This window comes from Carcharodon carcharias, chromosome 9, assembly GCF_017639515.1.
Source record: "Carcharodon carcharias isolate sCarCar2 chromosome 9, sCarCar2.pri, whole genome shotgun sequence".
Classification (NCBI taxonomy): Eukaryota; Metazoa; Chordata; class Chondrichthyes; order Lamniformes; family Lamnidae; genus Carcharodon; species Carcharodon carcharias.
In genome coordinates, this window is record NC_054475.1 from 4,062,748 (window position 1) to 4,179,311 (window position 116,564).

The following is a 116,564-nucleotide window of genomic DNA, read 5'->3' on the forward strand; positions in this document are numbered from 1 at the left end:
TTAACTTGCAGAGAGTCCCGTTACCCCTGTGCACATTGCCCTACATTGGCTCCCAGTCAAGCAATGTCTTGATTTTAAAATTCTGATCCTTGATTTCAAATCCCTCCATGGCCTCGCCTCTCCCTCTTTCTGTAACCTCCTCCAGCCCCATAACATAGAAACATAGAAACTAGGAGCAGGAGTAGGCAATTCGGCCCTTTGAGCCTGTTCCACCATTCATTATGATCGTGGCTGATCATCCAACTCAATAACCTGCTCCCGCTTTCTCCCCATACACTTTGATCCCTTTTGCCCCAAAAGCCTTATCTAACTCCTTCTTGAAAATATACAATGCTTTGCTTTCAACTACTTTCTGTGGTAACAAATTCCACAGACTCACCACTCTCTGGGTGAAGAAATTTCTCCTCATCTCAGTCCTAAATGGTCTACCCCATATCCTCAGACTGTGACCCCTGGTTCTGGACTCCCCCACCATCGGGAACATCCTTCCTGCATCTACCCTGTCTAGTCATGTTACAATTTTATAGGTTTCTATGAGATCCCCCTCATTCTTCTGAATTCCAGCGAATATAATCCTAATCGACTCAATCTCTCCTCATATGTCAGTCCTGCCATCCCAGGAATCAGTCGGGTAACGTTCTGACATACCTGTGCTCCTCTAATTCTAACCTCTTGAGTACCCCTGAAGTTAGTTGCTCCATCACTGGAGGCTGTGCCATTATCAAGGTCCACGGTGAATCATTGAATCATTCCTTGGGAGCCTCCTCTCAGTGAGGGCAGGCATCGTTGATGAAACTCAACATCGCCTCCTGTGTGCCAATGCAGCCTTTGGCTGTCTGAGGAAACAAGAGTTTGATGACAAAGATCTCAACATGGCACCAAGCTCATGGTCTACAGGGCTGTAGTGCTACCTGCCTTCCTGTATGCGTCAGAGACATGGACAACATACAGCTGGCATCGTAAATCCCTGCAGAAATATTACCAGTGATGCCTCCCCAAAATCCTACAAATTCAATGGTAGGATAGGTGCTCCAATATCAACGTCCTCTCTCAGGCCAAAACCCCCAGCACCAAGTCACTGGTTGTGGTTAATCAGCTATGTTGGACAGGCCACTTTATCTGCATGCCTGATACGAGAGTCCCAAAACAAGCTCCCTACTCTGATCTTCATCATGGCAGACTGTTACCAGCTGGGCAGAGGAAACATTTCAGAGATGTCCTCAAAACCTCCCTGAAAAAACGCAACACCCCCCACTGATTGGTTGGAATCTCTCGCTCAAGACTGTCCAAACCGGAGAAGGTGCCAACCACTTCGAACGTCTCCGGCAGGCCCAGGTGGAGGCCAAGCGGAGAGAGCGTACCAAAATTCGGGCACCCCACCCCACCCGCCTCATCAAACACTGCCTGCCCAGTTCTGGCAGAGTGTGCGGATCCAGTGTTAGACTTTTTAGTCACCTCAGCACCCACAACCCCGGAGTGGAAGGAAGTCGTGCTCGGCCCCGAGGTACAGAAGAAGAAGAGGAAAAGGAAGACCGCCTAAGCTGTGGGACCCACACCTCGCACCGCTCTCACCTAACTTTCCTCCTTTAACACTGAAAACCTACCTCTTCGACCGAAAGTTTGGTCATCTGACCTCATATTGTGTTACATGACTTGGTGTCATACTTTGTTTTATAATATACTCCTGTGAAGCCTTGGGCCATTTCATCAAGTTAAAGATGCTATACAAATGTAAGTTGTTGTTGTTCTTTTGTTACAAAGACGTTTGTGTGCCTTTTAAAACATGGGTACGCTAAGTGCATTGCATTGCTTGAGCATTAGCATCATATCAGGCAGTTTTCATACCTAAACAAAAGTGCTTCCTCGAGTGATTATCAAAAGTCCTCGAGCCCTATCACTTGATTGGGTGAAAAAGACTCAGAAAGATAATTGAAATGGTTATGAGGCAATTTTTACACTGAGACAAAAGTATGCGTAGAAAGACATGAATGTGAAAAAAATTTAACACACTTTATGATGGATGTGCCACACTGAACTGAATAAATCTACAATTTTGTTGTTCATTTAAATGTTCTATTAATTTAATAATTTCCCCTGTTAAATGAACAGCTATCATTAAAAACATAGAAAAGAGACATGTGAATGGAGATTTTATTCTCTTAAACTATTTTTTGAACTTATTTTTTTCACTGTTCTTCATATTGGGTGGTCTTGACTGTGCTCTTGCGCTTTAAAACAAAAAATGCTGAAAAAATCCCTATTGGTTCCTCAGCATTTGTAAATGAAAGCTTAATGTTTTAGGTATAACCAGAAAGTGCCGGGAAAAACTCAGCAGGTCTGGCAGCATCTGTAGAGACAGAAACAGAGTCAATGGGCGGAAGCATCCCAGATTTTCACTAAGTCCGGTAATGGGTGGGTAAAACGACGTTTAACCTGCTGGCCGCAATTACTGGTTTTCAAGCTGTTTTGTCCTAAACCCACTGCTTTAGTCATGCATTCCCGGGAAACATGCCGTTTTGATGGTGGGCGGGCTCTCATTTACCCGACACGCCATCACCCCCGCCACTTCGTCAAGCCGGGCACCATATTTAAAGTCCAGCGTGTATAGAACTCTCAGCGCTTCCAGCCCACAACTATTGCAGGGAAGATGTTCACGAAAGGCGAAAAGACTGCAGCAGCACCGCCCCCCCCCCCCCTCCCCAAGGTTTAGTGACGCATCACTAGAACACCGCTTGGACGCTGTAGAGGCCTCCCACAATGCCCTCTACCCTGCCCCCTGCTCTGGCCGCAGGATGAGCAGTGGCATGACCAACTAGGCTTGGGAGGCGGTGCCAGTGGTGGTCAGTGCCAACGCTGCACAGAAGAGGTTGGCGTCCAATGGATTTAGAGGATGAATGATCTCATACATGCAGCCAGGGTAAGGCAACCATCTCATCACTCTAAACTCACACACTCACAAGCCCATCACACATTCACTGGCATCTCACTCACTGCCAGCTCAAGGGACATCATCACTCACTGTCTCACACACACACCCTCACATCTCCATCTGGCCTCATCTCCTCTGGAGACTGCCTCCTCAGCCCTCACCATCTTGAGGCCGCTTGCACAGATCAACTTGTGCCCCCCCCACACACACCCTGGGATGCCCCCCCTCCCCCAGTACAGCTCTCGCCCTGCAGCCTCTTCCCTTGCCTGAGGCCATTTCTCCCCCTTCACCAAGCAAGACCCAGCCCTGCAGCCACTGAGAAACCACCCACCTAAGGCTGATCTGGTGGGTTCAGACCTGCCGAGAGCCCCCCTAAAAGTGATGTGGCGCTGTCTGTGAAGCCTGGCGCTGATGACCGCGAGTGCTGCCTGAAGCAAGGTCGGCAAACAAACCTCGAGGTCCCGAGCGAAGTGCAGCCCACCAGCTGCATGTCCTTTATGTGCTGTTGTGAAACATGGCGTGTTTTCCCGCCATCGTGGGTGGTGATCTAGCGGGGTGGGGGGGGGGGTCGGGGTGGGGTGGATGATTCTGGTGGGCAGGCCTAATGATGATATACTGATGTATTACATCGAGGTTCCCGAAGGCAGGAAAAGTGGGCGATCACGCACTGGTTTCACACCGTTGTGAAACCCATCGCGCCATATTGCCTGCTCATGCCACCGAACATGCCTGACACCACGCGGGCATGGAAAATCCCGGCCAATGTTTTGAGTGAATGTCCAATGTGACTCTCCTTCAGATTTAAAACATTTGTAGCTTTTTTCCCTCATTTACTTGTCAGCGTTTGTACCTCCAGTATTTTTGAATAATTGATGTCCTCACTTGTTGTCATCAGCAATATTGCCATTTCCAATCACCTTTGAATTATTTGAGGCTCTCTATCTCCGTGAAGCTTGGTTTGTTGAATGGACAATCACACCTAGCTTGTGGACCATTATCCTTGTTTTCATGAGTGTATTTGTGGCTTTAGGTTAGCAAGGCAAGTAGCACGAACAAACACTTTTGGGGAAGTTTACTCAGATTTTGCTAAACTCGTTTATTTTCTTTCCTGTATTCAGTTTTGCTGTTTAACTGAGAGGGCCAAGTTGTGACATGCTTCCAGGTTTTGCCAACACCTTTAGCACCCTGTTGTTGGTGGTTGGATTGGGTTGTGGGCGGAGAGGAGTGAGGGAGTGTTGCTGTGAAATTAATTTTTTCGCATCCAGCCTTTTCAGAAAAAGACCTCCTAGACCTGACTTTTGGCACATCTGATATGAGTGACTGGGAGGGGTCGGAAGGGGAAATTGGGGTTAGTGTTCCATTCTCCAGCATTAATATTCATTACTTTGGTAAGTGCAAAAATATCCAAAAGTGTATTTACCACTGGCTCAATTTCTGTATATTAAGCTTATGATATAAATAAAACAGCCTGTAGATATCTGAGAAGCACATTCGAAATTTAAGACTAGAAATTGCTAGCGATTGCAGTGTAATGGGTTAATAGAATAACTATACTAACGAGTGATGTATCAGTGACATCAGCAGTCATGTGCCAAACTCTCTTTCGACAGGACAAAACTCTCTGTACTCAGGAGAGACATACCTACTCTATAACCTATCTTATATACAGTGTTAATAAACTAATTTAAAGTAAGTACCAGAGTAAGACTACTGTCTCTCTAGACAAGATAGGTGTGACTGTCACTTTAAGATCAGTTCACCTGAGTAGGGGGGTCACGTGATTTATCAACCAATGTGTGGCTAGCACGGGGTAATAAGTTCTGGGAAGGGGTTTCCTAGGAAAATATGAGGGGCTGGTTAAATACAAGCAGCCACGTAAGTTCTTGTATGAATGAAGTTTGTTTTGTTTGACTAAGAAGCATTGCCAGAGCATGTTTCTACAATAGGCCACGTGTACCAGAAGCCAGCAACCATGCGAAAGAGCGATATGTTACTCAGTGCTAACTGTGGATTATTAAAAGTCATATTAAAAGTAACAAAGGGTGCAGATTTACATGTGTTTTTATTCTGGGCGTTGAAAATTGGACAGCATGTTTCCCCCATGCGTTAGGCTAATGAATAATAAGAGCCATCCTCGTACTCAGCTGTGAGCTGGAGATGGATGGCAGTTAAGCACCTGAAATAGTATGGGAAGAACAAAGAAAGATGCAAATGCAGCAAAGTTACTGTCAGCAAAAAGAAAATGCTGCAGAAATCTGAAATGAAAACAGAAATTTCTGGAAATACTCTGCAGGTCAGGCAGCATTTGTGGAGAGAGAAAATTGCTTTAGGATTGAATATGACAGAGTGGACTCCAACACTGGCCACTTGCATTCTGTGGATTTCCAGGACAGGAACACGGTGTGGGAGAAGAGGAGTTCCAAAGATTATTTGATCACCTCTGTCTATAACTAATCTTTATAACTTCTGATGCTGCTTGTTAACCAACATTTTCCTTTATTACTTCACATTAGCTGCTTCTGATAGGATTTTATTAACCGTATCTACTACACTGTAGGAAAAAAAAAAATCAATTCCTTCCTTGCTTGAAATGTTCTAATTATCTGCTCATTGCATCTATGGATGGGGTTCTCATTTATAATGTATAATCTGTAACTCATACCTCCATGTCCAGTGTTATATTTAAAGAAAACACAGGTTCAATCTCTAGATTCCAACTAACCCATAATTCCAGTGTAACTCGGCAGCTTTCTTAAGAGTCATCTGACAGTAAATTGAAATTCGCTATTGTTGGGTTTTGCCAGTGCTTTTTTGAAACTACATTTGATTTCACTGGTACTAATGTTTCTTTTCACTGGTCTTGCACACAAGACAGTTTGAATTGACTTACCATGAGTGCCATCTCCTGGTCATTGACTATATAAAATCACCGGGGAAGAGTTGATTCGTCTGTGTATCCAATTAACCCTTTTTATAGAGATAAAGATTGAATAGTTTTTAGTGACTTTAGTAAAGAAGTAACTGAGTTGAAGAAGACCTCATTATTATTAATTCTGGATTGCTACTTTATGAAGCGGGAACATCATTTTGTAGTTTAAGAAGGGTGGATGAAGAGTTGAACACCACTTGGAGGAAGCACTGAAGGTGGAAAGGGTACAGAATATACTGTGGGTGGGGGACTTACATGTCCATCACCAAGAGTGTCTTGGTAGCACCAGTAGTGGAACAATTAAAATAGGGGATGTGTCAGATGGCTGGAACTGGGGGAGCACAGATATCTCAGAGGGTTGGAGCTGAAGGCAGCAAGGAATATGATATACCACAGTCATCATCATAGAGAATATTATTTGTGACTTTCCCCAGTGCTGTCTTGATTCTACAAATAGAGTGAAAGTTCACCTGGAGAGATTTGAGATGGCAACGCATTCAAGTATCTGAGAGAGGAAAGGGAGATTAAAGGCCCGGTGAGTTGGATAGGCTGGCCTTTTGGAGAGATGGGAGATGAAAGGAAACAATGAGGCAGAACAACAACAGCTTGAACTTGTTTAGCGCCTCTAATGTATTGAAATGTCCCACAGCACTTCACAGCAGCATTATAAAACAAAATATGACACCGAGCTAGCTACATGAGATATTAAGAGAGGTGACCAAAATCTTGGTCAAAGAGGGGAATATTTAAGGTGTATCTTAAAGGAGAGAAGTGAAGTAGAGATGGGGAGATAAAAACAAAAAACTGCGGATGCTGGAAATCCAAAACAAAAACAGAATTACCTGGAAAAACTCAGCAGGTCTGGCAGCATCGGCGGAGAAGAAAAGATTTGACGTTTCGAGTCCTCATGACCCTTCAACAGAACTGATTTTTCTTTACAAGGAGAGGGGTGAAATATAAGCTGGTTTAAGGTGGTGGTGGGGGGTGGGGGGGTGGTGTTGGGTTGGGGGAGAGAAGTGGAGGGGGGTGGTGTGGTTGTAGGGACAAGCAAGCAGTGATAGGAGCAAATAATCAAAAGATATCACAGGCAAAAGAACAAAAGAACACAGAGGTGTTGAAGTTGGTGATATTATCTAAACGAATGTGCTACTTAAGAATGGATAGTAGGGCACTCAAGGTATAGCTCTAGTGGGGGTGGGGGGGCATAAAAGATTTAAAAATAATGGAAATAGGTGGGAAAAGAAAAATCTATATAAATTATTGGAAAAAAAACAAAAGGAAGGGGGAAACAGAAAGGGGTTGGGGATGGGGGAGGGAGCTCAAGACCTAAAGTTGCTGAATTCAATATTCAGTCTGGAAGGCTGTAAAGTGCCTAGTCGGAAGATGAGGTGCTGTTCCTCCAGTTTGCATTGGGCTTCACTGGAACAATGCAGCAAGCCAAGGACAGACATGTGGGCAAGAGAGCAGGGTGGAGTGTTAAAATGGCAAGCGACAGGGAGGTTTGGGTCATTCTTGCGGACAGACTGCAGATGTTCTGCAAAGCGGTCGCCCAGTTTACGTTTGGTCTCTCCAATGTAGAGGAGACCACATTGGGAGCAATGAATACAGTAGACTAAGTTGGGGGAAATGCAAGTGAAATGCTGCTTCACTTGAAAGGAATGTTTGGGCCCTTGGACGGTGAGGAGAGAGGAAGTGAAGGGGCAGGTGTTGCATCTTCTGCGTGGGCATGGGGAGGTGCCATAGGTGGGGGTTGAGGAGTAGGGGGTGATGGAGGAGTGGACCAGGGTGTCCTGGAAGGAACGATCCCTACGGAATGCCGACAGTGGGGGTGAAGGGAAGATGTGTTTGGTGGTGGCATCATGCTGGAGTTGGCGGAAATGGCGGAGGATGATCCTTTGAAAGCAGAGGCTGGTGGGGTGATAAGTGAGGACAAGGGGGACCCTATCATGTTTCTGGGAGGGAGGAGAAGGTGTGAGGGAGGATGCGCGGGAGATGGGCCGGACACGGTTGAGGGCCCTGTCAACGACCGTGGGTGGAAAACCTCGGTTAAGGAAGAAGGAGGACATGTCAGAGGAACTGTTTTTGAAGGTAGCATCATCAGAACAGATGCGACGGAGGCGAAGGAACTGAGAGAATGGGATGGAGTCCTCACAGGAAGTGGGGTGTGAGGAGCTGTAGTCGAAGTAGCTGTGGGAATCAGTAGGCTTGTAATGGATATTGGTGGACAGTCTATCACCAGAGATTGAGACAGAGGTGAAGGAAGGGAAGGGAAGTGTCAGAGATGGACCATGTGAAAATGATGGAGGGGTCGAGATTGGAAGCAAAATTAATAAATTTTTCCAAGTCCCGACGAGAGCATGAAGCAGCACCGAAGTAATCATCGATGTACCGGAGAAAGAGTTGTGGAAGTGGGCTGGAGTAGGACTGCAACAAGGAATGTTCCACATACCCCATAAAGAGACAGGCATTGCTGGGCCCCCCACCCCCTCCACCTCTCTCCCCACCCCCCCCGCCCGCCACCTTAAACCAGCTTATATTTCACCCCTCTCCTTGTAAAGAAAAATCAGTTCTGTTGAAGGGTCATGAGGACTCGAAACGTCAACTCTTTTCTTCTCTGCCGATGCTGCCAGACCTGCTGAGTTTTTCCAGGTAATTCTGTTTTTGTTTTAGAGATGGGGAGAGGTGTTGGGAGGGTTTTCCAGAGCTTGGGTCTTCGTCAACTGAAGGCATGGCTACCAATGATTGAGAAATTAAAACTGTAGTTGAACAAGAAGCCAGAATTGGTGGAGTGCAGGTATCATGCAGGCGGTGGGGGGGGTGTTGGAGGAGATTACAGAGTTAGGGAGGAGCAAGGCCATGGAGGGAGTTGAAAACAAGGATGAGAATTTTCAGATCAAGACGTGGCTGGACTGGGTGCCAAAATAGGTGAGTGAGTACAGGACTGATAGAGGGACAGGACTTACTGCAAGTTATAACATGGGAGCAGAGTTTTGGATGCCCTCGAGTTCATGGAGAATAGGTTGTGATGATTCTGAGATGATATTGCATAGAAATCCAGCCAAAGAGGACCAGGTTTGCACCTGCTAAAGCCCACTTCTAGGTGCCCCTAAAAATAGGCACATTTCAAGCATTGTTGGAGGATGTTTAGTAACAAGGTAAAAGCAAAGAACTGCGGATGCTGGAAACCCAAACCAAAAACAAAACCAAAAATACCTGGAAAAACTCAGCAGGCCTGGCAGCATCGGTGGAAAGGAACACAGTTAACGTTTCGAGTCCTCATGACCCTTCAACAGAACTTGAGTTCTGTTGAAGGGTCATGAGGACTCGAAATGTTAACTGTATTCCTCTCCACCAATGCTGCCAGACCTGCTGAGTTTTTCCAGGTGTTTTTGTTTTGTTTAGTAAGAAGGGCTGGTTATGTCCTTGTGTTTTATTGTCTCACCTATCTGATGCTCACACTGACCTTGGAGGAAAAGCAAGAAATATTGATGTAATGTGTAAAGAAGACAGAGGGGTGGTCTCCTGGGTCTCCTTTCTCCCTTTTGAGCATTCCCCAGGTGCATTAGACAAAATGACTGGCCTAATAAGTAATGCACAGTGAGAATGTGCTCCAAATGATTTAAAAGGGACAAACACTAAGGCAAAAATCCTGGAAGCCGTAAATTCGTGATGCTGTGAGTCCAGCATTTGGCAAAGGACAAATCTTCCCAAGAAGCCAGTGTAGCATTGTCTGAGGAGGGTGTTTAGAGCAGGCTATTTCCAGTTATTCAAGGAGCTGATGGAGCCTGAAAGCTCAGTGAAGCAACAGTGCCCTGTTTATCCTTTGAGAACTGAAGGACCTTTCTGACTTTCAAAACAACCTCATATATTTTGATAACTAACTTTTTAAGAATTGGCCGTTTTGATCCAGACTGGGTTTTTGAAAGAATTCCAAATGACATTACCATTGTCAAAATTATGATGTTGGACATTCTTGTACTGACCCTGTATGTTTAGTCTCTTCATCACTTTGGAAGAAGAAAGGAGAGATTATGCTTTTGGATTAAGTACAAAGTACTAATTCATCATAAACAATTTTTACATCTTGAGTAACTGTTATTTCTTTGGTACCTTTGACTTTCATGGTATGCACTGTCCAAAAACAATAAACATATTTATGAGTCTGCTGCTCAAATCTTTATTCCTGATTTTGTTACCTCTAGACTTGTCTATCTTAATACTCTCCTGGCTGGCAACCCATCTTCCACCCTTCATAAACTTGAGCTCATCCAAAACTCTGCTGCTCGTATCTTAACTTGACACAAATTACATTCACCCGTCAGCTATGTTTTCACTGATCTATATTGACTCCTGATTCATTAATGCGTCAATTTTAAAATTCTCACCCTCCTGCTCAAATCGCCCCATTCCTACCTGTAATCTCCACCAGCTCAAATCGCCCCATTCCTACATGTAACCTCCACCAGCCGTCCAACCCTCCGAGAAATCTGCGTTCCTCTTTTGTGCACCCCGCATTTCTTTCCCGCCACATTTGGTGGCTGTGCCTTCAGGCTTCTAGGCCCTAAGCACTGGAATTCCCTCGCTAAACCCCTCCATCTCTCTCTAATTCTCTAAAAGGCTACTTAAAACCTACCTCTTTGACCAACTTTTGCCTTAATGCCTGCTTCAATGGCTGGGGTTAATTTTTGTTTGATTGCACTTCTTCGAAACACCTTGGGACATTTCACTGCATTAAAGGTGCTATATAAATGCACACTGTTGATATTGTTGTGCATATTTATTAATCTAAGACCTGATTTGTGAACACCTTGAGGTTTACAACATTGAAGGAAGGCTCGTCCTTCAATTTTCCTCTCGTGCTGTTTTTAAGATGTTCTGGCACCATGCATTGTAATAAAGATTTATTGTATCTAAGATAAAAACAAAAAACTGGGGATGCTGGAATCCAAAACAAAAACAGAATTACCTGGAAAAACTCAGCAGGTCTGGCAGCATCGGTGGAGAAGAAAAGAGTTGACGTTTCGAGTCCTCATGACCCTTCGACAGAACTGATTGAATGTTAGAAGAGGGGTGAAATATATGCTGGTTTAAGGTGGGGTGGGGGGGGGGCGGTGGTGGTGGGGGGGGGGTGGCGGGGGGAAGAGAGGTGGGGGGGTGGGTGTGTGGTTGTGGGGACAACCAAGCAGTGATAGGAGCAGATAATCAAAAGATGTCACAGACAATGGAACAAAGAGGTGTTGAAGGTGATGATATTATCTAAAAGATTGTGCTAATTAAGAACGGATGGCAGGGCACTCAAGGTACAGCTCTAGTGGGGGTGGGGTGGAAAGACTAGCCCGGCATACAAGATTTAAAAATAATGGAAATAGGTGGGAAAAGAAAAATCTATATAAATTATTGGAAAAAACAAAAGGAAGGGGGAAGAAATGGAAAGGGGGTGGGGATGGAGGAGGGAGTTCAAGATCTAAAGTTGTTGAATTCAATATTCAGTCAGGAAGGCTGTAAAGTGCCTAGTCGGAAGATGAGGTGTTGTTCCTCCAGTTTGCGTTGGGCTTCACTGGAACAATGCAGCAAGCCAAGGACAGACATGTGGGCAAGAGAGCAGGGTGGAGTGTTAAAATGGCAAGCGACAGGGAGGTTTGGGTCATTCTTGCGGACAGACTGCAGATGTTCTGCAAAGCGGTCGCCCAGTTTATGTTTGGTCTCTCCAATGTAGAGGAGACCGCATTGGGAGCAACGAATGCAGTAGACTAAGTTGGGAGAAATGCAAGTGAAATGCTGCTTCACTTGAAAGGAATGTTTGGGCCCTTGGATGGTGAGGAGAGAGGAAGTGAAGGGGTAGGTGTTGCATCTTTTGCGTGGGCATGGGGAGGTGCCATAGGTAGGGGTTAAGGAGTAGGGGGTGATGACCTGTGGTCTGTCTGCAAGAAAGACCAAAACCTCCCCGTCGCTTGCCGTTTTAACACTCTACCCTGCTCTCTTGCCCACATGTCTGTCCTTGGCTTGCTGCATTGTTCCAGTGAAGCCCAACGCAAACCGGAGGAACAGCACCTTATCTTCCGACTAGGCACTTTACAGCCTTCCGGACTGAATATCGAATTCAACAACTTTAGACCTTGAACTCTCTCCTCCATCCCCACCCCCTTTCCATTTCTTCCCCATTCCTTTTGTTTTTTTCCAATAATTTATATAGATTTTTCTTTTCCCACCTATTTCCATTATTTTTAAATCTTGTATGCCGGTCGAGTCTTTCCACCCCACCCCCACTAGAGCCGTACCTTGAGTGCCCTGCCATCCATTCTTAATTAGCACATTCATTTAGATAATATCACCACCTTCAACATTTCTTCGTTCCTTTGTCTGTGACATCTTCTGATTATTTGCTCCTATCACTGCTTGCTTGTCCCTACAAACACACCCCCCCCACTTCTCTCCCCCCACCACCTTAAACCAGCATATATTTCACCCCTCTTCTAACATTCAGTCAGTTCTGTTGAAGGGTCATGAGGACTCGAAACGTCAACTCTTTTCTTCTCCACCGATGCTGCCAGACCTGCTGAGATTTTCCAGGTAATTCTGTTTTTGTTTTGGATTTCCAGCATCCGCAGTTTTTTTTAATCTCTGTGTTTAATTGACTCCCACTCCTCTTCAAGAAATGCCTACCTTGAAGAAGTTCTGTTCCTCTCTGCGACAAGATTTCCATATCTCTCTTTTGCCTTGTTCACCTTCATTGCTTTCCATTTCTCTCTTGGTGTTTGACAAGGTGTTTACTAAAACCCACTTTCACAGCCATATCTCCTTTCTCAGTGACTGTCTCCATCTCCGACTTACCCACGTGGATTTCAACTGAAATTCCATCCATCTTGTTTCAAATCCACCCAGGATTACAGGTATCTCCGAGACATAAAACGTTTCTCGGACTGCTGTTCCCATCACATTCTGAGATCCACACTCAGTGCCATGCGCCGCCATATGAACACACTCGACCTCTCCCTCCAGCAGCACCGCTGTACCCTTTCTCAAAGCTGCGCGTGCCCCCAGTTTCATTTTATTCTTCGTCTCATCCGACGCCTCAACAAGAAACTTTTTCTCTTTCTCTCAAGTGCTAAGGAACACAAGCTCCAACAACTCATCGACACCAACACCCATCCAGGACCCTCCACCCCTGCCTGTTCCTCCGTCCCCACCCCATCTTCCAATCCCAGCCCCAGCCGTGTATTCACTATACCCCCTGACCTTCCCCTCTCCGATGCTGAACGTTCAGTGCTCAGCAAAGGACTCAGTTTCATACCCTTACGGCCTCATCTCAATGAATTTCGGGCTCGGCACGATGCTGAACTCTTCTTCCGCCGTCTTCGTCTCCGGGCTCAGTTCTTTGGGCAGGAGTCCTCTCCCCGTTCAACGGATCCTTTTACCCACCTCCAATATTCTCCCTCCACCTGGACCCCTCCCTCTGGATTCTTACCTTCTCTTGATCTTTTCATTGAGAACAGTCGGCGTGACATTAGTTGTCTCAATTTCTCTGCTCCTCTCACCCATTCTAACCTGTCTCTCTCTGAACTTACTGCACTCTGTTCTCTCAGGTCCAACCCCAACATTATCATCAAACCCGCTGACAAGGGTGGTGCTGTTGTTGTCTGGCACACTGACCTCTACCTCGCAGAGGCTGAGCGTCAACTCGCAGACACTTCCTCCTACCTCTCCCTGGACCATGACCCCACCACTGAACATCAAGCCATTGTTTCCAGGACTGTCATTGACCTCATCTCCTCTAGAGATCTTCCTTCCACAGCTTCCAACCTGATAGTCGCCCAACCTTGGACAGCCCACTTCTACCTCCTACCCAAATCCACAAACAGAACTGTCCCGGTAAACCGATAGTGTCAGCCTGTTCCTGCCCCATGGAACTCATTTCTCGTTATCTTGACTCCCTTCTCTCTCCCCTTGTCCAGTCCCTTCCCACCTACATCCGTAATTCCTCTGACACCTTACGTCACATCAACAATTTCCTGTTCCCTGGCCCTAACCCCTTCCTCTTCACCATGGACATCCAATCCCTCTACACCTCCATCCCCCACCAGGATGGTCTGAGGGCCCTTAGCTTCTTCCTCGAACAGAGGCCCGAACAATCCCCATCCACCACTACTCTCCTCCGTCTGACTGAATTTGTTCTCACGCTGAACAATTTCTCCTTTAACTCCTCTCACTTCCTCCAAATAAAAGGTGTGGCTATGGGTACCCGCATGGGCCCCAGCTATGCCTGTCTCTTTATGGGGTATGTGGAACATTCCTTGTTGCAGTCCTACTCCGGCCCCCTTCCACAACTCTTTCTCCGGTATATCAATGATTACTTCGGTGCTGCTTCATGCTCTTGTCAGGACTTGGAAAAATTTATTAATTTTGCTTCCAATTTTCACCCCTCCATCATTTTCACGTGGTCCAGCTCTGTTACCTCCCTTCCCTTCCTTGACCTCTCTGCCTCAATTTCTGGTGATAGACTGTCCACCAATATCCATTACAAGCCTACCGACTCCCACAGCTACCTCGACTACAGCTCCTCACACCCCGCTTCCTGTAAGGACTCCATCCCATTCTCTCAGTTCCTTCGCCTCTGTCACATCTGTTCTGATGATGCTACCTTCAAAAACAGTTCCTTTGACACGTCCTCCTTCTTCCTTAACCGAGGTTTTCCACCCACGGTTGTTGACAGGGCCCTCAACCGTGTCCGGCCCATCTCCCGTGCATCCGCCCTCACGCCTTCTCCTCTCTCCCAGAAACATGATAGGGTCCCCCTTGTCCTCACTTATCATCCCACCAGCCTCTGCATTCAAAGGATCATCCTCCGCCATTTCCGCCAACTCCAGCATGATGCCACCACCAAACACATCTTCCCCTCACCCCCCCCGTCGGCATTCCGTAGGGCTCATTCCCTCTGGGACACCCTAGTCCACTCCTCCATCACCCCCTACTCCCCAACCCCCACCTATGGCACCTCCCCATGCCCACGCAGAAGATGCAACACCTGCCCCTTCACTTCCTCTCTCCTCACCGTCCAAGGGCCCAAACACTCCTTTCAAGTGAAGCAGCATTTCACTTGCATTTCCCCCAATTTAGTCTACTGCATTCGTTGCTCCCAATGTGGTCTCCTCTACATTGGAGAGATCAAATGTAAACTGGGCGACCGCTTTGCAGAACACCTGCGGTCTGTCAGCAAGAAAGACCAAAACCTCCCTGTCGCTTGCCATTTTAACACTCCACCTTGCTCTCTTGCCCACATGTCTGTCCTTGGCTTGCTGCATTGTTCCAGTGAAGCCCAACGCAAACTGGAGGAACAACACCTCATCTTCCGACTAGGCACTTTACAGCCTTCCGGACTGAATATTGAATTCAGCAACTTTAAAACTTGAACTCCCTCCTCCATCCCCACCCCCTTTCCATTTCTTCCCCCTTCCTTTTGTTTTTTTCCAATAATTTATATAGATTTTTCTTTTCCCACGTATTTCCATTATTTTTAAATATTGTATGCCGGGCTAGTCTTTCCACCCCACCCCCACTAGAGCTGTACCTTGAGTGCCCTGCCATCCATTCTTAATTAGCACATTTGTTTAGATAATATCACCACCTTCAACACTTCTTTGTTCCATTGTTTGTGACATCTTTTGATTATTTGCTCCTATCACTGCTTGCTTGTCCCTACAAACACACCCCCCCCCACTTCTCTCCCCCCCCCCCACCTTAAACCAGCATACATTTCACCCCTCTTCTAACATTCAATCAGTTCTGTTGAAGGGTCATGAGGACTCGAAACGTCAACTCTTTTCTTCTCCACCGATGCTGCCAGACCTGCTGAGTTTTTCCAGGTAATTCTGTTTTTGTACCTATTGTATCTACCTTTCTCCTCTTTTTCTTCCTTAGGACTGCAAAACAATGGAACTTCTAGCCTTTCTCTGTTTTCTGACCTATGACGATCGGAGAAACATAGGCTTGGCATCATCTAATAGCTACTCCTTGATTTACTTTATCTTCCCTCCCTCTCTTTTCAACCTTGGGGGTATTCTGCAAGAAGGTCCTTGGCCCTTGCTTGATGTTTTCAAGGAAAGAAAAAATTAATGTAGAATAATTATCAGGGTCTGCAATCTCCTGATATAAGTTAATTAAGGAGAATATTACAATGCTGCAGATTAAAGAGACTATTGCAACGCAGGAAAGAGAGGCTGTCCTAGAGATGTCAGGGACAGGATCCATTTGCTTACAATTTGGTACAATAAAGGCACAATTACACTATTGTGTGTATTATATAGACCACCAATTATTGGGACAGATATAGAAGAACAAATTTGCGAGTAAATTACAGAGAGGTGTAATGACTGTTGAGTAGTTGTGATGGAGGGCTTTAGTTATACCAATATGGCCTGCACTAGGAATAGAGTAAAGGGCAAAGATAGACAAAGGGTTTCTGAAGAGTGTTCAGGAGAATTTCTAAATCTTTATGTTTCCAATCCCATGAGGAAGAAGGCATTGTTGGATCTGGTTCCTGGGGAATGAAGTGGATCAAGAATCATTAGGGGAGGATTCAGTGGACAGTGATCATAACATCCTAGAGAACAAAAGTGCTAACTATGCTCCTCTCCGCAGATGCTGCCAGATCTACTGAGTTTTTCCAGGTATTTTTGTTTTTGTTTTGGATTTCCAGCATCCACAGTTTTTTTTTTGCTTTTATAACATCTTAGAGTTTGGTTTAGCTATGGGAAAGGAGAAGGAACAATCCAGAATAAAAATAATTAAATGGGGGGAGGGAAAATTTCAGTGGGGTGAGCCAGGTAAAATGGAAACAAAGATTGGCAGACAAAACTGTAATGGAGCAAAGGGTTGTCTCTAAAGAGAACATAATTCGGGTGTAGTCAAGGTACATTCCTATGAGGGGGACAGGTAGGACAAACAAAGTCCGAGTTCCCTGGATGTTGAAAGAAACAGAGAGTAAAATGAAGCAAAGGAACAGAGTGTGTGACAGATGTCAGGTTGATTATACAAGTGGGAACCAGGCTGAATATAAAAATTTCAGAGGGGAAATGAAAAAGAATAAGGGAAGCAAAAGATAGTATGAGAAAAAAACAAGCAGCCAACATAAAAGTGAATCCAAAGATTTCGTTAGGTACAAAGATAGGAAAATAGGTCGATTAGGGATCAAAAATGGGATTTATGCATGGAGGCAGAAGGCGTGGTTGAGATACTAAATGACTACTTTGCATCTGTCTACTCTTATGATGCTGTGCTAGTTACTCACATGGAACCTCAGCTACAAAGACTCATGGGTTGTCTCTCCCATGTCTGTAACTTGTTCTCCCTTACAACAAATGTCAAGAAAATCTTGACTATGGGACAGGGCATCACGTCTCCAACCTCACTCACACTAAATAACACCCCGTGGAAGTGGTAAGCAAATGCTGCTACCTCAGATCCACTGTGACAGACAATCTGTCCTTTGATTCAGAACTCGAGACATGCATAAGGAGAGCAGCTACCACCTTTAGCTGACTCACAAAACATGCACGGAATAACATTAAATTGACTCTTAGGACAAAGGTGCTGGTTTATGAGGCGTGAACTCAACACTTTGCTGTATAGCTGTGAAAAACATGGAAAGGTAGCTCAACAACTTTCATTTTTGCTGTTTGCAGTGCATCGTGGGCATCTCATGGAAGGAGTCATCCCCAGTGTCCTGGCCAATATTTATTCATAATACCTATACATCATAAAAACGGATCATCTGGTCATTATCATATTGGTGTTTATGGGAGTTTGCTGTGTGCAAATTGGCTACAAAATTTCCTACATTACATCAGTGACTACAGTTCAAAAAGTATTTTACTGACTGTAAAGCACTTTGAAATGTCTGTGGTCATGAAATTGCTATATAAGTGTAAGCCTTTCTTTAGTTCAGTACAGAGTATGTATCAATAGATTGTATTGTTACAATTATGTATTTATAAGATTGTTATGTTTTGTCTTTAATTTAGGGTAAAATGAAGGGATGAAGGTCATGTGATGTGTTCTGACATCTGCTTGGCAAAAAGCCTGAGTGAGGGGGCTGCTACCTCTTAAATAAGACTCAGGTTGTTTGCTGAAATGAAGGTGTAAGATGTTCACACTTGGAGACAACGGCAGCAGCACCTGTGTTTACAGTGGGTGAGACTGCTAGTCTCCAAAGTCCCAAGCAGATGCTGAGAATGTCAGGATATGAACTGTTATGCTTTAAGGTTCATTTAATTCTATGATAGAATAGAATTTGGTTCTCAAGGATAGCTAATCAGCATTCCTTCCTGGATGCAAGGCCCATGTGATTCACATTACCATGGAGATTGGCTTGGAGAGGGGAAGGGTTTCTAAGGTATCCAATAAAGTCACAGATAGGGTTAGTCTGCCAGGATCTGGGGAAGAGAGAAGCTAGAGGTCAAAAGTCTCTAAGGTTTACTGCATAAAAACACAGGTCAGAGCTTGCACTCAGGTTGGAAAGAACAAATTTGTGAGGAGTTAAAATGAAGCTGGAAGATTTGCATATCTTGTGCTAGAGGAAGAATCTCTAGGAATAAACCTCAGTGTTAAAGACAGTTCTGAGATTGTAAGTTACCAGGCTGAGAAAGGAAAAGAACAGAAATAAATCCTCAGCAGCTAAGAGTCTGTGAGAATTGAACGCCTACTTAAAGGACAGTGTAATGTATATCTGTGAAATGTGTTTTTTAGGTTGTGCTAAAAGTAAAAGGGGGAAAGTTCTGTTCAATGGTTTAAAGTGTACATTGCATAGAGATAGTGTTTAGTCAATAGTGCTTTTAGTCTTGTTGCAGTTAAAATTTTAAAATGTGAAATCTTGTGTTATTAACCGGAAGCTTGAAATTATTTTTTTAAAGTATTGGTCTCGACATGGATTGTAACAATGTTTTTAAGCAAGAGTGAGTGAATCCTACAAGTTTTCTGGATATCTGTCTATGATAGCAATATGATTGGGGTGAAATTCATTTACTAAAACAGGTGAAAGTTTGGAAAAGCATTGAACTACTAACAAGCTTATTAAAATCCACTCATTAAGAGCAAGACTCACTTTCTTCATTTTCCAAAATGAAATGTTTTATTTTCACTCTGCAAAAGAGCGTTTGCAGTCTTAGGTTCTTAGCTCAAGCCTCACAATGTTGGTGACTTTAGAAGAGTGAGGTTTTGAAAAGGGACTGTCCTGACTCCTCTTCTGAAGGTTTTGACTTTGTAGGAGTGGGCCCTTTAGTATCTCATCTAGTTTTGATTTCATAGGAGTGGGCCTTCATCAGTTTTTCATGTGTGAGGCTAGAGAGGGCTGAAATAATTGATTTTTTGGCACTTTGCAAAGGGGAAATTAAAAAAACACTTTGCTTCTGCTTTGGTTGTGTTGGTGTTAGACTAGTATCCATGTTCTGCCAACATTTATAAAGTTGGAAACCAGTCATGATAATCAGGTTGCCAACCTTCCAGGATTGGCCTGGAGTCTCTTGGTATTGAAGATCAATCTCCAGGACACAGCTGTGCAACCTGGGAGAAAAATCATCATAGGCACTCTTTAAAAAGATTTTTCATTTTCTTTGAACATTTCTCTTTACCAGATATAAAAATATTGAAAATGGGAGGATGAAAGGCTCTTTGGCTAACGATCAAGCATCATTCAATTGGCTAATGAGTCTTTTTGTTTACCAATTGGCATAGGAAAGATGGATGTGTTGGCTGACTAATGGAAAAAGCATGGGGGCAAGTCATGTGATAACCTCCAGGAATACATTTAATCACAGTTAGCAACCCTAAATGATGATGCTTATAATTTTAAGACGATCTAAAGATGGGTCGGTCTCTGTGGCGCAATTGGTTAGCGTGTTTGGCTGTTAACTGAAAGGTTGGTGTTTCGAGGCCACCCAGGGATGATGCTATCACTGTGTTCTCCCCATCAGCCTTCACTGTCACACAGTTCCTGGTTGTCATTGGGTCTTCGAACTAAATGTCAAGACTCCATAAAGATGGGTCTTGAAGATTTCAAGTGATGGGGTGGTGACTGTTTCCTTAGGCAACTTGTTTGGTGGTGGAGTTGTTCTTGAAAAGGCAGATTGTCAATACACTGTCTGGGAAACCAAATGGTCCCCCTTTTTTTTTTTTAATCCCACTTTCTATCCTTTTTCCTGAACCCCCAACCTAAAAAGGGCCATCTGTTACTTGTTCCATGTTATTCTTTCAGTGAGTGCTGACTCTTATTCTGCTATTCGCACATTCTGCTTTCTTACCTTTATGCCACTATCAGCACCTTTTTTGTTTTTTTTTTTAGCCCTTACCACTACCGTTAACACGCCCTTTGTCCATGACATCTTTGTCAATCTCTCCTTAGCCCCCACCTATCGTTGGCCTTGTATCCAGCTCCACCACCGCCCCCCCCCCCTCCCCCTCCCCCTCCCCCTAAACAGTGTATACTTCATCACATTTCTACTTCTCCCTAGTTCTGAAGAAGAGTCCCACAGACTGGAAACGGTAACGCTGTGTCCACCCCCACCCCCCTCCGCAGGCACCGTCCGACCTGCTTGAGTTTTTCCAGCATTTTCTGTCTTTGTTTCAGATTTTCCAGCACCCGCAGTTATTTTGCTGGTACTTATTTGCTGGTCTTTGGGGCTTGTCTGCCTTGAAGGAAAGGTTGGAGGACTACACTCCCTGGTGGCAGTGTGGGGCTGGTGCAGGCTGACAAAGGCAAGCACCACCTCCCTCCCCTCCCCTTCCCTTCCCTTGCCATCTTGCCGCACGTCGAGGCTCTTCGGTGCGAGGCTGCCCTTTGACCCTCCTGCGGGAGATGTCAGTTGGAGGCCTGCGAGGGAGCGGGCGGAGGCTGCAGCCTGAGGCGGCCCGCCGGCTGTCGGAGCGCGGGCGGGCAGCTATGAGAGAGAGCCCGGCGGGTGACACAGCGGCGGCAGAGAGGAGGGAGGCCCTCGCCGCGTCGGTGTAAGTTTGAGAAGCGGACGCCGATCATCCGGGGGGGGGGGGGGTGGGGGGGGGTGGGGGGGGAGGGGGGGGCGGCCGCGGGATTTGTGTCGGAGGCGGAATAAGAAAAGTCCCTTTAACAGAGAGAGAGAGAGAGAGAGAGAGAGGGGGAACAATGGCCGGGCCGGAGTGGCCTGGACTGGACTGGGCTTGTTTGGCGGGGTGGGGGGTGGGGGTGAGGGGTGGGGGGGGCTGGACTCTCTCCCTCGCCCCCCTCCTCTCTCCACCACCCCCTCCCCCCGGGTCAGACACAGTAACAAGCCGCAGCCCCAGACCGTCCCGGGGCTGCTCTCCCAGCCCAGCCCCAAGAACAGACCCACTCCGGGCCAGTTTGCTCTTACTGTACTTGGTCTGTCTTTAAAACCCCCCCTTTCTTTTCCCCCCCCCCCCACCCCCCCCCCCCCCCAAAACCCATATCACTTAAGTAGCAAACTTGATAGCTCTTCCCTGCATCTGTGTTTACAATTTGAGGCGATGGTCTGGTCTTTCCACCCTGTGGTTTTCACTATATTGATATACGTGTGTGTTTCGTTAACCACTATTTTCACTGGGCACAATGAAATGTGTATATATACATACATATATATAATGTATGTATGTGTTTCTGTATATATTCCTCTCGTGTGTATTAACCACTATCTTCACTGTGAACGCATTATAATGAAATGTATACATATATACATTTTATATATGTATGTGTTTCTGTATATATTCCCCTCGTGTGTGTTTCATTAACCACTATTTTCACTGGGCACAATGAAATGTGTATATATACATACATATATATAATGTATGTATGTGTTTCTGTATATATTCCTCTCGTGTGTATTAACCACTATCTTCACTGTGAACGCATTATAATGAAATGTATACATATATACATTTTATATATGTATGTGTTTCTGTATATATTCCCCTCGTGTGTTTCATTAACCACTATTTTCATATATATATATAATGTATGCATACATTTCATTGTGTTCACAGTGAAAATAGTGGTTAATACACACGAGAGGAATATATACAGAAACACGTATATGTATGTGTTTCTGTATATATTCCTCTCGTGTATTAACCACTATTTTCACTGTGAACACATGTATATGTATATGTTTCATTATAATATATATTTAAAATGTATGTGTGTTTCTGTATATATTCCGTGTGTTTCATTAACCACTATTTTCACTGAACACAATGAAATGTATACATAAATACATATATACATTATGTATATGTGTTTCTGTATATATTCCTCGTGTGTATTAACCACTATCTTCACTGTGAACATGTTATAATGAAATGTATACATTTTTGTGTTTCTGTATATATTCCCCTTGTGTGTTTCATTAACCACTATATTCACTGTGAACACATTATTATAATGAAATGTGCATGTATGTTTTATTTATGTATTTGTGTGATTATTCCTCTTCTGTGTGTATGTTTTTTACATGTTGCACTGATTTGTGCTTTCATTGACTGCTGGCTTGTACTCTGTATCCCTGCTCACAGTGTGGATAGATAGGTAACTCTGTTCCTGCAGGCTTGCATTTATTTAGTGTCCTTCGTGACCCCAGGGTGCTCCAAAGTGCTTTGACAGTCAATGAAGTGAGGTGCAGTCGTCATTGTGGGAAATGCAGCTGCCAGTTTGCACATAGCAAGGTCCTGCAGACAGCAATGCAATAGTGACCAGATAGTTTTGTGATAGAAGCAAAAAACTGTGCATGCTGGAAACCCAAAATAAAAATACCTGGAAAAACTTAGCAGGTCTGACAGCATCTGTGGAGAGGAATACAGTTAATGTTTTAAGTCCATTTGACTCTTCAATAGAACTAAGAAGTTCACTGGAGAAGTGAAATATAAGCTGGTTTAAGGGGTGGGGGGTGGTTGGGACAAGTAGAGCTGGATAGAGGGCCAGTGATAGGTGGAGATAACCAAAAGATGTCATAGACAAAAGGACAGAGGTGTTGACGGTAATATTAGCTAAGAATAGGTGACATTAACAGTAGAAAGGACGAGCAAGGTACAGATAGCCCAAGTGGGGGTGGGTTGGGGGGAAGGGATCGAAATAGGCTAAAAGGTAGAGATAAAACAATGGATGGAAATACATTTAAAAATAATGGAAATAGGTGGAAAAAGAAAATTCTATATAAATTATTGGAAAAAAGGGGGTGGGGATGGAGGAGAGAGTTCATGATCTAAAGTTGAACTCAATATTCAGTCTGGAAGGCTGTAAAGTGCCTGATCAGAAGATGAGGTGCTGTTCCTCCAGTTTGCATTGAGCTTCACTGGAACATTGCAGCAGGCCAAGGACAGACATGTGGGCATGAGAGCAGGGTGGAGTGTTCAAATGGCAAGTGACAGGGAGGTCTGGGTCATGCTTACAGACAGTCCAAAGGTGTTCTGCAAAGTGATCACCCAGTCTGCATTTGGTCTCTCCAATGTAGAGGAAACCGCATTGGGAGCAGCCAATGCAGTAGACTAAATTGAGGGTAGTGCAAGTGAAATGCTGCTTCACTTGAAAGGAGTGTTTAGGCCCTTGGACGGCGAGGAGAGGGGAAGTAAAGGGGCAGGTGTTGTACCTTTTGTGGTTGCATGGGAAGGTGCCGTGGGAGGGGGTTGGGGAGTAGGGGGTGATGGAGTGGACCAGGGTGTCCTGGAGGGAACGATCCCTGTGGAATGCTGCCAGGGGGGATGAAGGGAAGATGTGTTTGGTGGTGGCATACTGGAGTTGGCGGAAATGGCAGAGGATGATCCTTTGAATGTGGAGGCTGGTGGGGTGATAAGTGAGGACAAGGTGGACCCTATCATGGTTCTGGGAGGGAGAAGAAGGTGTGAGGGCGGATGTGTGGGAGATGGGCCAGACATGGTTGAGGGCCCTGTCAACCACCGTGGATGGAAAACCTCAGTTAAGGAAGAATGAAGACATGTCAGGGGAACTGTTTTTGAAGGTAGCATCATCAGAACAAATGTGAAGGAACTGAGAGAATGGGATGGAGTCCTTACAGGAAGCGGGGTGTGAAGAGTTGTAGTTGTGGGAGTCGGTAGGCTTGTAATGGATATTGCTGGACAGTCTATCACCAGAAATTGAGACAGAGGTCAAGGAAGGGAAGTGTCAGAGATGGACCATTTGAAAATGATGGAGGGGTGGAAATTGGAAGCAAAATTAATAAATTTTTCCAAGTCCAGACAAGAGCATGAAGCAGCACTGAAGCAGTCATCGATGTACCGGAGAAAGAGTTGTGGGAGGGGGCCGGAATAGGACTGGAACAAGGAATGTTCCACGTACCCCATAGAGAGACAGGCATAATTGGGGCCCATGTGGGTACCCATAGCCACACCTTTTTATTTGGAGGAAGTGAGAGGAATTTAAGGAGAATTTGTTCAGTGTGAGAACAAGTTCAGCCAGACGGGGAGAGTGGTGGTGGTTGGGGATTGTTCAGGCCTCTATTCGAGGAAGAAGCAGAGAGCCATCACCCCATCCTGGTGGGGGATGGAGGTGTAGAGGGATTGGGTGTCCATGGTGAAGATGCGGTGGTTGGTGCCAGGGTACTGAAAATTGTTATGATATGATGATTTTGTGATGTTGATATTTAAATGCACTCTAATGATGTGGGCAGAAGGTAGTGATGAAGCTGGCAAAATGCTGACAACTTGATTTCTTGTAAGATATTACCTAGTTATTAGATTTTGGGTTCTCTATCCACCACAAGTTGTCATATGGGATGGCCATTTAACTATTTGTATGTCAGCAATATATTTTACTATTGAAAAGTCAACCTGTTGCACTGTTTTATTTTTCTTATAATGTTATAAAAATAAATGTGATTTTGGTAGTCAAGAGGAAATTAAAGTAAGTTTTTATTACTGACTAGCTCTTTTTTTTATTGGTAACTGGATGTGTGAGATAATGATGTCTTTGTCAATCTTTGCTACTGCATTTTATTCTTGAGAACCTAGGGATTGGTAGCAGAAAAATAGGTACTTTGTGAGAAATTTGCTCTGAAGCCAGTCAACATTCATCATCACAAGAGCAGTAGATTATTAGGCAGTAGATTTTTCTACAAACTGCTGTATGATTGGTGTTTATAATGGAGTGCACTGTCTATTGGCCTTGCCTTACTTCAGATTTCAACGCTAAGCAGGAATGCTGAACATCTGCAGAGGCCAGAAGGCCCCAGGATTGATTTTCCACTATATGTTGAGTTGGCTGACCTTGGCTCGGGTAGCAGTTGGGACACTAGAATTGGCCTTGATACCCTTGGGTTAAAGTTGACAAAATCTGCCATGTCTACTGCTCCTGAGTGCTAACTAGTGACTAGGACCAGATCAGACTCAGCTGTTATTCCTCCACAGTTGACTGTTCTGCTGAACTTCACTATGTAGACTTCCATGGGGACTGGCAGCTTTGCCTAGGAATTGATGCTGCAAAACAAAATGTACTGCATTGTGAGACTTTTTATTGCCCTCAATAAAAGCTGGAAAATATTTTGCCCTTTGAATGTAATTAGCAAATTTCATTTTTGAAATTCAATCCTGAGGCCTGTGCCTTTGACTATCTCATTGTATGTTTTGTGGTCTGCTGTCATACTCACTCTTCTGTGATTACAGTGCAGACTTTGAGAAAATATTCAAAAGCAAGTGATGTTATAAATACTGTAGGATTTGAAAAGTGCTTGTGGTTTTTCCTGGTTTAGTTTTGGACAGGTATGTGAATGGATATTTCAAAGTGCATTTAAATAGCCGTTTGGACAGAACTTGAGTATTGCTGAAAAAAGAGACTTTTTTTTAAGCTTTTTATCTTGCAGTCATCAGGACAATTTGCAAGAATACCAAATCTAAAGGGACCATCAATTTGTACTGCTGATTGGTTGGCAAGTAGACTCTGGTAGAGGCATTGCCAGGGGAATGCACCAGTGATGGTGACTGACAGTTAACAATGCCAAGCATTGTTTGAAATTTAATCCAGGCAGCTTGACTCTGGTCAAGGCATTGACATGAGAAATAAACCAGTGAATGGCTGTCACTTATTTTGTTTAGCGCAAACAGGCGCAATGTGTGTACATGTTCTTTCTGTCTACAAAGAACAGGGCTCAGTGTATTAATATATGTAGCTTCCAGTACACACGTGCCACACAGCGAGCCCAGCTGACAATCTTAAATTGGTTGTCAGCGTAATTCATAGCACAGAGGATTATTTAGCAAATGTAGTCCAATCACAGAATCACATCTAATATTGGACGCTGGAGGAGGAGACTCCACAAACATCCCCATCCTCAATGATAGGGGAGCGCAGCACATCAGTGCAGAAATAAGACTGAAGCATTTGCAACAGTCTTCAGCCAGAAGTGCCGAGTGGATGATCCACCTCGGCCGCCTCCTCCGGCGGCCCTGGCATCAGATGCCAGTCTTCAGCCAATTCGGATCACTCCATGTGATATCAAAAAACTGCTGAAGGCACTGGATACTGCAAAAGCTATGGGCCCTGACAATATTCCGGCAATAGTACCGAAGACTTGTGCTCCAGAACTTGCCGAGCCCCTAGCCAAGCTGTTCCAGTGCAGCTACAACACTGGCATCGACTCGGCAATGTGGAAAATTACCCAGGTATGTCCTGTACACAAAGCAGGACAAATCCAGAATCATGTAGTGCAGAAGAGGCACTTTGGCCCATTGAGTCTGCACTGACATGTGAGAAACACCTGACCTCCCTACCTAATCCCATTTACCAGCGCTTGGCCCATAGCCTTGAATGTTATGACGTGACAAGCGCTCATCCAGGTACTTTTTTAAAGGATGAGGCAGCCCACCTCCACCGCCCTCCCAGGCAGCGCATTCCAGACCATCACCACCCTGCTGCTCCCTGTCCATGCCCCTCATAATCTTGTACACCTCGATCAGGTCGCCCCTCAGTCTTCTCTGCTCCAGCAAAAACAACAGAAATCTATCCAACCTCTCTTCATAATTTAAATGTTTCATCCCAGGCAACATCCTGGTGAATCTCCTCTGCACCCCCTCCAGCGCAATCACATCCTTCCTATCCAATCTGGCCAATTATTATCTCACCAGTCTACTCTTGATCATCAGTAAAGTGATGAAAGGTGCCATCAACAGTGCTATCAAGTGACACTTGCTTAGCTATAACCTGCTCACTGATGGTCAGTTTGGGTTCCACCAAGGCCACTCAGTTCCTGGCATCAATACAGCCTTCCTTCAAACATGGTCAAGGGCAGCACACACATGGAAACACCACCACCTGGATGTTCCCCTTCAAGCCACTCATTGTCCTACTTGGAAATATATCGCTGTGCTGTTCCTTCATTGTCACTGGGTAAAATCCTGGAACTCCATCCCTAACAGTGCTGTGGGTATATTTACATCACATGGATGGCAGCGGTTCAAGAAGGCAGCTCATCATCACCTCAGGAGCATTTAGGGATGGGCAATAAATGCTGGCTTAGCCTCAACCCATGAATGAATTAAAAAAAAAAAAACTGGAGTTTTGCAAGGACAGGCTGGTTGGGTATGGTCTGTACCTTGCCCGTTGCAAAAGCGGAAGGGACATGCTGTTTAGTATGATCCACCAGTCTTTGGGATGTACAGCCTACATACCCAGCATCATACTGGCCTGAAATTCATATCACATTACTCTTGATGTGAAAGGCAGAATGCCTTTTTGACTTTATGGCAGCATCCTCTTGGTGATGAATACCCCTCATGTTGCTGTATAGTAGCAGCGTGAAACAGCTTCACCTGTTGCTTAAATTTTTGAGATACCTTGCCTTTTCTTGGGTACGTTGCAGGGCCGAATATGTAGTATTGCAATAGTTACTACTTTAAATATCCCATTGTGACTGCTATACACTATGGCAGAAAATATAATCATTACAAAAATGCTAAAAAGAACTGTTGACGGTCACCTCTGGAGATGGATGATTACAATTCCATGCTGAGATTTGACTGGTATCTAAATTTTTTTTTTACAAGTTCTTGGGTCATTGTATGTTGTATGGCAGTAAACTAGCCTGTAACACTATTTAATAAGTATACAAGCAGCAGTATCAGATGTTGTCTTGTATATAATAACCTGTATCTTGCATTATTTCAACTGAAAACCTTTGCTGCATTTTGACCTGTTTAACAAAGTGCAGAGGTGTGACTACACTTTTGAAGTCTACTGCGGAATTGGGGACAGAAGTGAGTCCAATTTGGCTACAGGGGTAAGTTCAAGTAAAAGGAAAGAAGTGATCTGAATTTGGAGATCTGGATAGGTTACTGCTAAGTAATAAATGGTATTATTGTAGGCATATGAGACCAGTGAAAGAAGGTAAACAGTGAAAATATAAACTAAGTGACTCCAGACTACAGGATGTAGAACAAGCAAGGAACCTGGGGGTTAAAACTAAGTGTCAGGAAAGCAAGCTAACCTGAGCTATATCCAAAGAACACAATTCGCAGGATTTTTAAACTCTAGAACCGGGAGACAACTTCAAACTTAGAGGGAATGATGATAAATATGTGGAACAGATTATTCAAGGAGGCAGTTAGTACAGAAAGTTTAAGGGAAATTGACATTATAGTTGCCAGGCTTCAAATGTTTTGAATATATTCAAATAATTTTGTTTTGAATATCTGTCCTACATTACAACAGTGAATACTTGGTTGTATAGTGCTTTGAAACTTTCCTGATGATGTGAAATGGATTATATAAATACAAGTTTTTTGTTTTGTTGGATCTCTAACCTCATGCCCTCCAACCTCCACCTCTCCATTGTACTGGCAAAATATATTTGTGGTTTGTTCATGTTTCATGTTCACCCTTTTGAGGCAGAGAAGACTATATTCATCATCTGGGGCGTTTAAGGTTCCAATGGGTTCGTAGTGACTGTTAAGGCCAGTCTGCACTTGGAAGGTTCTGCTGCAAATGGGACAGGACACCACAGATGATTGAGATTTGGGTGATTTTTCTGGCTTGGGGTTTCCTCCTTGCGTTTTCTCTCTGCTTCCGATATGTGCTTGCTTTCAAAGGAGGCTGCACTTTTTTTTTTTATTCGGTTGCACCAGGTGCTGCAATCCTGGGTGTAATTCTCCCTGGACTTGAAGTCTATATCAAAACTCTGAAGTGAAACCTTTAGAGTGTCTGTCCTTGTGGCATTTCCATTGACCTGGAGAGCATACCCCAGACTCAAGTTCTCAATAGAAGATTGGCTTTGGTAAGCGAGTGTCAGGTTTCTGGCTATGTGACCACTAACTCGATTGTGACCACATCTGTGGTGTGGATGCTTGGCATTCTGGCTTGGGTGAGCACCTCAATGTCTGGTATTTTGTCCTGCCATCTGATCTTTAGAAGCTTCTGAAGGCAGTTCAGGTGAATGTGCTTGAGCTTTTTAGCATGGCACTGGGTACACAGTCCAAATCTCATCTGGGTATAGTGGAGTGGGTAAGACTGTTGCTCTTTAGACTTTGTTTGGTAGGCAGACCTAGTCATTTTATTCTCAGACTGATGTATGAAGTCTGCTGAAGACAGCACTTTGGCAATTCTTGCATGTGTCTCTTCATCAATTAGACAGCCCAAGAGTGCTGCTGAGAGAGGTGAACTTATCCTCTGCTGACAGGTTCTGGTTGTGGACTGAAATCTGGGACTCAAGATGAGGTTTTCCTGGAGCAAGCTGTTACATTACTTCAGTTTTCTCTGATTTGATTGTACAATCTTTGAGAATTAGTGTTTGAGTTGGTCTGTTTACTAGATCATCATTGGTGCTGCTACTAAAGTGGTTTCTACTTATGAACAATGCAGAGAGTCGTAATATAAATAGAGCCAAGTCCAATCTTATCCCAGAGAGAAGCAGTCTGAGACTCTGCATGAGGTTATCTCACACCAGTTGGATTTGGCACTGCATGGAGTGAGACTTTACTGTGGTGTCAATCTTGGCCTCCTCCTGAGGCCCCCAGCATCACATGCCAGTCTTCAGCCAATTCAATTTGATTCACTCCATATGATATCAAGAAACAGCTGAAGGCACTGGACACCACAAAGGTTATGGGCACTGACAACATTCTGGCAGTAGTACTGAAGATTTGTGCTCCAGAACTTGCTGTGCCCCTAGCCAAGTTGTTTCAGTATAGCTTCAACACTGGCATCTACCTGACAATGTGGAAAATTGCCCAGGTATGCCCTATACACACACGAGCAAGACAAATCCAAACTGGCTAATTACCCAGTCATCAGTCTAGTCTTGAAAATCAGCAAAGTGATGGAAGGTGTCGTCAACAGTGCTATCAAGCTGCACTTGCACAGCAAAAACCTGCTTACTGATGCTCAGTTTGGGTTCTTCCAGGGCCACTTGGCTCCTTGCCATGGACAAAAGAGCTGAACTCGAGGTGAAGCAAGAGTGACTACCTTTGACATCAAGCAGCATTTGTCCGAGTGTGGCATCAAGAAGCTCTAGTAAAACTGGAGTCAATGGGAATCTGGGAAATATTCTCCACTAGTTGGGGACATATCTAATATAAAGGAAAATGGTTGTGGTTGTTGGAGGTAAATCATCTCAGTCCCAGGACATTGCTGCAGGTGTTCCCCAGGGTTGTGTCCTGGGCATCTTCAGCTCTGTCGCCAATGACCTTTCCTCCATCATAAGGTCAGAAGTGGGGATGTTCGCAGTGATTGCACAATGTCAATACCATTCGCGACTCCTCTGATACTGAAGCATCCTGTGCCCATATGCGGCAAGACCTGGACAATATCCAGGCTTGGGCTGAAGTGGCAAGTAACATTCATGCCAGGCAATGACCATCTCCAACAAGACAGAATCTAACCATCGCCCCTTGACATTCAATGGTATTACTATTACCAAATTCCCCCACTTGCAGCACTTGGGGGTTACCATTGACCAGAAACTGAACTGGACTAGTCATATAAATACAATGCCTGGGAATTCTGCAGTGAGTAACTCACCTCCTGACTCTCTAGAGCCTCTCCGCCATCTACAAGGCAGAAGTCAGGTGTGTAATAGAATACTTTCCACGTGCCTGGATGAGTGCAACTCCCAACAACACAAGCTTGACACCATCCAGGACAAAGTAGCCCCCTTGGTTGACACCCCATCCACCACCTTAAACATTCACTCCTCCACCACTGCACAGTGGCAGCAGTGTATTATATACAAGATGCACTACAACTCTCCAAGACTCCTTTTAACAGCACCTTTTTTTTTTTTAAACCTTTGAGCTCTAGAAGGACAAGGGCAGCAGGTGCATGCTAACAGCACTACCTTCCAAGTTCCCCTTCAAGCAGCGCGCACCATCTGAAACTATTTACCCTTCATTGTTGCTGGGTGAAAACCCTGGAACACCCTTGCTAACAACACTATGGGCACTAACTACACGACAAACTGCAGCGGTTCAAGTAGGCTGCTTAGCACCACCTTCGAGTGCTGTTAGGGATGGGCAATAAATGCTGGCCCTAGTCAGTGACACCCATATCCTGTTTGTAAAACAAAAGTTTGAAAAGTTCTCAGGGGATCCCTTGGATCTCATGGACACTTAAAACCACCCAAAGTTAATTTAAATAACTGTATAAAAGTGTGGAAGTCCTGTCCCTATTCTCTAAACGTTTACATGGTAATTGCCAGGCGAATCATGTAAGGAGCTCTGTTTTGGGGAGGAGAATTAAAACAGCTATGCGGAAACCAGGGAATGCAAAATGGAGAATTGCCTTTGGAAAACCTATTTCAATAACTAACTATTAGGCTTGTAATTGCAATATAAAGGCAGCATTTTTTAATACTGCATTATGTTGAGGTATCGTTTCAAAGGTACCGAGAGAGCTCCAATATTTCAACAACTGGCCACTCTTCAAGTACGGGGTGCAGATTGGGTGTAATAAGTCATTCAACTGTTGGGGGTGGAGGGTTGGACAGATATCACTACTTGGCTGAAGGCTTTCCTTTTCAGTCTGTATAAAAACACTTCCAAATAGCTGTTGCTGGATAATGATCAGAATCATGATAATTGAGATATTGGTGTAAATGACAGTGCTACAACTGTTAAAACAGTACAGAGCAGCGATCAAAATCTGCAAGCTTCCTGGCCTTGGTGCTACACCATGTGTTAAGTTTTTAAAGAAAGAGCTGCATTTTTATGTTGCATTTTCCATAACTGTTGAACATCCCATACCGCTTTACAGCCAATGAAGTACTTTTGCAATTGAATCTCTGTTGTAATGTGTTCTCGGACAGCAGAGGAAGACCCAATTACTTGCTTCTGACATCTTATAAAGAAAGAATAAGCTTGCATTTTTATACCATCTTTAACACATCGGTAGAATGTTTCACACTCCATAACTTTCTTCTGGAAGTGCTGTCTCTAGCAAAACCTCAGCTCTGATAAATGAGATAATTGACCAGTGATCTGTATTCTTTTGGTGGTGCTGGGTGAGAAAAATGCTGGTCAGAACACCAGAAGGACAGCTCTCTGCTCTTCCTTAAATAGTACCCATGAAATAAGGCGCTTTTTTAAGAAGAATCATTTTGAAAGGTTGCATCTTTGCAATTCGGTACTGTCCTAAGTGTCTGACGTTAATTCTATGGTTAGATTCTGGAGTGGGGTTGAACTCGCGACCTTCTAATCCTGAGGCGAGAGTGTTGCCACCTGAGTCGAGCTGATATATAAAACAACTTCTGACATGAGACAATCATATGAAAAAACTAGGATTAGGATGCTAATTAATGGTGGGACAGAAACTTCAGCTACATAAGTGGAAAGGCTAAGCTTAGTAATTACAGAAGAGAAAAAAATTGGAAAGATTGAGTAAATTCTAAGGATGGATAATGTGAAAGCATTTAACACCTTGACATACTCTCTTGGTTTGTAAATTGCTTGAGCTCTGGCAATGCATTTTGAAAAATACATCTTGAGCTCCATCAGTATGAGTCTTTTTATATATTCCCAGCAATTTATTGTCCTGAATGCATTCTTGATTGTCCTATTATTCTCTATGCTGTATTTTTGGGAAATCATTCTGCTACAGAATGTTGTTTTGTTGACTACAGTAAGAGAATTCATTTTTCCCCACTTGAATTTCAACAGTGACAATTCTATAAGTACAGTCTTCATCATAAGCCTGATTGCTTTAATTGGTGGATGTTATGACTCTTCTACCAGTAGTTTGCCAATTAAATGTTTATAGCCAGAATAAACCTGCAGCTAATGCATTGGTGTCCCTGGTTTCTTGTCCTGTTTCACTGGGCAAAATGTGAGACCTGTGACAGATGTGCTAAGTTCTGCAATAAAAACAGAAAATGCTGGAAATTCTCAGCATGTCTGGCAGCATCTGTGGAGAGAAAAATGAAGTTAATGTTTCAGATCGATGACCTTTTCAGATCTGCGCATTTTCAGCTTTTTCTATTTTTATTTCAAATTTCCAGCATCTGTGGTATTCTGCTTTTCGGTTTATGCTAAATTCAGTGTTGTCTGTCGCTCCAATGGATCTTGAAGTTAAACCTGCAAAGGGAAGGGCAGGAAGAAGGAAATAGAGATGATTTTTTAAAAAAAAAATGGACATTTTTGCGATCATTCAAATTTCATGCTTGTTTTACACTCTTCATATACTACATTTATGTAATTTAATCAGTATGTCTCTGATTAAAGCGTTACATGGCAAAGCTCAATATTCTATTAGCCTTATTTTTGCTGCTGGAAATATTGAAGGAAAAAAAAGTGTTGGAAAATGGACAGCAATGAGCTTTAATTTGTTTGTGGCCAAACTGAAATGTTATGTATTTTGAATTCTTCAAAGTAAGCCAGTCTTTCATCAAATCCAGGACTGCACTGCACAATCTTTTTTAAAAAGTATAAGGAACATTGGTTGAATATTATAATGTCTGTATGTACAGGAGAGAAACTTCCTGTGAAACTTAACTCCCAACTTTTGTACAAATCTACGTGGTAAATCTGGGGGATAAAAGCCTGGCTGTGCTTTAACAGAGGAGACTGAAAGCAGATTATGCTTAGGTTAAGGGTTCTGACAGCAAATTGTCCTACTGACTGGTCCATGGCCCTTTGCACTGACATTTTCAGCATGAGAGAATAGACTAGGGCCTGTCTCTGCCTTGTACAGACCCTGTTTTTCATCCACGCCAATATTGACTCTGCTGCATACGTTGAGCATTATTATGCTGCGGCATCACAGTAGTGATCTTTCAGTGTTACTTTCTTGACCTAAGGCATGTATTTACAGTGGGACTTCAAGGATCAAATTGCTGAAACTAGTGTTATATTGATGTGTAAGCATTCATGACTTTTTTCCTTCTTTGAAAAAGATACAGGCTGCAAATTAAAAATTCATTTCCTTTCATCAGTTTAGTTTTTTGAAAATTGGTATATTAGAAGTGAGGACAATATTAAATTGTTGTGTTGCTTGAATGTACAGTTAGCAGTGATGACCCTCTGGTAGTTTGGTCAAATGGCTGTCTTCATAGATAACTCTTGGCCTTGCCTCCTCCGCCTCATTTTGATTATTGATTCTTTCAGTGAAGGGATAAAGATCTTCTCTCAGGGATTCTTGAGGTTCATTATCATACATTTGAGATTAGTATTTATTTATAGAAATGTTTTAACTTAAGTAGATTGTGTCTCAAAGTTATTATTGAATCAGAATTAAGATTTTTATAGCAGCATACTGCAAAGATCATCAACTAATGCTTGCTTCTGTTTTTTTTTAAAGTATCGTTACTAACCTCTGGCTAGACCAGGCGCACTCCCTTTGCGTGGGTTAGGGTTCCACTCAAGCTGAGAGAGAAGCTTCAAACTTGATGAAATAAATGCTATCTTGTACTAAATCCCCCCCCCGCGGTCACCTTTTTTGTCCTTATCGATCTCTACTGATCCCTGTTCCCAATTTATTGAATTCAAATCCTTGTCTTCACAAATCCGTCCACAGTCTACTCCCCCCTGCCCTGTGTGCCAGCTCACTGCTACCCTTTTCCCATTCTTCAAACTCGGGCCTCCTTTATGTAAACTTTAGACTCCTTAGCCTTACGTTCTGGAATTCCAAGTAAACCCCTCCACCTTGCTACATCTGCAATCAAGCTTTTTATCAACTTATGCTAAAATTCTATATACATGTACATTGTTGTAAATCCCCACTAGGGACCACTGTACAATTCATTATTTAGAAACTTGTAAAAAAGATTCTGTATACAGAATTTTGAAGCTTTTTTAGTTCAGGAATAGCCTTTTTGTTTTAGATGGGTGAATTTGATCTAATTGTTTCCCCTTTCAATTTTAAAAGGGAAGACCATTTCTTTTGTACCGTTTTCATTGTTACTTCGGTTTGAAGAAAATGAGGGATTCATTAACTTCAGTAGGGCTGTAGTTATTTGCCTGTAGAAGATACAGTATGTATCTAATTCTTATTGTTACATGAATAGAGAACAAAATTAGACAAGAATAGAGATAGGGCAGAGCTGAAATTGTGTTTAATCTCCTTGTGATATAGGTATTGTGATTTAAGGTTTTTGACTCTTGATAATAGGATCAGTGCACACTGGATTTATTAAGTATTTGAACAGAAATAAAGTAATGCTGATCAACCGCTTTCATTAACATTGACATTTGCCCAATCCCAGTCAGTTGTCATAGAACTGACCTGCTGCTACCCAATCCTAGCCAGCCATCACAGGCTAATTAATTTAACTTGGCTTCTTTTGAGCTTCAAAGGATGGCCCCATGAGATTTACAATCTTGGTTGTGCCGTAACCTTGTGTTTGTGTTCCTGTGATCCTTCCCCTTTCACTCACTATTGCTTTCCACCTTTTTTTGCTGGAAACTGAGTGATTTTGTTTGGCCTAAGATGAATAGCTTCATATAGAACGATCAACAGATGTTTGAAGGTCAACTTCAGAGGAGCCCCTTGACCTTCAGGAATTTAGAGCTTTAGCTTTTTCTGCCAGCTTTTCTGAGATACTCCCAACAAGTTAAGGAGATTCATGTCCTGCTAAATTCTGCTATTCCAGTTAAACATGCTAAAACATTAATTATTACCTTATTTGTGTATTGAAGTGTTACAACATGAGAGCTGGGAAAGGAATTTAGATTCCATTAACATTAACATATCACTGAGGTATGAAGGTGGATAATGCTCACTGGTCTTTCTAAATTACTCATCACAGTGAAACAACTCCTGACTAGTCACAATCAGCCACATTGCAAAGAAGTGTAGAGGACAAATATCAGTCGGCGATGTGAGACATTGCAGTGTGAATACCTGTATTCTTGGGCAAATACAAAGTGCTGTATGATATTCATTGCGGTGTGATTCTGGAAGCAGGCGTTCATCAGTCATCATAAAATCCATGGAGGGAGAGGTAAATTTTTGTATTGTTCTAGAGATTGTGTTCCACAAAATCAACCATTGTTTCGTGGAAAATGCAAGGCGGTGGCCTTGATTAGTCATCAAGAAGTATACATTGTGGCAAAGGCCAAGTAATTATAATTGATAGAAAAATTGGCATGAGGGTATTTTTGAGGCTGTTGTCATAAGACATGGATGTGTAAGGTTATATTAAGGTGTGATTTGTTTTTTCACCAAAGGCTCTTTCAGAAATAGTACACTGCAGATAAGCTGTCAATATCCAGTGATGTGAAATGACTTATTTGGAGAGGGAATCATTCAAAATTAGACAACAGACTGAAAGAAAGCAGCCTACAATGAAAGTCACTGGTTCACCAATACAATAACGAAAATTAAAAATGTAGTCTATGAACATTTTCTTTTACATATACATAACCTATCTTGGAGCAGTGTGTTCTAAAGCTGGCACAAAGGATTTCCTGTAATGTGTCAGCATGTGTGTTTAGACCAGTCACATTCCCATTGTCGCTTGCCCATCACTCTGTCCACTGATCTTAGTCTGACTGGGTGCTTATTTTGATTGAAGTTTTGGCATTATTCACATGGCCGTATTTGGCTCAATTAAATCTACACCTGATTCACTCTAGAGTTTTGCTCCAATTAAAGTAGTCATGTTACTGGATTAGCAATCCAGCGGTCTGGACTAATAATTCAGAATCTGTGAATCCAGACTTCACCATGGCGCTATGGAAATTTGATTTCAATTTAAAATAAATTTGGGTAACAAAAAGCTGGTAGTGTTAAAAGTGACCTTTTTTAAAGGTTTCAGATTTCCATAATCTCCACTCTCTTCTTCTCTCCCCCCCCGATTCACTAATGTCCTTTTGAGAAGGACACCTGCCATTTTTGCCTGGCCTGGATTTCGATCCTACCCCAATGTGGTTGACAATTAACTGTTCTCTGAAGTGCCCTAGCTTGCCAGTCAGTTGTATCAAATCGCCATAAAGCATACCACATAAATCATTGCAATTCTATTAAAACTATACAAATAAACTAGACCTTATGGTGATCCTGGATAAATTTACCAAGGTGTGTTATTTACATCATTTATTTTTGAATTCGTGCTTAGGTGAGAAGATAATATTTTCTACTAAAAGTCATTGAGCTTTTCCAGTAACAGTTATTGTACATTAGGTACTAGCTTGGCATTAGTGCTTTCTCTGATGCCAATGGTATATTGTGAATGAATGATAGTCAGTAATATAAAAGAAGATATATAAAGGGTAAGAGAGGCAAAAGTGGACATTGGGCCACTGGAAAATGACACTGGAAGTAGTGGTGGGGAACAAAGAAATGGCGGAGGAACTGAATAGGTACTTTGCGTCAGTCTTCACGGTGGAAGATACGAGTAACATCCCCAAAGTTCAAGAGAGTCGGGGGGCAGAGGTGAGTATGGTGGCCATTACCAAGGAGAAGGTGCTAGGAAAACAAAGGTCTGAAGGTGGATAAAATCACCTGGACTAGATGGATTACACCCCAGAGTTCTGAAGGAGATAGCTGATGAGTTAGTGGTGATCTTTCAGGAATCACAAGTCAGGGAGGGTCCCAGAGGACTTGGAAATGCATGGTAAAATAGGGCAAAGTCAGCATGGTTTCATCAAGGGGAGGTCATGCCTGACAAATCTGTTAGAATTCTTTGAGGAGGTAACGAGTAGGTTAGCACCCATTGGCTCTCCTTTGTCTATCTACTTGGACTTCCAGAAGGCCTTTGACAAGGTGCTGCACAGGAGGCTGCTCAGTAAGATAAGAGCCCATGGTGTTAGAGGCAAGGTACTAGCATGGATAGAAGATTGGCTGTTTGGCAGGAGGCAGAGAGTGGGGATAAGGGGGTCCTTCTCAGGATGGCGGCCGGTGACTGGTGGAGTTCCGCAGGGGTCAGTGTTGGGACCACAACTTTTCACTTTATACGTTAATGATGTAGATGAAGGAACCGAGGGCATCCTGGCTAAATTTGCAGATGATACAAAGATAGGTGGAGAGACAGGTAGTATTGAGGTGGGGAGGCTGCAGAAGGATTTGGACAGGTTAGGAGAATGGGCAAAGAAGTGACAGATGGAATACAATGTGGGGAAATGTGTGGTCATGCACTTTGGTAGGAAGAATAGAGGCATAGACTATTTTCTAAATGGAGAGAGAATTCAGAAATCTGGAGTGCAAAGGGACTTGGGAGTCCTAGTCCAGGATTCTCTTAAGGTTAACTTGCAGGTTGAGTGGGTAGTTAGGAAGGCAAATGCAATGTTGGCATTTATTTCGAGAGGACTAGAATATAAAAGCAGGGATGTGCTGCTGAGGCTTTATAAGGCTCTGGTCAGACCACATTTGGAATATTGTGAGCAATTTTGGGCCCCGTATCTCAGGAAGGATGTGCTGGTCCTGGAGAGGGTCCAGAGGAGGTTCACGAGAACCATCCCAGGAATGAAAGGCTTAACATATGGGGAATGTTTGAGGACTCTGGGTCTATATTCGATGGAGTTTAGAAGGATGAGGGGGGATCTGATTGAAACCTACAGAATACTGAAAGGTCTGGATAGAGTGGACGTGGGTAAGATGTTTCCATTAGTAGGAGAGACTAGGACCCGAGGGCACAGCCTCCGTAAAGGGAAGACCTTTTAGAACAGAGATGAGGAGAAACTTCTTTAGCCAGAGAGTGGTGAATCTTTGGAATTCATTGCCACAGAAGGCTGTGGAGGCCAGGTCATTGAGTGTATTTAAGACTGAGATAGGTTCTTGATTGGTAAGGGGATCAAAGGTTACAGGGCGAAGGTGGGAGAATGGGGTTGAGAAACTTATCAGCCATGATTGAATGGCTGAGCAGACTCGATGGGCCGAATGGCCTAATTTCTGCTCCTATGTCTTATGGTCTTATGTTCGTTTTCATTAAAAGACATGAACAGAATTATTCATTTGAGAATCTCTCTGGTTCTATTAGCTACAGTTGATCTGTTTTGATTTTAAGGTGTCAGTAGAATATGCTAAATCTATAAGAATCACCTTTTATTTACAAACAGTTACTTTATCAAGAAAGTGTTTGGTAATATATGATCATAGTTGGTAATGCAATTGAGTTTATCTTTCACAGCTTATGATATTCAAGATGCTTATAAATATTTTAATTTTGAGATTGAACTATTACCTTAAATTTACTGCTAGCTATTTTACAATTTATGCAGAATAACTCATATCTTTGTTCTATAGGAAGTTAATACACTTTTGCGGTAATGCTGTTATGATGTGAGTGAATGTGCCCTAAGCCATCAGAACCTTTGGCCTGAAGGTGTAATGCAGGAGCAGTCACTGGCTTCTCTACTTTCATTGTGATCTGTAATTCCAAGCAATGATTTGCTTGATTGTAAGTTTGTTATCCCTTAAGAATCCTGAAGCATGTTGCAAACATGGTGTGCTTGAATCCAGGGTGGCCAGCATTGGGAAAATTTAAATTTTCAATTGCAAGTTGTCATACACCCAAGGGGTTTGCCTGTCTCATGCCAAAAAAATGTGGTTTAAAAACAGCAAGCTAATCAACAGTCTATTTCTGATTTAATCCTTTTTGGCTGATGTGATTGTTCTGAGTGTCATTTCTCCATTATCATTGCCACAAATAAGATGTGCCTCCTGGTAACTCCCAAGAAGTGCTTTCAACCAATTACCTATCAGAAATCATCTGGCAGAGATGGTTGCACACTGGGAAGGGTGGGCGTTAGCTGCAGTGTAAAAGCAACTGGTGCAAAGCCTGCCAAAAAAGATTATTTAAAGTTAAAACCAGGTTCTGGTTGCCTGCTGTTAATAATATTTTAATATCTTAATGATTAAAAAGAGCTGACTGTCTTATCAGTTATTTTGAATTATTTTAGTATTGCACTGGAGTTAGGAGATTGGAGAGCAGCATCTATTTGGTATATGCATTTAAGCCCTGCCTTTCCCAGTTTCATAACTATCTGAATAGACGGTAAAAGCATGATTCACGCTTGCATTGCTGTGAAGTAGAACCAAGATTGAATCTTTCAGTGCAATATGAAAGTGATGCAATATCTCACCTTTTTTCCTTCTCATCCTCTTTCTCATCTTCTTTCTTCTTTCTCACTTTCCTTATCTTTTTTTCTCATTCTATTTTATTTTTAATCTCTCTTCCCTCACTGTTTCTCATTATTTGTGATTTTGGCCACCTTGCTGTGGGTGCAAATGTCTCTGTCACTGAAGAATGAAAGGAAATAAACACTCTGGTGACCTAATCCATAACACTAACAATTATGGACAATTAGCAGTGGACTATACTAGTACCTTGGCTCTTGGAAAAATCCCCATCTTCATGGATATATCTCTCTTCAGAAAGAGGAGACAAAAGAAATGATAAAACCTGGATTTGCTTGTTGGAGATACTCATCTCCCACAAGAGAATCTTCCAAAATAGGGGGAAGCTGGAAATATTTGGGCCAGGGACTTGGGTTATTTAAGGGCCGAAATGCTGGGTGGCAACTCTAAAGCTTTGAATCTGAGATTGTGAATTTCAAGGCAGGAACCTAAATTTGGCCAAGAGAGAAGTGACCCAAGTTTAAGACTGAATAAGAAGTTCTAGAACAATGGCACGAAGGATGTAATAGTGAAATGAGCTCTACTTGGGGTCTTGCATGCCCAATTTGTAAAAGGCTAATTGGAATAGCATCTCTTAGCTTTTATATCAGCCCTCTCTTGGAACAGTTTTACAATTTGTGCATTCTTCCCCAGCTCCCAAATCACTGCATACCCAGTTCTATGCAAAATTCCTGCAATGCAGTGCTGAGCTTTAACATCAAACCACCACAAGGAATTTGTAGTATACCGCTTACTGTCCTTTGTTTCAGGTTTAATTAACCCCATGAATTCTCCTGACATTTAAGAGAATCTAAGCCCTTTTTGAATTCTGTTTCTTGATATTTAATAAGGTTGTGTACAATCGTTTGGGAATACACAGAACAGTACTTCAACTGTTTCCTTATGATTAGCATTCATTGACTGAACTAAAGAATCTGGACCTTGCCACAGTTTATGAAAAGGGTCTGTTGCATTACTTAAAGATTTATTGGGCAGTAGTAAATGTGAGGTAATGGATTTACAACCTGCGTTTGGCCAGCTTACCGGCATGTCATGTGACTATGCTGCAATGTAGAGTGGGAGGATGCATTTTTGATTTAGTATTCCTCATAGCTGAATGCTGTGGGGGGTAGGGGTGGGGGCTGGTTAGTGGGTGGGTTGTGGAGTGGGAAAGAAGTGAAAATCGAGTGTTCATAGATCCAACTCATTTCCTAGTGGTCCAGTAAAGAGCAGTAATTGGGGAGACAGAGGACGAGTTGAATGTCTGCTGATCAGCTGTTGTATAGCAGAACCTAAGTGAAGGGGAGAATTCTATTTATTAAAAGCGAGATGCTGAGATTAATTTTTATCTAGGTTTTTAAATTACCACTGTTCTTGAATTTACTAATTGTAATAGTTCCAGTATTTTGAGTGAGGTGAACTTGAGTAAAGCACTTGTCTGTATATCAAGGTTTACTAATCTAATGTAAAACTGTGCATTTCAAACTCCATGTATTGTTTGAATGGTAACTATAAATTAGTTATGAGGAGGGATTGGATAGACTGGGGTTATTTCTCCTGGAGCAGAGGAGATTGAGGTGTATAAAATTGAGGGGCATAGATAGGGTAGACAGGAAGGAACTTTTCCCCTTTTGTGGAGGGATCAATAACCGGGGGCATAGATTTAAGGTAAGGGGCAGAAGGTTTAGAGGGGATGTGAGGAAGAATTTTTTCACCCAGAGGGTGGTGGGGATCTGGAACTCACTGCCTGAAAGGGTGGTAGAGGCAGAAACCCTCATTACATTGAAGAATATTTGGATGTGCACTTGCAATGCCATGGCATACAAGGCTGTGGGCCTAGTGCTGGAAAATGGGATTAGAATAGTTAGGTACTTGTTTGACTGGTGCAGACTCGATGGGCGAAAGGGCTTTTTTCTGTGCTGTAGACGTGTGTGTGTTGCATACCTGGAGTTGCAAAAGGCAACGTCTACTAGTCTTCCTTTATCTACCCTACTAGTTTCATTTATCTCATACTGGTGTTGGGATACAGCTTTGGCAACATGGGCTCCTGACCAACAAACTTTGCATTTATACTTGTCAAAGGAAGAGTGACAAAGCTTCACCTACATCTGAGCTCTAGTATACCTTTTTTGATTTTTGTTGTTAATGCTTGAATATGCTCTTCATTAACTGGGGGAGACTGGAGAATAACTGGAAGGAGGTCTCGGAAGGTCGAAGCTGGCCTCAAAATAAAAATACATCACCACCATCTTGAAAGCCTGAAGTTGTTGCGCGGCTTGAAATCAAAACTGGAGAAGAATCTGGAAGGGACGAGCCCAGGGCTGGACTAAGGGACCCTTTTCAGGTGCCACCCTCAAACTGCTTAGAGTCTCAACATAGAAATAGAGAGAGCTGAGAGAAAAGTGGAAGACTTCCTTGAGAAGATGCAATTGGGAGCCATTGCCTTTTTTTGCGTTTTAATGAGAGATTGCAGGGGTGAGCTTCAGAATACAGTTGCTCCATTTGAATTTTACCAGAGGTATAAGAGAATGGAGAATGCAGGAAACTGTAAAGGAGGCACAGTTGCTGCATATCTGCCAGATCATCAATGAAAGCCTCTAATGCGCTTTCACCAGTTAACACTGCCAATTGGAGAAAGGGCATCCAGTCATTGCTGAAGTGCAAATTGAGCTTGATCAGCATATCAGATCATACATTGCAGCAGTGCTGTTGGTCAGGTCGCACATTTCATAAATGCATCCAAATGATAATGGAGAAAATGATATTGCCTGATATTTCTGTAAGGTAACTTTTTTTTCGCCTTCAGCACAATCTTCATAGGTAAGAGTCTTATGTTCTTTTCTATCTTTGATGTATACATCTGTTTGAGCCTCCTGATCATTAGATAATATGTATCTTTTTGTCACTCACGGGATGTGGACTTCACTGCCTGGGCCAGCATTTACTGCCCATCCCCAGTTGCCCTTCAGAAAATGGTGGTGAGCTACCTTCTTGAACCACTGCAGTCCATGTGGTGTAGGTACACCCACAGTGCTGTTAGGAAGGGAGTTCCAGGATCTTGACCCAGCGATGTGAAGAACGGTGAAATATTTCCAAGTCAGGATGGTGAGTGACTTGGAGGGGAACTTCCAGGTGGTGATGTTCCCATCTATTTGCTGCCCTTGTCCTTCTAGATAGTAGTGCTCATGGGCATGGAAGGTGCTGTCTAAGGAGCCTTGGTGAATTCCTGCAGTGCATCTTGTAGATGGTACACACTGCTGCTACTGTGCGTTGGTAATGGAGGGAGTGAATGTTTATGGATGGGGTGCCAATCAAGTGGGCTGCTTTGTCCTGGATGGTGTCAAGCTTCTTGAGTGTTGTGACAGCTGCACACATCCAAGCAAGTGGGATGTATTCCATGACACTCCTGACTTGTAGATGGTGACAGGCTTTGGGGGGGTCAGGAGGTGAGTTACTTGTTGCAGGATTCCTAGCCTCTGACCTGCCTTTGTAGCCACAGTATTTATATGGCAAGTAAGAGCCCATGGGATCCAAGGCAAAGTTGTTGTTGGATCCAAAATTGGCTGAGAGGCAGGAAACAGAGGGTGATGGTAGATGGATGTTTCTGTGACTGGAAGTCTGTTTCAGCTGGTTTTCTGCAGGGCTCAGTGCTGGGACCCTTCCAGTTTGTGGTGCACATAAATGATTTGGACTTAAATGTAGGGAGTATGATCAAAAAGTTCGTGGATGATGTGAAAATTGGTAGGGTGGTAAATAGGAGGATAGCCATAACCTCAGGAGGATATCAATGGACTGATCAGGTAGGCAGAGCAGTGGCAAATGGAATTTGACCTGGAAAAGTGTGAGGTAATGCACTTGGGGAGGGCTAACAAGGCAAAGGATTACATTATGAATAGTAGGACCCTGGAAAATACTGAAGATCATAGGGACCTTGGTGTGCATGTCGATAGATCCCTGAAGGCAGCAGGGCAGGTAGATAAGTTGGTTAAGAAGGCATATGGGATACTTAACTTTATTAGCCAAGGCATAGAATACAAGAGCAGGGCGGTTCTGCTGGAACTGTATAAAACATTGGTTAGGCCACAACTGGAGTAGTGTGTGCAGTTCTGGTCACCACATTATAGGAAGGATGTGATTGCACTGGAGAAGGTGCAGAGGAGGTTCACCAGGATGCTGCCTGGGCTGGAAGGTCTGAACTATGAGGAAAGATTGGGGTTGTTTTCCTTGGAACAGCGAAGGTTGAGAGGGAACCTGATAGAGATGAATAAGATTGACGGGCATAGGGTGGATAGGAAGGCATATTTTTCATTAGTAGAGGGGTCAATAACCAGGGGGGATGAGGTGCATAGATTTAAAGTAAGAGGTAGAAGGCCAAGTGGGAGTTGAGGAGAAATTATTTCACCCAGTGGGTTGTGGGAGTCCAGAACTCACTGCCTGAAAGGGTGGTTGAGTCTGGAACTCTCGTAACGTTTAAGAAGTATTTAGATATTCACTTGTGTTGCTATAGTGTCCAGGGCTATGGGCCATGTGCAGGAAAATTGAATGTGTAGTCAGATCTTTGATCAGCGTGGACAAGATGGGCTGAATGGTCACCTCCTGTGCTGTACACACCTGAGTCTACGAGACAGTTCAGTTTCTAGTCAATGGTAACCCCCCAGGATGTTGATAGTGGGGGGATTCAGCGATGGTAATACTATTGAATGTCAAAGAGCGATAGTTAGATTCTCTCTTGTTGGAGCTGGTCATTGCCTGCCACTTGTATGACTGAATGTTACTTGCCACTTGTCAGCCCAAGCCTGGACATTGTCCAGGTGTTGCTGCATTTAGACATGGACTGCTTCAGTATGTGAGTTGTGAATGGTGCTAAACATTGTGCAATCGTCAGTGAACGCCCCCACTTCTGACCTTTATGATGGAAGGGAGGTCGTTTATGAAGCAGCCGAAGATGGCTGGGCTGAGGGCACTACCCGGGTTGGATTTGTCCTCCCTTTTGTGTACGGTAATGCCTGGGCAATTTTCCACATAGCTGGGTAGATGGCAGTGTTGTAGTTGTACTGGAACAGCTTGGCTAGGGGCAAGGGAAGTTCTGTAGCACAAGTCTTCAGTACTATTACCAGAATATTGTCAGGGCCCATAGCCTTTGCAGTATCCAGTCCCTTCAGCCATTCCTTGATATCACGTGGAGTGAATCGAATTGGCTGAAGACTGGCATCTGTGATGCTGGAGACCTCCGGAGGAAGCCGAGATGGATCATCGACTCAGCACTTCTGGCTGAAGATTGTAGCAAATGCTTCAGCCTTCTCTATTGCACTGATGTGCTGGGCTCCCCCATCAATGAGGATGGTGATATTTATGGAGCTTCCTTCTCCTGTGAGCTGTTTAATTGTCCACCACCATTCACGACTGGGTGTGACAAGACTGCAGAGCTTAGATCTGATCCGTTTGTTGTGGGATCGCTTGGCTTTGTCTATCACTTGCTGCTTAAGCTGTTTGACACACAAGTAGTCCTGTGATATAGTTTCACTAGGTTGACTCCTCATTTTAGGTATGCCTGGTGCTGCTCCTGACATGCCCTCCTGCACTCTTTGAACCAGGGTTGATCCCCTGGCTTCATGGTAATGGTAGAGTGGGGGATATGCCAGGCCATGAGGTTACAGATTGTGTTCGAGTACAATTCTGCTCCTGTTGATGGCCCACAGTGTCTCATGGATGCCCAGTTTTGAGTTGCAAGATCTATTCAAAATCTATCCCATTTAACACGGTGGTAGTGCCACACAACACAGAGGTATCCTCAGTGTGAAGTTGGGACTTCATCCCCACAATGACACTGTGGTGGTCACTCTTTACTGATACTTTCATGAATAGATGCATCTCTGGCAGGCAGGTTGGTGAGGATGAGGTCAAGTATGTTTTTCCCCTCGTGGTTTCCATACCACCTGTCGCAGACCCAGTCTAGCAGCCCAGTCCTTTAAGGCTCGGTCAGTAGTGGTGCTACCGAGCCACTCTTGGTGATGGACGTTGAAGTCCTCCACCCAGAGTACATTCTGCACCCTTGCCACCTTCAGGAGGTGTTCAACATGGAGGAGCACTGTTTCATCAGCTAAGGGAGGGCGGCACATGGTAATCAGCAGGAGGTTTGACCTGATGCTGTGAGACTTCATGGGGCCTGGAGTCAATATTGAGGACTCCCAGGGCAACTCCCTACCGATTTTGTGTACCACTGTGCCACCATCTCTGCTGGGTCGGTCCTGCTGATTGGACAGGGAATACCCAGGGATGGTACATGGTCTTTGTCTTCAGGTAGCATCCTAGGTTATTTGAGGTTTGCTGAACCATGGCTTATGGTGTGATTTTACTATGGCAGGGTGAAGAGATAGGCCCCAAGTCTACCACAGCTAGAACGGGGATCAAATCCTGTGCTTTTGGTGCTTATTCTGAACCACAGGCTTGCTGTCTAGCCAACTGAGCTACCCACTCCCTGGGTACATGGTTACTTGAGAGGATAGTCAAAATGTCTGTCAATATGCATGAATGATCTCTCCTTTTTTAAACACTTTTTTTCTTCCAGGTTTTATTAAACACAGTACTCTCATCCATAATGTTTTAATAAAAGAAAACATATATACAGTACATGATGCAAAGCTATAGGATTTTTTCATCTGCAGTCATGGCTGGATTAGCCATGTGGGAAATTGAGATTTCCCAAGTGCCCTTGTGAAAGTTTCCATGGTGATGTTTTGTGTACCCTTCCTCTTTTTCTGTCAAAACCCTGATGGATGCTGCATCCTTTTGGAGGAGACAGTCTGCCTTTGAATGCCATGTAGATCCTGCAGTGACCTTGCTGAGTATTGTAGCAGTGTGTTATCTAATCCAAGATGTGAGACTTCAACTGATTCGAGGGGGGGAGAAAATAAACTTGTTAATGAAATTATGGTAGAAACACTCTTGCTGAACAGACTGATCAGCAAGCTGTTCTTCATAGGTGTTAAGAACACTGAACCATGTGATGTAGAAATTTAACAGGAGCATTATGCAACGTAACTTGGATTTAGATTATGATTTGAATGCAAAGTGCTTAAGCAAATACTCTTTCCCATGGACAGCAATGATGTAAACTTGATGAAGTTGTGCAATTATTTCTCAAAACGTTTTCCAAGATGTGTGTATATATTGCAAGACCTGAGAATTTTGATTTTAATGGAAATACAACTATCAGTGGAGAAAATTAGCTAATAGCTAATGTATGGATGCCTGGTGAGTACAGCATTGGGCTTGGCTGTGATCAATTCCACAATTGGACCTGTCTTCCAGTACATACAATCAAGACATGCACATGAAAAAAAACTCTCCTGCTTGAGATACTCGAAGTTGGTCACTGCCTGCAGAAATGTAGCCCAGTGAGGAGGAATTGAAGACTGGAAGAAAATTTGGAGGGTATGAAGAATTCTTCCCATCGCATTATTATTGAAATATAACAAAATATGATTCAATTATGTTGAATATTTCTGGAGTAAAGAATAGATCATACCCGACACATCCTGATTTTTTTTGAAGAAATGGTGGACAGGGACTGCCTATGGATGTTATTTATATAGAATTGCAGAAGACATTTTATGAAGTCCCTCATGAGAGGCTGTTAGCTTAAGTTGTAAACTATGGAATTGAAGTTTGAGCTGGTTAGAAAATTGGCTGAATGGCATGAGGTGGCGAGTAGGGATGATGGGCTGATACTCTAATTGGCAGGTGGCACTAGTGGTGTCCCTCAAGATCTGTGTTGGGCCTCTTATTTATTGTATTTGTTAACTACTTTGGAAAATTTGGATATGTGGCTTTCTATCCTAAGACAAATAGGTTGCTTACAATGTTGATTATTACTTGGATCCATGCCAGTTGGTAAAGTTAAAACAAAGACACAGCTGCTTTCTTTGGAGATTTTTTGACTTAGTTCATAGTCAACCCATCTATTCTGTCAGTATCCCAGCTATCCCCATTTATAACCCTTTTGTTACAAAATAAATAAACTAAATCAACAAATCAAGGGACAGGCAACCCCTTAAAGGGAAACTGCAAAAACAAAATGTAAAGGAAACTTACCAACATTAAATCAAAATGTGATTAAAGCGATCCTGTTTAACAATGTGTTTGAATATTCACGTAGTTAAGGTTTAATGGCTGTCAATGTCTTATTATTGATTTGAGTGGGCAAAGCTGTAGCAAATGTGAGATTATCTACTTTGGATTTCAAATGGTTAGAACAGAGTACTTTCTAAATGGTGAAAAACTACAAACAGTGGATATCCAAAGAGCCATAGGGATCCCCAGGTACATGGGTCAATAAAATGTCATGAACAAAGACAAGATAATCAAAATTACTAACTGAATGCTGGCCTTTATATCTGGTGGACAGGAATACAAAGGAGGTTGAAGTCATGCTTCAGGTGTAGTCTAACCAGAACTTTGTATAGCTGGAGTGCTGTGAGAGGTTCTGGGTAACATATCTTAGGAAGGATATATTGGCCTTGGAAGGTGTGCAGGGTAGATTTACTAGAATGATACCTGGACACCAAGGGTTAAGTACAAGAAGAAACTAGGCTTGTATTTCCTAAAATTTAGAATATTAAAAGGTGATTTGATTTAAAGTTTAAGATATTGAGGAACAGGTTGCATGGACAAACTATTTTTGCTAGTTTGGGAGTCAAGACTTGGGCAGTGACTTAACAATTTGAGCCAGAGTTTCAGGAATGAAATTAGGAAACATTACACACCAAGGTTGGTACAGTACCAGTTTGAAACTGTCTTCTAAAAAAGACAGTTGATGCAAGATCAATTAATTTTAAAATGGATTGATAGATTAATCCTATATCTTAAGGGACATAGGGCAAAGGTGGTTACATGGAGTTAGGTTGCAACTCGGCCATGATCTCATTGAATGATGGGACAGGCTCAGAGGGCTAAATAGGGCTCCTGTTCCTATGTTCTTATATAACACACAACTTTTAGGACATTGGCTGTCAAACTTTTTTTTTTCCCATGGACCACTTGGTTGGGGCAAAACCCTCTTCAGACCACCTACTGGCCCCACCCCATATGCTTTCGCTTACCACCTATCACTTAAAAAAAAAAACTTATCAGAATTAGTGGGGAGAATGCTGCTGGTTTTGATAAGGTAGTGATGAAATGATGTCTGGTTCCAAGCTAGAGAGCTTCAGTCTCATTCAACCAGTTCCTCTTTATATTCAGCCCCATAAGTGTTTAAAATCTAATCTTGCTGTTATGACTACTCATGCTGCACACATGGGAGCTGATCTGGTTGTGTGACATGTGTGGGAATGGGAGTTCTTGCCTCTTCGCTCATATAGACTTGGCCATGGCGTTCCATGTCAATGACTTACATTTTTGACGAGCTGGAGGGCCCTTGTGGATTACACTTTGAGAAGCACTGTTCTCAGATTTAAAGTATTTTGAGTTCATCAAGTTTTATAGTTGTGACCTCACTGTGCTTGTATGCACTTTTAATTTATGTTGGATGCTATTCTGTACAAGCACGCTGGCCTTTGGCTTCCATGTTTGGTTTGCAGGAATAAGAGGCATTAACCGGATGGCAGCTCATTGGACTTAGATGTTCACTGTGTCTTCATACAGACCTGGCTATTGTACTAAGATATACAACAGGAGATTTGCACAGTGAATTTTATTATACTGATTGAAAAGCAGAATGGCTTTGTCAATTGCTAAGACTTTTCTGGAGAGGGAAGATTTATCCCTGTATGATTTGCAACAATTAACAAAGGCTAGGTTAATTGCATTAGCAGAAAAGTTAGTGTAAGAATTAAAGCAAAGACCTAAGAAAGCAGAAATAATTGAGGTAATAGCACAGAATCTGCGATTGGAAGAAGCAAAAGTGAATCTAAATAGCGATTTAGTTGAATTAGCTAGGATTCAGTTGCAAATTAAGCAATGAAAAAACTTGAGTTGGATAAAGAAAGAGAGCAAAAGAAATGGGAATGCCAAAGCTTGAGCTTCAAAGAGAAAGAAATCGGACAGCACAAACTGGCTAGAGAAAAGCTTAGGATACAGAGTGAAAGAGAGCCTAGTAGTTCAGATGAGGAATCAAGTCCCAATCCAAGCTTTAATATACAATCTTTGCCTAAATTTGCTGAAGACCAGGTTGAAAGATTTTATCTCATTTGAAAAGGCAGATAACCAACTAAAGTAGTCAAAGGACACATGGACTCTAATTTTGCAAAGTGTTTTGGTTGGAAAGGCTATGGATGTGTATTCTAGTATTTCAGAAAAACAATCTTCAGATTATGAGATGGTTAAAGCTGTAGTACTTATGCTTCAGGGACAAGTTCATAAACACTATCAGTTGAAATTTTGGTCCTTAAAGAAAAGACCAAATGAGATGTTTGTAGAATTTGCTAGGGAAAAAGAAATGCTGGTGGACTGGTGGTTATAATCACTGAAGTTAGAACAAAATTTTGAGAATGCGAGAATTCTAAAATAGCATCCCAATAGCTATTAAGTCCCACCTGTAAGATCATAAGGTTTCTAAGGTACGAGAAGCAACAGTTCTGACAGATGGGTATATAGACAGCTAGCGGGCAGTACTTCTCCATATGTAAACCAACAGGAAAACTGAAGGAAAAGGAAAGAGTCTAGCTTTGCAGAGAAGGCAGAAGAGGCTACATTTAAGAAAAATAGTGTAGAGAAAGAGGGGTGAAAATAATCCAGCATAATTTTGTTGCTGTAAGATCGGACATCTCAAAGCCCATTGTTGGAAGCTGAAAGATAAAACAGTGGCAGTAGTAGGAACGCTTAAAAATCCTCAGAAAAGGCTATAGCAGAAGAGGAAATGAACACTCAAGTCGTTATCAGTGGTACAGGTGAAACATGTTCCTCAGAACACTAGAAAGGGGGATATGACTTGGGATAGTCAAGAGAATTCTTCCTTGACTACTGTTAAAGTGAGTCAGGCTGTTGGAGGTTCTAAATGTTTTATCTCTAAGGGAGCAGTGTTTCCTTACTCTTCCAACAAAATAAGTAAACCAATTAATATTTTGAGATACTGGAGCAGATCAGTCATTGGTGGCTGATACAATGTGTTCCAGATAGTTTGATGAAGGAAAAGGTATTAATAGAAGATAATCATGAAGTTTATAGTCCTGAGTAAGTGATGACCATATTGCAATAGGCACTTAGTCCTGCTGATCTTACCAAACTCCTAAAAGCTACTGTGGTCAACCATGGGAAGCTTAGTGCTAATAACATATAATAGAAGAAAGAAACTGATCAGTTTAGAGAACCAACTTTAACACCCAAAAAATGGGTTTGCTCGTGAAAAACATTTTAAAGTACAGGATGGTCCAATGCTGTTACATTGGTTCCTGTGTAGTAGTAACAAGGATGGGACCCTCTTGAAATGTGTTTATAGGTCCCCCAGATCAGTTCAAGGGTACGTGAACAGCTTCAGTCAGCTAGCTTTGGGGAGCCAGCCAAGAAGTGTCATGGGCAGGGACAGGCAGCGGTTCCAGATAAGTCAGTCAAAGAAAGAGCTTCAGGGAGATGACTTTAAGTAAAAAGTGGTGTTGGGGCAAAGGTACCCCTTTGAAGCAGTGGTGTTCTCCTTGGCACGGCCATAGGTCTGAAATTGTGCTTGTGAGCTAGTGTTGAGTCACTCGGGATCCAGGGAGAAGGAATCTTGATAGGCGAGATTAAAACCCTGTGAGGTGGGCCCATTGTTAAAGCCGTCTGAGTAGGAGAGATATTTGGAGAGAATTCCAAGGCAGGATCTTCAAAGGTGGAGACTGGAAGCCCTTGTGAGAGAGACAAAGTTTCAGTGGGATTGGTTGACTCATAGGCCCCCTATCTTCTGGGTGATTTCTTGAGAGAACTATGGACTCTTCCTTGGTTGCATCTGTCATTTACTCTGCAATGTGGTGTATTTGACCGCAGTTTCTGTTAATCCACATGCACCTCATGCTTACCCTGAATGAGACATATTGTAAATTGTTTGATCTTTCTCACCTTGCATAGTAAATTTTGTTTGTTCAAAACCTGTGCAATCATGTGGCTTTTATTCCAAAAGCAGGTGTCTTGAATATCAACCTTGAGCTACTTTAAACAGTGTTACTGGTCCCTAACTGGACCTTTTTTTTTCTCTTCTCTTCATCCCTCCCCACATCCTGGGGTCTGGCCAAGGATCATAACACACAGATCTGGCCATTGTACTAAGATATACAACAGGACAGTTGCTTACAGCTGCCTCCACTCTTCTAAAATTAAAAACACTGTCAGACTATAATAGAATGCTATAGGCCTGATCCTCAGGCTGGATGTTCTTCTTGAAACGCAGCCCATAACAAGGAGTGCATGGGAGGGTCTTTTTATTTTCATCCATTTAAATTAGTCAACAGAAAATCAAGGCTATGGGTCCAGAGTTCCCTGTGAGTACCACTTTATGCTGGTGCACCCAATCAGAGAATGAGCCTTCATATCTCCTGTGTTTCACTTTGCTGCTTCTGTTAAACATCTCCATAGTAGAATGCTGTAGGTTTCAGATCTGGACTGGTCCAGTGGAGTGTGCCGTAAGGTTAGGAGGGCAGCATGGATATGTAGCAAAAGGGGCCAGTGTCATAATATTGTCAGTTTTATGTCTTTAAATGCAGACAAGATTTAACAGCAACTTTTGAAATGAGCAATGAATGCTGGAAACTTGAACTTAATGACATTAGAACCGTTACACTATTTTTGGAAACAAGAAGTAGAATTTCTAATCACATTTATCTCAAGCTCACATTAACTTCAGTTCAAACCTAATTGTCAGATGAAAAAACAAGATGATCGTTCCTTTTTAAAGCATGATAATGAAATGATTGTTCAGAGCTTTACCCTGTCTATTCTCTCTCTTTGGTTGCAACTGCCATTGATGTCAGTTTGAATGCAATTTTATGGGTCACCTGATGGATTCCACTCTCAGAAGTGGAAACTTAATCTTGGAATTGTGTGGTTAATCTATTTACTGCACATTTGGTAAAAGAGTAGTTGTTGAAAAGGTAGGCTGCTTTTTAAAATTTTTTTTTAAAAATGATCTCTTTGTGAACTGCTCTTGTAGCAGAAGTAAACAAAAATCATCTGTTTTGGATGAGCAAAAAAAAAGAGGGTGAATGTGTAATACAGCCAGTGTTAACTCAAATCTGCAGAGCTGTAATCAAGATTACTGCTGTAGAGAACAGTTTGTTTCTGGCTTGAGAGAAAATGATTCAGCCTACTGTGAAATTGTTCTGTGAATCACTTCATTTAGGGTTACTTAATATGTACGTTTGGCATGTAGTGTAATGTTATGAATTGGGATATGTTCTTTTTAACTTTATTGGTGTGATTGCTAACTTCACTGCTCAAAGAATTAGAATTATTTCACACGTTTTGAAAATCAGAGATGATGATGCACACATTTTGCAAAGTAACGCCTAATGTCTGGCAGCAGCTCATGCTGTTCCAGAATTAAATTACAGACTCCATGAGGAGTCATGCATACTTGCAATAAGTAGGATATCTCAGCAATACTGGTGAGTTTCAGTCAGGTATACTGAAAAAAATGTCTCCGGGAAGAGAATCTTGACTTTTTATATTTATTTTTGTACCAGCAGGTTGGGCTAGAAAACCCTTCATTTGATACCTGTGTCACTGGAACTGGGGTAATTAGGCCATGGAGAGCTCCTTGGTATTGTACTTGTTGCTGATTTTGAAATGAGGGGAAAAGCTCTATGTGCTTACACTGGAATAGAGCTGGCAAGAGGAGCTGAAAATATTGTGTGTATTTCAAAAAAAATTCTAGCAAACAAATAAAGATCCAAATAAAGAGGGGATTTGGGAAACAACCTGTTTCTAAAATCTAGTAAGCAGCTATTTAAGGAAGAAACAGAAATTATTGAAATATATTTACTTAAATATTTTTAAGAAAGGGCTTCTATGTTCAGTACATTTTTTTGGACAGTACAGCCAAAAACTAATATCATCTTCCTGCATTATTTCATTTCTTACTGTTTCCAGAAAATGGTTGTGATATTTGTGTGGCATGTATTCTCTGTACGTTTGAGATTTAGAATTGAGAGTACTTTTGTGTAAATGCTTCATTATTGATAAGCGGATAACCTATTTTGCTTGTTTAACATCTAAGGGAATTTAGAGATGAATTATGAATCAGTATCTGCCTATAATGTGAACGAGCATTGGGTGTTGAAATACATTTACTGCATAGGATTTAACTTAAGTAGACATTTTGATGTTTTATATTCTGATCTCAGATCATATTTGCTTTTTCTGTCTTCCATTGTTATGATTTTTTTCATCACTTTTCTAGTACTTGTTAGGTGTTTGTTTCAAAGATTTGTTTACGTCAATCTGTAATTCTATTTGAGTGTCTGTCTATAGTTGGCGAATGGTATAAGAATTCAAAATCTCCTTTCAGATCAGCATTGCATCTTGTACAGTGGAAAGTTTAGAATCAGTGTATTGTGTAATCACAACCTTTTTTAGTATTCAGTCAACAACACAATGTTCATTGCAGAGTTAAACTTCATACTTTATGCATTGTTGAAAATAACCTGGAAAAATGTGGCACTGCTAGGATTCTTCCTTGGTGGTCAATATTGAGACTAAACTATTATTTGGAAATGGGGAATATGTCTTTAGTTCTGTTGGGATGGTTGAATTAAAAAAGGACCAGGTCCACACTTGATTTGACTTTAATAAACAGAACAGCATTGAAAATCCAATAACCTAATTAATATGACACTTCAAAATCTTGGATTAATGAGGTGTGACTATATTGGGCAAATTGTTTGACTGTGTCAATGTACCACCTGCCTTGCACTGACAGTACAGTGACAGTACTAGCTGCTGCCTGGTACAGATTGCAGTGCCACACAGAAGAGCCTTATGTAGACTAATGAGTCTATTTTGCCTGAACCTTTGACTTAAAGAGTTAAAGATTACAACTCTGTTCTTGCAAATAAAGAAGCATTTTTCTATGAGTATAATTAGTGTATTTCAGGCTATAAACTTGCTTTAGTAGGAGGGTAGACTCTGTTTGTAAGCTAATAAATCTGTGTGGGAATTGCATTTAACTCTTGACCCCAGTAAGAATATCACACAGAGTTCATGGTCACCAGTGCAGGCTGCATCAAAGAGAAGCCATGCGAAATGGGAGCGCTGGGTTACCAAGGTAATCCTGGCACTGTCAATGAAGCTTTAACTGAGACTGCAGTTTGTTATGTGTGATAGTGGGTGTCTGGAGCTTGGTGTAGTCGTACGTCATTCTGAAACTTATGCTGAGAATGGCAAAGAGTGGGTGTATTTGCCATTTATCTGGATTGAGTTAGTGTTTACTGGAATAGAACTGTATTTCTCCATACAACCCATTAACCTAGATTGCAAAATGTTAAACAGTTGGTAAATTCTTGTTAAGGAGTCACTACTATCGTGACTGTGTCCATTTCTGTATCCAGTGTGCATGTTCGTAATGAAGGCCGTTGATAAGTTGTCTTTGAACTGCGCAGCTGATCTTGTGTTGGGATCATAAACCCATATCCTTCAAAAAAGAATTATTGCACTGTCGGAACTTTTATAGATGGAACCCTGCGCCTGGCTACTACTGTAGAATTGGAGCAACAGTGACAGTGTCGCTGAACAAATACAGCAGGTACAGGCAGCAGTTCTTCTCTGGTCTTAGTAAAAAGCAGCTTACATTTCTATAGTGCCTTTTAATCTAAATATCCCAGAGCATTTTACAGATGGAGATAAGTAAGGGAAATATGATGAGGTACAAAGGGAGAGATTGGGAAATGTGAAAGGTTTGATTGAAACAATGGGTTTTGAAGTAGTGGAGGTAAAGATGGCGAAAGAAAGGGGGTTAGAGAGGTGGAGAGCTTTGAGGATGTACTAGACAGAGGGATTGACGTGGCTGAAGACTCTTGCACCCGTAAAAGGTGTTTTTGGGGGGGGACGGGGGTTGTGCACGTGGGTGAGCGGTGAAGGGAGGAGAAAGTGAACACAAAGATGTGGGAGGTGATATAGGACTGAATGGACTAGCTGGTCTATAGAGACATAGAATGGCATGAGGCAGCATAGACAAGATGGCAGTTTTAAACTTAATACGTTGGAAGGCAGAAGCCAATGTATGTCAGTCAGGATGGGATGATGGATGAGTGGGACGTAATGCAAGCAGCAGTGATTTGACCAGTTAAAGTTTATAGACTGTGGAGGCTAGTCAGGAGAGCATTAGAATAGTTGAGTAGAGAAGCATAGGTTTGAATAGGTGTTTCGAAGCAGATGAAATGAGGAACGGATGCAGGTAGCTTATCTTGCGGAGGGAGGAGTGCATGGTCTTAGTGATAGGGTTATGGATGCAAAGCTCTGCTCGGGGCCAAGTTTGTATGTCGCCTGATTTTAGTCTTGAGTGAGTGGCTGGAAAAAGGATGGAATTACTTGTAAGGGAGTGTGGTAATTCCTGTTCAACCAGGAATCACTGAAGCTGCTCTGATTTGCAAAGATCTGCTTTAAATGTATATTTTTATCTCTGACCCTAATGAGTATATATGTTAATTTTTCACTAACTGTTTTCCCTGGGAGATGCGAGCAATGAACCATCGACTAGCAATTTTAAAGCGTAGATTTAGCAAAATAAATCACATTTAAACCTTTTTTAAAATTTAAACCACAGATATTGTGACATGGATGAGTAATGCTACTTCAAAATGATATTTGGAAGAGTTTTATTGGCAAAAGTATTTTTTTTTTTAAACAATGAAAGTGTTGGAAGGTAATTGTTGTTCTAGTAACTCACTGAATGCTATTTGAGAAATCATCTTGTGGCCTTATGCTGCATTCCTCCGCCATGCCTATTGCACTTTATTGGAAGGTTTCCTATGATTTGGTAGATTTCATTTTATAGAACCTAGGAGAGTTGTGTGGCCTTATTGTACAGGCATCTCGTATTAACCCTTTTTAGTCATGTGTGGGTGGAGGTGAAGCATCCAGTCTGTACTCCACCCATGTGGGGAGAAACCACCAAAGCACAATAAATGCTGACTGTTCTGGCACTGATATTACTTATTCTCCATGCTGTGTAAGATGGCTTTGAATAATACCACACACTGTTGCCACAACATCAAAAATCTTGCATTTACCTGCATTTCTGATGCCAAAGTTGTTACTCAGCTGGGTGCTAATTTATTAAAAAAAACTCACCACAAATTCATGAAATTAACCAGCTGTATTAGTTTTCAGACATACATGTTGCTTGTGTGCTTACAGTTCAGCACCTTTTTTTTATATGGGATTTGAAATGGTGTGTTAGTGACATCTAGTGATAGGCAAAAGCTGGAAACTGTAGCTACAGTACTTAATAGTGAGGGGTCTGCAATCAATAGTTTTGATTTTTGGGAACTTACTAGGCACTTAGCTTTGTGGAGACCAGCCATAATCTTTATTTCCAATATTTAAATTATTGTTGGCATTGAAATTTGATTTTTTTCCTCAAATGTATTGTAATCATTTTGATCATAGTTAAAACAAACTTGTGGAGCAAACACTAATTGTTAACAAGTAAAAAATTTACTTCAATGCAATAAAAATACTTTTAATTGACAAAAATGAAAGCACTTTTTAATTCTACGTTCCTTGCCTACCTTTGCTCTCCATGTTGAGCTACACGGCACTGTACAGGAGAGACAATCCGTTCAGCACTGGATTTAGACCAAAAAGCCACGGGTTTGAATTCTGCCAAGGTTCACTCAGGCTTTCATCTTTTTACCAAGAGACTGTGCACAACATTTGGCAGTGCTACAGTATTTTTACATGGGCATTCCAGACAGTTTGTTAATAGGGAGTAGCACTGCACCCAATAGACATTTGTACATAAAGGAAACCTGCATTTGTGGGTATTCATGTTTGTTCGTTCTTAAGTTTTTTATAATTTTTGTTCAAAATTTCCTTCTACCTAGTTTTTCATTTTTCTTGTTTAAGAACAGACACCAATTTTGTGGCTTGCACATTTTATTTTGAAGGTTGAAACAAATTAAAAATGTAAATTGGAACAGTGCCCCCCCCCCCCAGCTTTAAAGCCCTGTGTTTAAAACAATCAAAAATCCTAATACTAAAAAATGGAATGGTGTTGCCATAGATGCCGAAACAGTAAGGCTTACTAATAAATGGTTACAGTTATTGATGAGGAAGAGTGTGGTTAGTAAACTTCTTGGCACATGCTAAAACTTAAAATGAATTTGGAGCAGTGTACCAAAGAGTTGTTTAGTGCATTGAGTGAGGGTTGATTAATTGTTTTTCACTTTATTTCCATATTCAATTTTGTGGAAATCCTTCAGGAATGTCTTGTCATTTTCAAAAGTTTATTAGGTTTCCATACTAAAACCACAATTTTACTGTAATCATATTATGTAACAGACATTAAAACAAGCAAGCCTTTTAAGCTTTGAACTTTGAATTCTGAAGCTTGGTGGGAAAAATCCCAGTGTAGCATTATGATGCATTGGTTATGTAAAGAAATCCAAACTTCTGTTTGTGATATGTATTAATATATGAGACACATTTTGATGTACATTTCTTGGGCATACGGGATACCGTTTCAAAATTTGTAGATGACACAAAACTTGGGAGTGTAGTAAACCATGAGGATGATATGCTTAAATAGGACATAGACAAGCTGGTGGAATGGGTATAACATGGCAGATGAAATTCAATGCAGAACAAAGTCAGGTGATGATAATGAGCAATAATACATATTAAATGGTGCAATTCTTGCTGCTCCCTTAAAAGCAAGAGAACATGGAGGTGTTTGTGCACAAAACTTTGAAAGTGGCAGGATAGGTTAACAAAGCAGTCAATAAAACGTAGATGAAAATAGGGATAGAATGCAAAAGCCAGGAAGCTATGCTAGACCTATTTAAAACATCAGTTTGGTCCCAAATTGGATGGAGTATCTCATCCAATTCTGGGCACCATGATATTTGGGGAAGATTTGGAAATCTTTACAGAAGGGTACAGAAGAGATTTAGTAGAATGGGTCCAGGGGGTGAAGGATTACAGTTAACGTGGATAGACTGGCGAAGGTTTGGTTAGCTTCCTTAGAACAGAGAAGGCCAAATTTGATAGAGGTTTAGATCATGAAAGGTTTAAATAAAGTGAAACTGTTTCTAGTGGTTGAAGGGTCCGTAACTCGGAGATACCGATTTAAGGTGATTGGCAAGCGAACCAGAGGCAACATGAGGAAAATCATTTTTATACAGACCGAGTGATTAGGATTTGGAATGTACCATTTAAGTGGCGAATACGGATTTGGTTGTAGCCTTAAAAGTAATTGGCCAAATACTTGACGGAGGAAAGAATTTTGGGAATATGAAGAAAGAGCAGGTAATGGAACAGACTAAGTTTCTCTGCTTTCATGTTCTCTGGTAATGTCTGATGGTATTGGTATTTAGCTTGAAGAATTCTTTTTGAATGTTCAATCCTCTGCCTCATAGATCTGTTTCCATTTGTATTCCCATTTAAACTGGCACTAGACTGGTTTGCAACTTTTAACTTCCTTTGGTTTTACTTTTGAACCTTGGTACTAGGCTATTAAACTGCAGAGGCATCGTAACTCAATCTGATTATGTCCACCCACACATTTTGACTGGGCTTTATTTCAGAACAGTCACACTGTGGTTGCCTTTTCTCCCCTTTTGCACAAGGGTGCTGAGGCGAATTATACCATTCCTATTGCTGTCCTGGTTGAAATCAGTCGAGGAATTGTACTTGACAACTTATGATTTGCCTGGTTCAGTTACTCATTAAGCTTTGGGGTACAGGTTTTCTTTTGCTTTTTATGGTGGATTATTTTAACTCAGCAAGGTGACAGCTATCAACACTGGGGAAAGGAACAACCTCCTGTCCCAGTCTTGTTACTCATTCTCTTGGTGTCAGGTTGTCACAACAGCGATAACGTGCTTGAATAATGTGCCTTTACTTCAGCAGAATCTGCTCAATAGCACCGATGTGAATTTTTCTGCCATCTCTAATGGCCTCTGGAAAAAGTTGCCATCTTAATGAAGAATAGTGTCCAATTTTATGCTCTGAGGCAGCTCCAATCTGCAATCATGCTGAAATTTTTCTTCGACAAGAGAAACTCATCCAAATGGCATCAATCTGGGCTGGATTGGACCTGGGTCCCAGAAGTGAGTGGGTGGTGTGTTGATCCACAGCATCATTTGTTTTATTTCAATTAGAAGTATTGATGGTCTGTGGCTGAACTTTTTTTTAGTGGTACCCTTCTTTCTACAAAAGATGGACACACAGCAAACAAATCCATTTCAGATGGAGTGTTTTTATATGAAGCACTTTTGCTAATGGCTGAAGAGGCCAATCCTTGAGAGGTGGATTCTGTCACAAGTGCTGCACATGAAGCTACCAAGTGTCATGAGTTGTTATTGGTGTTGGCATCTGCCAAGCAACTGTAGCCAATGGTGATTGTGGTGGTGCGTGCCAGCCCACAAGAGGTGCTGCCATTTTCCCCTCTCGTCAGCTCGTGACTCCTAGATGTGATTGATGTCTAGGGCCTTCATGTCATGCTTGCAAGCCCCCTTGAAGCAGTTTTGGGTGTCCAGTGGTCATCTGGCTCCTGCTGCCTCACCATACAGAGAGTTCTTGGGTATCAGACAATTTTGTGTCCAAGCCAAGAAAGGCCCCTTTGTTTGAGTGCTAGGGAACCTGGGAATTCCTGCTTTTGAGAGAACTGCTGCATTTGTGATTTTGTCCTTTCAGGACCTACCCATAATATGCTGCACAAAGATGGGAATTGTTGACCTTTTCTTGATAGCTGTCAGTTGTCCATGTTTCACAGCCTTACAGCAAGGTGTTGAGAACACAGACCTTAGCCATTAGCTTGGTCCTGTGATTCAATGAACGTCAGCTAGATGGTATTCCATTGTATATGTACATGTCCATAATAGTTTGTTATCTCTGAGAAGTCTACTTTGGACCTCTGATCTCCTTCATTTTTATTTTATTGAACACATTTAGAATTTAGTCTTTGATAATTTTCAATTCTTCATTACCTTAAATCTTAAATGACCTTGTCACAACACTAAATATAATATTGAGAACGATGACTGTTGGTTAGTTAACTTGTAGTCTTTGATACTGCAACTCAAGAGGTCCATGTTTTTTATACATGCTTTTGTATGTAAACGAACATAACTTAGCATTAAATAGTTTAGCGTACCGAGCTCAAAAGTGCTTTTTTTGTACTGCACTGTAGTTTGTTGTTTGGATTCTAATGCAGAGATGTAACTGATTTGCATTTGAATTCTTGGTAATATGATGAAATAATCAAGCCACAGTTGATATTGGGCAAAGTTTCCTTTCACATATTTGATTTATGTTGCCTCAGCAGCATCCCAACATCACTGTTAGATATCTGCAGTAAAGTATGCGAGACTAAGGCTGCAGGAAAGCTCTAAACAATTGAGCAATATGGAATCCAGCCATTTGTCATGCTTCCTTCTGAAGCAATAAAAATTCATAATTAATTTGCAAAGAGCTTAATTTCTAGCTTCTTGGATAAAACCTGTGCATTTGCACTGTGCACGTTATAAAGTTAGTGGTGAGAGCAGATTTCCACAATGTAATCTAAATATTAATGCTTTATTGGCAAGGGGAGGGCAGGATAAGATACTGTATTACTTTCGATGTGAGTACAAAAAAGACTTGCTCATCAAATGTTGTATGCATACTGTAGTGCTCAGGTAAACTTGAAATCTGCTTTGTATGTTTGGTGTATTAGATAAGCCTACATTGTCTCTAGTTTGTTCAAATTTTATATGGGAAAATGATGGAGATGCAGTAGAATTAAACAATCTCGTTCCCATAGTACAGTTTTCTCTTGAGGCTTCAGATACTTTTATATTGAAAAATAATCCTTTTATGATCGAACATATTCTTACATTACCCTACTATAATCCCAAGAATGTAGATATTTCTAGGGTTCCGGTACTGATATTTTGCTGCTTTACAGTGGAAAACTTACAAAGTATATTTCTGATTATAAATTTTATCCTCTCTTGGATTTAGACCATTTGTTGCTTTCATCAATTTTTTGTTTTTTAAAATTAGTTGGCTTTCCATGGTAATAATTGCTGTCAGAGGATTTCGACATGCTGCTGCTTTGTCTGGTCAGAGAAAAAATTCCAAAGTTCTGAAACACAACTGAACAATGAAACTTGATTCTCATGATACTACTTCTGCAGAGTTGATGCTGAAATAACACTGCACATGGCACCACAACATCAAGCACACAATATTTCAGGATGGCTGTCCTAGTTTTCACGTGAGAGCCTGGACGTAGTTGGTGTCAGAAGACAGTAATGTTATGTGGGGAAATCAAAGCTGAACCTGACCCTGCTGTTGGTGCAGTGATTGCAAATGTGTACCACCTAGCAGGGCTCACTGGCTAGCAATTGGGAATGCAAACCCTGGATGATTTGTCCCATCCACTCCCTAACAGGGGAATGGAAACTAATTGCGTTGTCCCGAGTAAAGCTTTGAGATCAACTAATTTAGACTCAGCCTGATCTGGCCAGAATGGCTCAATACTGTCCTTCGTAGTACTGTTACCCACTGAGGCATTTTCTGGAGGTGGGAAGTAATTGCTAAGTACTGAGTGAAATTTACCAGTAAATTATTAGGCTGGAATATAGTTGTGATCACCAAATTGGAATGGTAGCATAGGAGGTTTTCAGAATAACTTGACGTTTTTAAGAGGAGGGGATGAACTTTAACAGAAATACGATGGGTTATAAAATTCCTTTCTAAAACAGTCACTGACCAGTGGAAATAGTTTTTCCTTAACTGTAAAACCACTCATGAATTTGAACACCCTATCAGATGTATTAACTGTCTCTATTCCACTGAAAGGAGTTTTTGCATTTCTTGTTTCCCACCTAAAGCCTTTTGTGTCTGTCATTTTTAGTGAATTGCTCTATACTCTTCCCAAAGGGAAAGCACAATATAGCTGTGCTATATTCTCCCAGTTCTGGAAAAAAATTATTTTTTGTCTCTTCCAAAAATGCCATTAACTACACACACAACTTATTTTGTTCTCAAAAATGTGCTTTGAGCATCATAACATTAAATAGGAGTGGGAAGAGGCCATTTGGCTTTTTGTGCCTACACTGGCGTTCAACAAGACCATGTCTGATCTTCCACCTTGCTGCACCATCCGGATGTCCCTTAATGTCCTTGGTACCCAAAAATCTATTGAACTCTGTCTTGAATACACTCAACGACTGAATATCCAGAGCTCTCCGGGGTAGAGTGTTCCAAAGATTCACAATCTTTTGAGAAGAAATTTCTCCCCATCTCAATTCTAAATGGTCAACTCCTTATTCTGAGACTATGAGCCTATGTTCTATATCCCCAGCCAAGAGAAATATTTTCTCAACATCTACCTGTCAAGCCCCTTAAGAAATTTTTGTTTCAATTAGATCACCTTGCATTCTTCCAAACTCCAGGGAATATTGACCCAGTCCGCTCAATCTATCCTCCATAGATTAATCCCCTCATCCCAGGAACCAGTCCCGTAAACTTATTTGCACTCCCACTAGGGCGAGAAAGTCTTTCCTTAGATAATTACATTCGGCACTGCAGATGTAGCTCACCAATGCCCTGTATAATTGTAGTAAGACTTTTTAACTCCAATCCCTTTGTAGCAATTGCTAACATTCCATTTGCCTTCCTAAATGTTAATGTTCTGTGATTCATGTTCAAAGTCTCCCAGGTCCCCCCCGAATGCAAACATTTCCCAGTCTCTCGCCATTCAAAAATATTGTGCTTTTTTTATTTTCCCTACTAAAGGGCAAAACTTCATACTTCACCTCATTGTATGCCATGTTCTTGCCCACTCGCACAACTTGTCTATAATTCCCCTGCAGCTCCTTTGCAACCTCTTTATTGCTTTCTTTCCCATCTAACTTTGTATTGTCAGCAAACTTGAATGCTACACTCAGCCCCTCATCTAAGTCTTTAGATAATTGTAAATAGCTGAGGCCCAAGTATTGACCCTTGCGGTATACCATTAGTTACAGTCTGCTAACCTGAAAATGTCTTGTTTGTTCCACGTTTCTGTCCATTAACCAATCCTCAGTCCATACCACTGAGTCCCAATTTTGTGCAATAACCTCTTGTGTGACACCTTATCAAATACTTTTTGAAAATCCGAATGCAATTCATCCAATATTCCCCCTAATTCATCCTACTAATTACATCCTCAGAAAAGCCCCAACAGATTTGGCAAACATGATTTCCCTTTCATAAATCAGTGACTTTTTTTAACGTGCCCAGTTATCATGACCCTGATAATAAATCCTAGCATTTTGCCTGCTACTGATAGGCTAATTGGCCTATTGGTCCCAGTTTTCACATTTTCTCTCTTTCTCATTTAAATAGTGAGGTTATGTTTGTTACCTTACAATCCTTGGGGACTATTCTAGAATCTAAGGAGTTCTGGAAGATCAAAACCAATACACCCACTATCTCTGCTGCTAGATGTTTTAAAAGCCTGGAATGCAGGTCATCAGGTCCAGGGATGTTTTTATCACTTAGTCCTATTAATTTGTCTGGTCCTGCACTATTTCTTATACTGATTTTCCTGAAGTTCCTCATTCTTGTCAGAGTCTTGGTTCCCCATTATTTCAGAATTTTTTGTGTCTTTTACTGTGAGGCTGTACAGGTTCTTTGATACCCCTTACATGGTGAGTTTCTTATAACAGGTACGCAGTGTAGTGTATGCAAAATCACCCTTCAAGGGAATGTAGAAAAATCAGACAATGAATAAACCTGCACTGAATCCATCTATAGATTCAGCATAATTATTCTATTTATGACCAAGCTCTAGACATCAGGAATGCCTCTCATTGGGATCCTCCTCCTTCAGATACCACACCTTTTTAAGAAGGCCTTGGTGACCATGACTTCCATTGGATTGGTTCATGATTATGCTTGCCACAGTATTGCAGTGGTTTGCTGTCAGCAGTATGGCTGACCAGGAAACTCTCTTGCTCTTACCGTCTGCTGTCGGGCATATTGAAAGGATTTAGAGCATGATGAGCAACCTAGGCTAGTGAATGAGCTGCATGGGTAGCTGCCCTCCATCAGTGAGCTGTAAGTTTGAAATTGGGCATGTGCACTAACCATAACTTCATGAATAAGGTTAAGTACTTTAAATACACACTGAATATTTCACAACGAGTTATAAAAAATGCTTAATTATTCATATGAATAGAACTGTCATCAACTCCAAATGGCAAAAACAAAAATGTTTATGCTTCCCTTACTTCATACACAGTGCGATTTCTGGTTGGCTCTGTCCTCCACTAACTTTCTTAGATTAGGACTCTGGGATGTGCGGACACTTTGCAATTCAGCACTGAGGTTTCCATCTCTTAGTCTGTTGCACTTCTTGCATTTGAAATGTCCCATAGCAGAAAAAGTCTGCTCGCATGCAGCGCTTTGGATGCAGAGGGAGCGCATGGCTCTGTCAATGTCGTGTGCAATCTCACTTGATGTGCCCTTGCTTTACGTGCATATCGCTTTAGTAACGCTGGTAGGGAAAAAAAACTACGTGGACGGAAAGCAGTGGGATCTGGCAACTCTGCATGTGGGCAGCGGTCAACAAGACATCTCATGGGATGCACTCAGAACCCTGATGGGCTGCATGCGGCCCATGGCCGCAAGTTGCCCACTACTGATTTACAGGCTGTTAATCAAATTGTTTGGTCATGTTATGAATGCACCTTCCATGGCCATCAAGTCCTGAAGTGGGATTTGAACCCAGAGCTTTTGGCCCAGATGTTGGAACGCTGCCAATGTGCCACAAGGCCACCATCTTATTGGGAGCACAGTGCACAAATGAAATCATGTAATGTTGATACTGAAGCAACTGCTGCAAAAATAGATTTCCTGGAACAACTGAAATTGCTATTGAGCCTCAAAAGTGATATCTTTGAACTGTGCAAATACCAGTAATTCCAGCTTGTCATTTGGTTGAACTGCCTGATTAGTGTCTCACTTGTTTTTGTGAGGTTTAGTGATGTTCAAAGTAAAAGCTGCTTTTTAAAAAAAAAATACTGCTTTCCTACAAATGTTCTGGGTTTATTTAGGCTAATTTTGTCCTGATTTTTCTCCTGGTTTTGCTAAAAATAGAAACTGAAAAGCCTGTGCACAAATCTGGTTCTTGCATCAACAATTTTAAAAACAGATTTTAAAGATCCTTAACAACGGAAGTGCAAACCTAGTTTACCTATTTTGAATGAACAAATAAACTCACTTGCCCTCAATCATACCATCAAAGTGTTCTGTAAATAATTCTATCACCATATCTAACTTGGAAGCCCAATCCATTTAAAGCTAATTATTTTTGTAAGGAAGAACATCTGAGTTCTAAATTTGTAGTTCATTGTATTGAATGCTTTCAATTTAGTGCTCCTGAATTTTTCTGCACGATTGTATATTTCTACAGTATAAAGTTACTTCAAGGTTGAAAAGCCTAATTTTGTCCAATATTTCTTCCTAAATTCTTTGAGCTTAGGAAATAGTTTTCTCTGTGTAATCTTGAGTGTTTGAATGCCTCTGTCTCAATGACCAGTATTCTACACTGTCTAATGCCCTGTACAGTTTGAGCATGATTTTTACTTCAAGAGCATTATATGGTTTCAGCATGACTTCTACAGAATTGCGTGCAATCACAAATAGGGTTTTAGAATGATGTTGCCGCCTGGGTATCAATGAACAGACTCGAACGCTACTGAACAAGTGTGAAAACTTGTTTGGAACATTGAGTGTTTCTACCACCAAGGCTATTACAGAATGAGTCACAGTCATGGAAGGTCTATATTTCCACACTCATGTCCACTCACTAGATGAGTGTAATTCTTAATGTGTATGTCATGGCTAACTGTGACCTATTCAGTTTATAAGTTCTTTATAGTACAGCGTTGTCATCAGACCTGTTAATGTATATAATACTGATACCTGCGGAAAAACCATGGACATCAGTATTTTTTAATGGTCTCTGATGCTTTATGATTGTGATTTAATATTTTTGCATCACTGAAGTAAGGTTCCTTTTGCAGTTAAATAAAAATGACTTGATTGCTGATTTTCAGTTATAGAAAACCAGAGTGAACTACTAGTTTGGTTACAGGACTGTCACTGATGCCAGTAATTTGAGGTGATGAATTAAAGCTGTGCTTACACTGCGCTACACTGTAAAAGTGACCAAGGGTTATGTTGACGGTCTCAGTGACATACTGTCCCATCATTTGTGCATCAGACAGCATGAAAAAACTTGTGGTAAAGCAGATTTAAAATATCCTGAGTGGGTCTGTTGGGTAATGTGGGCCCTCCTGCACACCGTCTCAAAACATTTAATATATACCATCTGGGAGCAGAACTCTACACATGTGTACTTGCATGCACAGGACTCTAGCAGCCAAGAGTTATAAATTAGGTGTTGCTAGCTGCAAACCACTGAATGCAGCAATTGGCCTTGAGCCAATAATGCAGTGTAAGCACAGCTTTAACTCATCACCTCAAATTACTGGCATCAGTGACAGTCCTGTAACCACACCAGTCCTTCACCCTAGTTTTCTATTATTGAAAATCATCTATCGAAGCACAGCCCATTTGGAAGAGTAACAATCTGTAATTGCACTGTTTGGGTATTTCCAAATTCAGTGGAACCAGAATTATTCACACCCATCATCATTACATTTAACCGAAATCCTAGTCACAGCATGCTGTAAAAGTTTTGTCTGTGACTCCAGAAAATAAATTGAAGACCTTTTTATGCTGCTTTGTTACAGAAGAGTTATGGAAAAGGGTAAGGAACTTCACACACCATATTCAAAAAGGCATGCTTGGAAACTCAATGTCTGGCTCCAGTAGATAAATTTACTGAAGTATGGAAAAATATTTAATTAGATTTTAACACAAATTGATCAACCATTGAGTATAACTAAAGATAAAGTAATGCTGGAAGAAAGAAGAAATGATGGAAACACTCCGATTAGGCAGCATCTGTGGATGGAATAGGTCGCTTTATCTTTCGGGTTGGGCCCACGTGAGAACTATTTTGATAAGTGACCAATATAGTCTCTTTTTTTTTTTCTTCTGTAGTGCACGACCAAGATGTTTAAGTGCTTGGGTTCTTTAAATTGTGTGTGACTATGGTAACTTAAAAGGGCTGACTTATGCATAGGATGTTTTGGGATGCAGCTCGTCCATGCAACTTAAAGGCTATATTGTCAGTGACCCTTTGCTTTTCCAGGTTTCGATTCCATTGTTAAAATAGAGTTACTGGAAACCAGCATTTTCTGTCTATGCATATGAACCTAAATATTTTTAAAATTCATTCATGGGATGCGAGTGTCATGGACGAAGCCAGAATTTATTGCTCATCCTAATTGCCCTTGAGAAGGTGATGGTGAGCCGTTGCAGACCATGTGGCCCACAGTGATGTTTGGGAGGGAGTTATGGAGGAAGTTCCAAGATTTTGATCCAGAGATACTTTTTTTTAAAGCCATTTCTGATTAACATCAGAACCAACCGACTACTCATTCATAATTTCTTTCCAAATGGAAGCCATTCATGAATATGTATATGGTCCATTAGCACTGGCGTAACTCACTTGATTAGGTTTGCACAGACTTCCTCTCGTTAAGGACTTGCAGTAAGAAAAAGCGATAATATAAATTGTCCTGGTCATGTGGGAATGCAAATTCCCAAGAGTTCAGTGCTGTGTTTAAAAACATTGGGCTGGGTAATGAGCCTACACTACTTCAGTAACTTAGTGTTTGTGTTGAAAGTATTGTAGAAATTGGAGAACTGACATCTGTTATAGTCAGCACTGAGGTACAGTTCTCCTCATTTGTTAGTGGTTCCACTTCATCGAACACTAGAAATATCTTGTTGAACTCAGCTCTATATTTCATCTGCATCCCAGTGTCATGAAATGCACTGATCTGTGTCCCTGGGTGCTAAATTAGCAGCCTATGGAGATTGTAACATTTAAAGGTACAGGATGTTCCAAATCCTGTTAGACCAGTTCCTTGCCTAGTAACAAGGGTGGGACCCTCTAGATGTGTTTGATAGGTCACCAGATCAATTCAAGGGTCAGCGAACAGCTCATATTGAGGTAGTCAGTTTGGGGGAGTCAGCCAGTTAACAAGTGCCACTTAGACAGGGACAGGCAGAGGTCCCAGTGGAGTTGAAAAGTTAGCAAAAGGCCTGCTGGGAGCAGACTTTAAGTAAAGAGGATCATGGGGCAAAGATGCCCCTTTGGAGCAGTGGTTTTCTGCTCGGCACGGCCATAGATCCGGAAGCATGTTTATAAGCTAGCGTTAAGTGCACTTGGGCATCCAGGGAGAAGGAATCTTGAAAGGCGGGATTGAAATCCTGTGAGGTGGGCCATTGTTCAACCAACTTGAGTGGGAGTGACGTTTGGAGAGAATTCCAAGCAGAATCTTCAAAGATGGAGTTGGAAACCCTCATTAGAAAGATAAAGTTTCAGTGAGACTGGTTGACTCTCAGTAGGACTAACGTCTGGCTGGTTTGTTGAGAAATCCATGAATCTGTTTTGTTTGCATCTGTCATTTACCCTGTAGTGTGTGTCTGACCACAGTTTGTCTGTTAATTCACACATGTACCTCATGCTTACCCTGAGTGTTAGAGTATAAGACACAGGTTTATAAGTTATTTTATCTTTCTGAACTTGTATAGTAAAGCTTGTTTTTGTTTGTTCAAAACTGGTGGAATCTTATGGCTTTATTCCAAAAGCAGGTGTCTTGAACTTGAGCTTTATCTACTTTAAATAAAACATTATGGTCTATAACTGGATTGTCCCCCGACATCCCTGGGCCTGGCCAAGGATCGTAACATCAACATGCTGAGAAGAAATAACCTCTTTAGGAGGCTGAAGTGTTTTTATTTCTCATTCTCTGTAGATTAAATTTAAAGTTTTCATACTTGCTTGTGTGATCCGATTTATGTTTGTGACATGTAATCTTTTCTGTTAGTGAACCTTCTGTGACACTGCTGGTTGCATGACAGTGTTTATGGTAAAGCATTAATTTTGCTGAACTTGAGTGAAACACTTTAGCCATTCATTATCCAAATCTGCTGATACTTTTTTTTCCCCCAGAGTTTTTTTTCTCCATTTGCATTGTTTCCTGGCCACATATTGACTGTGGTTGAGAGGGTGGGTAGCTGGTCTGCTGAGGTTCTGCCATTGCCAATGTGGACCAGCCTCAAGGACATTCTAGAGAGTGGTTTGATGATATCGTGGTCTCTGATTTTTCTTCCGGTCTCCTCTTCCAGAGTGATCTAAGTCCCACATCCCACGACTCACTGCACCACAATGCTGATTGCTCTCCTTATTTTCTGCTATTTTTTTCATTTATTTTGTGTGTATTAGCCCTGTGCCACTCCCATGCTTGACCAAGCAGCAAGCTGTTTCTTGGATTCACAGCATAATTCTTTAATTGTTCCATATTGATGAGTTTGAGCAACGCTGTTTTACTCTGCTGATTTCTCCCTGTAAAATTTCATTTCTGCTTGGGGTACCTCTGCTCATCATTCTGGCGAAGACCAATACTAAACTTCTAAGAGTACCGTGGTTCGGACAGGGTATCACTATGTGGTATCAACCTGCTTTGCAAATTACTGTATGTGAACCATTTATGTCTTAGTATTGTCTGGAATTATGCTAAATGCATCATCTCAATGGGAATACTATAATATGTTAAGCTAGAACAAGTTGAAAGAAATTGGAATGACTTAAATCTGCTCTGTAAAACCTCCATAGAGGATACAGGAGAACAGTGATAACAGTACAGTAAACAAAGAATGTTTATTCTTTGCTTTCAACTCCTTTCATTTTTTTGGGACTTGCCTTTTCTTTTAGAGAAATGTACCCTAAATTTAGACCCCTGCCTCCCAGTAAAAACTGTAAAATCTCTTGTTTGTGGCAAACAGTGATTTAATGAAAAATCACAAGTGCACTCTACCAAAATGCATTAGCTCCAGATCTAAAGGTGTTAATGTCATTGGTACTTTTAACACCGCACACTGTTAACTAATCAATGTTAGAGGGTGAATTTTCAATTGGCATTTGATATGCACTTAGGAAGAAATGCTTAATAGGTTTCTAAACGTTAGAGCACTGAGATTATGTTGCAGCTGTTAACTCACTCCAGGATTCTGTATGTTGTATTGTTGAGTTCTTTTTTTAAAAGTGCTATCATAGCAATACTTGAAGTGTTCAGCATTGTCTGTAATTTGCAGAGGGCTCTGGCAAACGTTTTGAGTATTCACAATACTGTACTGAAATCCCATGACAGAATTGGACAGTGTATTTTTTTAAGTAGACCCCAATGATCTTCATTTGTGTTCCAGACTCAGTAGGGATTTTCATTCAAATACATTGAGCCCCTCCCAATCCCCACCTCCCCCATCCCATCCAGCTTGTGGCTTATAGCATAAACAAATGCTCTGTACGACAATTGCACTCAGTGCCCAAGGAAAGGAAAATATCAATCGGATTGCTGTCCTTTATTGCTGAGTGACTCTGATTAGAAGGTATACATACACATGTAGACATTGGGTGAGGATAGCATTGGGTTTGGCAGTGTTTTCGCTGCAGTTCATTATCTGATATTTGCTATAAATGTTCACAGCAGAATAGGCAGTTGAAAAAGTTACTGCTATTTATAATACACTTTTGTAAGTATGAAGGTCTGTACCTACTGTGGAAAATTGTTTTGAGATTAATGTCTTCACATTAAATATCTTTGGTAGGAATGATATCTGGCCATCTAATTATATCACTGTAATACTTTACTTTAGGTTAAAGACACAAGTGCTCGATCATGGCTTGAGTTTGTTTACCATGACCCCAAGCAGAGGCACCTGGAACTGAGACTAGGCAGCTTTCCCACTAATGGCCAAGACTAGGTAAGAATGGACAGTACAATCCACAAATCCACACTATTTATCACCAAGTACCAGCTTCTACAGAGGTATGCAGAAGTAAGTGGGTGAGTGATGACCTGGCCTCTTTTGTTGTCACACTTTTTTCTGAAAAGCAGATGGAATTTATGTAGTCCTCTTTATTTTAAAAAAAAAATAACTAAAGTACTTTGCACCAATTACATTTTGAAGTGTTGTTACTGTTATTATATAAGTAATTTCAGCAGTCAATTTGTGCACAGAAGATCCCACAAACCACTAATCTGTTTTCTTTTCGGTGATGTTGCTTGAATGCATGTTGGCCAGGAAACTGGGAAAGTTGCATGATTTTCTTCAAATAGTACCTTGGAATCTTTAATATTTACCTGAAATGAGAGGGTCTTGGCTTAACATATCTAAACATCTAAATAATGGCACCAATGACAATGGAGTCTTCCCTCAGTACCGCACTGAATTGAAACCTAGACTATATACTCAAGTCGTGCAGTTGGACTCTTCATGCCTTTTGACATAAGCTCCTAAGAAAATATTTTTTTATATAAATGTGCTGAACATCTTGTAAATGGAATAGAATGTGATCATTGACAAGTTACAGCATTGCAGTGTGTATGGACTGCAAATTTGCACTCCTGTACGGTAATATACCAGCAGGCTCTAAATAACAAGGACAATACAGCTATAATTCATCCCAGAGCAATTGGTGTTTTGTGTATTTTTGTTTAGTTTGTGTGCTTTGACTATGTAACGGCTATGGTACATTTCTTACATTAGTGGGAATTAACGCTTAAATATGCAAACTGGATTAGAAAATAAAATATCCCTTTTAGAGCACCCAAACCATAAGACTCATTTTTTTTTGAAACATGGCATGCTCATCATTTTTAAACAAAGGCATTTATAAATTAAATTGTCAAGCAGCAAAGAACTTGCATTTTTATAGCAACTTTTCAGGATGTCCCAAAGCATAGTTGAAATCCATGTTTGATAAAGTGCTGCAGAAGTTTCTTTAGTACTGCTCTTTTAAGATGGTCACCAAGAAACGAGATAATAAGAATTGGCAGTTAGTTGATGTCCAGTTAGGTTTTACAAGGCTGTAGATAGGAAGAAGGAAAGGCTAACTGTTCTATAGTTTTGAGGTCCTGTGAATGGATGAGAGTGTAAACGTCAGAGGTAAAACACCAAATGAATGTTTAAGGTTGGAAGTTGGAAAATAACTCTACATTTCAATTAACTGTTATGATCTATAATTGTGTAAACAATGAACATTTGAATGATAAAGTAGATAGTGTATATTTTTTTAAAGCGAATTGTTTTGCATTACTGCTTCAATGTGGAGTATTAAAACATCTCATCTCTGTTTCTTTAACCACTCAACTGGGGGAGGTGTTCATCAGTGAGTGGAAGAGAGGATTGTTCAATAGTGACTCACAGGGATGAACCTTGCGGGAGGCTTTTGAGGCATACTGAAGAGAAATTGTTTGGTTTGGGGAATTTGAGGTCCATAATATCTCTTGGTAGCGCATTGCAGAGCACCATTGGAAGAGGACAGGGTGTGGGTCATTTGTCTGTCTCAGCCAGAGAAATGGGAGAAATCTTTGTATTAAAGAGAATGCTTATTAGGTATTGTAAAACTCTGCTGGGCAAAATAGATTTTTCACAATTATAAAAATTAATTGCATTATATTGTAGAAGAACTTAATGACTAATCTTTTACCATATTGAATAAAGTGGAGCTTGTACAGGAAATCTATATTTGGTACTTCAACAGTTAACTTTTTTTGTATTGACACATTTCTACAATGGAGTGGAGCTCCAGAGCTGAATTGTGTGCATTAATTTGTTTTATTTAGAGATCAGCTGGTCTGCTGAAGCCATGGGGAGCTGCTGGAGCTGTCTGGATAAAGACACAATCTCAGACAACCACCCAACCAAATTCAAGGTAACATTTTTCACTTTCCATAACCCAAACAGTTAGATCGTTTGGCTGTAATTAATTGAAACCTTCCTCCATTGAAGGAAATGCTTTTTGTAAAAGCCAAGGCAGTTCTTAATATTTTCCCTATTCGCAATAAGAATAGCAATTTAACTTTATATAATGTTGAAAAGCCCAAGCGTGGGCCGCTTAGGCACAAATTCTGAAATTTTGTTCTGTTTTTGCATAGAGTTGAACTTGTGAATATTAACCTAACTTCGATAAATATCAAATCAGAACACACCAAATCAGGACACCATTAATTGAGGACTTTGAATTTCATGTAACTGAAGATGTGCAATAGAGGCAAATTAGCAAGGACAAAATAGAGCTGAGTTGCCTGGGCATTGAGTCGCTTTGGCTCAGTTGGTAGCACTCTCTTGTCTCTGAATCACCAAGGTTCTTGGTTCAAGTCCCACTCCAGGACTTGAGCATGTGTAATGAGGGAGTGCTACATTGTTGGAGGTGCTGTCTTTTGGATGAGACATTAAACCGAGGCCCCATCTGCCTGTTCAGGTGGATGCGAATGATCCCAGGGCATTATCTCAAAAGAAGTGCAGGGGAGTTATCCCTAGATTCCTGGCCAATACCTATCCCTCAATCAACATCGCATACAGATTATCTGGTCATTATCACATTATTATCCACATTCCTATAAGCATGTTGGTGGAATACAGATGTTAGTCTGTGATGCCAACACGACTGAAGCAGAATTGTAAGATTGCCATGGTTCATGGGCTGTATATGGACAAAATGCTGTGGTTTGGATACCTGATATAATGGCCTGGATTTTGCAGCTGTAATGATGGTGAAACTGTCAACATTTTACCTGAAACTGACAGCCCTTTGGTGTCTGTGTGTACACCATTTTAATGTGAAAATCCAGAAGTTGCTGTCAGTGATTTGATCACCCCTGTCCACTGCATGCTGTTGAAGTCCTCACAGATAGGAACATCTAGAACTCATTGAGTTGACATGAAATTCCACTTTTTACACTAGTAGTTGCGCTGTAAAAATCCTTAACAAAGTTATGGCTCGTTGAATGAGGTTTCACTGGGTTTTCACAGCAGGCTGCATCATAATTACTGCTTAAAAACCCTCTGACCCTGAAAAATGTAATTTTATATTATTGAATGTAAATTTTCTCCATTAAGATAAAGTTCATAGATTTTTAAAGTTTGTTAATAGCATTTCAGGCTCAATCCTAATCCCATGCCTATATCTTAATCTCTATTTCGTTCGCCTGTGAAATGATTAAGAAGTGAAGCGGAATTGGTGTTTTTTTTTTTACCTCCTGGTGTGCTGTCTGTGAGCCTGCTTAATGATGTTAGTGTTGCTGGATCTAAGATAATTCCTGTAGATGCCAGAGGTCTCCTAGAGATAGTTAGTGCCAGAATAACATTAACACGTGGAAAGATGATCCACACCATAAAGATCACTAGATCTTTGAGGTCTGCTTCCTTTTGGGGATTGAGTCCTGCCTTTTTCATCACTGACTGACCTTGGTTTTATAATGTTTGTTTGTAATGTAGAAAACTGCCTTACAATTAGGAAGTTGAAAATGAGTAGCAGGGAAATTAGGAGCTGCCTCTAAAAGTGTGATGAAAAGGCCTGTTTTAAGGTGGCTTTTCAATGAGTTTTAGGTATATAAATCCAGAGTGTGACAGCAAGATGGATGAAGGCCCTGCCACTGACAGTAGAGCTGGAGAACATACAATAGACCAGAATGGGATGATTAGAGGATGCAAGAAGTGAGATAAGGTTGTGGTGTCTTTTTGTGGGGAGGAGCAAGGCCGTGAAATGATATGTAAACACGAACAATATTTTTGAAATCATTTACCACGGAATGGGATAACAGTGGTGCTTGATAAGGACAGGCCATATATGGAGCCAAACTTTATGCAGTGAAAGATACAACAGTGAAGCTCTGGAAGACAGTCACTTAGTGGTATAGAAATTGAGTATTGCTGAAAAGAGACATGCTGCTGAAGCTTTTCATTTTGCACTCATCAGGACAGATGCAAGAATACAAAGTTTCCAGGGAACAATTTATACTGCATGAGAAAAAGGTGTTGATTGGTTGGCAAGTGCACTCTGGTTGAGATGTTGCCATGGAGAATTCACCACAGAATAGTTATCTCCCAAGCTTTTGTTCAAATTCAAAAAAGGCAAGTCGACTCTGGTCGATGCATTGCCTTGGGAATGCACCAAGATTGCACATTTGGATTCAACTTGAATGGGCATCTTGGACAGGGTTGGCTTCATGGGCAATGGTGCAGAAGTTTGTAGAAAGGCTTTGGTTTTGTTTGTGTTTAGCTACAGAAAGTTTTGGCTCATACGCAACTTGATGTTGGATAAGCATTTGAATGGCTTAGTACAGCACAACATATGGGACCAAGGGAGATGGTGGAGAGGTAAATCTGGTTATTATAAGCATATATATGAACACTGACTACATGTATAGAAAGAATAAATAAAGCATACCATAATTTACAGCACATCTTTAAAATGGTACTCTCTCCCACAGGTGACAAATGTAGATGATGATGGTAATGAACTGGGCTCTGGGATCATGGAACTGACCAACTCTGAGTTGATTTTGCACACCAGAAAGCGAGATGCTGTGAGATGGCCGTACCTCTGTCTGCGTCGCTATGGTTACGACTCGAATCTCTTCTCATTTGAGAGTGGAAGAAGGTGTCAGACTGGGCAAGGTTAGTTTTTGAATTGTCCCTGGAACTGTCTAGTAATATTACAGAAGCTCTTCACTCTTTTATGTAAATGTACTAAATAAATCCTGTATAATTCAGGCCAGTGGCTTTTGTTTAAAAGAAACCTTTGGAAGAGCAGAGCACAATCCCCAAACCCCCAGTTAAAGTCAGTTACAGGAAATAGTTGCACCTTCATACGTTGTAGAAAGGGCTTTAGGTCTTGTTTTTTTAATGAAAAAAATCAATTAAATTGTCAAGTGTAATCCCCAAAACACGAACAAAAGTCCTGAAACCTAAAATTAGGCATTTCAGTTTGGAAGACTAAGCATGGGTTACCTACCACTTAAACTTAACTGCCATTTATAATTAGCTGTTTCACCTAGCTTGGTGGAAAGTGAGGCAGACATGTATTAAGCCATTCTTTAGTATAACCAACAAATATGGGAGTCGAAGATCCAACTTCTTTTGTTTAAAGAAAATTGCTGAGGAACAAATGTTTGAACCATCAGTGCACAATATGCAATCTACCCTACATTAAACTCTTATCTCATTTAGTGTGTGAGGCAAATTTCTTCATAAATACACTTAACTTCCAAAGTGAGTTGAGCACATCTCATCAATTCTGACAAACAAATCTGCAAAAAAAAAACAAACCCCATGAAAATTTATATGATCAGGCCTACCTAACACCTTCTTTCACCCCACAACTAGCCAAGCTGCCTCTTCAGAAAGTCAAGGCAAAACAGAGGAAAAAGTGCTTGATGCTTGTCCAGGAAAAACATTTTTTCTTTAGCTGCTAATACAAAATCCAGCAGGTAGTGGTTGTTCATGTTGCTCTGCAACATCAATTAATTATTTAAGGGGATACATTTTAGGGAAAGTTAGATGGGAACAGGTGGAAGAAAAGAATAGAACATCACACTGATAAGGTTAGATGAAGCAAGGGAGGAGGAGTTAGGATTAGAGCTTAATCACTGGATAGATATTTTGGGCCGAATAGGGAGTGAGACTAGCTAAGTTTCCCTTGCAAAAAGCCAGCTGGGATGCAACAGACTGAACGGCCTCCTTCTGTGCTATCACCATTCAATATATTGTAAATACACTTCCATTTTTTTATTCATTCATGGGATGTGGGCACTGCTGGCTAGGGTAGCATTTATTGCCTATCCCTAATTGCTTTTGAGAAGGTGACGATGAGCTGCCTTCTTGAACCTCCATGTGGTGTAGGTACACCCACGGTATTCAACACAATATTTATAAAATGCGTACAGTTAAATTGTGGAAAGATCCCTATTTACGTGAGATGTTTCTATTTTCTTTAGTCAATAGCTTAAATTACACGCCAAATCAAAATTACAAAATTAAATTACAAATCAATCGATTTTGGGAGCTTTCTAATTAATAGTTGCTGTGCACCACCTACTGCTTGCTAGAGGTAACTGCTGGAAAGCTTGTAGCACTGATTTATTTTGCAGCAGGAAAATACAGCAAGTGATCACACTGAATGTCAGTAGAACTATGAGCCGATTTTATTACCGTAGCACTTGAAGGCAGTGTTTGATGCATGCATCTATTCTTGATCCTGAATATTGGGTAAGCTAAGATTTATGCTGCATGAAATTAGAATAATTTGATAAAAGCTATTGATTGATTGGTTCACCATTTGAGATCTGCCAATCAAAGTGGTCTTGGATTTCTTTGAGTAAAATCTCAAAGTATTCTATTCCTTGACACCTTTTTCAGGACTTTGGATTTTCACAATTTTTGTGTAATAACTGATTAATTATTACTTATTTTGCAGGCATTTTTGCCTTCAAGTGTGCACGTGCTGAGGAGATTTTTAACCTTCTCCAGGAGATCATGCAGTGTAACAGTATTAACGTAGTTGAGGAGCCCATGATAATATCAAGAAGCACTCATCCAACAGAACTTGATTTACCAAGGACGCCTCAGACACCAACCAGTGAGTGATTGTGGAAGATGTTTCTGGGGTAGCTGGGTTTGAAAGAAAACAGGTTGTGTTATTGGGTTAGGTGTGTTGGATAGATATTTTATATTCCCTACAAACATTCTAAAGCCATGTTGTCTAACTGCATAATTGCAGCCACCTTACATTGTTATAGCATTCTTGATGTATAACAAATGTCCCCAGGTGCTCCAGAGTGTAACGACAAGGTGAATGCAAAGGCAACGAAGGGGACACTAGGAGGGGTGATGTTTGGCTGAAAAGCTTGATTTTCAGGTGGGGTTCAAAGGAGGAGAGAGATGATGGAAGATTAAGGGAGCAAATTACGGAACATGCCTAAATGGCTGAAGGCATGGCTACCAGCGGTGAGGTGAAGGGAGGGAGAAAAGAGCAGAGTCACAAGAGGTTGAACCTGGCTGTTTTAGAGCTTGAAGTGGTTACATTGCTAGGGAGGGGCAAGACATGAAGAGATTTAAGTCCATCAGTGAGTACTTAAATTGATTTAATCAATGTAGGTCAGTAACGGCAGGGTGATAAATAAGTGGGAATTGAAGCATGAGGGAAAAGAATGTGGGCAGTTGGGTTTTTGGAAGAGTTGAAGTTTCTGGAGGGTGGGGGGTGGAAGCCCAGGATGTTGGACATGCATATGACAACACTGAGCCTGCAACACCTTGTATTTATATAGTGCCTTTGATGTGATCAGATGTTTCAAGATGCTTTACAGGAGCATTTAGGAAACAAAATTTGACATGGGGCCGCATGAAATGCGAAGGTAGATGGCCAAAAGTTTGATCAAAGTTAGGCTTTAAGGAGGAAAGAGCGATGAAGAGGCTAGAGAGGGAATTCCAGGGCTTAGAACCTAGGCAGCTGAAGCACTGCTACCAATAGCAGAGCATTTAAATACGGATGCTCAAGAGGCCAGAATTAGAGCATGAATGTATTGGAGGGTTGTAAGGCAGAGGGAAATTAAAGAGATGGAGAGGGGCGAGGCCATGGGCAGATTGAGAGTGGCCGTTGAGTGGTAGAACCGAGCGTTATCAGCATACAAGTGTTGCTAATCTTGTACCTGGATGATTTGCTAAGGGCTACATGTAGTGAAGAGGAGCAGAGGTCCAAGAATAGATGCCAGGGAACTCCTAGTTGCAGTGAAGTGGGTATAGAAAGAAAAGCCATTGCTGCCAATTCTTTGACTTTAGTTGTGTTGGTAAGTGTGCAACCAAGCATAAGTCTCATGGAGCTGGACAACAGGATACAGTTGGAGGAGAAGGATGAGGCTGACTGTCTCAAATGGTTCCAGAGGAGACAAGGAGGGATAAGGCATTACAACCATGGTGGATCTCATTTGTGACAGTTTCATAGGGAAGTTTTGGTGCTATAGCAGGTGAAAACCTTTTGGGAGTGATTTCAAATGAGGACTTGTGCAAAGGATGGGCACTTATTAAGGAAGCAGTATAATGTTTAAGAACTTTTGAAAGGAAATTGGAGGTGAGGCTATTTGTTTGTAAGGACAAAAAAGTAGATGGTGGTAACAAAAGTTTTGAAAGTGGGGTTTGGTGGTGGTATCTGAAGAGAACAAAATGTTTGCAATTTTAGCTGACATGAGGGCCAGAAAGGCATGTTAGGTTGTCAACAATTTAGTGGGAATAGATCAAGTGAGTAGGAATTAGATTTCATAGATGTGAGCTCAAAGAGGCCATAAGGGGAGAAGACAGAAATGGGAGAAAAACGCAAGTTCAGGGTTTAGGGCAGTGAGAGGGAGATCAGAGGGTGATATGACTTGGTTGGCAAGGGGAAGGTGGGAGAAAGCAGTGGGCGCAACTGAATGAATGGCCTCCATCTTAGTGATGAGGAAGTCCACAAGCTTGTTGCAGTTGTTGGCGGTAAGGCTGAAGGGGTGGGGTAAGGAAGAGATGGGTTTATGGTGAAGGTAGGTGTTAGAGAAAATAATTTTGGAGGCTATCTTTGCTATCCAGGAATAAAGTGTTGTTTGGGCAGAGGAAAACAAGGCCAAATAGTGCCCAATGTGATCTGGTGGCTGGCTAAACCATTTTGTGCACCAGATATACTGAAGTCAGCACTCTTTTTAAAAGAGCAAAGGTGGAAGCCATTCCACTGGAATGGGTGAGACTGTATTTTGTGGACCAGGACATCAAAAGTGGAGGTGATGGAGCGATTGAGCAAATGAACAACTGCAGTAATATTATGGTGAATGGAATGGCGATAGCTTGACAGGGAGTTTGAAAGTGCAGCCAAGAATAACTTGAATTATTTTCGGGGATGGACGCAGAAGGAAGTAGTGGTGGAATGGGAGTATAAACCCTCTTATACTGTCCATGTAAGTCAAGATTTATTTCTACAGCCTCTATTTCTTTGTAGGGCTGTAATTAAGTCTGAAGAGGCAAATGGCTTTGCTTATTTGCTTGAGTTTAAATTCCTTTGTCAGTTTCCTGACACCCTCCTACTTCATCCCCTTTGCTATGAAGACGAAATCCCAAATCGACCTATGTTGCTTTTGTTTCTGTAGAGTACAAGATTTCTTCCAATGGGGGGAAACTGATTTGTTTACCTTATATCATGCTGGTGTGATTCTTGGTATAATCTAACAATTATCTTCCTATTGAATTTCTTGGAAGGGCCCAATGATCTTTCTATGAATATAAAAAGGTTAGTGGTAAATGAACAAATAACTGGAAAGAGTTTGGAATAGTTTGTTAATACTAACATGCAGTTCAACTTGCTGAAGTAAAGCAGAGTGCAAATGATTTTTTTCAGCTCCTGGTTTTGCTGTGCCAGGATTTCCAAATGGGTTCCCATGTTATCCACCAATGGGCGATGGCTCCTCTCACCCATCAACTCGACATCCCTCCATAGGAAGCACCCGCCTCTCCTCAGTGGGTGAAGATTCTACGCATCCTTTGATCGTAGGTGGTGACGATCAGGTGCGTACACACCTACTTATGGTCAATTTAATTCACAGGTTGAAAACTTCACCTATAAATCATTATAGCCTCAAAATATTGCCATAATCCAATAAATTGATGTTTTTTGGGTTGATGCACTTCAGCCCTCCTTATGCTATTTGTTCATTGTTGGAAAGCAATTTGGAGTTAGGAGGTATACAGCTCTGTAACATAATATGGGAATAAGCAGCAATGTCAGCAACTGAAAAGACAGATAGAAGAAGCTTTAGGTCTATACTGTGCTTAGAACAAAGGTTAGTGAAAATCAGAATTTCTTTCCCCTCCCACTCCCAACCCCCAAAAAGACGTTGAGCCCAGGTGAGTTGAAAATTTCAGAACTGTAATTGCTATATTTTTGTTAGGCAATGGTTGTAAGGGTTATGAAACTGATTGGCAGTCTGGCTAGAGGGGCTAGATGGCCTACTCCTGTTCCTATAAGCAGGAAGATAGGCGAGCCACTTTATATGGTGATACTTCTTTAGAAAGAAGCACAGCCAAAGACAGTGTAAATGCATTGTACAATTACCGTCATGAAGTCATCAGAATTAAATACAGAATTCTACTGCAGCGCTAACCTCTGGAGGAGTGTATTGTTAAATCAATTAAAGCATTCACTTATCTATTTGAGCTGAAAGTAAATCTTGTAGTGGCTTATTCTGGAAATTAATTTAACCTATATATGTGCTAGAAATGTCATACTAGGCTTGTAAATGAGATGTACAGTGCACAGCGTATTCTCCATTGCACGTGACTCAAATATCAGTGGTTAGTGTTCCAGGTAAGCATTTATTTGGACTGTTGTATCTGTCATGAAAATTAACAAAATTACCTAACATTAAAATTCTAGCCAATTATTTGATAAAAGAATATTATTTCATTATTTTGTCAGTGTGCTGTATTAGTGAATATAATTTATTTGTTTTAGATGTGATACAAAATTAAATAGTTTTTCATTGGAAAATTAAAGACTAAATCAAATTATCCACTTTGATGCCAACCTAACCAAATTGCACCGCGAGGAGGGAAATCAATAAAATTCCACAATTACTGCTTATTTATACTTTCTCTAAGCTGATTTCAGAACCTAGCAATTGGCCTTTTATGACACCGAGCAGGTGATTGATTCTGGGAGATGATTTTTTTTTAGTTATTGGGTAAAATAAAGTAAGGAAGGTTACATTCTCCTGTTAGTCGACAATGGGATAAGTTTGGACTGACAATCTCTTCATTTGTAAGTTGAATTAAGTAGTTTGTATTACAGTATTATGGGCAAGCCAAAAAATTATTTTATTCCCTCTATTAATTTTATATCTGTCTAATCCATGTTCAGTCCTGATTAAATTTGGTAATGTTTACACATTTTAAATGTAGTTAGTGAATATCTTTTTTCAACATTTTGTGGCCCTTTTTCCTACAGATTCACACATATGTGAATACTTCCAATGTTGATGAGGAGCGGAAGAAAAGACCCTGTGTTCATGGCCTGACGGAGGCTCGACCGTCCATCTCTGAAATGATGCGAAGCCATGCAAATCACTGCCCTGAAACAGAGGACAGAACTCCTCAAGTCCTCCTGCAGCCTGGGGAGGTCAAGTTTGTCCTTGGACCAACGCCAGTTCAGAAACGAATAATGGAGCGCGAAAGGATAGAGAGACACAAAGATCACACTGAACACAGTAGTGGCGACTTGAGTTTTGTGGACCGAGATAATATCCACGATGGTGATGAGTATAGCATGGCGTGTGCATCTAACAACAAGATGACTTATGAGAATATTAATGGCTTGCTTGTGTCCACTGGTACAGGGTTACGACGAGGTCGGCTCAAGATGGGTGGGGATGGCCAAAACCTTAACAACTGTGCTCATAGGAAGACAGCCATGCTGAACTATGAAAACCTGCCCTCTTTACCTCCTGTATGGGAAAGCCAGACACAAAGACGGGAGGAAGAGGACTGGAGTGACCCTGGAACCCCTCCACAAAATGGATACCACAATAACTTTGACCCACTGCGGAACTATGTCAATACTGAGAATGTAACTATTCAACCTGGTTTACATAAAGTAGACTTCACCCGGCGGTGGGATTGCACTCCAAATGTCTTCAGCTTTGACTTTAAACGTCCGTGCCCTGAACAAAGACAATTAAACTACATTCAAGTGGAGCTGGAGGGTGGGAGTGACTCTGATAACCCCCAGACCCCCAAAATGCCCAGCACTCCAGTTCCGCCAACTCCGACACGTAGGACTGAGTTTTACGCTGTGATAGACATTAAAAAGACAGCTGCTATGTCCAGTTTGCAAAAAGCACTACCAAGGGATGATGGGACATCAAGGAAGACGAGGCACAACAGTACAGATTTGCCATTGTAAGCATCAACAATTTTCATCCTTGAGCTTAGTGTTTATATCTGCCTGTTCCAATTGGGTGTAGTTCCATTAGTTATTAGGACTAAAATTCTCCTGTGGCTATACCCTGGTCACTGCTTCCTGTATGGACCTGAGCAGTTATTTGACCATGAAGTGCAATAGAGCTGAACTTTTGTTTCCACCTATGCCCATTTTCTGCTGGGAATAGCAAATAACGGGCGGGAGTCCTGGTTAATTTCTAACCTGATAGGATCCCCGCAACCTCCCTGCCCAGGTCAGCTGATCCACAGATCACGGATTAAATCAGGAACTTGCTGTTTTTCTGTAATAAAAGCAAAATACTGTGGGTATTGGAAATCTGAAATAAAAATAGAAAATGCTGGAAAACTCAACAGGTTTGCTAGCATCTGTGGAGAGAGAAACAATTAACGTTTCGAGTCCAACAGGACTCTTTGGTACTGAAGCGAGGCAGAAATGTGATGGGTTTTAATGCTGTTGAAATTGGGGAGGGTCAGGTAGATTTGCTTTATCTTTTTTAAAAAGGAAAAGATGGAAATCTGAAACAAAAGTATAACATGCTGGGAATGCATAGGATACCCAGCTCTGTAAAGAGAAAAGTGTGGTTGTGATGTTTCAGCAGAGCCAGACTTAAGCATGTGCTCGTCCCACATAGACACCCCCTCCCTGCCAACCCATTGATCAGTTAAAACACAAATATGTAATAAAATTCATGAAGGTACAAGTCTATAGACTTGGACTACAGTGTCAAGTGATTCACATTACAATATACTGCATTTAAATGAAAAGGTATCATTTTGCCAAACACCCAAGATTTGTACGGCACCCCTGGTCAGGATCGCAATGTCTGCCAGGGACCCCAGGGGCATAGCCCTATAAACCTGTGCATTAATATACCCTTGTCTTTCTGGTGTGGAGACTTGTTTTCAGTTACTGATTGCCCTAGCATTTTCAGTGTTTATTTCTGCTTTGTAAGCTTAGCAACGCAGTGAGATGATTTTATGCATTGAGCTATGAGAGGAACCCAATGCAATTCGTTCAATTTGATATATAATGGGACAGATCTGTAGAAGAAGTTTGGTTTTGAAACTATATGGTTTTTCTTTGAGACTTTTTGGGAATTGTGAACATTATTTGAATTTACATTTTCCAGCTGTTAAATTATTTTGCAATATTATAATGAAATAATTTAGGATACATTTAGCATCAATGTGACAGAACCATGTTGATTCTCTTTATTTTTTTTGTACCCCTCTTTTCGAGGCAGTGAATTGGCCTTGGCTGTATAGCTTTCCATAGATACCCCACCAAACTGGCCATTCTCACCTAGGTCATGACAGGAAATGCTTACACCTAATATCTGTAAAGTTCTTTCCAAATTGATTCATTAGACAGCAGTCAGGGAGTCAGACCCCTGGCTGGCTTTACCTTTTATAAAACATCATCTGAAGATTGACCTTAAATCAACCATTCATATTTTAAAAGCTATTTTGTGTATTTTGTATTTCTATTCATCTTTTACATGTTTAAAGCGTCAGGAAAAACACATATAGTGGTTTTTGCTTTTCCTTATTTGGGTATTAACATATTCTTGCACATTTTGTGGAGTGTTGTACAAGGTGGGATGTTGCAAAAAAAAAAATCCAGTTTTACTGGATTAGGTCAGACATCCATGTTCATGCATGTTTTTAATACTTTTCTTCTATGTTTTGTTACAGCTCTTCATTTGTTGGAACCCACTGCTAGCCATAATTGCCATTAAAAATGAATTCTTAGAAAATGTCCTACTTCTGAAGTGTCAAATATGGTACATTATAGGCTATGTTCTCTTCTTTAGGTAAAATTTTGCCTTTTCTTTTTAAGGGACAGTCTCTGTTTTAAAAGGTCTTACGTGCACAGACATTTCAGAATGGCTTAAAAGTGTTACTACATTCCTGCAGAGATCCTTTGTTAAAGATAACAAGCTTGGTACAGAAATAGTCATTTTGATGGGCTGCTACTTTCGAAAGGAAACAATATCATGTGCTTTACGAAATAAGTTTTTTTTTAAATGTCCTTTTTAATGCTTTTTGAAATAGACTGTGTGTGCAGGCCCAGGAAAACAGATACGGTCTCTTAGATTTAAGTGTCAGGAGAAGTGTTTGGTGACAGTCATTACTATGCATCAGTCAACATTGTTTCACTGTGCATTGTGTAGTGAAAGTTATAAAAACTACACAGATTAGCTCAGATGAACAACTGTCAAAGGATTAAGGATGTTTGCTACAAATTTCAAAGGTGGCCTGCTCATTGAAAATGCTTTTGCTTTATTTGTCAGTGGAAATTAAATTAAAGTTTGATGAGATGGGGATTCTGATACAGTATGTTTGTATTGATAAAATCAACATAGCACAAATATAATAATTTATGATCCATCAATACCTCTAAGCTTATCTAGTAAGTAATTAACCTGTGCCTAGTAGGAAAGTCAACAGTTCAATCTAATGGTTGAATTAGCTGATCTCTGCAGTGACAGTGGTTGGTTGGGGAGGGGAAGGAAAGGCATCACTGCCCCTCTTAGCTGCAGTCTCATGACTCCTGGAAGAAGAGTGAGTACATGGATTTCAGGTGAAGAGGCACTTCTGGCTTGAATGGTCATCCTTGTGCAAGGTGGAGCAGCTTGCTGAAACTTGAGTTCTCACACATGAACAGTGATCATTTGGCATGGTAGGGGTGGGGAGGCGGTAATGCTAGTGTACAGATTCACTCACTCCAACAACTTGGGATGGAAAAAAATTGGCCAGAGAAATTAGACTTAAAAGGCAGTTGGAGGTGTATAAAAATGCTGCAGGCTAATATTTAAAATAATTAAACCTCTTTCTTCAAACGAGCATCAGTGGTCTAAACTTAAGTTGAAATTTGAGGTGGGCAAATGATTATGTAGCAGTAATTTCTACAGTAGATGTAGCGACACATGGAATGAGATTTCAGCTTTTCCCCATGTTTCCAATATATCTACTATGAATCAGAAAGGAGAAGACCCCAAATTTTTAGCCCGTTTCAGCTAGTTACATAAGGGGTTGTGTGTGTGAGCACCATATATTTTGAAAGTACATACTGTTCCCTTATATAGATTGCAGGAATTTTCCATCAAAAGAGCAATCATTCATCAAACTTACTTTCTGCAATTTATATTGAACATCCTTAACTCTTATTTCTTGTTCTGTAATTGACTCTTTACATTTTCAGGGTTATAAAACATTACAAAATGTGCCAAAAAAGTGCCAACCCTCCATGCATGAAATAAGATGATATAGTGTTTAACAAAATCCAGTCTGTCTGGTGCCTTTGTTTACACTGAGACTTGCTCGCTCCTTCCGATTGTTGGAACTTTAAAGTTAATTACTTATTTGTATGTTGTACTTTGGCTGCAGTTAAACAAAAACACCATAACTTCACCAATTAATACAACAATGTGAGTACGACAGTGTTTGGCCATAAGCATTTCTGCTGAGGTCCATGGGAATGCAAATATTGTAATAACTTTCTGCACATGATCGCATAGCCTGATATTTGTGCGTTTTGGCTAACTTTCCCAATATGACTTTCAAAGCTGCAGTATATTTATGTTTTGAGTTTGTTGGGGGCGAGCTGACAGGTGTGGAGAATCTATGAAAAAGAAATGAAGGGCATCATTGTGTCTTACCTTTTTCTTTAAAAAAAATTTTAATTCAGACACTCAACAGCACTAAAGATTTTTATTTGATACTTGAGCGTCCCCATCAACTCAGTCTTAAATTGCAAGTCTTTACAAATATATTTAAAGTTTGAACATCTTTGTTTTAAAACTCCCTGCAAAACTGGCTATTGTGATATCAGAAAATGTCATCAATTCATATGACATTCCTGAAGCTAATTGCTTTCATTTTTCAGATACAAAAGGCGTTGTTTAATTAGAACTGCACCCCCCCTCCACCTTTTTTGAATTTACAGCTGTCATGGTGATAAGTTATAGATGGTGCTGCACTTTTTAGCTTATTCTTGTTTAATATGCTATAGTGAAAAGTCTCCACTTATGTGGAAGATTTTGGAACAAATTATTATTGAACTGGTTTCCTTTGTACAATTGTTTTTAACCTGAAAGTGGTGCCTTGTGTAGCACAGGAACTAGTGTGGCAAATTGTAGAAACAACCGAATGTGACCAAAAGTGGAATTTTCGCACAGCAGCCTTTCATTCCTAAACCTGGTTAGCCGTGTGAGGACAAGTAGTGAGGCACCAAGAGCTTTTCCTAAGCAGGGAGAAGAAAGTTGGTGGGAATCACTTCTGTGCTTCGTTCACACAGTACCAGTTTACTGGTTTAACATTTAAAAGCTCTTACACAATTGCCAATTTATGAGTGAGAAAATGCATAGAAATAATAACAAGATAACTTCAAAATGGGGGGTGCGGTGGCAGGGGGAAGTCAAAAAGAGTACATTTTGGCTCCTCCAGTAGCTTAGTGAGGTAATGCAATGAGTATCTGGTACTATAGACTGGGGGATCTTCTAGGTTCACATTAGGTCTATGAGCTGATTTTCAGTTGGAGACAGCAGTAGTATTCATGCAGTTGGCCTCAGTGCCACTGGGTTGGGAGGAGGGTAAAAGTGGCCATTGTTCCTATGCTTGTTGCTATCTAGTAACCCCCTGCTGATGTACATGCGAGGATTTCCAAGGACTGGTTGGGACTCGGCTGCATACATCCTCTGTCTCCCAAGGTGAATTAATATGTTGAATGAGTATTAAATCTAACACTTGAATAAATCACCACTTGAAATAGCTGCTGGAAGTGCTGCTTATAGAATTAGACCCCAGAAAGGGGGAGAATTGGCAGGGGCAAAACAAGTTGCAAAGAGCTAGTAAATGGAATTAGAAATTAGGCACTACCCCAGCATCCCACTAGATGGAACTAAAGTATCATATTTTAGCAATTTACAATTGATTCTGTTCTATGCAATTTGAGATCACAAAGTTATATGTAATAATTGGGGCATAGTAGCAAATAATGAAATTTCAATTGCCCAGTCCCACGTTATGTATATTTAACTGTTTTCATATTATGCTTGAGCAGATATTGGTGAGAATATATTGCAGCTTTGAAAATATTTTCAGTATGTGTTTTGAAAACTAAGTTGCCAAATTGCATTTACTTTTTCCAATTGTTGGGTGCAGTTGGCAATTTCTAGTTTATCAACAAGATTAAGCTGACTTCCATTTAACAAGTATATGTGGTCTTTGTTATCTGATGTTCATTTCCAGGATCATCTATATTGTTCACCACAGCTGTGAGGTATTAGGGATTTTGTCCTTTGAACCGAATCTGTTCTACACCAGTTCTGTGCACAACTTTTGAACTTCAGTCGGCCAAATAAATGGCTTCACAGTATTATCTTCTATATGTAGGTGTACTCATCAGGGTGAGGTTTACAGGGCTAAAGAATGAAACTTCCTTTCCACTTTGTGCTTTCTTTTGCACTCTTGGATCAGGCATAGCTCAGAACAAATCTGAAAATGAACATCGCTTTCAAGTCCTGGACATACCCGAGCTACAACAATTTGGGTTCTGTAACAGTCTTAATTAGCTTGTCTTAGATGAAAATTTCGAACCAGTGCCAAATTAGGGTTGATTTTGGACTACAGATTCCAACTGGAAACTGGATCAAGACTTGTCAGAATTTCTTTAATTTGTTTTCTTTTAATCTGTGACCTTAAACTTGTGGCAAATGAAAGAGACCTTGTTCTCTCCGAGTAGGATTTGAATCCAGATTTCTAGGGTAAGAGAGCAATGCTTTGGACTGCACAGCATCCACAATTTGCTCTAACCGGCTAATGGGTATGAAGCTGGTATGATAGTTGAGACTGAGACTTGCACTCTGTCCGCTGTTGCACTGCTAAAGCTACAGATCTTTTACAGCGCACTCAAGCCAAGAGCAGATCTTATTAAAGAGATGATTGTGCTGTCTGGATTTCTATTCAGGGTTTTCCACCAGCTCTCTTGTAATCCAAGACCATGTTGTTAACATCAACCAATGGATGTCAAAAACAAAGGATATAAGCCAAGAATCCTTGTATCTTGTTGACCTGGCTTGGCCAGATTTATAATAATTATAACTTCGTATTGTGCAACTTTAGCCTTAAAACTCTGGCCATGATGTTTCCTGTGCAAACTGTGTTCTCTGGGTGGGGTGAGGCATTTTTAATTTAAATTTAAATTTTTCTCTCTCTCTTTACTAAATCATTTAGAAGGCCACTTCATCACTCCCCCACCCCTGTTTTTAATAAAAAGAAATTTGACCTCTGATCAGTCGCTGAGACTGCTGATTACAGTTATGTTTACAGATTAGCACTGAAGTTTCTTTTACAGCTCAAGTGCCTAAATTGCCATATGGATTGGCTGGTAGCAGGTGTCTGTTTTCTAAATAGTGTCATTAGTGTTTTCTTTTTGTGTGTGGCTGGGGTTCATATATTAGAAAGTGGATGCTACTAATGCCAAGATTCAAATATTACAAATATGTTTGGAATGTAAGGCTTTGCCTGACTTAATCTGTAAAATGTAGAGGTGAGAAGCAAGTGCCTTATCACTATGCTAGTAAGATGTTTAGATGGAATCAAGAATTTTAAATGCTGTTGTGTTTGGCTACATTTCTTCCCTTTCCTTCTAACTACATATCTGCTGTAGGGGCCAAAACTTGGGTTACTTGGTCTCAAATCATTAGCATTGTCACAAATGCAAAAGTGGAAAGTGGCTTCATTCTTCTGTGCTGGTGACCAAAACACACTGAGCAAAAATGCTGGGACTTTAATGGAAGTATATAAGCCTGGTAATTTTGGTGTACTTTGTAGAGAATAAGTATGATTTGATTTGAAGTGCCACTGTCGACCTGATGGTGACATCTAGATGCCCAGTAATCACAAACGTGGTTGCGCAAATTTAATTGTACAGCTACTTTTAAATTTCGGTGGGTGTTTTCCCGTCAAGTATTGTGTAAAGTTTCATGAATAGATACTCCGAGCAGGTTTCAGGCCATAATCATCACCACCTTACGGTCCTTCATTTCTCTGCATGTGCTGATCTGCTGGCAGTTTTGTAGAAGTTTCTTGTGTACTGCACGTAGGTACGTAGATGTCCTTGAATATGCTGCTGTATATGTCCTGCTTCTGTGAGCTTTTCCCAGGTACAGAAGGTAATCACAGAATTTTCTGAATGTACACAGAACCCATTGCACCCAAAGAAATGTTAACAACAAACTGCTAACTGAGCTGAACTGTAGCCATTTGAAAAACTTTATATGCAAAAAAAGAAATAGATTCCGAAACTGGATTTTTTTTCCTATGCAGGGAGCACATTTGTTGTATAGTTGAAGTATGATTTTTTTTTTTTTTGGGACAGATGAGTGCATTTCCCAGGCCTTAGTAATCAGTCAGAATTAATATTTTTACTCAGTGCTGTAGAACTTCATATACACTCTTGATTGGAGGAAAATCATGTTGATCTGCGCAATTAGATTTCAAGCCTACAATTAGTAAGAATGTGATGTAATTGTATTGGCACCCTGAGATTGGTACCTGATCATTTTTAACTTTTCTTTAAATACGCGTCCAGGTTTTGTAGACTTGCTTTGTTAAAATCGTTGCCTTAATTTTACTAAACAGTAGGATGTTTGTGACATTTACTACCCTGACATATTTTCATACAAATGTGCGATATAATATCCCATTGCCCGTCTTAATCCTGTAATCCCATTTGTTCACGTGACCAATGCCACCACCAGTTTAACCAGGACTACAATAAATCCGCAGTTCAAATTTCACACATGCCTATAAGTTTTTTTTTGTGTGTGATGGGAACTGTGGTGGCATTTGTAAATTCTGTGATTATCTTGTTTCCTTTTTAGCTGTGATATCTTTTGAGTTTATAAACTCAGCTGTTTTTAACCCTTTCTAATCCATGAAGTGTTCAAACCTACTTCATGAATTCATAAAGGATCATGGTACGAATTGTCCAGAGTGCTTGATTGATAAAGCAGGACCTGCAGGTAAAATTAACCAGTAAATAATCTGGTTGGATTGTAACCATTTATAATGCAGTAAAGTTGTATTTTCTTTGTCAGTGGATTTTGCACATCTTTTATCCAAAATAATGTTAACGTCTGCACTATAGCAACATTATAAAAACTGCTCATGCTAAAGTGATTGATGCTTTATATTAAAGGTATTATTCACTCCGTATTAAAGGTAAAGCCCAGTAATTAGTTACCTGTTTAAATTGAGCTTCAATATCTTAATCAGCAACACCTTCACTCGCACATCTTCCCTCGCACAAAAGTGCCGTTTGTGCCCTTATGGATAAGGAAGGGTTAAATGCAATTAATGGCCTAGTTTTCCTTAGGTAAACTGTAGGTATGCTTAAACAGAATAATGGTATTGTAATTTCAGTCAAAGTAATTGTAGTCTGATTCTAAATATTTATGACTTTATTAAAGTGACTACACTAATAAAAGATCCCCATTAGGGATGAACAATTAAGTTGGATGTTTCTGTTTTATGGAAATCAGGTTATGTTTATAAATGCATTGTATTATACGGTACTGCAAATGTTATGTTCAAACTAGCACCATTTCATACTTTGTTTATATGCTGTATGGAAATGTATGAAATATAACGATTATAAATGTTGTAAGAGCAATGCTGTATTATACTTTATTGGCCTTTCAAAATGGCATATAGAATAAAGAAATGGACTAAAAGAAACTGTGTTCTTAATTTTTAAACAAATTTCCTTTAACTGTGTTTTAAAGAAAACATTTTAGAGACGTGATTAAAGAATTTTTTTTATTCATTCATGGGATGGGCCAGCATTTATTGCCCATCTCTAGTTGCCCATCTCTAGTTGCCCTTGAGAAGGTGGTGGTGAGCTGCCTTCTTGAACCGCTGCAGCCCATGTGGTGTAGGAGTGCCCACAGTGCTATTAGGAAGGGAGTTCCAGGATTTTGACACAGCGTCAATGAAGGAATGGCAATATATTTCCAAGTCAGGATGGTGAGTGACTTGGAGGGGAGCTTGCAGGTGGTGGTGTTCCCATCTAGATACTGCCCTTGTCCTCCTAGATGATAGTGGTCGTGGGTTTAGAAGGTGCTGTCTAAGAGTCTTGGTGAATTCCTGCAGTGCATCTAGTAGATGGTGTACACTGCTGTCATTGTGCTTTGGTGGTGGGGGGATTGAAAGTTTGTGGATGTGGTGCCAATCAGGTGGGCTGATTGATTGATACCACATCCACAGAATGAGCAATTAACTCTGGTATTTGCAAGGAGTCTCCCGTCTCCCAAGACCAAACCCATCGCGTGCAGGGTGCATTCAGCCGATTCCTGTGTCAGGATGTAACTTTGTTCCTTCTGTCTTATTGATGACAGAAAGAAGAACTTGCTTTTATATAAGCACATTTTATAACCTCAGGAGAGGCTGTGGTAATTCATAACCGATGAAGCACTTTTGTAGTTTTCTATTTTGGCAGGCAGGATGTGAGGCTAAACCATTACCAGTGATATGTTAAATTTTCACCCACCCTCCAGTCCTGACTACTTGGAAGAGTACAATTCATTGAGTGTAGGAGCATCAGCATGCTAACAGCTCTTTATGAGTGTACCTACACCACATGGACTGCAGTGGTTCAAGAAGGTGGCTCATCACCACCTTCCCGAGGGCAATTGGGGATGGCCAATAAATGCTGGCCTAGCCAGTGACACCCAGATCCGGAGAAAGAGAATAAATAAATAAACACAGTATCGTGCCCAAGTGGGAACAATTCATATTCAAGCTTTGATGATGAATTTCAGAAGGACAGTAACGGTCTGCTTTGTGGGGCGATAGGAAGGAAGGGGAAGAAAAGTATCTCAGCTGAATATGACCCCTTTCTCAGCTGGCATCCACATATGTAGTCTTCTAGCAGCCATTGCTGGCTAGCACTGACAATAGGGAACCAGGATCCTGAGGGATTATAGTGTCACTACAAGAGCCCGGGGTCAAAACAGCTATTGCACAACTATGTGGGGGTTGAACCTGGGTTTTTGTTTTGGATGTGTGTAGATAACTACTAGCTGCATCAACTTGCTGAGCCCTCTGCAAACTGAAGAAACTTAAAGGACCAGTCACATCCACAGAAAGACCCCACAGGGGGGAAGAAAAGGCCATAATACTGAGGTAGAGAAATGTATTCTATTTAAATCTTGCACGGTTTGAAGTGTATACATTGAATAGATGGGAAATACAGATGTTCACTTGTGCGAAGATGCTTGCTCCCAGGCTTGCGGTTGACCATTGTGAATTCATTGGTACTGTAATGATTAACACATCAAACCTGTTCTCCAAAAGTTAATGTCAAATTGGTTCTGACTTGTTTATAGTTGAAAGTGATGCAGATCCTGTCTCTTCTACCACCCCCCACCCCAATAATAATAAAACTGGTCCTGTTCCAAATAGGGTACAGATTGCTGGTTTGTCAATATCAAGTAGGTTAAGGAACTAATTTTTAATCTTCCTCTCTACTGTAACCTCTGGAAAACTTGATCTCCATGTCAGTGTACAGTATCAGAGTGGCTATGGTATGGAGCTAGTAATTCAGAAGCTGGACTAATGCTGATCTGGAGACAAGTTCAAATTCTGCTGTGGAAAATGGGGTATTTAAATTCGGTTAAATCTGGAATTAAAAAAGCTAGCATTGGTAATGGTTGACCATATCTCTGAATTGCCATAGAAATTGTATCTGATTCACTAATGAGCTTTAGGGAAGGAAATCTGCTATACATACTGTAGGATCAAAACCCCTCCAACTGGGAAATTTATGGAACATAATTTCAAACCCGTGGACATGTTTTGACCTGATGATTGGAACTATAAATTACAAAAAAAAGCTGCATTCAGCAGTACAGGGCTGGGCAGCAAGAGGTTAATTCAGACATTTAGTTAAAAAACTGACTCATCAAAAGGCCATTTAGTCAATCAAGATTACCAATACAATTACACAGGATATATCATCAGTACAACACACTAGGAATTATGCAACCACCACAGACAATAGTATTGGAATGGGGTCATTCAAACCCTCGTTAACTTTGGAGCAAGGTCCTGTCACTGTGCCACCCCAAGCAGCAGGAGAATTACTCATCCAATGAGAAGTGATAGGTATTCGTCTGGATACATCTCCCTTAGAAAATCCCGTTTTGCTTCAACCAGCAGGAACTGATGACGTTTGTCCGGACGTTGCGTGGAATCAACTAAATGGGCATTGGAATAACAGGAAATATGTTTTGACATGTCTGAGTTATTATACAAGAAAGGCAGATCTGAGTTTCTGGGCTGCAGTTGGAAGGAGTGTCAAGGCTGGTTGCCTTGACTCCAGCCTACGTTCTACACCGGACAGACCAGCTGTTTTGGGGATTGTGTTTTCAGCCAAATCGTAGTGATGTTGGTCTGAGGCTAAAACAAAACTACCTGGAAAAACTCAGCAGGTCTGGCAGCATCAGTTCTGTTGAAGGGTTATTCGGATTCAAAACGTTAACTGTGTTCCTCTCTGCAGATGCTGTCAGACCTGCTGAGTTTTTCCAGGTGTTTTTGTTTTGGATTTCCAGCATCTGCAGTTTTTTGCTTTTATCTTGGTCTGAGGCTGTTGTGAAGATTTGGGGTGAAAACTTGATTTTTTTTTTTGGCGGAACCTTGTGACTTGTTTCAGCCATATTGTAGTACCATAAGATACAGGAGCAGAAATTAGGCCATTCAGCTCATCGAGTCTGCTCCGTCATTCAATCATGGCTGATAAGTTTCTTGACCCCATTCTCCCGCCTTCTCCCTGTAACCTTTGATCCCCTTACCAATCAAGAGCCTATCTATCTTGGTCTTAAACATACTCAATGACCTGGCCTCCACAGCCTTCTGTGGCAATGAATTCCATAGATTCACCACTCCCTGGCTAAAGAAGTTTCTCCTTATCTCTGTTCTAAAAGGTCTTCCCTTTACTCTGAGGCTGTGCCCTCGGGTCCTAGTCTCTCCTTCTAATGGAAACATCTTCCCCACGTCCACTCTATCCAGGCCTTTCAGTATTCTGAAAGTTTCAATCAGATCCCCGCCCCCTGCCCCCCCCCCCCCCCCCCCCCCCCCCCCCCCCGCCCCCCTCATCCTTCTAAACTCCATCGAGTATGGACCCAGAGTCCTCAAACATTCCTCATATGTTAAGCCTTTCATTCCTGGGATCATTCTCGTGAACCTCCTCTGGACCCTCTCCAGGGCCAGCACATCCTTCCTGAGATACGGGGTCCAAAATTGCTCACAATATTCTAAATGTGGTCTGACCAGAGCCTTTATAATGGCCTCTTTTTGTAAGTTTAAGCCCGAGTTGTTGTGACTTCAGGTCGGGTACTGGGAATGGGTTGTTTTAAATTTTGGGGTTTTGTACTGTGGGGTTGTGGGTGATTTCAATAAAGCAATTGTGAATCAGGAGAAATTTGTCTTGCTGGTCATTCTGTTCATACACTTGCAAATCTGGTGTCATGAACTCGAGTGTGGGGAGGGTCTCTGAGGGAAAAGAGGACCCCTACAATCTCTAATCTCTCTCATTTGTAACTCCAGACTCTTAGCTGCCCTTTGAAATGGCTTAGTAAACCATTCAGTTTCGTTCAAGAAAGTTCCTTTCTCGAGGGCATTGAGGGATGGGCGATGAATGCTGCTGTTGTTGGAGGCACCCAGATCCTGTAGAAAAGAGGGCAATTAAAACCAATCGCTCTGGTGCACTGACTCTCCTCATATATAACGTGCAACATTTTGATTAAACCCGCCCTCCTGACAATTGTGTCATTTGCTTGGTCAATAATTGCAAATATTTCATTGAAATGACAGCAGAGAAGGAATCTTTGATCCATTGTCTCTTCAAAAGCAACAACTTTTACATATTTTATATAGAATAATTGTGCCTTTATCATAATGAAATGTCCCAAGGCGCTTCAAGGAGAATTACAAATAAAAGTATGACATCAAGCCACAAAAAGTGACATTAAGTCAGAAGGCCAAAAGCTTGGTCAAAGAGGTAGGTTTTAAAGAAAGAGGGGCAGACAATAAAGGATCCCCTGCAGTATTACTGTAAATGCTTGGGCATTTTCAGTTGTAAAGCTGAAAGTATTCAATAGATGTACAACATATTATAAATGGAATCTTCCACTGTTCACCACAAAGTACTGATTATACTCAACCAGCCCATGTTTGCAAAACTCAGAACATAGTGTCTAATGTTAGATGTTAGTGATTGGGCAACACTTGCTACACAATCCTGATTGTGCTAAGATTTACACTGACAACCAAGAAGTGGGGCTTGCAGTGTGGCTCACTTACACGTGCTAGAAGCTTCATATATTCACACACATGGCCCTGTCCTTTGCAGACAGAAAGAACATGTCCATGCATTGTGCCTTTTTCAACTAAAAAGACTGGGCGAAGCCATTGCCTGGTTTGAATTTTAATAAAAGCTTGGAAGTTAACTGTTCCCTGGTGCATTCTCCATGGCAAAGCCTTTACCAATCAAAGTCCTCTTGTCAACCAATCAGCACCCTCTTCTCAAGCAGTGTGAATTGTGGTCCCCTTTACATTTGCTACTCTTGTGATTCTTCTGTCCTGATGAGTGAAAGATGAAAAGCCATGGCAGCATGTCTCTTTATTTCAGCAATACTAAAAGACAAACTTCTTGTAATACATTCCACATTTAATTGTATATAGTTTAAGCCATTTAATCAATTTGTTTTGGCAACTAAACCCCAGTTTTCTCCTTCAGTTGTTGGAATTCAACTAGTGGCCTGGGGCTTTTACCCATTCAGTTGCTGAACCTAGTTTAAAGTCCTTCAAGGAACCTTGTTATGACGTGAGGCAAGATGTCAATGTGCCTCTGTTACCTGAGTACAGCAAATAGTTTATTGAAAGTTATCTTCACTTATCCATTTTCCACTGATAATCAATTCACACAAAGAGGCTGATAATCACAGAGGGACCGTAAGGGTTAGGTGCAATTCCAAAGCATCAATAACAAAAACTTGACTAAGTAATCATTGTGTGTTCTTTCTTTTCCCTGTTGCTGTAAATTGATGTCGTAGCTGTGATATTTCAATTTACATTGGATATTCTCGTGTCGTTTTGCGCAGTCTATTAAAAGTGTTGAGTTGGACTTGTAAAACCAATAAAAACTGCAACAATGGAAGCTTCAAATTTTTTAAGCACAATATCATTCTGAATATAATATTTTGGAAGGGAGTATAATTAGAAATAATTTAGATTTTTGCTGATTAATCTGACGAATGGATAAGATATTTTATTGCCTATAGAAGACCATGGCACCAGAGATTTTCTTTCCCCAAGCTGCTGATTCTTCCTGGGGTGTAGTTTGAAGTGTGCTGACAGATCCCCTCTCCCCAAAGTGGCCATTCTTAATGTATCGACGTAGACAGTGAGCGTCAAATTATTTAACCATGATTTTCAAAAAATGCATTCATAGTATATTCTGGGACTCATGACCCCATATGTTTGTGCTAAAAGTCAGCAATGGTGCTATCTACCAGCATGTAACGCACCTTACACTTGTATTTTGCATTAGGTAATGGAAATTACCTACTGCACATGGCTGAATGTATAATCAGTTTCCCGAGATCGTTTCCATTTTGGTATGGAGTTTGCTCCTTATTTGCTGAAGGCATTAGCTCTCATGCATCCCTGATTTTAATCACTCCCACCATTGGTAGTTGTGTCTTCAGCTGCCTAGATCCTAAGCTCTGGAATTTGCTCCCTAGACCTCCCTACCGCTTCCTCCTTCTTTAAGATGCTCCTTAAAATATACCTCTTGGACCAAGCTAGTAGTTGTTTGGCCTAATACCTTACTTATATGGCTCGGTGTCAAATTTTGTTTGATAATGCTCCTACAAAAGTGCTATATAAATGCAAGTTTCACAGATGGCTGTTGCTCGCTGATGTCTCCAAGTATCAGTTATTCTCACATGAAACTTGACTGCGAATACCATAAAGTTAATTGAGGAAGTCATTATGGCCAAGATCAGGCATACCCTTGTCTAGAATGCAGTCTTCCAGCATGAATTGCTCTTTGCCAATCAGGAGCAGGAACCAAGTCCAATTTTTCCCTTGTCCAGGAATGCTTTGGCTAATTGTGTACACCCTTAATAGCGCCTGACTCAGCTAACTCAGTATAGATTGGAGTTTCAATCTGACTTTAACTCTGACCTATCAGTTGAGACTAGTTGAAGATTTCTGGTAAGCATTCTGTTTACCAAGCTTGGTTGCTTTTCTTTGGTATAGAAATATGAGATTCATTTTCCTAGTTGAAGCATAGATATTACAGATTTAGAACCCATATTTCCATCTATACATTGTTTAAGGTCATTCTATAGTAAGGTCAATTGTGATAGCAAAGTTCTAACACCAGAGACCAACAATGCAAACACAGAAATCATGAAACTCTGACTCCTGACATGTTCGAGGCCAGAGGATGAAAGGCTAATAGTTTGTAGTTTAACCTTGGCATGAATAACTGATGCATTAAATACTGAAACTTGTACTTCTACAGTGAAATAAGTACTTTGGAGTTCAACTACCAAATGCTACTGTTTGATTTAATTCTTAAGAGAAGAAAGTCTGTTTTATAAGGGACATTGAAAATGTGTATTGGTACCTGTGTGTTGTAGGGGATACTCGGTACTTCATGCAATTGGGATGAGTTCATGTACTAGAAATAGCCACTGCTTGTGCGGAAGCTCCAAGTTTCTCAGCTTGAGGGGCTGAATACAATATTTGTGGCATTTCAGAAACTAAAGGTTCTTAGAAAGCACATTATTGGGTGTTGTCAGCCTTGCGCAAATTTGTTGCTGAGGCAAAAGGAGTTTGAACAATAGCACAGGGGCCTATGAAAGACCATAAGAAGGTATCTTGTCCATGAAACTCACCACCTGCTCCCATGACCCTATTCCCACCAAACTGCTGGCCACCTTCACTTTCTGGCGCCCATGTTAGCTAATAATGTTAATTGTTCTCTCTCCTCAAATTCTGACACCCTCTCCTCCAAATCTGCCATTGTCACCCCATTCCTCAAAAAACCCAACACTTAACCCCTCTGTCCTTGCAAACTTCTGCCTCATTTCCATCCTGCATTATTCATAAATGCAAGACATTTTTTGTGAACAATACAAATGCATGTAGTTACTTACTGAATAGAATAGTTCACTTTCTCCACCTAATTCTATTTAAACACTTTTTTACTGTAACAATCCAATAATCATCAGAATTGTTCGATGCTTGTCTTCAGATGCAAGCTTTCTGACCAAAAAATTCTTATCAAGGTTACAGGAGGTTTAAGTCGTTTAAGGTTACTCTGTTTGTATTTTAAAATAAACAATGCAGCATTATCGTTCAAAGTTTGAGCTAAAATGACCTTCATTAGTGAAGTTGAAAAACAAATCACCTGTTTACTTGCGAGTATAAAGGCACCCAGCCTACTGCAATCTCCAGCACAATTCAAGGAATTGTGTGGACCTCAATTGACTCCAATCTTCCACGACACTCCACCAAAAGAAGCAAAATGAAGTTATTGATCATTGCACTGGTCTGTATCCAACTCTCTGAGTGTTTCCACAAGTAAGTCATTAAGCAATTTAATAACTTGACACCACTTGAAATTTTCACCAGATTATATGCTAGTTGGTGTGCATTTTGTTAAGAGGGATGTTTGTTTAAAGGAAAAGTTAATTCTGAAATAACTAAGCTTCATTTGCAGTCACGTATTAGAAGCAGGAAAACTAGTTATTGTCATACATGCCAAAATGAAAGACAGCCTTTGAAATTCTCAGTGTCAGAGGGACTGTGGATGCTCCAACATTGAACATATTGAAGAGAGCGATTGATGTATTTTTGGGTACTAAGGGAATCCTTAAGGGGATAGTGCAGGAAGGTGAAGTTGATGTAGAAAATCAGTCATGATATTGAATGGTGTGGCAGGCTTTAGGGGACGAATGGCCTACTCCCTGCTCCTATCTCTAATGTTCTTAAGATGGATAACTAGACAATATGAGCAAAAACTTAACAAGTTTAAGGGAAGATGGGAATTATTTCCCACAGTTTGGATGAAGAAGTCTCTTTATCCATTTGATTGTATCTGTCCAGAATACCAACCCTGTTTTTGGGGAGAGGGAGCCATAGTAAAAATGTCACTGGACTAGTAACCCAGGGGCCTAGTCTAATGCTCTGGAGACATGGGTTCAAATCCCACCATGGCAGCTGGTGGAATTAAAATTCAATTCATAAATCTGGAATTGAAAGCTGGTGTCAGTGATGGTGACCATGACAACAATCAAAGATTGTTGTTAAAAAAAAGACATCTGGTTCACTAATGCTCCTTATGAAAGGAAATCTGCCAGCCTTCTCCAGTCTGGCCTACATGTGCCTCCAGACCCACAGCAATGTGGTTGACTCTTGAATTGAACACTTCAGAGAGCAGTTAAAGACAATTACAGACGGGCAACAGATGCTGGCCTTGCCAATGATTCCCGCATCCCATGAAAGAATAAAGGAAAAGAAAAACCTTTAATATCCACCTAAACAGACAGGCAGAACCGTCACATCTTGCACCAATAAAGGTGCCTCTGAGAAATGCAACAGTCGGTCTCTGTGGCGCAATCTGTTAGCCCGTTTGGCTGTTAACCGAAAGGTTGGTGGTTCGAAGCCACCCAGGGACGAAGCTGTCGCAGTTTTCTCCCCATTAGCCTTCACTGGCACACAGTTCCTTGTTGTCATTGGGCCCTTCAACTGAATGTCAAGACTCCAGAAAAGTTGCCGGCTGTACTGATGGACTGGCTCAAATTCCCAAACCCTTCTGACCAAAACAGCAGAGTGCTATCAACGAACTCAGATTGCGTCACTTAAATAATTCAAGGAAATGAGTTAGATAAACATCTAATTAAGAAGGAGATTGAAGGATAACTTGGGGGAAAGGTAAGCAATAATTCATGGGATGCCCTGGTTCCTGTGCTGCTTACACAAAGTAATTGCTGTGCTTAGGAACCTTCAAAGCCAAGTAGTGAAATGCACGTGGGGATGAACAGAAATCCTGGGATACATTTTGCAAACTTCCTTTCAAGAGGTTAAATGGGTAGAATCCCTCATAAGAGTTGACAAAAGGTTATTATTCTGGATTTTGGTTACTGATCTGCTAAAATCTTGGGAATTTTCTGGAAATGACTGAAACACAAGCACAACCTTTTATTCAGTCTGCAGGAATTAGATTTGATTCTGGACAAGTCAGTGTGTAAAATACAGAAAAAAAGCAAGCTTAATAGTGTAAGTGCAAGCTCAGTTGGCTAGACGATTCAGAATAACACCAACAGCACAGGCCTGATCTCCGTTCTGGCTGAGGTAGAATTGGGGCTTGCCTCCTCACCCTGCCCTGTAACACAGTTACAGTGTAAGCAGTGGTTCAGTGGCCCTTAATTGGGGATGAAGAATAGTGTGAGAAAGGATCTAATTCTCATCGGGATCTGAACTCTTTTGAATTGTGTCAAATCTTGGAATTGTGTCAAATCTTGGAATGACAGTGAGTTCGTAAGTCTCACTTTTAAAGAAAGTTTGTTCCAGCTCTCAATTATTTGCTCACTGTCGATGGGCTTTTAACCTTTCAGAATGCCTTTGCACAGAGGTAAATCTGTGCGCGAGATCCTGAAAGAGCGTGGGGAGCTGAAAAAGTTCTTAGAAACTCACAAATATGATCCCGCCTTGAAGTACCGGCATCTCTTCCCCGGATACGAGTCAGAAGTTGCAGATGAGCCGCTCCTGAATTTCATAAACGTAAGTAAGAAAGGAAACTAATGTAAAGCAGAGGGAGGAATGTCGTCAAGTGAGGCTGAGTTAAAATGCTGTTGCATTGGGTTTGAGTTCCACGAGAGGCTGACTGTCCAGCTCATGTCAGCAGGGACAATGAGCAGCCAGACTGGTGATTATAAACTCTGATTTTTCAGCTCTCTGTTGGGTTTATAATCCCTTCTGCAACTGCCGCTTTCCAAGGAGAAGAGCACAGGAACGTCCCAGTGCAGGAATAGTCAACCTTAATAAGAAGGAGAGCCATTTAAAAAACAATTCAGTCAAAAACACAATAACTGGTTACTCAAATACCAGTAATAATGAAAAACAGGACAGAGACATGTTTTAGCAACATTTGATACAGAATAAGTTGTTCTCACGATTACAGTGTCAACAAAAGTTTAAGAAACAAGACATGATTACCGTCAAATGGATTTGATTGATCAAGGTGGGGAGGTCTACATGAGTCTGGAGCCATAGGTTGCAGACCCCTACTCCAGCCTAAGAAGCCAATAGCTGATCCTTTCTTCAGTCTTTCATTCCCAGAGCTATTCCCCTTTTTTAAACTTTTCTAGTTTTTAATGAGTCAGATTTAAAATAATTTGAGATTGATATTTTGGTTTCTCCCACTGATTAATGACAAAGCATGATTTTTATCCGGAGTAACAATGATCAATTCTAAGTTCCATTTTCAAACTTACACCAGAACTTCTACTATGGATCCATTACAATTGGTACCCCACCTAGGAGTTTCGAGGTTCTGTTTGACACTGGCTCTTCTAACCTTTGGGTCCCATCCATCTACTGTGACAGCGCAGCATGCAGTGAGTATAACTCAAACAAGTGATTATTCTCCCGGTTCTTTTTTGCCATTGTATGATCAGTTTACTTGCCACAGCCTTTGAAGGAAATAAATCATGATTCATTCCTTTCTTTTCAGGCCACCATAAGAGATATAATCCAAATCTATCCTCAACATTCAAAACAAATGGACAGCGCTTCAGCATAGCTTATGGTTCTGGTAGTTTAACTGGATATTTTGGATATGACACTGTTAACGTAAGTATTACATGGTTCTAACCAAAAAGGTATCAGTCATTTCAAAAAGATGACCCTTCATTTATATAGCATCTTTTGTGGCCTTGGGATGCCCCAAAAATACTTAATACAGCTTTAATACAGGAAATGTGGCAGCCAATTTGGGCTTAACCAGGTTCACAAACAACAATGAGATAATTACCAGGTAATCTGTTTTTAATGATATTGGTTGAGGGATATAGATGGACCCTGCTCTTGTGCTGCCGGATCTTTTACATCCACTTGAGAGGGCAGACGGGGTCCCAGATTTAATGTCTTATCCAAAAGATGGCACCGCTGATGGTGCTGCACCCCCTCAGTACTGTACTACAGCGTCAGCCTAGAATTTCAAGTCTCTGGAGTAGGACCTGAACCCAGAATACTCTGACTCTGAGGCGAGAGTGCTATCTACTGAGTCGTTGATAATTAGCCTAAGCTTTAATGCCTCAGCGATTGATAGAGTGGAGCTTTCACCCTGCTGTTGATGCCCTGCTAATTCTAACCATATTTCCAATGCAAGGGTCATTTACCTGCAGGAGGTAGAGTTATATCAGGGTATACAAGGTTTGCCAGGGAATTATGCCAGTATAAGAGAGGAGACATATTGGGCCAGGTCTATTGATACATTACTATTTCTCCAGTTTCGTTTTGATCATCAAATGGTCAATTACCTTCCTCCAACTTTTTAAGAAACACATGATATGTCAACCCTCACTTTTCAATTCACCTTTTGTGTGGATTTCTGAATGCCAGACTATAGGGCCCTGTGTCCAATATCCAAAAAGAACATAAATCTACTTGTATTTAACATGCAGCTACCCACATGTGAGCAGGCTCATTTCCCCTCAGCTAGACCTGACAGGTAGGTGACAATGCAAAGGAATGCAGTCTCTCCCGAGTTTTTTACCTCTTTGTTCCCAGCCTGGACCTGCTGAAACATTGGTGGGTGCAAGGCAGAAAGCCCAGGCTAATGTGAATTGTGCATCAAAGGTCCTAGGTATTGACTGCACACTGCTTCTTGCAGGGGAGGTGGTGGTGTAGTGTTATTGTCACTGCATTGCTAATCCAAAGGCCCCCAGGGTAATGCTCTGGGGACCTGGGTACAAACCCCACCATGGCAGATGGTGGAATTTGAATTCAATAAAAAATCTGGAATTAAAAGTCTAATGATGGCCATGAAACCATTGCCAATTTTTGTAAAAACCCATCTGGCTCAGTAATGTCCTTTAGAGAAGGAAATCTGCCATTCCTACCTGGTTTAGCCTACATGTGACTCCAGACCCCACAGCAATGTGGTTGACTCTTAAATGTCCTCTAAACAAGGGCAATTGGATAGGCAATAAATGCTGGCATAGCCAGTGACGCCCACATCCCAAGAATGAATTAAAAAAAATGATATTGCAGTCATTTTCTCTTGCCTGTGTTAATCAGCCCCAATGATGTCCAGTATTACTGACCGCTGCTGCCTACATAGATAACCAAAAGGTATAAAGTTCACATGAAAATGAAGCAGTCTACTGGCAGTTTGTCATTTGGAACAATTGATCCAATAATTTTAATTAAGCAATGAAAATGGCACAGCAAAGTATGAATTTATTACTAAATATTGGATTACCAGATGAGACGAATTTAGCAATTTTGGATCAGAGGAGAGGACTACCAAGTACCAGGGAGTGATGTTCAGGTCAGAATCTCATCTCCTGCTGCTTGCGTTTTCATCCAAAGGCTTATGATGTCATAAGTTGAGTTGATGGTTACCTTATAATTCAAATAGAGAATGTTACAAATATCATTGCAGTAAAATCAATGAGTAATGTTAGCACAGTTGATTTCCACAAGGTACTGTCTCAAGTTAACGCTGCACTAAGAAAATGTTTTGTTGCTGCTCTTATGAGTTATTTAAATGTCAGCCATGGGACTCGGGTTGAGGCCTATGATTCCCCAAGCTCGCCAAAACCAGAGATCAAAAAAAGGGCAAGTTGAGACATGGGATGGCCTCTTCTGTCTTGCTCCAGCTGATGGGTTGTACAGTGGCGTTACTGTGGTACATGAGGAGTTTGGTGGTAGCTCCCCAAGTCTGAACCGAGATTGTGCCGAATCTGGTGTTCAAGCAAAATGATGTAAAGGAATAAAACTATTCTGCTCATTTTGAAACAATCTGTATTAGGAGCATTGTTGTTGGTTTTGAATGAATCAATCAATGGCTCAGGTTTTGGAATCATCAGTCAGTTGGATTGAATTTTGTTTCTAAGCTTTTGTGTAATATTTCCTGTTCCTCTTTTTGTTTCCCTCCCAAGGTTGCAGGCATTTCTATTCCAAATCAGGAATTTGGTCTCAGTCTGTCTGAACCCGGGACTGCCTTTGAGTATTCCAAATTTGGTGGAATCCTTGGTCTTGCATACCCAGGACTTTCAGCAGGGGGTGCCACAACAGTGTTCGATAGCATGATGCATGATAATCTGGTGTCATCACCGATGTTTTCTGTATACCTGGGCAGGTAAGAGGATGCGATCATAATGAAATAATGAAATCAACTAAAGGATAGTCTGCATTAAACTGATTGTCTTGACCAAAACTTGAGGGAGACGTTTCTTAAGAAATCGTGGGAATCCCATAGTCTAAAACTCAAATAGATGATTAAAGCAAGATTGATCATTAACTAATGACCCAGAAAGAGCAGTGACTGTTATACAGTAGGAAAGGTAGCAGCCAGTTTGTGCACAATAAGATCTCTAAACAGCAATGACCAGGTAGTCTGCTTTTTAATTATGTAGGTTGAGAGAGAAACTTTGGCAATAGTGGAGCTCCCAACTCTTTTTCAAAAAGCTACAATGGGACTTTTCATGTCCACCCAAGAGGCAAATGAGGCCTTGGTGTAACTCCTTATCTGAGAGCCGACATCTCCAACAGTGCAGCACTCCTTCAGTACTGGAGTGTCAATTGAGATTTTTGTGCTCGAGTCTCCGGAGTGGAATTTCGACTCATAACCTTGTGACTTAATAGTGAGAGTGTTACCACTGATCCACAGCTGACGCTGAACCATGTGTTGAAAGTTGAATAGCACTACAGCACACTTTTAATTAAGATCAGCATACAATCATGAGTTATTAAAGATATGTTTCTATGGAGCAGTGCCATGAGTGAGTGATATGAGCCTATACTATAACTGGAAATAATGATGAACCTTTGATAGTGACGACTTGTGAAGGAATCAGTGTAAAGCAATATGGTCATAATGAAGGCAAAAGAGCTATTTCCCTATAAAAATTTAAAAGGGTACCCTCTTTTTAAAAAAAGATGGGTTCACAAAGGTTCAGCTACATATTCTGACAAGTTAGGGCTTAGCTCGTCTTAACTGCAATAAGGATTCATTTATGAGAAGGGACACACAAAAAAGATGCAGATAAACACATTTTCCTTTTAAGCCAGGAAAACAGCCTAATATAAAACTTGATAACTAAACCACATTCAGGTTGCAAATTTTGCAATTCAGAAACATGTTCAAAGCTTCTAACACAGACCCTTCTGACTGAGGAAAAATTTTGATCAAGCATGACTGTTCAATAAGGTTCTCTTTCCTGGTATATGTGAGGCCCATGACGTAATTGGAATTTGGTAGTTACAAATTTCCTCAGAATTGAATAGGGTTGTTCTTCAGGGAAATTAACAATGATCAAAGCCAAAATTTGGAGCATAAAAAGGGGGACCTCATGACACTTGAGAAACCACACCTACACATGAGAGATTAATTATGCAGTTTTAAAAAATACTGAGAGTATTTAGGAGCAAACCGGGTAAGGCAGATTCACTTAACCAGTTTAGACAAGTCTCATTCAGTTGGGGGATTAAGGCAAATATCACTTTAATATTTGATGGATTTCCTACTTAAAATTATTTTTACTGCAACAATTAAAATTTTAAACCGGATTCCCGACTAGAAATAACATTATATCATTTCTTGTTTTCCTGGAACCTATCTAAAGTTGTGATTCACTGTTTACAACGAGCCTTTCAATTGCATGTTTGGTTCTTTAATAAACTTTTATATATTTTAGAATTTATAAAGCATAGTCTTTGTATCACTCACTCTAAAGCCCGACATTGTACTCCCTTAGGCGGGCGAGTACAATACTGAAAAGTTTTTATCCGGACTCTTATCTGGGAAAATTATAATCTGGCTTTAATTCACTAAAAGGCTGTCTGGAATATGGTAATTACCTCGCCTGCCTTTTTTCCCTTTAGAAGAGACGGATCAGTCCTTCAGACTCATGTAAGCGTCGCTGGGATCTGTCTTTCTCAACCTGAAGTTGAGAAGAACCATTTGAGACGTATGCCTGATCTCGGATTGTCGCAAAAAGGGGCTAGGGTAACAATACACCATAATCTGTTGGTCAATGATTATTTGATGGTAATTGTGATTCAAAATCTAGGGCAATGTGTTTTGCTCAAGCTCAGATATGGGCTCAGATACTATACCAGTGAGTGGAGAGACGTGTATTTCAATCAGTCGCTTGAAGCTAGATGAGGGCAACTAATGTTTCAACACTGATGCACTAATTGAAACATCAGTAAAGCTGAATATGTTTCTTCTTTCCAGGGAATCGAGTAGTCAAATAGGTGGTGAAGTGACATTTGGAGGAGTTGACGATACGTTGTATACTGGTGAAATTGTCTGGGTCCCTGTTCTTCAAGAGCTGTACTGGCTTATCCCTATGCAAGGGTAAGTAAGAAATGAGTGATTGCTTACATTGTGGCTCCTACTGGCCACAGTTCACCTTGAAAAACACATTATATCATTTTAATAAATATAATGAATTAGAGCACATAATACCTATAAAACATATTTCCAACAGAACATGAACTCCAAGCTCTTATGATTCCTACTTACAGATTTATATTAACCCCAAGCCCTGAATATATAATTTTAAACTTATTTAAAAAGAGAGGTTCAAGTGCACAGGGCCACTTAGTCTGTCCAGTCCACTGTGACGAGAAATTTTTCGTCACAATGTTAATTCCTTTTTAATCTCTCTGGAGTTCATGCCACTAATATTCTGAAAGACCTTATCTGAAAGACCATTCCAGGTATTGATCACTTTTAGAATGAAGAACTGTTTTGTGACATCTAGCCTCTTTTCAGCAGTCTCCTTGTCCTGCAGCCATGTTGTAACTGGGGAAGGTTCAAATTGATTTACTAGAATGTTACCAGAAGTGAGAGATTATACCTTCAGGAAACATTGAACAATCTGAGGCTCCTTCCTCCAGAAGAGAAAAAGGCTGAGGAATAACCTCAGAGAATTCTTTAAGATTACAGAAAGGTTTGATAAGGCAGGTGCAGAGAAGATGTTTTCACTTGTGGATAAGAACAGAATTGGGGCCATAAGCGTAAGGTAATCACCAATAAATCCAATAAGGAGCTCAGGAGTAACTTCTTTACACACAGTGATCAAGATGTGGAACTAACTACCACAAGGAGTAAATGAGGTGAATACCATTGATGAATTTCAGGGACAGCTAGGTGAGTGCAAGGGGGAGAAAGGAATGGAAGAATATGTTGACAGGATGAGATGAAGAAGGGTTGAAGGTGACTCGTGAGGAGCATAAACACTGGCATGGATCTGTTGGTCTGTATAGCTGGTTCCAGTGCTGTAAATGCTATGTAACTTGAAATGGTGATCAGAATTAACCATTTCTATTTCATTCAGTATAGTACTATTGGATAAATTCAGAATGGCTGGCAAAAATTGGATATGATACTGGCACTGGAATTGATGTACTTTGACATCTTGGTGAGGACATATCCTGCAGTGCATGTGGGGGAGGAAGGTTTAAGGACCAATTCTCTTGGGTAAATTTGTTCATAGGATGTGACCATCAGGGCAAGCTCAGCATTTATTGCCCATCCCTAATCGCCCTTGAGAAGCTGTTGGTTATCTGCCATCTTAAACTGCTGCAGTCCATGTGGTGTTAGGAAGGGATTTACAGGATTTTGATTCTGAATCATGAGTAAAGAAGATTGAAAAGAAAAGATGAAGACAAGTTTCCAAACTCAGAAATCTGAAATGTCAGAAAGAAGCTAGAATTTCTCCTTATAAAGAAGGAGTGCTGGAATGAGAAGGTCTGGAGAGAGAAATGTTTCGAGTCCAATATGACTCCTCCTCTTTGACAATTTCTCCTTGTTAAAACAAGTGAAAGAATAAGGAAATTAAAAGTGGATATAACAAAGGTAAACAAAAAAAGGGTCTTGTAGGGACTGCTACATGGTTCTAAATTACGACTTAACATAAATGAATAAATAAATAATGGAACTCTGTTTTCCAGTGTGCTTCTGGATGGCCAGCCTACCTTCTGTACCCAAGGATGCCAAGCTATGGTTGACACTGGTACTTCCTTGCTCACTGCACCAAGTCAGGAATTAGAACAACTGCTGCAAAAGATTGGCGCCTATCAGGATGAGTACGGTGAGGTAAGCTTTGCTAACAAGTGCTAACTGATACAGATTCTAGACTGTATCAGTACTAGGACTGTAGTGACACCTTTTGGCCATAATAGTGGAGTGCATGTTGACAAAACCATCCTTACGGCTCAGGGACCTGGGTTTCATGCAGCTTACTGCAGTGGATGGCCACCTCTGCTATTTGATTGTTGTTAGAATCCTGAGTAAAATTAATTTTAGTGGTCTCCATTGAATCATTAATTGATTTAAGTCCCAGCGAGTGCGCACAAATGTTTCACTTTTATTTGGAGGAGTCACACAATAAGCTGGTGTGGGCAACTAAAACCCTGTCCTACCAATATCATGTAGATACCACTCTTTTGAGACTGCACATGAGTGGACACTGGGGCAGTGTTGAGACAGGATTTCCCAGGTTTTTGACCATGCTGCCCCAAGGCGTAAGCTGATATTTTGAAGCTGTGTTGTGTGATATTTGTAACGGAGGTGTCAAACACATTTAAAATAATTGGATTAAAATCTTCTTTAAAACAAAAGGATTTCATCAGAACTTTTTGTGCAGTGTGATCTCAAGTGGCGTTTAGGGAAACTACAATGAACAACAATTGGCTTTAGTAAACCACTTTAGTCTTCACATGACCCAATGACACTGGCACATTTTAGAAGAGATTGCCTAGTTCATGCAATATAACAAAGTACTGAGTAAGACCCTCTCCTCTGGCAAGGTACTCTACACTGCAACAACTCCCTGTGTGAAGAAATTTCTCCTTAATCACTCTTAGTAAGGATTTTAAATTGATAGAACATTGACTTTGACTGCCCATCTGGTGGAAATAGTCTTTTCCAATACAGTATACCAAAAGCCTTCAATGTAAAAATCACTTTAAAATATTTTTGTATGGTTCACTCCTTCAGTAGAAATGAAGCTATTGGAGATAGGTTATCTGCGGAATAACACTTGACCCAGTGATTCCTTGCTGTGCATTGTTTATACAAGCTACACATGCAGATCTACTGAATGCTTTCTTCTTTATATAATAGTACGCGGTCAACTGTGATACTGTAGGAAACCTGCCTTCCTTGACCTTTGTAATCAATGGAGTTGATCTCACTATTCCAGCCTCAGCCTACATCCAACAGGTATGTAAAACAACTGTCTTTTTTTTAAGCCAATGTTTGATGTGACTCAGTTTAATCAAAATAGCTGCAACACGAACTGGAAAATCTGTCTGTTTTGTTAATTCATGGGACGTGGCTGTCACAGGCAAAGGCAGAATTTTTGCCCATCCCAAATTGTCCTTGAGAAGGTGGTCCTAAGCCACCTTCTTGGATACAACTAAGCTTGCTAGACCATTTTCAAGGGCAGCCACATTGCTGTGAGCCTGGAGTCACATGTAAGTCAGACCTGGTTAGGATCGCTAAAGAATGTGAGTGAGCCAGATGGGTTTTATAATGATCTGGTAGTTTCATGGTCATCGATACTGAGGCTAACTTTTTAACCCAGATTTTATTTAACTAATTGAATTTAAATTCCCCAGATACCAGTGGTGGGATTTGAACTAATATCTCTGGATCATTCGTCCAGGCTTCAAGATTACTAGCCCAATTATATAACCACTGTGCTACTGTACCCTATTATTACTTTGTAAAAAATAAAGCATTAGAAGCAGAGAATTTCCTTATAAAGAAAATGTTTATGATTTTGCTGCAAATAGTCCATGGGCAGAATATTACGCTCGGCGAGTGGGCTTGCACCCGACATGCCTGAGCGTAAAATGCCACGCGATGTCGGGTGAGCGTCCTGACATCATCGCGCAGTCCTGCGATATTTCGTTCGGCGGGTGCGCTCCGGAGTCAGCTGTGCGCCCGCTGACAGTTAAAAGGCCTATTAAGGGCCATTAAGAAGCTAATTAAATTCAAATTTACACGGCCTTGTCCAACCTTGGCGGGCAGGCGAAAAGGCCAAGCGGCCTTTACATTTTTTTTAGGAAATCTTATCTACAGGCGGGATGAGATTTTCTAAAGCAAATAAACATCAAATAAAAATTTTAGTTTTGAATTAAAAACACGCACAAGCTCATGTGATGGTGACTTGAGGGGACATGTTTTATGACATTTTTATTTCCTTTATTTATTTTTTTTAAACTGCGCTTCAACTCCCTGAAGCAGCTCTGTGCCTCAGAGAGATCGACGCGCTGTTTCGTGCGCACGTGTGAAGATCGCACTAGGCCTGCTCGCCGTACTCCCCCACCCGCACTGGCACTGGCGCTGGTGTTCCACGTTGGGTGGGCCTTAATTGGGCCGCCCGCTTGAAATCGTGGTGAGGAGCTGATCGCAGGCTGTGGTCGGATTCCCGAGCACCCACGCCAAGGGCAAAATCCTGCCCATAAGAGAAATGTTGTTATTTGAGGGAGGGCAAAAAATTATATCAGTTCTCTAATCTAACTTGCATTTAATCTCTCTTCACTATGTCATCTTCCATTGAGCTGTTGTACTGTAAATTTCTTTATGATTGCATTTAGTGAAGATAATGTGATCTGAAAGGTGATGAATTTTGTGAGCAGAATAGATTTATTTTTCCCCATCCCTTCCATCCCTTCCCACTTTATTCCCCTCTTTCTCCAGTGGGATTTATGACATCACACACAGATAATTCTACTTACTGATGGAAGAATCATAAAATTCCCATCTTCAAATGGCTGAAGAATTGAAGACTGAACTTGAGCTATTTGAATGGGAGCCAAAAGCCTTACTTGTCAGAGATAGCTGTCTACCAAATAAAATAGTGTAAAAAAGTGCACGTTAACATTAATAGTTTTAACCAATTTGTGCAATTATTATTATTAACTCTTTAGAAAATAATCTTTCTTTTGCCAATCCTATAATGAGGCCAGAAAAGTGTAAACTGAAAATATTTCTATAGGATTTCAGTCTAAAAGCTGAAGTTAATAAACCTTTACTAAATATTTGCTTCTTTAATCTGTTCATGAGTCTAATAGAATGTTGTTATCTCATGTTTTACAGAGTTATGGTGTTTGTGCTGTTGGGTTTGAGTCCACCTACCTGCGTGCTCCTACTGAAAATGGACCATTTTGGATCTTGGGTGATGTCTTCCTGAGGGAGTTCTATTCTATTTACGACAGAGGGAACAACAGAATGGGATTTGCTAAAGCTGTCTAAGCTCTGTAACTTATCCCTGTAACTCTGCAAGTGACTCCCTGCCTGACATCAGTGATCTTCCTTAATAGAATGATTTCAGTAAATTCCCTCCAACACTTTGAGTGTCTGTTATTTCAAATGAGGCTTTGTGCTGATATTACCTGGCCGTGACCTTACTCATTAGTCAGGTTTTTGCCTAGTGTCAGCCGCATCCTTTTTGCTGAAATATTTCACTCTTTATTTGAGAAACAATTTCTCCTGTCTGTAAACACGAAATACTATAAAGCATTGCAAAATACTAATCCTGGTTTGTCTAGTTCTTGTCTTGTTGATGTTCAAGGATTTGTTAGTGATGGTCAAGCACCTGTAAACTAACAGATTTCGTATTCCAGCCAATCTCTGATGATAAAGTACAGACTGTGTCTCATGTTATACACAAGTGATTTCCTTTCACTCATGACCTGATCTGACAAAGCAATTTTAAAATTCGTGGACTGATGAAAACCTCTCTCCATAGCCTCATCATTCCACATCTCTGTACACCCTTGCAGCCCTACAACCCTCTGCGATCTTCACATTCCTCCAATTCTGCCCTCTTGCGCATCCCTGATTTCCAGTCTCCACCATTGGTGTTTCAGCATCCCAACCTGTGCAGTATTTTGCTTTTCAAGCCTGAATTAGGTAGAATGATATGGAAGAAAAGGAGGCAATTCCCATGTTGTGTCTTTGACTGCACTTTGAAAGTCCACTCCCCTCTCCCCAGAGACCTACAAATATTTTCTTTTCAGGTATTTATCCAATCCCCTTTTGAAATATAGATGTAGGGGATTAAAATAAACAGGTTTATTTTTCCTGAAACCATATTAGGCCTGCAAACTAATGTTCGCTCAGTAATGAAGACATTTAGAAATGAAGGAGTAAGTAAATCAGATTGGTTTGAGTTGAAAGGGCAGGAGAGGTGATGCAAGTCAAATTGAAGGGTGGGTAATTTTGGAAGCAGGTGAAATGGCTCTTTACCAGGTCTATGTTGGAATGAATGATGGGACTGTCACGGCAAATTTACTACCTCAGAGTGCAGTGGATTTCTGGGACACTGAATATATTTAAGGAGGAGATAGACAGATTTTTTATTAGTAACAGGGTTGAAAGGTTATGGGGAGAGGGTGAGAAATTGGAGTTGAGGCCGAAATGAGATCAGCCATGATCATATTGAATGGCGGGGCAGGCTCGAGGGGCTGAATTGCCTACTCCTGCTCCTAGTTCTTATGTTCTTATGTAATTGGAGGTCATCGAAAGGAAAAATTAGGAACTACTTTGAAATTTGTAAAATAAATTTGTACATTTAGTGTTGTCAGATGAGCTGATCAGAGAGAGAGAGAGCCAGGATGCCTTTGTTAAGAGTATACCATGTATAACTAATCTAGTTAAAGTTTTGAGATGGTCACCAATAAAGTAGATTGAGTGATAATGATGTTATTTATAAGGACATTCAGAAGGCACTCAAAGCAAAAATACTAATTTGCTGATGATACTAAGTTAAGTATATACAGGGTTAGGAAGTTGCAAAGGGATATTGAGAGATGAAGTGACCAGGCAAAACTGGAGTTCAGTGTCGGAAAGTATGAGGTCATCCTCACTGCACCTAAGAAAGATAGATCAGAGTATCTTCTAACTGGTGAGAAACTGGGAAGTGTGGATGAGCAGAGAGACTTTGGGCCCAAGTACAGAAATCACAAAAAGGTGCTTAAAAGGTAAAATAACCAATGGAATGTTGGCCTTTATCTGAAAAGGATTGAAATGTTAATGTGTGGATGTTACGTAGCACACACAGCTCTGGGCAGACCCTGTCTGGAGCACCACATTCAGTTTGGAGCACTGCACTCCAGGAAGGATATATTGGCTTTGTAGTGGGTGCAGTGCAGATTCACCAGAATGATTCCTGGGCTAAAAGGGTTCAATTATGAGCATAGGTTGCATAGACTCGGTTTGTGTTCCCTTGAGTATAGAAGATTAAGGGGTGATCCAATTAAGGTATTTAAGATGACTAAATGATTTGATAGGGTAAATAGAAACAATTTCCTCTGGTTGGGAGTGCAGAACAAGGGGATCCTCCTTCAGATACCAGGCCCTAAGAGGGTTTTGGCAACCATGGATTTCTATTGGATTGGTCCATGATTACGCTTGGCAAAGTGTTGTAGTGGTTTGCCATTGCCTTCTGCAACATGGCTGACCAGGGAACTCTCCTGCTCTTACCACCTTCCATCAGGTGTGTTGTAAGGATTTACAGGCTGATAATCAATTTGTTTGGCTGCATTATGAACACACCTTCAGTGGCCATCAGGTCCTGAAGTGGGACTTGAGCCCACAGGTAGGAAGACTGCCCACTGCACCACAAGACCTCCAACAAGGGTGTATAATCTTAAAATTACAGCAAGGCTGTTCAGAGATGATGTCAGGAAGCATTTCTTTACACATTGAGCAGTGGAAACCTGGAACTCTTTCCACCAATAAAGTTGTTGAGGTTGGGCCA

At 41.1% G+C, this 116,564-nt stretch overlaps 2 protein-coding genes across 4 annotated transcripts; both read left to right on the forward strand.

The window, feature by feature from the left end:
- The first annotated feature begins 20,720 nt into the window (after nt 1–20,720).
- LOC121282049 (fibroblast growth factor receptor substrate 2-like) lies at nt 20,721–93,209 on the forward strand. 3 transcript variants are annotated; one of them, XM_041195432.1, is made up of 8 exons: nt 20,721–20,852; nt 72,328–72,435; nt 74,301–74,389; nt 76,950–77,136; nt 78,935–79,096; nt 81,872–82,038; nt 83,477–84,426; nt 86,164–93,209. In XM_041195432.1, the coding sequence occupies exons 3-8, from the start codon at nt 74,324–74,326 to the stop codon at nt 86,189–86,191; spliced, it is 1,560 nt and encodes a 519-aa protein (XP_041051366.1). In that variant the 5' UTR covers nt 20,721–20,852; nt 72,328–72,435; nt 74,301–74,323; the 3' UTR covers nt 86,192–93,209. The 3 variants fall into 3 exon arrangements, with proteins under 3 accessions (XP_041051366.1, XP_041051368.1, XP_041051367.1); XM_041195434.1 differs by lacking the exon at nt 78,935–79,096; XM_041195433.1 differs by lacking the exon at nt 86,164–93,209 and having other exon boundaries at nt 83,477–84,430.
- A 7,865-nt stretch (nt 93,210–101,074) lies between these two features.
- LOC121282623 (gastricsin-like) lies at nt 101,075–114,090 on the forward strand. The gene is given in 9 exon segments (XM_041196407.1): nt 101,075–101,142; nt 103,167–103,332; nt 104,051–104,168; nt 104,285–104,403; nt 106,719–106,918; nt 109,019–109,141; nt 110,743–110,887; nt 111,917–112,015; nt 113,900–114,090. Coding segments are annotated over 9 exon segments (1,194 nt in total). The 3' UTR covers nt 114,056–114,090.
- Nucleotides 114,091–116,564: the final 2,474 nt, after the last annotated feature.

Excerpts from the sequence above, each read along its gene's own strand:
- LOC121282049 (XM_041195432.1), top strand. The coding sequence starts at position 74,324 with ATGGGGAGCTGCTGGAGCTGTCTGGATAAAGACACAATCTCAGACAAC. Across the intron at positions 79,097-81,871 it reads GACGCCTCAGACACCAACCA|CTCCTGGTTTTGCTGTGCCA; the intron begins GTGAGTGATTGT and ends GATTTTTTTCAG. Across the intron at positions 82,039-83,476 it reads TCGTAGGTGGTGACGATCAG|ATTCACACATATGTGAATAC; the intron begins GTGCGTACACAC and ends TTTTTCCTACAG.